The sequence below is a fragment of the Astatotilapia calliptera genome, chromosome 2 (genome assembly GCF_964374335.1).
Source record: "Astatotilapia calliptera chromosome 2, fAstCal68.1, whole genome shotgun sequence".
Classification (NCBI taxonomy): Eukaryota; Metazoa; Chordata; class Actinopteri; order Cichliformes; family Cichlidae; genus Astatotilapia; species Astatotilapia calliptera.
Window position 1 is genome coordinate 2,451,434 of NC_137423.1, and position 144,179 is coordinate 2,595,612.

At 42.2% G+C, this 144,179-nt stretch overlaps 1 protein-coding gene and 3 long non-coding RNA genes across 4 annotated transcripts; 2 read left to right on the top strand and 2 right to left on the bottom strand.

Annotated features, from left to right (window-relative positions):
* Positions 1-16,104: 16,104 nt before the first annotated feature.
* Positions 16,105-16,765, bottom strand: LOC113028604 (uncharacterized). Its single transcript, XR_013901757.1, has 2 exons — positions 16,605-16,765; positions 16,105-16,534 (listed from the first exon to the last, which is right to left on the bottom strand). It is a non-coding gene; the product is annotated as an uncharacterized LOC113028604 (long non-coding RNA).
* A 671-nt stretch (positions 16,766-17,436) lies between these two features.
* LOC145420446 (uncharacterized) lies at positions 17,437-18,387 on the top strand. The gene is made up of 2 exons (XR_013901758.1): positions 17,437-17,559; positions 18,140-18,387. It is a non-coding gene; the product is annotated as an uncharacterized LOC145420446 (long non-coding RNA).
* A 2,914-nt stretch (positions 18,388-21,301) lies between these two features.
* gfra3 (GDNF family receptor alpha 3) lies at positions 21,302-99,292 on the top strand. The gene is made up of 8 exons (XM_026181348.2): positions 21,302-21,798; positions 58,450-58,746; positions 70,323-70,394; positions 75,370-75,724; positions 81,482-81,591; positions 84,222-84,356; positions 85,422-85,558; positions 98,783-99,292. The coding sequence occupies exons 1-8, from the start codon at positions 21,735-21,737 to the stop codon at positions 99,002-99,004; spliced, it is 1,392 nt and encodes a 463-aa protein (XP_026037133.1). The 5' UTR covers positions 21,302-21,734; the 3' UTR covers positions 99,005-99,292.
* Positions 99,293-120,732: 21,440 nt separating this feature from the next.
* LOC145432282 (uncharacterized) lies at positions 120,733-123,363 on the bottom strand. The gene is made up of 4 exons (XR_013912566.1): positions 123,224-123,363; positions 122,680-122,758; positions 122,206-122,301; positions 120,733-121,025 (listed from the first exon to the last, which is right to left on the bottom strand). It is a non-coding gene; the product is annotated as an uncharacterized LOC145432282 (long non-coding RNA).
* Between the last annotated feature and the right edge of the window lie 20,816 nt (positions 123,364-144,179).

The following is a 144,179-nucleotide window of genomic DNA, read 5'->3' on the forward strand; positions in this document are numbered from 1 at the left end:
GGCAGCGCTCCTATGTCTGCATAACCTCGCCTTTGCTTACCCACTAGTCACTTTCCATTCCCTCATTGTAAATAAACAATGACAGGGGACTTGATCCTTGAGCTGTACCAGTTTTTGGCACAGCGTGTTTTGGGGTTTGAAAGTCACAGAGACACCATGTTTAGTGTTTCCTCATGTGTCAGGAGTATCGGAAGAGCTGAGACTGATTTTCTCTCAAGGTTTTCACTTGGGCAGCAGTTGTCCTTCTCTCCTGGATCGTGCAGAGCTTTTTTTAGGAGCCTTCCCAGCTTTGACAAATGTTCAGCTGGGATCACCACATTTACTCAGGGGTTTCTTGATATGAGCTTCTGTCAAGAAGCCAATATGATAACCTTATGTGGAGGTCCAGCTTTTCAGATCCAATCCAAATCAAATCACTCAAAGAGATCCTGGAAAAGAGTAGGATTCTTAAAACAGAGTTTATTATACAGTGTCATACAGGGCCTTGCAGAGACGTTTAAACGGGCGGGTGCTCAAGCTCCTCTGCAGGTGCCTGGTGTCATATGAACAGCAAAAACAGTACAAACACAGTGAGACAACACATAGCAAGCAAGCATAGCAAAGTGAACCCCGGGGTGTAGAGCCTTTAAGCACAAACAGCAGAGACACACAAAATGACAGACAGGAAAGTGCCGGTCGGGGCATATCTGACCCTCCTCCTGCTGCTGGGTAACTTTCCATTCCTTGTTTTTTACTTGGACGGTATTAATTTTAAACTAATAAGTATTTTCTCAACTCTACAAATGTCAATATTATCTCAATTATCCATGCAACATGTTTGTCAATACTTTCCCCAATCAGTTATCAATCCTGCTTGCGCTTTGATCCTTTCTTAATCTCCAACACTTGTGCTACTACTCCATAACTTTCCAGGCGCTATTCCCAGCATCCATCATTTTAATTGGGTCCCTTTCACAGTTTTATGGTCAGAGCAACTCCAAGAGTCCGCAAAACTACAGACATCAAACCGACTGCAGAGCAAAAACATTTAATCCCCCTGCCAACTTTGTCAGGTTTGCTCTCAGCGGTCGGCTACTGTATCCGTCAAGGAAGGGTTTTTCACAACTTTTGGCAACGGAGAGCGCCAGGTGCAACCTTCTGGCAGCAAAGACGGGCGGAGAGGCTCCCAGGTGCATCTTAGCAGGGCCACGTTTATTTAACCCTGTGTTTGGACTTGTCACCATTGGCCATAACACAATCAAAGGTTACTTATTATTATCTTACTATTCATCTCTGATTGAAGAAAACAAGAACAACTCTCTTCAGCACTGTAGACAGCTTAAGAAAAGGTCAGAGCTCCGTTGAGCCAAACATTCCTTTAACCTTGAGTAGTAATCTCTTCACAGTGCTTCTGTATCACTATATACATATGAACAAACAGAAAAAATATATGTATCATATGTGTATGAGTTCAGGGTGGTCATGGCTTTTGGGAAGAAAGTGTTCTTGATTCTGCTGTGCCTCCTGAAGTCAACAATCACCTCTTCGGTTTTGTTAGTGTTCAGCACCAGGTTGTTCTCTGAACACCAGGCTGCCAACTTCAGGACCTCCTCTCTGTAGTCTTCCTCGTCTCCCTTTGAGATGAGTCCGAGTACCGTGGTATCATGAGTAAACTTGATGATGAGATTATTGTTGTGGGTCGAACTGCAGTCGTGGGTGTAGAGAGGATACAGGAGGGGGCTCAGCACACAGCCGTGTGGGGAGCCGTGCACAGTGTGCAAGTGGAGGAGAGATGAGGGCCGAGTCTTACAGTCTGGGGCTGGTTTGTGAGAAAGTCCTTTATCCAGGCACATGTGAGAGGGGGGAGGCCAAAAGTGACCAGTTTGGTGATGAGGATGCCCGGAATGATTGTGCTGATGGCTGAGCTGTAGTCCACAAAGAGCATTCGGACGTAGCTTTGCCACTATTCCAGGTGGCTCAGCACAGAGTGGAGGGCTATGGCGATGGCGTCTTGTGTGGATCTGTTCATGCGATATACAAACTGGTGGGGGTCAAGGTCTCGGGGGAGGTAGTCCTTGATGTGCTGGAGGAATAGTCTCTCGAAGCATTTCATGATTACTGGTGTGAGGGCCACAGGGCGGTAATCATTCAGGCTACTGATGGGAGACGTCTTCGGCACTGGGATGATTGTGGCTGATTTTAGACAGGATGGGATGGCTGCCTGATCCAGTGAGAGGTTGAAGATGAGGGTGAGCTGGTGTGTGCATGCTCTTAGTAGCTTGCTAGGTACTCCGTCTGGACTGGAAGCCTTCCTGGGGTATCACACACTGACATCATGTTCTGTTACAGCCATGTACCACAGGCCTTCAAGCTGGCATTAATTAAACCATCACTTAAATAATCAGAATCAGATACTTTATTGATCCCCAGGGGAAATTATGTTGGTTACAGTGCTCCAATACAAACAGTAAGAAAATCAGACAATACAAGAAGTATGAAATAGAACAATATATACATATAAGTCACTTACTAATAAATGTCTGAATATGAAAGAATTACAGTTTACAGTGTGTTAGGTGGATGAGTTGTACAGGGAGATGGCCGTACAGTACAGTGGTGCTTTTTGGCCATCTCCATGGCTAGCCAGCACGTGATGGAGTGGGTGGGAGGTATTATCCAACACTGTCTTTATCCTGGACAACATTCGCCTCTCTGACACCACCCTAAGAGAGTCCAGCTCCGTGATCAAATGATCTTCTAATGTCCTCTGGTCGTGGACTCATCTCTGTGCTTGTCCAGCGTTCGATACTGTTGACTGTTGAAATGGTAAATAAACTGGTTCTTATATAGAGCTTTTCTACTCTATCGGAGAACTCAAAGCTGTTTAATGCAATTTGCCTCATTCACCCTGTTGTGATATTTTGATACCATGGTAGCATTTACAGGATATTGTTTTATAGTGATATTATACAGGAAAACTGTTACTCAATAAGGCCCATTTACTAGTTGTTTTTCTCTTTCTCTGTGACCCAAGAATTAATGTGTAAGAATCACAGGCTGGTACCAAGGTCGAAAATACCACAGAGATCACTTCCTTATTCCCATCCTCCCTTCTTTATCTCTTAGAAAAAGGCTCGTTAAAGGCCAGGTGGTTTGTTTCAGAATTCACTAATGAAAGAACTCTGTATTCTATGTCTAGGAGTGTATTTTGCTGGGATGATCATAAATTGTAGCTGAACTGATAAACTACACAAAGGATACTTCTTTGCTCAGAAGGCAGGAAGACGTTTCCTTATTTGGTCTGTACCGGTTTGAACTGAGAATCTGCTGACACACGAACCTTTTTCCTCTATATAAACTGTTGTCTGATGAATAAACCTTTGAGTTGATTTTGGGAAAGCAACCTGAAGCAGTCTGTGTTTCCTTGTTCTCCCAAGCTACTCCCGACGCTGTAACTAACCTGCTGAACGGCATACTTGAGTGTTACTTTGAATAATTTTGAATCTTATAGGGTAAAGACTGTTAGGATGCCTGGGTCATCGACCCAGGGTTTTTGAGTTTATGATATTATTTATACTGTCTAGTTTTTGGTTTCTTTGAGTTCTGTCTTATGGCTTAGGTCTCTGTCTTCTTTAGTTGCTCTGTCTCCCCTATCACCTGCATCCCCTTGTCTAGTTCGCGTCTATGTGTATCTTAAGTTCCTATATCCCCGTGTTCAGTCAGTGTTTGTGTCTGCCCTGTTCCCACGTCTCTGTTCCCTTTGTAGTGCCTGCATGTGAGTCTGTGTCTTTGTTCAGTCTGTGTTATGTGTTTCCTGTTTTACTTTGAAGGTCTCCGTCTTTTCTCAGTGTGTTCAGTTTACGCTTCTTTGGTCTCGTCAGTTCTGATTTGCCCCAGCTGTGTTTCCCTTCTGTTACTCATTTCCTGATTGCTCCCTCTGTGTATTTAAGCCCTGTGTTTCTTAGTGTCTGTGTCGTGATCTACCGTTTATTTTGCTGTGTGTTTTGTCAAAGTTTATTTTGGACCTTTTTCCCCCAGTTATGTTATGTTTGAGTTCAGCATTAAAGCTGTTTTGGTTTAAGTTCTGTCTCCGGAGTCTGCACCTTGGGTCCTATTCCTGTCTGCACACAGCCACACCTAACAGAAGATCGCGACCAGAACATGGACCCAGCAGACTCCGTGTGGTATCAGCGACCCGCAGTTTCTGCCTTCCTCAAGGAGATCGTGAGGGAGGAAGCTGAGCATGCCTAGGAGCTCCAGTCACCCTTTTATGGGTCACGTTTGGCTTTGGGAGGGCCCCGCAGCCTCCAAACTGCCATGGCTACGGCCGAGCCAGCGTCTATGCCTCGGGCGATCAGGTTGAGCACGTGCTCCTTCTCTCCAGTCGCTACACCTCCGCCTTCACCCCTGGATTACCAGTCCGACAAGAGAGTTAAGCGGCAGAGGAAGAGCGATTATGTGACACCGGACGTTAGACTCACTCCGCTGCAGTCCTTCGCTCTGTTTTTGGGTCTGCCACGTTCTGAGCTTCACAAACTCTCTGCTTCCTCATCGCAGCCCGGTCCTTTGGAGGATTTGCAGCCCAGTTCGCCACCTCCCACTTCCCGGAGGAGGCGATGCTCACACCGTCACCACTCTTTTTCTGCGGAGCAACGCCCGGTGGTGAGTTGTGATTGCTGTCGTTCCTCGGAGCCGGAAAAAAAACAATCATATGAACACTGCTAAGACTGAGACTATTAAGACTGTTAGACGTGGTGGTGGTAGGAAGTTAAAAAACGTTTTAGAAGAGTCTGTGTTTGCTGAGCCTGCTCCTTCGCACCATTGTGTTCCTGCTCCCAGGGCAGCTCAGGCCCAGCATTCCCCTGCACCTGTTTCAGTGCTTCAGGTGAGGGAGGCTGAGGTCCAGCTGGTCCCTGCTCAGGTGTCTAGGCTGGCTGAGCCTCTGCCTGTCGCTGCACCCGTACCAGCTCCTCGGGTGGGGACTGCAGCTGCCCAGCCGTTGACTGTGCCTGTCCCGGCTCCCAGGGTGAGGATGACCGGGAACCAGTTAGCTCCTGCACCCGTACCTTCTCCTCGGGTGGGAGTGGCTGGTGTCCGGCAGGTACTTGCACCTGTTTCTGTCCTCGCTGGAGGCTCGGGTGAGCCCGTCCAGCAGTTTTCCGTAGGCTCGGAAGACATAGCTCAGCTTAGTGCTCATCCACCACCTCACCCACCATTACTACCATCTTTACAACAGTCGATACATATTAGACTTCTCTCCATAGCTCAGACATTAGCTCACCTATCGGCTCAGTCACCTGCTCAGTTACCGCCTCAGTTGTTTGCTCAGCCACCTGTTTCCGCTGGAAGCTCCGAGGAACCGCTTCAACCGTCTCTTCCTGCTGGAAGATCCGAGGGGCCAGTTCAGCCACCTGTCTCTGCTGGAGGGTCCGAGGGGCCCGGTCAGCCACCTGTCTCCGCTGGAGGGTCCGAGGGGCCCGGTCAGCCACCTGTCTCCGCTGGAGGGCCCGAGGAGCCCGTTCAGCCTCACGCCTCGTCAGCTGGAGGGCCCGAGGAGCCCGTTCAGCCTCACGCCTCGTCAGCTGGAGGGCCCGAGGAGCCCGTTCAGCCACCACCGGCTCCACCGCCTGGTCCGGCCTCCGAGTCTGCAGCTCCGCCTGGTCCGGCCTCAGCCTCTGCAGCTCCGCCTGGTCCGGCCTCCGAGTGTTCAGCTTCGTCTGCTCCTGAGGTCTCCATGCTGTCTGTTCCTGCACGTCCTGTCCGGCCTGCACGTCCTGTCCGGCCTGCACGTCCTGCACGCACGTCCTGCTCGTCCCGTCCGGCCTGCTCGTCCTGCTCGTCCTGCACGTCCTGCTCGTCCCGTCCGGCCTGCTCATCCTGCACGTCCTGCTCGTCCCGTCCGGCCTGCACGTCCTGCTCGTCCCGTCCGGCCTGCTCGTCCCGCACGTCCTGCACGTCCTGTCCGGCCGATGACTGGACGTCATTGCTGTCATGGCCGGCCTCCTGATCTGCTCGGTCGCCGTCGGTGCCTCCCGCCCGGCCGGCCTCCTGATCTGCTCCGTCGCCACCGGTGCCTCCCGCCTGGCCGGCCTCCTGACCTGTTTTCTGGGCTCTTGGACCATCAGCCTCCGGGCTGCCCCCCTGACCTGCCCGGGTTTGGACTGTTGTGCCGTTAGCCTCCGGGCCGGCCCCCCTGAACTTTTTTGAGACTATTGCCTGGGCCTCTGCGCTTTTCGTGAGCTCTTTTGTTTGTTTGCTTTTGGACTATGCCTGGGCCTTGGTGCTGTTGTTTTGGACTTTGTTCCTGTGTTTTCTTCTGTTGCTTTCCAGGCTACGTTGTTTGTTCTTTCTTTTTTTGTTTTGGCTCCTTGTTTTGTTTCCATGCCTCGGCGGAAACCCGGGACGGAGATTTCTTTCCCTTTCACACCTATTTGGACAAGCACTTCTTTCTATGCTCTTTCTATGTAAGTGCTTTCTATCTAAGCGGTATTCATACTCCTATGGTTAGATATGAGAGCCACCTTAGCATCTTGCCCAAGCAGTAGTAAGCGACCTGCTCTACCACCTGAGCTACATCAACCCGTATTGAAGTATTGAAGGTACTGCACTGCAGTGGTTTGAAATGTATCTATCTAAATAGACTCCAGTTAGTGTGTTAGGAGGTGTCTCCATTTACGTTAGTGTCATGGTCCTGTGGCCATGACTGAGTGACTTTATGTTTATGTTCTTTATTGTTATTACTTTCATTATTATTCGTGGCTGTTTTGGGATGGTTTGTGTTTGGGATTTTAGATACTGGGTTCTGGGTTTGTGCTCCCTCTGTTGGTCCCTGGTGTTAGTGTTCCCCTGTCTCGTCAGGTTAATCAGGTCCAGCTGTTTCCCCCACCTGTGTGTGATTTCCCAGTGTCTCTCTGTGTACTTATAGTGTGTGATTTCCTCTGCTCCTCGTCGCGTCGTCTGTGTTCATACCCTGTGAAATCCCCTGCGTGCTCTCCCTGCTGTTCTCCCTTCATGTTCAGGTTTGCCACTCCTTTGTGTAGTTTATCCCAGTTTAGTTCGTCCTTAGTTCTGTTTGCCATCTCCACTTTATGTTCAGTATTGTCAATAAATCACCTTCACATCTAAGGAAGCGCTGTGTTTGAGTCCTCCTTTCCACTCTTCACACGGCCGCTGCCCTGAGCCGTGACAGTTAGCGTCATTTATGGAGATCCACAGGTTTCCACGCTAGGATCAATTCTCTTTATATTATACATGCAGGGTATGTATAATATAAACAGGGTATGCATTGATTATGCAGTGTGGGTAGACATAGCATACATTTTCACTGATATGCCCTGTCTACCCAACTTTATCTGTCCATGAAGCCAGGTAACACACACCAGTTAGTTAAACTGCAGACCCGTCTTTGCTGCCAGAAGGTTGCACCTGGCACTCTCCGACCAGGACTTAAAGACCTGGATGACCTCTAATTTTCTACTTCTAAATTCAGATAAGTTACTGTACTCATACCTAAAAATCGTAGAAATATGGTTTTTATCCAAAAGCTTACTCTGGATGAAATCACCTTGTCCTGCAGTAAAATTCTGAGAAAGCTTCAAGTCATTTTTGACCAGGATATGTCCTTCAGTGCACATATTAAACAATTTGTATTCAACATCAAAAACAACAGAGCGATGCTGCAAAAGTACTGACAGGGACTAGAAAGAGAGAGCAGATTTCTCCCAGAATGGTTTCCCGTAATTTGGTTAAATCCAGAATCAAATTTAAAATCCTGCTCCTCACATGCAAGGTCTTGAATGATCAGCCCCCATCTTATCTTAATGACCTTATAGCACCATATCACCCCATTAGAGCACTTCGCTCTCAGACTGTGGGCTTACTTGTTCTTCCTAGAGTATTTAAAAGTAGAATGGGAGGCAGAGCCTTCAGCTTTCAGGCTTGTCTTCTACAACAGTGTTTCCCAACCACTGTGCCTCGGTGTGCCATGAGATATGATCAGGTGTGCTGTGAGAAATCGAATTGAGCCAATTCCACTATACCTGGTGTGTGGGGAAAATGATCAATATTCTTTTTGTAACATTTTTGTTTGGTTGTGTGCCGTGTAATTTTTCTAATGTTAAATATATGATGTGGCTCCAAAAGGTTGGGAAACACTGGTCTCCATAACCAGCTGCCAGTTTGGATTTAGGAGACAGACACCCTCTCTACGTTTGAGATTAGGCTTAAAATGTTCCTTTTCCCTAAAGCATACAGTTAGGGCTGGACCAGATGGACCTGAACCAGGGTTTGCTGGAGATTTCTTCCTGTTAAAAGGGAGTTTTTCCTTCCCACTGTCACCAGAGCACTTGCTCAAAAGGGGTCATATGATTGTTGGGGGATTGATGGGGTTTGCTCTGTTTGCCTTGTATTATTGTAGGGTTTTTACCTACCTTGAAGCAACTGTGGTTGTGATTTGGCAATATATAAATACAACTGAATTGAATTAAACCTATCTGAATTAAACTGAAACCAAAAACCATAGAGAAGGTCAGAGTTTCACTGTGTTTGTAGATCTAGAGAAAGCATGTGATAGGGTGCCAAGAGAGGAAATCTGGGTATTGTTCATTAGTGGAGCTGAGTGTCACGGGTGATTTGTGACAGAAGAATAGAAACAAGAGTGAATGAGTAGGCTTTGTAAGATGGTTGTGAGATGTGCTGTAGATGGTGAAACTGACAAGAAGACAGGAAGCGGAGCATGTTCACTTTGTGCAGAGGTGAAGATGAAGATGAAGATTTTCATTGGAATGGAGAAAATAATTTTTCTGCTGCCAACCCTTCCAAAAAAGCCAGACCTGTTCAGCATCTTTCTAACTGCACTGTGTTTTTGCAAATCCTTTGAGCACTCCACAGTGTGACCTGGGGGGAAGTTGCTAAGACGTCCACTCCTGGGAAGATTGTAGCACACAGCTGAATGCTGCAGACCAGGACACAGGCAGAACTTATTGGAAGCAATAAGGATATACTTAGTTTTTTTTTATATATATTATAAATACTACAGTGACTGATGCTTAATTGCCATTATAAATTATTATGTAAGTGTTTAGAGTTTAGCAGTATCAGTACTTTAGTGTTTAGTGATAAACCACTTTAAATGAACATTAACAAGTAGGCCAAAGTGGTTTTGTTATCCCTCGTACCACAGTCAAGTTGATACAGATGAAGTTACAGTAAGATTGTTCTTATCTTAAAAAATAATCCACTATCCAACTAATAATCCACTTCGTGAAACACAGACTCCTCAGAGATTAGTAACACCTGGACTATGGAGTCTTAAACTAAAGCATTTAGGATTAACTTAAAACCACTAGTGCTAGTGTGGTTTAACCAAACTGTGGAATCAAAATAGCTTACATTTCTATGAAACTGGAGAAGAAAATCCAACTGTACCAATGGCAGCAGAAAAGAGACAGCGGTCAAACAACCTCACTGAGGATGAGAAAACTCTTTTGAAGACAAAAGTCTCCAGATTTTGTAGAACAATGTAAAAAATGTGTAAAAAAAGATTGTTGCAGAAGCCAGAAGGAGAGGTTGACAACTGGTGAAGGACCTGCAAACAAGGACTCGGAGCAGTTGGATGAATTTCTGACAGGAATAATGGAGAACCAACCACCAACAACCTTTAGAGAACATATCAGACGATGACCATCTAGACAGTTCAGGCGAGGGATCACGCACACCTGAAGTGAGCATATTAAGCCCTGATTTAGCCTTTCTCTCATTTCAGACTACTGTTTGTCACCAACAGCTCTCCCATGTGTTCATTTGATCATATGAACTGTTCTTGTCTGTAGGTGGAATTCAAATGGACAGAACGGCAGAGTTAGAAGACAGTTTACCCTCCACACCCTCAGAAGCTATGATGTCTGCCAGCACTGCTCACAGGAACAGAAGACTCACAATGAAAAGCTGGCAACTGAATTTCATGAAGCTGAAGTATCTAAAGGACGAGCATGAAATGAAAATTAAGATGCTCAAAGTAGAAAGTAGCAATCAAGATGAAGTAGAGCAAGATGCAACGGTCTCATTATAACAGCAATGAATAAAATCTTTTCAGTACATCATATTGTGTGACTCATTAATATACCAGACACAAATACACTTTAGAATAATTTGATCATGACTTGTGAAACTGTATATTCCAGTGGAACAATGAAAATGTAAAATGAAAAAATTACACAATGCAAAAGTTTCTCTGTAAGTAAGTCTTCTCTGCGGTTTACATGAGGGAACATCTGGATTGTCATCTTCTAGTATTGGAGGGTCTGGGCATTCATGCTGTTTGAGGTAGTTATGAAGAACAGCTGTTGCATTAATGACAATGCAGCAGCTTCTTGGCGTGAATCGAAGTGTACTCTGAAAAAGTCTCTTCCAAACACCAAACATGTGCTCCACTAGACTCCTAGTGTGCATATGAGCTTGGTTGTAGCACCTTTGCTCAGGTGTAATTGGGTGCAAGTGTGGTGTAAACAAAAAAGCAAACCCACTGTCACCAAGCAATAATCCAGTATGATCTCCTCACACGAGTCACATGAACTGAGCATACAGTGATGAGTTAAGTAAAACCTGTGTGTCAACTTTCAGCATTTACTTTATGCACTCGAGAACCGATGTGGGCAAGACTGTAGCACTTCTGTTTGTGAGTGTGTGTAAAACGGTATTCCTGATTGCGGGTTGTAAGTGAAGCTGTTAAAGCTGTTGATATCTGAAGAAGAGCAGCGTTCTGTCATTGTCTTCTTGGCCTCAACATTCAGTTCAATTGAATTCAATTCAGCTTCATTTACACAGCACCAAATCACAAAAAGATTTGCCTCAAGGTGCTTCATATTGGTATGTAAAGACCCCGTACAATAATACAAAGAAGATAGAGAAACCCCTCTAAGCAAGCGCTTTGTCAAAAACTTTTGAATGAACACTTTGCAGAAGCTTTTCCCTGAAATCAGGGTGCCTCATCAGTTTCTTTCATAAAATCAATTATGGGAATTGCATGTGAAGATATGTAAGCACACATGGTGGCAGACCATCTGCATGCATGTGTACATGAAAATGTCTCCTTTACGTCCCACTACTGAATTAGGAACATAGAACTGTGGTAAGGACCAGAACAGTCACAGCACTCGTCTCTGCACCAGGTAGTCATTTAAATTTAGTGCTGAAACTACAAAAAAACAATATATGTAATAGACAAGCACTAGTCCAGTGCTCAGCTCAGAAATGAACACTTCTCCAAACCCATCGATGTGTTAAACAATTTTTACCATTTATATTATTAACACTTTTCTTCCACTTTTAAACATTTTTTTCCTGCTGTTAAAAAATTTACATGCTTCCTGATTTTTTAGTTTTTGTGTATATTTGTCACACTTCCATATTACAGATGATTAAACAAATTTTTTTATCAGACCGAGATATAGAGTCAAAATGTTTGGAGCCAGAACAGCTACATCTGGTTTTGAAACAAAGAAAAATGGCAATGACAACCAACCATAGATATAAAAAAAATGTGGTCATTGAAAAATTAAATAAGCTGGCCTCTAACTCCGAAGAAAAGTCAGCTAGCTAACACAAGTTATCAAACACGAGTGCAACTAATAAGGTACGAGTGAACTGCTTTAAACCTATATGAATCCTCGTGCTGACGAGCAAGACCGAAGAAAAATCCTTACATGATTTTAAGGACCTCAACCTGAACCTGACATGCACTCCACCAGGTCCTGTGCCCGGTAACGTCCAGATGAGAAAACAGTAGAAAGTCTTCCAGCTCCTTTGAGACTATAATCCAATATATGGCATGATGTGTTTCTTTCTGAGATCTTTTATCCTCGTTCACACTCTCAGACAGGTTCTGACTGGTGACTTCGTGATTCAACAGATGTGACAGTAATCAGGATTGAGTGTGGGCTAGCGACATTGAAATCAGCTTTCCACAGGGGGAGAGGTTATTCCCCCCTAATAATTAAATAATCATGTAACAACAGAGTTTTATATTTACTCAGTTGTGTTTGTGTCTCATTAGAATTTATTTGAAGATCTGAACAGATATGCATATATACGACATGTATACAAAAATTAAATCAGCAACGGAACAAATTTATAATTAATTTATTATATTAATATTAATTTACAGCAGTGTACTTCACAGAACCCTGGACTGAAAGTACATTGCTGGTCAATAAATAAGCCCATAGCTGGTAAGCTCATAATTGAAATCAATTACTTTACAAATTGTAAAACGCATTTTCTAAAATAAAAAAACACGTCATCAGCATTGCCCTTAGATATAATAATTTTGACTGATATTCTGATATCAGAGTACTATTGTAATTTGTAGTTTGACCTGATGATAGCAGTGTTGTCTCATTTAAATTTCCTAAATTCAGATGGACACAATACAGAAACGTATCTATTTTCTTACTGAAAGTGTAATGTGATAATGCTGTATTTAAGTGCAATTTTATTTGGGAACCCAATTTTCCTCTAATTTTCCCATTTGACTCCAATGAAGACCATAATGTAAAAATCCTCATCAGGCCACATATAAGAGGACTTAAAATTAGCAACTGAGATCATAATCTTATCAGGAAAGCATTACTGAGGCACAAGGAAGCAACAATAGAAGTGTGTGTGTGTGTTTATAATAGGGCTGCAACTAAAGATTATTTTGGTTGTCGACTAATCTGCCAGTTTTTCTTTCATTAGTTGATTAGTCTTGTGCCACAGCAAATTAAAATAATGACCCAATAAATAATCAAATGTATTTCAATATTACTCAATAGGACTATCAGAATAAAAATGAAATAAATACAAACATTAAGTAATACCAATTAAAATGCTGGTAGTATTTAAACAAAAAACAATAATGTGAAAATATCAAACTTAAAATGGCTTCTGTCCTTAAATTCAAAATAAATCAAAAAGATTTTATTTTACAATCCAAAATAACAAGTTTCCAAAGTTTACACATGATTCAGTCCATAAATTCACAATTGCAATGGCCATCATTAGCAGCCTTTAGCAGATGATAGAGGTGATATTGTCCCTATAGCGTCCTGTAGTGCATTGCAGTTACAAAAACACATTTACGTGGTATATAACGGGTCGACAATAATGCTCTGCACTGAATTTTTATAGTTGACATCATTGAAAAACAAGCTACAAAGCTACACAGAATAAAAATAGCTTGATCCTACAGAAGGAAGTGCTTGCAACTGAAAACTGCAGTCAGTTATATTGGTTAAGAACGGAGACATATACTATGAAGGGAATTCAGCATACTCATGGTAGTTTTGAGTTATCTGGATTCACTTATCCAAACACTGGCGATCAGGATAAGCAGTCACATGAAGCTGGTTATCAACTCACCAAGTGAAGCAGGGTTTCTCCTGCACCTTCACACGATAGGGGTGGTGTTGGCAGCATCTGATTAGCCACAAATAGACATTTCACAGATCATACGACTTTTCTTACACAGAAAATGATTGCTATACTCCAGAGATGCAATCAAATGGTGACAAAAATTGCTGCAGGACCAGCACCTCAGTACAGGAAGTCTGGGTTCGGCTCTCTGTTTAAAAAGTCCTAATCTCTGATACTATGAGTGTTACCCAGCAGACAATGCAGAGTTCAGATGGAAGACTCACCCAGTTCTAATTGCCTCAAGATCCAGGTGTCTTCCCTGATCCCTCTGATAAGAAAAAAGACTGAATGCCTTAGGTCCAATCTCTCATTTCACAGGACAAAACAGAAGAATCCTGCATCACTTCTTCACTTAACTTTTATACCTGCTCAGCCTTTCTTCCCTCTCCATCACTGGAGGTCACATCTTCTGAGATGACATCTGGCCTCACGCGTTGTGACATCCAATCATGTTAACACATTTCTGTGTTGTTCATAACAACAGTCACAGCTGGAGAACTTGGTTTAAATAAGAGATCATTTGTAAGTGATTTGTTGAGCTATGGAATCATTCTTTTATTTGTTTTATTTTATTGTTACAATAAGTGATAAGTGAAACAACTGGTTTTGGTTACTCCACTTCCTGCTGTGCCTAGCAGGAGGTTTTATTATGAAGATCTACAGGAAGTTGTTCATTAACATTTGTTGTTAGGAGTAACTAAAAACAAAAAACCTCCAAAAACCAAAAATAAGCCTTTTGCTTGATTAGTCTCTGTTACTGAAGCAAAGCTTAATAAAAGTTGTTTAAAACAAACAAACAAACAAACAAACAAACAAACAAACAAACAAACAAACAAACAAACAAACAAACAAACAAACAAACAAACAAACAAACAAACAAACACAATTCCAGACATTATCAGGTGAAGTCACAACAGTGAGATGAATGTTAGGCAGAGCTGCCAAAATCCGGCTAAATTAATGTTGTTCCACGTGTCTCCACTGCAAACTTACCCTCTGTGTAAAATGTTTGCAGCGAGAGTGATTACTTATTGTACTCATGTTCATTTTCTTTATGGGTTATAGATGTTTACTTTTGAGGATGCTAATCACAGTATTTGATGCATAAAATATTGTTTTATTAATTGCTTGCTCATCACGCTAAGTCACAATTTTGTCATGATTTATGTTCAGTGGGTGAGAGTTAGTGTTATGAGAACACAAACATAATTTACTGAAGAGTACTGCACATTATCAGGATGTTTAATAATTCCAAATTGTAGTTGTTGTTTAATTGTTGAATTTTATGATTCACTTGAATGCTTGAAAGGGAATCTAAAATAAAACCTAGAAATGTGTGAGAGTACGGTAATAGTTCAGATACTTCTGAGTTTTAGAATCATTATCTTTTATATTTTCTTTTTTGTTATGTTGGTTAAACTTAGACATACTTATATTTATATACTTGATTATATTTTGATCAGCATTAAGCATAACTGACTGTCAGGAAAATATGAATTATTGTTTTGTGTTCAACACTTGAATGCTTAATATCATTACTCTTATTCAAAATCATGTATAATGATGGGTTGGTGACACATCTTCTCCATCCCTGCACTTTATTTCTTATTTAACATATTAATCAGACTTATATTTTGATTACATGTTTGATTAAGAATAAACACAATTTACTATCAGCAAACAGAAAGAGAAAATTCTTCAGTAAATCTGGTCATTCAGCACACACAATAAACATTTAAACTCCAGTTAAAAGTTTTTGCCCTGAGCAGATTTTGCTGTTTATTTCTAAGGTAATGGCTGCACATTAGAGCTCTGAAACTTTAAACGGGATCTAGTTAAACATTAAAGCTTATTGTCCCATAGGCTAATAAAGGAGACATGGACATTCCTTCAATATTGTTATAAATAAGAGTGAAATTCATTGCATTGATTGAACTGGTATTCCTGGGGTTTGTTCTGTGTTTCTAGCAGAGTAAAAGAGACTTTACAGCAGATTGGTTTTTTGTTTATTTATTTTTTATCTGAAAGTTAATTCAGATCCTCAAAGACTGGTAGCTTTAGTGGGTTAGTTGGTTAGTGCAAAATCTGTTATGGGTCTTGGCCTAGTTATGGCAGCAATACTTGACTCTACAATCATGTACATGCATAAATATATATTTGAATCATACATAATTTATAGGAGCAAATGGTTTGACTTTTATCTTAGGGTGCCTCATTTACCACTGGGTAAATTTATCTATAATAACACAATATTATATGTGATGAACTCCATCCATCCATGCATCCATCCATCCATCCACCCATCCATCCATCCATCCATCCATCCATCCATCCATCCATCCATCCATCCATCTGTCCACCCATCCATACATACATCCATACATCCCCTTATTCAATTCAGGGTTGGGTTTGAAGCAGCAACTTCTGGTCCAGGTTGTTCTTCCCCAAGACACGTGGGAAGGGTCTTCTTTACCTGGGCGTGGCATTGTGGGTCTAGGTGAGATCGGTGGTGATATGGCTGCCTGGAAATCTGAAGGTGTTGATGGATTTCATCCATTCTCCATTTATAATGAGAGAAGAGTGAACCTGTCTGCACCTCCTTATGTCACGGCCCAGCGGCACGAGGGAACAAAGATGGACACAGGTGCAGAAACCAACCCGGAAGCGAGACGGTAGGGAACAAATGATTTATTTCCGCCCACAGGCAAACAAAAGCAAAAGCAAAGCGGCGCCACCACACTCGTGGCGCGTAGGATTATCTACGATAATGAGGGCGACCTAGACACCTCTAGGAGACGGCTGAACAGCAGAGGCAGCGGGGAGGTAGAAACAGGACTAGGTAGGGGCCGGGGCACTGGAATAAGAGGAGATCACGGTCAGTGGGATCCAGCAGACAATCAACGATCCTCCACAGTTGAATTGAGTTGCCTTACTTGGTTTCAGGTGGAGGTGACAGGTGGGGCGGAAGCCCGGAAGCGGTCGAAGCGTGGGGAGGCAGGCAAGTGAGTGGTGGGCCGGCAGGCCACGTCGTGTTAGCAGCAGGCGGCCCAGGTCCAGGAAGGCGGGAGTGAGGGAGACAAGATCTCCACTCCAGGTGCTACCTCTGAGGACAAGAAAAACAAGTAAGACATCACACAGCGTCTGACAGAGTTATGATGCTCCACTCGACTGACATGGGGATAGCAGATACTCAGGCGATGAATGGTTGAGAGCGCAGGTCTGATATACTGCTGGCATGATTGCTCACAGGTGGTCAGCCAGGGAGGAGCAACCGAACTCCGCCCAAAGGAGGAGGGGCCGCTGTCGGAGACCTGCAGGTGCCCACCCAGACCATGACACCTTAAGTCCATGGTGAGTTCTTTTGTTTTGAGGGCATTCAGTTTCAGGTTATTTTCTGAGTGCGACAGTGGGACAGATTCTCTACCTCTGCCCTGTAAGCTGTCTTGTCTCCATCAGAGATGAGACCAGTCAAAGTGGTATCACTGGCATACTTACCGATGATTGATTGATTGATTGATTGGTAATTTTATTTCAACATGTGAACAATATACAAGTACATTTAGATGATGATGGTTGAGTGGGATGGTGTACAGTATGAGAGTGGAGCTGAGAGATGGGTGCCGAGCTTAATGGATTGAGGCCGGTTTGTGAAGAAATCTTTGATCCTTTGAGGCGGTTGCGAGGGGATCTGAAGGTGATCTACAGGGTGGGCCATTTATATGGATACACCGTAATAACATGGGAATGGTTGGTGGTATTAAAGTCCTGTTTGTGGCACATTAGTACACAGCAAATTCAAAAGTGTTAAATTTTTTGGTGTTAATAGTCTTCTTGCAAAAGTAGAGTTAATTTTACTCTAAGCAGAGTCACATTCTTTTAATGTAACTCTGAGGTGTAAAATGATAGTAGTTAAAATCGAGTGTTAAAAATGAGTGTTTCTCTGTCAAATCTGGAGGTGTTACAATGGAAACATTAACTCTTGACCTCTTAACTCTGAACTCCTACAGGGGCTATGACACCAACAGAGTAAATTCACAGACTCCGCCCCCAGCACGGCTCCAATCGAAGCTGAAGTGAAGCCGTTTCGGAACATTTTGCTCTACATATTTGAGTTGTTTGCCATGCTTGGTAAGTCATTTTTTCAAAGATTGTTTCAATTATTATTATGAGCTTATACTTCTGTGGCTCTTTGGAGTTGAGACAAAGCTGTGTGAAAGGCATTAGCCATGTTGCTCGGTGATAGCATAATATTCTGTTTTAGCTAGCTGAAAGGTATTGTTTGCGGGCAAATACCACAGCCTTGAAAAAAGCTTGCATGTGAATTTTCAGTCAAACTTTTGGTCAAATACACCTAAAACAATGTCTAGAATGTGAAATGTTGGTATAATGGTGCTACTTGAAGCCTGAAAACGATCGCCCATAAAAATAAAACAAAAACGAGCAAACAGCAGTAGCTGACGTCCTGACTGGATTCTACGTTAGCATAGATCCCTCCAGAGTTTTGTGCACACGGTTTAGGTAAAAATGAAAAAGTTTTACATTTAGTTCAGTATTACCTGTTGCCTGTGTCCTTGTCTTTTGGGAAAATACTTTACACAAGTAATGGCTCAAAGAGGATTCCTTTTTTTTTTTACTGTGCTGCAATTGTTTACTGGATTATTTGTGCCATTAATTAGTGTCAACTAATTTTTATTCAATCTCCACACAGGATATGCTTGTGAAGATGGAATATGGGGGAGAGCAGAAGTGCGTTGAAGTTCCACAAAGTGATGAATGAAGGACATGCATATTGTATTGAAGAAATAAGTGATGAGATGCTGTTATTTGCATTTACCATGTCAGACCTTTTGATAAACAAAATTCTAATGAAAGTGAGAACATGTACACTGTTACATCTTTCAGAAAATGTTTTGAAATTGTGGTGCACAGTTCAGAATAAATATTTTTCAAAAACCATTGCATCTTTTTAGTAAATGTTTATTTCCAAAAGAAATTTCTAGAAGTTCAGAACAGTAAAATTCCCGCTTTTTAGAATGAATTAGAAGATAACTCTTACGTAGTTAAACTAAAATACTCTTTGAGAGTTAATATATAAACTCTTAACACCAAGTGTTAAATTATCAACTCCAGACAGATTTGGTGTTTAACACTAAATCAGAGTTAACGTACCAACTCTCCAAAAAGAGTTAAATTAACACTCTCTGGTGTGGACCCATATAGACACTTTAATAGTGTTGAAATCAAATCCGACAGTGTTAATTTGGACATGCTGGATTTGCTGTGTATATGTGAGGGGGCAAACTCCTCAAGATGGGCGGTGACCATGGTGGCCATTTAGAAGTCGGCCATCTTGGATACAACTTTTGTTTTTTCAATAGGAAGAGGGTCATGTGACACATCAGACTTATTGGTAATGTCACAAGAACAACAATGGTGTGCTTGGTTTCAACGTAACTTTATTCTTTCATGAGTTATTTGCAAGTTTCTGACCACTTATAAAATGTGTTCAATGTGCTGCCCATTGTGTTGGATTGTCAATGCAACCCTCTACTCCCACTCTTCACACACTGATAGCAACACCGCAGGAGAAATGCCAGCACAGGCATCCAGTATCCGTAGTTTCAGGTGCTTCACACCATAGACAATTGCCTTCAGATGACCGGTGCAGGCGAAGCTCTGCAGTTAATGGCCCGGAAAATGGCCAGTGATTGTGTGGTGTGGTAGAAAAGTGTGAAGATGCAGACTGTGCAGGCGCGCTGGCCTCTGACCTCTGCCAGAGGTGCGCTGGCGGAAATTGCTGTTAATAAATTTACTAACAGCAATTAGTAAATTTAATAAGTTTTGGTGTGTTGTTTGCCAGTCGTTTGTTTAGTTGTATTGTATCTGCGACGCTCTCTCCAGTTAGCATAGGGGAGTGCCTAGCTGAGCGTAAGCTCCTCCTTCAGGCATTCATTTTTTATTTAACAGAATTGGTAAAAGTACTCACCTGTCCTGGTTGCTTCTTGCAGAATGTGGAGCTAAAGAGTAAGAGCAGCTCAATCACCTGCTTGTGAGCTCCTGGAGCAGACCAGTGTGCCCAGGTTAGGGGAGTATGGTTAAGAAGGGTTTTAATTTACATAGAAATGGCTGAAGCTTATGTTATTGATTTGTTTATAGTATGTGTTGGAAATATGTATATGTTTGTTATGTGCTCTAATGTTGTTGTATGTTTGTTTGTGTGGAGAGTTGTGTTTTCATTTTCATTAGTTAGTCTGGATGCTCACCTGAATAGGTAGAGTATAAAGCTTTTTTTTGCTTTTAGCTGGTGTTGGTGTTTGGGCTGTGTTAACATATATCTTCTTTAATAATGTTTTCTAGTCCATGGATACATTTTATTCCAGTTTTGCGTCATATTATTGGAAGGGACCTATGACCGCTGGCCAAAACTGACACCTGACATTAGACTGACATCTGGGGCTGAAACCAGCATAGGACCACCAGTGTTTCTGCAACTGGCCTTGTGCTGGCCCATGTGTGGGCCACCTCTGGCAAACCAGATCTGGGCCACCAAAGGGCCGTCATTCTTTGCGGTATGTGGGCCATGTGTAAGCACATTGTGTGGGCCAGATCTAGGCCATACCAATTTTGCTATGTGGGAAGTAGAAGCTAAGAACTAAAACACTAGAAATGGACAATAACTTGAACCTGGTATTCAATATCATGACACAATCCACTTCGTATTGGCTCTGTCCTGTTTTTGTTTATCGTACATTTAGTATTGTATAGTTATCATTATAGTATTGTATAGTTAGTCATTAGTACCTTTGTGTCTGTTAATTTTACTGAAATTTGGCATGTTATTTATTTGTAATTTCTAGTTTTATATCTCTTGGAGATATACTTATAAATGCACCATGGGGAGCTTAGGGTGAAACAGAATTCCGGCACATTGTATACTGTGTAAGTGTAAGAATTGAACCGAAACAATAATAATCGAAACAGCACAAATAGTGAAAAAGAACATAAACATAATACAGAATAATACCAAAAAAACTCAACATCCTGGGGCAAAAAGGGCCAGAACCGGGACAAATAAAGGCTAAGAGAAACCCTGAGGGAGGAGGAACTAATATCGCTGAGAACTTAAGAAACAAAGATAACCAGAACCAGAAATAACAAAAGTCAAAAATATGAATTAACCAACAAACGCAAAACACTGGGTCACAGATCCAGTACCATGGCAGGTGTGGATCAAGAACAGCTGGTGGGTGAAGAAGGTTTTTTTATTGCTTGTTTGTTTTGTTTTGTTTACATTTAAATTCTTTTCTTTTAACATTTTCTTTAAAACTGTAAGACCCAGCACTGGCTTTGGCGATTAATTTTCTCTCTCTAGTCTATAGATTGTTGCTACCACGGCACTGAGGCTGTTAGTGTTGTGATGATGTCCTTGTAGTCATTACAGGATGCAAAACCGTTTCCGTGATCTAATTCTACAGAACTAATTCTGATGGTCGAAAGTTGCATCAATTGTCTTTTTTTTTTTTTTTTTTGGTGTGTAGATATTCTAGCATCCAAATTATTAAACGGTCGAATATTTGACTACTTCAGTGATGTTAGTGTAAATGCGCATGTTTGTGATTTTATAATTAGAACTGAGAATAAATGTCGCTGGGCCAAAGTGAGTTGAGGCTGTGCGCAGTGTTTGGTGGTTACAGAAATAGGAAAAGCAGTTTACAGCGTGACTACCCTCTTTACAATGACCTAAGTAAAGGACTGTTTTCATCCGCCAGTTCCTAAAGGTGGTGGTGGTGATGATGATGATGATGATCTCAGGGGGTGTAGGAGGAGGGATATCACCAGTTTATAACCCCAACATCCGCCGTTTGTCAGCATTGTGATCGCAGAATGCACCGGGACCAAACGAAGCCGCGTTATGACTGTCTGTGTGCACAGCTGTAGCCCAGTCACATTTGCTCCATCCAGTTGAATTCTCCGAGCAGAGCTGCGTGAAAGCGAACCTTTGGCACAACAGCAGTCACAATCTCCCTCTCGGAGCGTTCTCGCTGGCGCGTACTTTGCACCGAGACCTTCCTCCGAGGCTTCTCCTTTCTTTTCTCTGGAGACTGAAACTTAAAGGACTTTCTCGTCGCAGGGCAGAGAACAGGGGACGCACGGATAGTGTCAGTGCGGTAAATGTAGCAGCGGGCTGTGTGTCTTACTGAGCGGTGCTGTTGGACTAGCCGAGAACGCACCACGGACTAGCCGAGAACGCACCGCGTCCCGTCCCACATCCTCCTTTTTAATTCCCCCCTCCCCGTCCGCCAATGGGTGGCCCGAACAAGACCACCATGATTCTGAACGGATTTGCGCTCGTTCTTTACCTCTCAGGTAGGTCCAGTGGTTTAATTATTGTCACAAGTGAGAGAACTCTTCAGGGAAACACCTGAAGAAAAACACAACAGTCTTTGTCTAGATGCTCTTTGTCACCAAAGTGAAATGGAGAAGAGAATGGAGAGTGAAAAGTCATTTCATAGCCTCACATTTTGGTTCGGCGAGCCTCTGTTGTTTTGTTTTAATGATTATTATGCATTTGCATAACTTCGATGCGAAGATTTGGGTTCGCTTGGTCAGTTTCATTGTTTTGAACATCAGCGATGGAAAGACTGTCTGAATATGGATGCGGATGCTGCCCACTACTTAATCCTCAATACTAGTTCGCTTTTATCTTTCTTAAAAAACTCAGTTTTTGGCTTTGTTTCTGTTCTCTTAGCTCAAGCAAGAAATTGAAGTTTCATAGAGGCGTTTTGAAAGGCAAAAAATACCTGATAGTCACAGTATTGACCCGTAAACCCCCAGACTGATATACATCAGACTCCTATAAGGATCAAATTAGAATGAAATTTATTTATATTATAAGAGATATAGAGGTTCAAATTATAGTGTCATATTAAATCTTATATATGTAAGATTTTAAAGTTGGTCTTTAGTCTTTAGCTTTGGATATTGTGATATACTTTTATCAAAATGAAAAAAGCCATAGATAGCACATAATGAATAATTTAACTACATTTTACACAAATGCATCCAGCAGAAACTATGCGTGTAGGTAAAGTTAAAATCACATGTAGCTAAACAGTAGTTTAGTTTAGGGAAAGCGGAGAAGCCTGCATAGAACAAAGGTGTAAAGTGGCCTGTCTTCACTGGGTAACAGTGCAGAAGAGCTTTCTAAACACGTTCTATATCATGCTTTTTGTATAGAACTTGGTTGTTGTTTCATCAGATTGTGAAAATGTGAACTTCTGTGAGCACCTCCGTGTGAATGAGCCCATATTTGGCTGTTAGCGGGACAAGATTTGAACAGTTAATTGCTGTAAGATAACACTAAAGGTGGGAAATTCCTGACATCATCTAGAAGGTAACAGGATGACGAATCAGTTTCAGTTAGACGTTAGAGTTCAGTTGAATTTCACCTCACAGTGTAAAATGCTTTAATTGGCTCTATAAATAAAAACTGCTTAAACTGAACTGAGCATTCTGCTGAACTGCTTCAATGAATGAAGGTCCAATATGCACAAATAATTTGAAGCTTTAGTTTGTGTATCTTTCCAGTCACATTTTAAAATTTCTTAACATTTTTTGCAGGATAGTTGCATTTCTGGCTATATGAGTGGTTTCTATTCATATTTTTGTCATAGTAATCCATAGTTTTTGTTATATATAGTCAATATATATGTCAGAAATGCGCATATGTGTGTGTGCACCCAGATATGTGTGTTTGTGTGCATTTTATTTTTTTTAATAGTAGGAGGGTGTATGACAGGGCCCACATACACTGCTGGTATGTTTTTTCTTGAAGGCATAAACTGATACGGATACTTTTTTTAAATGAAGCTCTCATCAGGAAATACTTGGAGAATTTTTAACCCCTCGATACTGCAGAACAACAGGGCTTTGTGCTGCTTTAGAATATCTTACATTTGTAGGCGGTGCTAGATTACTGCTGTATCAAACGGAAATACTGAATGTTTATAACCTTTTGCACATGGTGTGGACATATAATGATTTTAGTCAACCTCTGTAATGTTATAATCTTTTGTTTTCACAAAGTTTTCACAAAATTCATCAGAATATCTTTGTGGAATATTATCCCTGTAAGACTCAACCCATCAAAAAATAGCCTGAAAATTCAGATTTTTTGGAACTGAGATGTTTATTAACCTTTAATAACAAAATCCACATTTTTTGTTGCTATATTATGTTGTGTATGATATATTTTTATTATATATTTATTATATAATTTGATACATTTTGTATTTTTGGCAACTTTTATTTAACAACAATGTTAATTTTAGACAAAAAAAAAAGAGTTTAGTCCATAAAATTTTGAAATGATGGAAAGTATTGATCATGCTGATGAAACAGGTCTCAGAAACTCGTGTATCAAATATGATACTGAGGGTATTATAGGGTTAGAAACACATTTGAGGAGGGTGTCCTTTCAGATATGAGAAATGTCAAGTTATTTTATTTATATCAATTATAAATAAAATTACTTGTTATTATGTCGAGTTATGTTTTTTTTAAATCAGTTTAGTGCAGGAAAGATGAGCGAGCGATGGAGTTATGTAGAGAAAATATATCTCAGTTGTTTTAGGATGAAGTGATTGGTAGTGTACACGTATATACACTAAATGTTTGAACACACCTTCTCATTTAATGGTTTTTCTTTACTTTCATGGCATCATTATAGATTCTCACTGAAGGCATCAAAACTATGAATGGACAAATATGGAATTATGCAGCAAACATAAAAGTGTGAAATAACTTTTATATTTTAGATTCTTCGTAGCAGCCCCCTTTGCTTTGATTGCTGCTTTGCACACTCTTGGCATTTTCTCCATGAGCTTCATGAGGTCGTCACCTGAAATGGCTTTCCAGCAGTCTCGATGGAGTTCCCAGAGATGCTGAGCACTGGTTGGTACTTTAGCCTTCACTCTGTGGTCCATCTCATCCCAAAACTATCTCAGTTGGATTTAAGTCAGGTGACTTTGGAGGTCTGGCCATCTGGTGCAGCACTCCATCACTCTCCTTCTTGATCAAATAGCCCTTACACAGCCTGGAGGTATGTTTGTGACTCTTGGACTTCCTTTCCGGGGGCGGTCCTCATGTGAGCCAGTTTCATTATATCACTTGATGGTGTTTGCGGCTGCACATTCAAAGTTTCAGCAATTTTCCAGACTGACTGACCTTCAGTTCCTAAAGTAACGATGGAGTGTTGTTGTCTTCTTAATAGGGTTGATGCTCCCAATCTCATTAGGAAGGCAAGAAATTCCACAAATGAACCCTGACACCTTCACACCTGTGAAGTGAAACCATTTCAGGTGACTACATCATCAAGCTCATTGAGAGAAGGCCGAGGGTCACTAACAGCACTGTCAACCAAGCAAAGTGTGGCTACTTTCACGAATCTAAAATATAAGACCTACTTACAACTATTTATCATTTTTCTCTGCTACATAATTCCATATTTTTGTAGTATTTTCAGTGTTGTAAGGAACAATACATTATTATTGTTATTTTATTTTTAAAAAATTAAGGATTTCATTAATTTGCATAGGTTATATTTAAAAATCACGAGCTGTAGCACAATCAACATATCACAGATGTTACAGGCCATGGAGAAGAAGGGTTTTAAGAAGAGGTTTAAAAACCGACAAGACTTGTAAAAAGCTCGATTTAATCAGGGCCATGATCTGACTCTCAAACTGAAGTTCAGCGTCCACTTTAACCCCATGGTTTGTGACAGTTGGCTTCATGTACTGAGACCCCAGATCAACAAATGGGGTCTGACTGTTATCACCACACACCATCACCTTTTCTCATCAACATTTAAAACTTAAAAAAACATGGTTTAAATAATAATACTTTCACTGGGTAAACTATTTTCAGTCAGTTATGTGTGAGTTTGATCCACACAATTTGTTAACTCCAGTAGATGACAGTAGGCACTTTCCCAAGCAGAGAGCAGAGAGCAGTGGCAGCTGGCGCAAAACCTAAAGCAATGTACTTCTGTGGCGCCCCGAAGTAACCTAAAAGAGTCATCATGACTTGAGCACTGTATATAAGACATTTTCACTTCTTGATCTGCTTCTTTTTAACAAGGAAGTGAAGCTGCTACAGTTCACCAGACTTAATTGACAAAAACACCAACTTTACGTTGCAAAACAGGGGAGTTGTTTCTTTACTGTTGCCTCGTTGGGTTGCTTAGTTTGTGTTATTGGACTGTACAAAAACAAAACAAAACAAACATTCATTAGTTTCTTTCCCTCCTTTAGCTGTCACATCACATAGCACCACTATGGAGGGGCAGGCACACAGCCCCCCCCCCCCCCCCACTAGCAGTTAAAGATTTGACCAGTAGTTGATGTTCAGAACACTTAGCAAGACTTTACTGAACTGTCAAAACACCTCATAAAGGCTCATTCCATCTCAGATCACCAGGAGCTCTACTCTACGTACTGAACAAAGGAACCCAGGTTGAGTGTTATCACCAAACACCATCACTTCTGACTTTTTCTCATTAAAATTTAAAAAGTTGAGAGCCATGCAGGCCTTTATGTTTTCAAGACACTTGAGCAGCAATCTAGCAGAATATGCTTCATTCTTTTTAAGAAGGACAAAAATCTGGGTTCATGAAAATAATCAAACTGAGCCCTGAAAAGGAGTGGAGGAGTATTTGTAGTCACCAAGGCGACCACAGAAAGTTCAATCTGCTAAGTCGGATCTAAATAACTCCAGGGCTATGCCCTTGATGTTCATGCACTGGTTCAATTCAATTCAATTTTATTTATACAGCCCAACAAAAACCCAACAATCATATGACCCCCTATGAGCAGCACTTTGGTGACAGTGGGAAGGAAAAACTCCCTTTTAACAGGAAGAAACCTCCAGCAGAACCAGGCTCAGGGAGGGGCGGGGCCATCTGCTGTGATTGGTTGGGGTGAGAGAAGGAAGACAGGATAAAAGACATGCTGTGGAAGAGAGACAGAGGTTAATAACAGATATGATTCAATGCAGAGAGGTCTGTTAATACATAGTGAGTGAAGAAGAAACACCCAGTGCATCATGGGAGTCCCCGGCAGCCTACGTCTATTGCAGCATAACTAAGGGAGGATTCAGGGTCACCTGGTCCAGCCCTAACTATATGCTTTAGCAAAAAGGAAAGTTTGAAGCCTAATCTTGAAAGTAGAGATAGTGTCTGTCTCCTGAATCCAAACTGGAAGCTGGTTCCACAGAAGAGGGGCCTGAAAACTGAAGGCTCTGCCTCCCATTCTACTTTTAAATACTCTAGGAACAACAAGTAGGCCTGCAGAGCGAGAGCGAAGTGCTCTAATAGGGTGATATGGTACTACAAGGTCATTAAGATAAGATGGGGCCTGATTATTTAAGACCTTGTATGTGAGGAGCAGGATTTTGAATTCTGGATTTAACAGGAAGCCAAAACAGGAGAAATCTGCTCTCGCTTTCTAGTCCCTGTCAGGACTCTTGCTGCAGCATTTTGGATTAGCTGAAGGCTTTTCAGGGAGTTTTTAGGACTTCCTGATAATAATGATCTGGTCCCAACAAGAGAGTAAAATTTCAAGATCCACTGTGTCAAATGCAACAGTTAAATTTAAAAGGTTAAGAACAACACAATCGCCAGAGTCAGTAGCAGTTGTTAAAACTCGTAAAAGAGCGGTTTCAGTGCTGTATTAAGTTCTGAAACCAGAGTGGAAAACCTCTAGAATGTTATTCCAAAAAGGCAGACTGCTATTGACCACTGCTAGAACAGACGGCCCTACAGTGGGAAACACCTCTTTAAATAGATAAGAAGGTACAGCATCATTTAATGAACCGAATGGTTTCAAGTGATCATCAATCTCCTGTAAAGAGAACGAAGTCACAGGCTTAAACTTGTTGATAACAACAGGACAGGGGACAGACACTGAGGGGTCATCAGCAGATGATCTGAGTCTTTGTGGAAATGACTTCACCAATAAAAAAAGAGAAGCTTTCACAAACAGCAGGAGAGGATTCAATGCAAACTCTCCGTGAGGCATTCGTCTTAAATAAAACGTGAGGTTTGTCACAGTTTGACAGAATAATAGCAGATAACTATTTTCTTTTGCCATCTTTCACTGGTTGCTGATAATGATTTCAGCAATCCCTTTGAAGTGACACCTGCAGATTGTCCTTTTTGTACTTGCACTCAGCTCTGCGGCACTCGTGTCTGACAGCCAGGGTTCAGATTTAGTTTCAGGCCTCCTGGTTTTCAGCGGAGCCACAGTGTGGCAGTTGGAGTGAAAACATGAGCTAAGCTCCTCAGTGAGATTGCACATAGACAGAGGAATGACACAGTTCTGACTGAAAATGGCAGAAAACTGAGCGGGTTAATAGGGCACCCATTCATCACACCTTTCTGCATTTCTGATTGTTGGCTAACTTCCCCCCATGCTGTTTTGCTCTTGGCCTCTAGTCTTCTTCTCCATGGAGGGTCCTGCTCTTTGTGGCTGTTCATCCTGTAGCCAACCATGTCAACGACTACTCTTGCCGTGGTGTAGATCAGCTGGTTGGTTGGTTTGATTTTTGCAGTACAGACTGTCTGTAATGCTGCATTCACTAGTAGATTTTCAGCAGTTACTTCACGTAGTATGGTAGTCGTGTATCCAGACTTTGAACACTAATTTTTTTATGCCAAATGGAGGTTTAACAAAAAATCTTCTAAAAATTTGATTTGATGATTTGAGATATCCTAGTGCTTGAAAGCGAAAAATCTGCACATATTTAATAACAATTATTTTCTATTTTCTAATTAGAGTGCCATGTAGAAAGTCCAGAATTTAGTTTTATTTGGATTTGACAATCTATTAATATTTTTCTTGTTATGCAATTTATCCTATATCCTTAATCCAGCATTGAAGTTGAATGAAAATAGCTTTTTCTTTATTTATGTTACTAAGAAATTAATGTTGAAAAGTATTCTACATGCTTTATTTTGCATCATTGTGAAATATAACTACATACAATTGAGAAATTGCCAGTAGCTGTCTTTTCCAATGTGAAATGCGTATTGTTTTTTTTGTAGGAGGGCTTGAAGGATTTCCCCTCATATTTTAACTAGCAAATATGAGGAAAAATAATTCGTATTTGTTTGTTGCACCTGTACCAAATCAATTCGTTAACAATTTCAGGGTTTTAACTAATATTTTGATATACAAAAGAATGATTTGAAAGTGAGTCAACGGACCATTTTTTCAAAAGGAAAAAAAAATCTCTATATATATACAGCACTGTGCAAAATTTTTAGGCAGGTGTGAAAAAATGCTGTAAACAAAGAAAGCTTTCACAAATATAAATGATTGTTTATTGGGCCCAAATGTACGACCCCAAACACACAGCCAAAGTCATTAAGAACTATCTTCAGCATAAAGAAGTACTGGAAGTGATGGTTTGGCTCCCACACAGCCCTGATTTCAACATCATTGAGTGTGTCTGGGATTAAGTGAAGAGACCGAAGGATGTGAGGAAGCCTACATCCACATTCAGGAAAAGGACTAGATGTTGTAGTTCCTGACAATGCTTTGCTTTACATGGTGAGAATCTTGAGGGATGGTTGTTATGAGGAAAGGCAGCCCGGAAACTTTACCAGCAGCGCACATCATGGTGTGCCTCAACGTTGGGTCTTTTACCCAAGCTCATCTGCCATTTTTTGGGGGGATTAGAGATCTGATCTAGGTTATCATATTAACATTTGGGACACATCATCAGTAGTGGACCTTGGATTCATCGGGTGTTTTGGCCATTATCACCAGACACCCTCATCCAAGGAGGCTCTGCCAGGGTTGATCAGGCCCTGGAGTGTGTCACTGGTTTATCTTAGATTGTTATTTCTCTTATTCTTTCTAATCTATTCACTGCAACTGAGAAATAATACTCACCCCTTTAGCATTTATAGAGCCTCACTTCCTCAAAGGGACAGAAAAGGTGACAGAGAGAAGTAAGACAAGAGGGACAAGATAGAAGAGCGCAGAGCCGGAAGGGGGGCGCCCGATCCGGCTTCCCACACCTCCCCCACTGCCTCCCAGAAAAGGGAAGAAGAGCAGAGCAGAGAAGAGCAGAATATTTTCTTTTTTCTCGCGGTTAGCTGACTGCCGTAGCTGCCCAAGTGATGTCAGCCATTTTTAACCATAGCCAGTGACTGGTCCTCTCAGCAGTGTTAGCTAGTTCTCTTATAGCCTGCCGTTGCGCCTGTCCTCTGATCCCATTCTCTCTAAGCAGTTCTGCTGTTGTACTGGCAACAAAGCCCCTGCACCCCACCCTCTGCCAGCCAATTTGAGGCAGAAATTGTTTCCTCCTATGGTACCACCAGCTCAACGACACAGAGGATCTGTGGATAGGACACTTCCACTTTTGAAAGCGTTCTTTGTTTACAGCAGTTTTTCCCCTCACCTGCCTAAAACTTTTGCACACATTTGTTATGTGAAGCTAATATTTTACAGTGCTATTTCACAGCGCTCATATGTACGCTTTTTATGTAGGTCCGAGCAGAAAATGTGCTAAAGATGTTACAAATGGTCTAATTTCAGATGAAACCCCTATTTCAATAGCATTGAAGTTTTAAACAACTATCATAAATGTTAACCTGCCTGTTGAACACGTAACTTTAACCAGTTAGCATTTAGCAACTAAAACGTGCAATTTGTGGAGGAATTGCAGCAGGATTTTTCTACCGACTCGCTGTTGGTGGCAGTAAAAAGTTGCAGGTAAACAGGTTGTTGCTGTAGAGTGAAAACAGGTGTACCTAATAAAGTGTTGACCATTGATGTCTTTATGTTACTCATAATGTTAGTTCATATTGAGAAGAATGTCATGGTACACAAACTGGCGACCTTCAGCAGACAACAGTAACAGATGGTCAGAGTAACTGTGTCACTGAGCCAGTAAATGACACGAAGTAATTGCTTCTAAACCCCCTTAAAAACAATAGAGCCATCACGGAGCATAAACTTTAGACATGTCAAAATTATCCTAAGTTCAGCAATTTCTTCACATGCAACTAAAAAGTGTACTTAATACAATGGCAGAGACTGTGAATGTTACCCATACTGTATGATCATACTGAGAAACAGAGAAAGACAGTAAAAATTATGTGAACATAAGAGTTGAAGCATGTAAGAAACCTAAACCGGCAGCCTGCAGTCTGATTAGGTTCAGCAAAAAGTTTGTTACTGTAGAATGAATACAGCTGTACCTAATGAAGTGGCAGTGCACTGTCACTGTAAGTAACATTACTGTAGTATCATTTCATACAGCACATATCCCAAAAGGTTGATTCTGTTCATCTGGACGTTTTCAGTGGGAGAAACATTTCATCATCATCCAGGTGACGTCTTCAGTCTCAGCTGACTGCAGCTTTCCAACCTTATAAACAGGACATTTGCACAATACCTAAACCTCACCCACCGAATGGACAATGGTCTGGGAGGTCAGTTCCTTGATCATTAATGTGCTGTGTCACTGTAGCAGCAAAAAAAGAAACTGTACAAAATTTAAAAAATCAGAATCAAAGCACAATCAAGATGGTTGTTTTGCCTCGCAGCTGTGGTTCAGAATACCACACTAATATTAATGGAGTAGGTAGGCAGTAAATATTATCATTCCTGCCTGTCTGTAATATTAATAGACAGGGTTAAGAGGATAATACAGTTTTTGTGTATTTTTAAGAGCCCCAGATTGAAGCTGAGTAAGGTCTGCCAGGAAGTAGACAGGAACAGTGAAAGTCAATCTAACACTCTTTTCAGCATGGTCCAAACTCACCAGAAGCTCGGCACTACCTGTTGTTTTAATTTTTGTTGTGCACTACCTTTTTTTGTCCTATGTATACTTTGCAGTTTCTATATTTTTTGCACTGCATCAGACGAGTTAAAATTGTGTTGTGATGTTTAGAAACTGTTGGTGTTAAAGAGAGAGCAACTCCTTTCTTAGTGTCATTTGCACAAATTGTCAGACTTGGTCGTCTGTTGCTGTGCACGCAATTTTAACGTAAAATGAATGTTAAACCTTTAATTATTGTTTATTGTAGAAGCAGCACTGGGTGCTGCACAAGTGAGATATTTCAAATGCTGGTATTGCTGTGCTGTAGACTTCTATAATTTGCACATGTGCACGCACACACTTAGTGTCAGGTGTTTTTCACCTATCGTTGATGATTTCCCAGCACTGCAGGGGTGTGTTCTTTGAGCAACAGGAGTCCTTCCAGTAGGCACAGAGCAAGAGAGAGACACGGAGAGAATTTCTTATCAGTATTGATCTCTAGTGACAGATGATGACGTCTATGAAGAGCAATGAGGCCAGTGAAATGTGCATCGTAAACCTGCTTTGATGATAAGTGTGAAAAAAAAGCAGCTCAGAGCAGGAAGGAAAGGAGATCATCCCAGGTCAGAGGAGGGAGAGAGATGAAGAGGATTAGAAATGTGTGAGGTGAATGAACTTTGTGAAAGAAGTAAGAAAACCCATCTCACTTCTTCTGTCACATTTAATGAAAAATGAGCAACTTACCTGGACTCCATCCGCCTGGTTCCATCTGATCTGGATGCAGAGGTGTGTGTGCAGTGTGCGCATATGTGACTGTGTGTGAGAGTTCTTCTTCTGGTCTATCCAAGGGAATAGTTTGGAGGTCTTCTGTGTGTTTTGTTGATAACTGGGATTTGGAACTCAAACACAGGGGCGGCAGATGGTGTGTTGGCTTCTGCTTGGTTGTGTGTGTGTGTGTGTGTCTGTGCATGAAGTGTGTAAACAGCAGTAGCTTCAGTGCTGTGAATTTGTGTGTGTGTGTGTGTGTGTGTGTGTGGGGGGGGGGGGGGGGGGGGGGGGTCCTTACCCAAACTCAATGTCGAACGTGAGTTAGTGCTCCCTGAAGGGATTGCTGCTCTCTGTGGTTGGAGAGCTGGGCTGATCCCAGGTCAGCTACGGTCTGACCTCCAGCCCATCTGCTATCACAATAACAGATGCGTTAGAGCCTGGCTTAAGACCTGTGGATGGACCCACAATCTCTAGTTAGTCTCAGTTAAACACAGTTAGTTTGGTGGAAACACAACTTTTTATCATCTCCACCTTTTTCCTAGCCGCATGAAGCACAAAACCCTAAGACATCAATAGCCCTAAGGCAACTCACAGAATAAACACAGGAAGAATGGGAATAATTCTGCAGTTTACTGTTAATTGGATGAGGCCTTGCAAAGCCAGTCTGCACATACAAGTTTTGCATATGTTAATTCTAAAAGGATATATGTGGAACTGACATTAAATTAAAATTCATTCAGCTAAAATCTGTTTGTGTAAATGTCTGTTTATTATTTGCATCACTGAAACTCACCTACCAGCCTGAGCTTAGCAGCATAACTAAGGGATGGTTCAGGCTCACTGGATCCAATCCTAAGTATATGCTTTATCAAAAAGGAATCTTTCGAGACACACTTGAAAATCAAGTTGCTAAGTTGGTGCAGGCAAAGTTAGCTCAGCCACTGTAAGCTCTCCCTGAGCAAATTGTCCGAGTGCAGATGGTGACTGCAAGGAGGAAGGGGAGCCCTACACAAAAGCCTTTAGAAACATGGTATCTAACCAGATGCTTCCTCTGGCATTACATTGTCATCCAGTAACACTTTGAGGAATCTTGGAATCATTTTTGACCAAGATATGTCCTTCGACATGCAAACTAAACAAATATGTAGGACTGCTTTCTTTCATTTGTACAATACCTCTAAAATTAGAAACATCCTGTCTCAGAGTGATGCTGAAAAATTAGTTCCATGAATGTATTACTTTTATGAAGGACTATTGTATTTTATTTTATTTTTTTTTGCCTGTCCCGTTTGGCTCTTTTGCCATCAGAATTATTGTCTAAAGGCAAAGAAAGATGCCCAACGGATTTACTTTACCAAATTGATTCACCTTTTATTGTTTATTTTATTTTATTTTATTTTCACTTGTTAGATACGGGCCAGACTTGACTGGGGAAAAGAAAGGGGAGAAAGAAAGAGGGAAAGAAAAACAGCGGGGAAGAGGGACGGGGATAAAGGACAAAAAACAAAAAACAAACAAAATAAGCAGACAAAAAAATCCATCTCACCTGGATCACCTGTTGAGAAAGAAAAAAAAGAAAACAAGCAGAAGAAAAAAAAGAGCAACATAATAAACAACATCACGATCTATGGGAATATGACAGTAAATACTAAATATTATTGTGCAGCACATAAGATCAACAGAACACACTGTGCTTTGAGGTAGGAGCCAAAAAGGGTGTAGTTTGTGTGTGTGAGCACCCGTGTGTACACCTGTGAGCATGGACGCGCTTGTTTTTAAAACGTTCCTTCATGTAATGATTTGCTAGAGGGTGTGGGGGGGCCACAGCCCCGTCCTCCAGGGTATGAAGCAGGTGTGGAGGAGATCAAAACTCCAGACATCCAGAGGCCCCCAGAACACAAGAGACCAAGGAAGACCAACAGAGGGGCAGCTGCGCCACTGTCCCAGAAAGAGCTGAGGAGAGTCCCAGATGTGGGGTCGCCCACCCCCGAAGTAGCCCGAGCGACCCCCAGGCCAGGGGTGAGGTTGTACCCCCTGATGGTCTTTTGGATTCCGTGTATCGTGCCCACCCCCAAGATCCTATATGTATGTGTTATGAGAGTGTGAGTAATGTGAATGTCTAAGTTGTGGGATAAAATTGAGGCACAGGCAGCCAGAAGGGGACAGGGGGGGGGATGCCTCCCCTGCACCCTAGTGACCCCAAGGCCCTGCATGTGTGGGTGATTGTGGTGGAGCGGGAAGAGGGAGGCAGCTGGAGATGGAGAGGGAAGGAAGGGAGGGGCAAGTGACCCCTCCCTGGGGCCAGCTCCCCCGCTGACCCCAGTAGGCACCCCCACACTGCCAGGGAAAGGGGGCCCAGGCCCATCCGGACCGGGGCCCATCATAGCAGCGCCGCCTGGCCCCACAGAGCCCGGGACAGCCCACCCGACCCCACCACAGAGAAAACTGCACCCACCCCACCATCCACTCATCTTCCAGACTACACAAGACAATAGACGCCCAGGCTGAGATTTTCCTCCACCTCTCCTGTATCTCCCCCACCTGCAGAGTGAGTTCCTGAAGAGAGGAGAGCTCCTGCAAGATGTAACAGCCTCCCCCACCAGTTGAAGAGCCCCCCAGGTGGCTCGATGCACTGGCAGCACCCTGCACCAGGGTGCTGCCAGTGCATCGAGCCCCCATGCACCCACCCGCCCACAACCTCGGCAACACACCAACCAGGACCCAAGCCCCCGAGGCCCAGCCAGGGCCCCAGCCCAGAGACGGAGCACCCCCAGAACCTCACGCCCGTCCCGGACCCACCCAGGGGCAGCCAGGCTACCAGGTCAGTAACCCACGCAGCCACGAGGAAACAGTCACCTAAGAGCCAACAGAGCCCTTAATAGGCCATGACTGCTACCCCGGGTTGAGCCCTCCAAGGAAGATGCTCCTCGGGAGTATTGTATTTCTTTATTAGGATGCGGTGAAAAACTCCCTGAAAAGCCTTCAGTTGATCCAGAATGTTGCAGTGAGAGCACTGACAGGGACTAGAAGAGAGTCCCCCATGTTGGCTTCTCTTCATTGGCTCCCTGTTAAACCCAGAGTCCAGACAGACTGCCACTTTAATTTTAAGATTGAGCTTAAAACGTTCCTTTTTGATACAGCTTGTTAGGGCTGGACCAGGTGACTCTGAACCCTTCCCTTGGTTAAACTGCAATAAACTACTTCTGAGGTCAACTCAATGCAATGAGGCATTCTTCTTCGCACACCTGTTTTCACTCTCTCTATTTTCATACACCACTCTGCATTTAATCATCATTATTGCTTTCTGGCTCTCTTCCACATTGTTTCTTTTATTCTCTCTTCCTGCTGTCATGAACCAATAGAATGATGGACTCACTTGCAGGACAGTGAGAGACAGTTAGTACACGTCCATTTAAATGGTAAATGGACTGGTTCTTATTTAGCGGTTTTCTACTCTATTTGAGCATATTAAATGGAGCAACTACAGGAATTACAGGAACAGAAACTCCACCCTATGTAGTGACATCTTCACAGACTCCCCAACGCACAAACTCAACAGAATTATCTGATCTGCTGTCTGCCATCATGCTGAGCGAGAGGATGGTGTGTGTAGTGGGCTTCAAAGCCAAGGCTAGGAGAGGGGCGGGGGATGGAGGGGCTTGTGTGGAACATATGTGCACATGTACAGACACATACACTAGGATGGTTTGGCTGAAGGTGAAAACAAACACTGAAAGTTCTTACATTTTAGTCCTTGTCTGATTTCCCAGCTTGAGTATTATAAATCACTCTCAGGCAACTGCTCAGTTTTCAAACATGGAAACATAGATAGACATAGATAGAAGGCAAGAGCATAAACCAGCCCTGCTCCACTGAGCTATCCAAGCTGTGCTCTCAGTGGCAGGGGAACAATATGAGAACAGCACCACCAAGGCTTGAAATGGAGCAATACTGGAAGAGCATATGTGAGAAGGACCCAACCTATAACGACAATGCTCAGTGGTTAGTGGATCTAAGAGTAGACCACACCAACCTCCCTGAACAGGATCCAGTGAACATCACAGTGGCAAAGATCCGAGAAAGGGTCTCCAGCAGTGAAGAGTTGGACAGCATCAGGCTCTGACATGATTCACACCAACTGGCTGAAGAAGCTGACTGCACTCTGTGAGTGTCTGGCAGCACAAATGAACCAGCTGGTAATGGATGAGACACACCTGGAATGGATAACTGAAGGCTGGACAGTCCTGAGTCCCAAGGATCCCCAAAAGGTATAACCTGCCTCAGTACCACATGGAAGCTCTTGTCAGGCATCGTAGCAGCTAAGAAGAACAGGCACATGACTCAATACATGAGCGTGGTACAGAAAGGAATTGCCAGGAATACCAGAGGAGTTTAACACCAGCAGCTGGCAGACAGAGCAGTCGCCCGAGACTGCAAGACCAATCTGTGGATTGACTACAGGAAGGCCTATGACTCAATGCCCCACACCTGGATCCTGGAATGCCTAGAAGTGTACAAGATCAACAGGACCCTAAGAGCCTTCATCAGGAATTAAATGAAGATGTGGTGAACAATACTAGAGACCAACTTCAAGCCAGTAGCACAAGTCACCATCAAGTGTGGGATCTACCAAGGAGATGTTCTGTCCTCAAATTCAAATTCAAATTCAAATTTTATTTGTCACGTACACAGTCATACACAGTACGATATGTAGTGAAATGCTTGGACAACTGCTCGTGACCTAAAGAAAACAAAAAAGGAAAGGCTATGAATAAGATAGGAAATAAATATGAAAAATTAAAAAGGGTAATTTAACTAGGAAGGAATAAAATATAAATTAAGGTTAAAAATGAAATAACTGTACAACACAAATTAGAATGAAGGGTAAATTTAACTGGGAAGAATAAGATAAAGATAAATATATAAATTAAAGTTGAAAATAAAATAACTGTACAACAAAATACACAATACACAATATAGAACTATATAAGAATGTATGAAGAAATCTAAATCTAAATAAATATATACACAATAACAGCAGCTGTACAAGTATTAACCGGAAATGAAGAATATAGTGACCAGTGTTGTGCAAAACCAAAGTCCAGAAAGTCCAGTGTGTGTGTAAGAACCATATGTGTGGGTCAGGACTGTGTGGTGGTGTGATTGAGAGACCGTATCGCCTGCGGGAAGAAGCTCCTCAGTCTCTCTGTGTTGGTCTTCAGGGAGCGGAATCGCTTTCCTGACCTCAACAGAGAGAACAGTCTGTTGTTGGGATGGCTGAGGTCCTTCACGATCTTCCTGGCCTTGGTCCAGCACCGCCTGCTGTAGATTGAGTGCAGGTCAGGGAGCTCGGAGCGGATGGTGCGCTCAGCTGACCGCACAACCCTCTGTAGAGCTCGTCTGTCCTGCATGGTGCTGTTCCCGAACCAGGTTAAGATGTTTCCCGCCAGGATGCTCTCTATGGTGCACGAGTAAAAGTTCCTGAGCACCTTGGAGGGCAGTTGGAAGTCTCTCAAGCGTCTGAGGTGGTAGAGACGCTGTCGGGCCTTTTTCACCACGGTGTTGATGTGACAGGACCATGACAGGTCCTGCGTGATGTGAACTCCGAGGTATTTGAAGCTGTCCACTCTCTCCACTGGGCACTCGTTGATGACGGGGGTCTGGTAGTTCCTCTCACTGATGTTCAGCATATCCCTGAACACCCTCAGTGACATTACTGACAGGATTAGCTATGTATACTGACTACGAATGGCGCAATTGACATTGGAATGTCATTCGGACTGGAGAAATGTAGTCGGATGCTAGCAAAGGAAGGGAAGGTAGTCAGAACTGAGGTGCTCACAATACCAGAAGGCAACATTGCAGATGTTGAGGACAGCTACAAGTTTTGCCTGTGGGATTCCCACAGGCAAAACTTGTAGCTGTAACTTGTAACTGTAAGACCCCAGGTGCAGGCTGTGTAAAGATGCCCCCTGACACTCCAGCACATATAAGCAGGGTGCAAGATGCTACCAGGCAGGGCATACATGGAACGCCATAACCAATTCCAGCATAATATACAGGAATATCTGTGCCGAGTATGGCCTAGATGTCCAATGTAAAAATGGGAAAATCCCCCTAGGGTGGCTAAGTATGATGGAGCTAAGATCCTGTGGCACTTCTAAGTACAGACAGATAAACTGATGATGGCTAACCAACCGGACATAGTAGTGGTCGACAAGCAGAGGAAGATGGCTGTAGTGATAGATGTAGATGTAGCAACATCAGGAAAAACTAACAGGAGAAGCTGGAGAAGTACCAAGGGTTGAGAGAAGAGCTCGAGAAGATGTGGAGGGTGAAGGTAACAGTGGTCCTAGTGCTAATTGGAACACTTGGTGCAGTGAGCTCCAAGCAAGTCGGGTGGGAGGACCCAGACCTCTGGTAGAGGACCTGGGCTTGAAGAGTAGACCGCCTGCAGGGGCGAGAGGGGAATTTTAAGTACCTGTGTGTGTGTAAGTCATACAAAACACACAAAGGCTCTGTTTACGAAATCCTCTTGCATTGTGTTGTCTAAAAGTTACCAACCAACGGGCCAAAATGACCCATTTGTAATGTTTACGCACCTGTAACACAATACAAAAGCAACAGTAATGTTGCAACAGCAATGTTTAATTCATATCCACAAAATGTGAATTATACACAGAATCTTTTGAAGTCATAATGTAACGTATCAATTACTTTATAAAATACTAAGTTACATGGTCAATACACAAGACATTACCACTGGTTTTCTAAATGGTTTCATCGTCCACTTCACAAGGTGATATTATCACTATCACGCATCAGCCAAGAATCCGTCACACATCCACCATGGTCCTGTCAGCGAAGAGGCAGCTATTTTAAATGGCTGTATCTGTACAGAGGAGAATAGTGGATGTACAGTGGGGCAAAAAAGTATTTAGTCAGCCACCGATTGTGCAAGTTCCCCCACCTAAAATGATGACAGAGGTCAGTAATTTGCACCAGAGGTACACTTCAACTGTGAGAGACAGAATGTGAAAAAAAAATCCATGAATCCACATGGTAGGATTTGTAAAGAATTTATTCGTAAATTAGGGTGGAAAATAAGTATTTGGTCACCTCAAACATGGAAAATCTCTGGCTCTCACAGACCTGTAACGTCTTCTGTAAGAAGCTTTTCTGTCCCCCACTCGTTACCTGTATGAATGGCACCTGTTTGAACTCATCATCTGTATAAAAGACACCTGTCCACAGCCTCAAACAGTCAGACTCCAAACTCCGCCATGGCCAAGACCAAAGAGCTTTCGAAGGACACCAGGAAAAGTATTGTAGACCTGCACCAGACTGGGAAGAGTGAATCTACAATAGGCAAGCAGCTTGGTGTGAAAAAATCAACTGTGGGAGCAATCATCAGAAAATGGAAGACATACAAGACCACTGATAATCTCCCTCGATCTGGGGCTCCACGCAAGATCTCATCCCGTGGGGTCAAAATGATCATGAGAACGGTGAGCAAAGATCCCAGAACCACACGGGGGGACCTGGTGAATGACCTGCAGAGAGCTGGGACCAAAGTAACAAAGGTCACCATCAGTAACACACTACAACGGCAGGGAATCAAATCCCGCAGTGCCAGACGTGTTCCGCTGCTGAAGCCAGTGCATGTCCAGGCCCGTCTGAAGTTTGCCAGAGAGCACATGGATGATACAGCAGAGGATTGGGAGAATGTCATGTGGTCAGATGAAACCAAAGTAGAACTTTTTGGTGTAAACTCAACTCGTCGTGTTTGGAGGACGAAGAATACTGAGTTGCATCCCAAGAACACCATACCTACTGTGAAGCATGGGGGTGGAAACATCATGCTATGGGGCTGTTTTTCTGCCAAGGGGACAGGACGACTGATCCGTGTTAAGGACAGAATGAATGGGGCCATGTATCGTGAGATTTTGAGCCAAAACCTCCTTCCATCAGTGAGAACTTTGAAGATGAAACGAGGCTGGGTCTTCCAACATGACAATGATCCAAAACACACCGCCCAGGCAACAAAGGAGTGGCTCCGTAAGAAGCATTTGAAAGTCCTGGAGTGGCCTAGCCAGTCTCCAGACCTCAACCCCATAGAAAATCTGTGGCGGGAGTTGAAAGTCCGTGTTGCTCGGCGACAGCCCCAAAACATCACTGCTCTCGAGAAGATCTGCATGGAGGAATGGGCCAAAATACCAGCTACTGTGTGTGCAAACCTGGTAAAGACCTATAGTAAACGTTTGACCTCTGTTATTGCCAACAAAGGTTATGTTACAAAGTATTGAGTTGTATTTTTGTTGTTGACCAAATACTTATTTTCCACCCTGATTTACGAATAAATTCTTTACAAATCCTACCATGTGGATTCATGGATTTTTTTTCACATTCTGTCTCTCACAGTTGAAGTGTACCTCTGGTGCAAATTACTGACCTCTGTCATCATTTTAGGTGGGGGAACTTGCACAATCGGTGGCTGACTAAATACTTTTTTGCCCCACTGTATAGGGCAAGGTAGGTGGAGCAGCCGGGCAGAAGGAAAATAGGAAGTGTAGTGAAGGAGAGTGTCGGTGTAATAATGATAGTGTGAGATGGACTAAGATGATATGTTGTGGTGATCTCATCAAGGGAGCAGTTAAAATAGGAAAAAGAAGGTTATAATACAAGACTTAAAACTGTCAAATTACAAAATAATAATAATAATAATGGATTGGATTTATATAGCGCTTTTCAAGGCACCCAAAGCGCTTTACAATGCCACTATTCATTCACTCTCACATTCACACACTGGTGGAGGCAGCTACAGTTATGTGCTTTATGTAAAATAGTTTACATAAAGCCTGTCATCATATTACTTTTGTTATGAAAAAATTATATTCCGTCTCTCATTGACAGCTGTAATTTTTTGACTGCCAATATTACTCCTTGCCTCATCTCTGTAAATAACAATTTTAAGATAACTGGCACTGAGTATGTCATAGGATTGGTAATAAGCTAAATAATTATGCAAATATTTGCAGTACTGCGCTGACGGACAGTATGGAGTGGAGAGAGAGTGGACCCAAATGCAGATGCTAGAGACCGAACTTTAACTGAAAGCGAGCCTTTATTTATGGCTGTATGAAACACAAACCAAAAGCAAATGGGAGACAAAGACTAAACTATCAAAACCTAAACTGGGAAAAACAACTAAGCACTAAGTACATGGAGCGTAAAGATCTAAAACCTGAGACATGAGATCTAAAACATAGGTTTTTAATGTTCCAGGTTTCATGTTCTGAGACTTAGAAACAGAAGGGAAGATGAGCAATCTGACAACAGGCAGCGGAAGACAGAGGACTAAATACATAGAGGATAACGAGGGGGTGGGAAACAGCTGGGAAACACAGCTGGACTAATCAGACAAGCAAAACTGAATACACTGAACACTGGACAAGGGACTATCAAAATAAAACAGGATAGACATGACAGACCAAATGCAGGGAACACAGGAAGGAGCGACATCTAAAGGACAAATGCAAACGGAACTAAATGATCTAATCAGAACTAACAAGCACAAGAAAAACTCAGAGAATTTAACTAAATTTAGAATATAAGTTCAACCAGATTCAAAATGTCCAAATGCAGAAACACTGGGTCACAGACCCAGCACCACAACGCTCGCCGTGGTGAGTGATGCCACAAATCTCTTGGGCAGCTGTTTCAGGAAAGGCGTCTGGAATAAAAATCTGCCAAACATCACACAAACATGCTCAGCCAACTGCTGCAGCACCTCATACATAAAACAAACATACATAAAAGTCCAATTTCGAGGAAAAACAAATCAGTGTTAAGTAGAAAGTATACAATTGATCCTGGATCTGCCAATACAAGAAATCTCAAACACCCTTCGGACAGACACAAAGGGTTTGTTTTCTGGCAAATACAGTACCTACACATTCCAATAAATTCGGTTTAACATGTAACTCAAAACTGAGTGCATTGATATGTAAATCTCATAAACCCATATTTTAGTCACAGTAGGACCTGGAAAACACATCACATGTTTAAAGTGAGAAAAATGTTTCAGAATTGTAAGAAAAGTTTAGAAAAAATATTAACTGGTTTTGCATTTGATGGCACCAAAATGTCTCAGAAAAGTTAGGAAAGGGCCCATCTTTCCACTGTAGCATCCCCATCTAACAATTCTCCTTAAACATCTACAAACTGAGGAGACCAGTTGCTGGACTTTTGGAAGAGGAATGTCTCCCATTCTAGTCTCATATAGTCATACTTCCTATATTGTCCTTCATCCAGGTGAAAAGTTTCATTGAGATTTAAATGTCATTAACAAGAGAGACCTGGCCAGGATTCATTTTCAGTTGATTTGTTTTAATGACAGAATAATAGCCCTTGTCCACTACTACCTACCAGGCTTGATTTTCTTTTCCAACTATTTATTTATGAGTGACTTATGTATATATGTATGTATATATATGTATATATTGTACTATTCTTAGTTAGTGTATTGTCTGTCTTGTCTTAATGTTGGTTTAAAATGGAGCACTGTAACAAAAAACAATTTCCCCCAGGGATCAATAAAGTATTCTGATTCTGATTCTGATTCTGATGCAATGCAACCTGGCTTAACTCAACAACTCTTTCAACTCTTTCTCCCACAGATACGATAGATATGTTGACCCACTCTCGTGCTGTAGAACTAATTTTACAAATATGGTAAAGTTTTTGCTTTCTTAAACTGTCAGACTACAGTTATTGGTCTTCAGCTTAAGCTGTTACTAAGGAAGCACAGAACAGGGAGCCAAAGTCCACGCAGCGATTCTTAGATGTTCTCTTATCACAAGCTGAAAACAGTCTTTCTTTGCTCCTTTCCATCTTCCATCAGCTATGACTGGGCCTTTTCGTTATGCATGAGGGAGAACTGATTATTGTTTGAAAGGCTAATAGAGAGTTTTGATTGGTATCATTTTGCCAAAGTCATGGGATGCATCGATATAAGGATATATTTTTAGGTCTTTATTGGTTGCAGTATTTTATTAAAGTGGACCATAATGGAAGATTATGCCAACTTTCATCCATCCATCGTCTTCCATTCATCCGGGGCCTGGTCACGGGGGCAGCAGCCTAAGCAGAGAAGCCCGGACCTCCCTCTCCCCGGTCACCTCCTCCAGCCTTTCCAGGAGGAACACCAAGGCGTTCCCAGGACAGCTGAGAGAGATCATTTCTCCAGCATGTCCTGGGTTTGCCTCAGGGCTTCCTCCTGGTCAAAACACCATATTTTCATTTTTTTTCAGCAGACCTGATTGAAACAAGAGAAAAATAATTTAACTGAAATAGCATATTCCCAACTTTGGGGACAATGCTTCACTTGGTTTTTTGGAAGCTCTAGAAAAGCTGGAAACCTTGAAAGTTGAATTAACACTTTAAGGATGACTAGAAAAAGAACTGTGATATATCACAAGGTTGGAATTTAATTTGAAAAAGTCAAAATGGTTAAGCAAATCAAATTTGGAGAGAACTAAAACTTATTAAAACTTATATACTGAAACCTGCTGCAGAGTTCCTGCTAATAAATTATAAGGCAAGCAGCTGCAATTCTTCGTTAGGACTCTGAGTGGTACCAAAGGAATATATTGCTGTGCAAAAGTCTGAGCCTCTTATAATTTTTTAATATTTTGTTAGGAAAATAGTCAATGGGGCAGCCATTTATTAAATTAAATTAGATACAATTCTAACAAACTTAAAAGTCAATATTAGACACGAGAAACTTTATTGTTTAGCACAACCTAAACTCTCTAATGCAAGCTTTCTTTTAATTCCTTTAAGAATGCTTCAGGAATAGTTCTCTCGTCTTCTTCGAGAACACGCCACAGCTCTTCTTTGGATGTTGGCTGCCTTTTGTTCTATTGTCTGTCAGGATAATTCCATTCTGGTTCAATAATGTGTCGACCGCGGCTCAGGGAGACCAGTCGATCACTGGTAATACCCCACTATGTTTTTTTTCTGCAGGTATTTTATTTGACCTGCATTGGCAGTGGGTTTGGGATCATTGTCATGCTGAAAAATTAAGACAATCAGATGCTTTCCAAATTATTTTCTTCTTTCCCATCCTCCATTCATATCATAATTGTTTTACTTGCTGATAGTCTATCAAAATAGCATGTAAATGTAATGAGTACCACAGGCCTCAGCTGTATCTAAAGATGCTTCTAAAGATAAAGGTCACTCTTTCGAGGATACTAATGTTTACATTTTGGACAGATGATACAGTGAGGCAAGGTCTCGCAATCGTTTTACCTGAAAACAGTGCAGATAAGGACTCACGTCCTTTTTCACATCTTGGCTCGTGTGATGAAGCACATGATCAATAGTGGGTCAATGACTCTCTCTAAAATTTCTGCTTGTGCTTGTTTGTGTTGAGTTAAGAATTATAAATGGCTTCAAGCGCATATTCAAGCCTGTGAAATGCATTTAGACACTGAGCCATGGCTCTGTGCTACATACAGACATTTCTGCATCTCTGCCAATCAAAGACACTTTGTATGTACAGTGGTCCCTCATTTATCGCAGGAGTTACGTTCTAAAATTAATCGGCGAAGTAGCCAACTTTATTTTTTACAGTCATTATAGATGTTTTAAGGCTGTAAAACCCCATCACTACACACTTTACACACTTTTGTCAGACAGGCATGAACATTTTCACACTTTTCTCTCTTGTTTAAACACCCTCAAACTTCAAACCTTCGTAGAAGTCCAGTATTATAGAATGAAACCAACGGTCAAACCCTGTTTTCGGGTCCAGAATCAATGGTACAGAAGTAAAAGAAGCAAGAAGAATGAGTTGAGTAAAGTTTGACTTATCTGACTGTTTTGTTTCACTTAATGCGCCTTATAATCTGAAAAATACGCTAACTTCTACCTTACTTTAGCCTGTCCAGAAGTCCAACTTTTTGTGCGGTGGTTATCATCTTCCTCTGCCTTTTGGGTGCAACCACAGGTGCCTTTGACAGTGCAAAAGGTTTCGTCGACATTGTTGTGTTTGTTGGAGGAATCTTACAAACATACAGTGCAGCACTTCAGAGTCACACTGCTAGCGATTGAAGATTTATGTAAATTTGACAAGATGAACGCATTCGGTACTAAACAGGAAACACGGCACGAGATTGATTGACAATGGTCTACAGCCAATCAGGATGCAGAACACAATGGGCTATAAACAAACAAAAAAAAGCATGCAAAAAAGAAAAGTGAAGAAAAGTGAAGCGTGTTATAGCGAGGGCCCCACAAAGACTTTAGAAGACCACCGACTCCCCGCCTCTCTGCACACCTGACCTGCACCACTACATTTGCTGTCTTTGGAACATCTGTCCCCTTCATTCTTTCACATAACAATGTGAGCCCAGTCTGTATTTTAATGTGATTGACCACATAGTGGGCCCATCAAAACACCTCTGCCTGCATGAATTCTCAGCAGGGCTAAAGATTGATGTCCCACATACTGGAGGGGCCATTAATAACTGACGCATGAAATTATCTCACAGGCTGGATATAATTGCATCTGGTCTACATGATACAGAGAAAGCTGCTGCTAAGAGAGAAATTTGTCAGCACGACTCTTTGGACTCTTTGGAATTGTAAGAAAAGTGTCCTGCTTGACCTCGTCTATACCATGTTGCCAAAAGTAATTATTCACATTCACTTACATTATTGAATCTAGGTGTTCAAATCATATCCATGAACACAGGTGTATAAAATCAACAACCTAGGCATGCAGACTGCTCCTACAAACATTTGTGAAAGAATGGGTTTCACAGATGGTGCAAAATGCAGCTACTTGCATTTTAACAAGAACTAGAAAATTTGAGCACAATACCCATGCACTGAGAGCTCTTCATTGGCTACCTTGTCAGGTTCAAGCAGATTTTAAGGTCCTGCTGCTCACCTACAAGGCTTTAAACGGCACCTTCATACCTCTCCAACCTTTTACACCTTTATGTTCCATCCCGTGCTCTACGATCTCAGGACTCTGGCCTTCTAAAGGTTCCTAGGTCAGAAAAAAAGACAAATGGAGAGCGTGCCTTTTCTTTTTGTGTCTGTGGAACAACCTCCCTCAAGATATTAGGCAGGCATGCTCTGCGGAGGTTTTTAAAACTAAGTTGAAGACACAGTTGTTCACCCCATCCTACATGTCTTAATTCTATGGCTCTTAGTTTTTAAATTTTTACCATTTTTAAATTGTATTGTGTTTTTTACTTGTATTGCTATGTATCACTTTTATTTTATTTATCTCTTTAGGTTCAAATAGTTGTACAGCACTTTGTTTGAAGGCGCTTTATAAATAAAGTTATTATTATTAGTAGTAGTAGTTTTATTATTATTAAGGAGCTCAGTGAATTTCAGCATGGTGCCGATAGGATACCATCTGTGCAACAATGCCTTTCCTCACTACTAAATATTCCCCAATCAATTGTTAGTGGTATTATAACAATGTGGATCAAGTGGGAATGACAATTAGTCAGCACAAAGCGGTAGCTAACCTAATATTACAGAAAAGGATCAGCAGATGCTGAGGTACGTAGTGCACAGAGGCACCAACTTTCAGTCAATATTTACATGCCTAAAAACTGCATGTGGCCTAAGTGTTATTAACTCAATAACACTGATAGAGAACTTCATGGGATTTAGTTTCATGGCTGAGCATCTGCATCCCAGCCCTTATTTGCTTCAGGGGTAGCTGTAGCTCAGGTGGTAGAGCAGTCGATCCCAGACGGCATCCTTGGGCATCCTGGGCAAATATCCTAGGGCACGATGCTAACACTATGTTGCTCTCTGATGCAGGCATTGGTGTGTGAATGTTAAATTGGAAGCATTTAGAAATAGTGTATATGAAAGTGCTTGTGTGAATGTACAAGTTGTGTAAAGCACTTTCCAGCAGTGCAATTTGAGTTCTAAGCATCTCAGAAACTCTTCAGAAAAGCATAAAGTCAAACATGAATTTTAAAAACACCAGTACAGGCTTATAAGGCCCTGAAGTAAAAAAAAAAAAAACCCTACATTTTCCACAAAATGACATCACTTCCTGTTTTGGCCAGGAAAATATGCGATAGTTCGCGCTGACGTCTATTCCAACGTAGGACGTGTTTTGAACAGCTGATCGGATCGGCAAAGCGTGTTTCTGGAATATTATGTTTTTGTTGCTGCAAGCGCGATATTTTTGCAAAGTTTTATGTGGAAGGAAACTGTGACCTAGGGCAAGCTGATGGCACAAGATGTAAGTACGACTCCTCCGGTTTCATATGCAAAAAAAAATTATTGCTTAAGTGGTTCCGGTTCTACGGGGACTTAAAAATAGTTACGCAAAACGGAGCGTGCCCGCTCCGACTGGCTTTAAAGAGTTAAATAATTCATTTAATGTTTCATTAATTAATTAAAATTGGAATTAATTAAAGAAATATATCAATATTTAAATGCCCACTCATTTTATTTAAAACATTTATAAAATTATTTATTTCCTGTTTTATTTAAATAATGACACATTTAATAAATTAATTATTTATTTAATAAATTACTTATTGACACATTTAGCTAGTTATTTAATGACCTTTTATTTAATTCATTTTGGCACTCCTGGCCTCGGGGCTGTGTTCATGAATTAATTTTATTTGTCAGTCTCAGTCATCAAAGCCAGGGAGCAGGGCTAGCAATGATCGAGTCAAAACCATTGCTTTGGCCTGATGGCCATTCTTTCATTGGGTATTTCTCAGCACCAACAATAGAAATGTTGAAACTAACTAAGCTGTAGTTCGAAATATACCCTGTTTGTGTGTCACTAAATGCACTTAATGGAGTGGTTGAATCTTAAAATATGTGTTTGGTTTTTAAAATAAAGCCTATTTGCAAAAGTGCTTTGATGATTTTGGAGATGTCTTTTCTTTTTTCTTTTTTTTTTTTTTGCCTGTCCCGTTTGGCTCTTTTGCCCTCAGAATTGTTGTCTAAAGGCAAAGAAAGATGCCCAACGGATTTACTTTACCAAATTGACCATCTCAGCCTTGCCATAATGGTCCATTTGATTCACCTTTTATTGTTTATTTTATTTTCACTTGCTGAATACGGGACAGACTTGACTGGGGGAAAGAAGGGGAGAAAGAAAGAGGGAAAGAGAAACAGCTGAGAAGAGGGACGGGGGAGAAGGGCAAAAGACAAAAACCAACAGAACGGGCAGAGAAAAAAAAATGCATATATCAATCACCTGGATCACCTGCTGAGAAAGAAAAAAGAAAACAAGCAGAAGAGAACAAGAGTAATAGAATAAACAACATCACAATGATATATGGGAATATGACAGTAAATACTAAATGTTAAACATTATTGTGCAGCACATAAGATCAACAGAACACAGTGTGCTTTGAGGTAGGAGCCAAAAAGGGTGTAGTTTGTGGGTGTGATCACCCGTGTGTACACCTGTGAGCATGGACGCGCTTGTTTTTTGTTTTTTAAAAGGTTCCTTCATGTAATGATCTGCTAGAGGGTGTGGGGGGGCCACAGCCCCGTCCTCCAGGGTGTGAAGCAGGTGTGGAGGAGATCAAAACTCCAGACATCCAGAGGCCCCCAGAACACAAGAGACCAAGGAAGACCAACAGAGGGGCAGCTGCGCCACTGTCCCAGTAAGAGCTGAGGAGAGTCCCAGATGAGGGCTCACTCAGCAGCCGCGGAGCAGAAGCCAGGGGGGGTTGCAGTGACGCGCCCGTGATCTCCGCCGGCAGCCAGCCGTGCCTGAGTGACCGAGCCCCAGGCCGAGAGGCTGGGGGCACCCCACCTCCGAAGTGGCCCGAGCGAGCCCCAGGCTCCAGGCCCCGATAAGCGGCCGCCAAGGAGTGAGCCGGTGTGTACCTGGACGCCCATCCCCGGACACAAAGAACCACCAACGCACCGATGTCTGAGGGAGTCCGCCACTGGCAGGGGAAGTGGTGGTGGGGGGAGATAGGCCTCCAAACCTTGGAGGCCTGAGATGTCCACAGAGAGGTGGCGTCTGACACCCAACCTGACATATAGACACAGACATACAGGCACACACAGATACAAACATCCATTCCCCCCCTCATGCTCTCATATGCACTTACTCCACACTCAACCAACGTGGAGACAGACATAAAGAGACGCTGTACACACGATCACACTCCCCAAGCGTACTCTACGAACCGGGTCTAGGTACCCTTGCCCCTGGAGGGGGGGAACTGCACCCAGACCCAGGTGGTGTTACCCTTTTCCCTGCGGTGGGGAGAGGCAGACCGCCCCGACTCCGCAGCAGCAGGGAGGCCCCACACTCCAGACCGCAGTCGGACGGCCAACTTCTCCTCCTAGCCCCCCCGCTCCAGCAGGCCGCAGAGAATGGGGGCGGGAGAAGACTCCAAACCTCCCTCCACCCGCTCATTGTAGTGTTGATGCATGTGTGTTCTAAGGTGCAATTAAAACCCAGGAGGGCATGGAGCTACCTGCCAGAGAGCAGCAGGTAAGCGCATGGTCCCTCCTGCTAGCCCTCAATGTCTACGTGTATTTAACATTGAGAGGTGGGCAACGACGCCGGGGGTGAGGTGTACACCCTGATGGTAATTTGGACTCCGTGCATCGTGCCCACCCCCAAGATCCTATATGTATGTGTAATGAGAGTGTGAGTGATGTGAATGTCTAAGTTGTGGGATAAAATTGAGGCACAGGCAGCCAGAAGGGGACGGGGGGGGGGGGGGGGGGGTAGCCTCCTCTTCACCCTGGTGACATAACCCTACTCCAAGGTCCTGCATGTGTGGGTGGTTGTGGTGGAGCGGGAAGAGGGAGGCAACTGGAGATGGGGAGGGAAGGAAGGGAGGGGCAAGTGACCCCTCCCTGGGGCCAGCTCCCCCGCTGACCCCAGTAGGCACCCCCATACTCCGCGACCCGACAGGGTAAGGGGGCCCAGGCCCATCCAGCCCATCCAGATTTTGGAGATGTCTGCCCAGCCCAGTATCATAGCAAGCAAGCAGTCGGGCTCAGGTGCAGCCGATAAAGCGTGGGTGCCACCATAACTTGCATAACCTCCGCTGACTTTCACCTCTCAGAGGGCGAACACCAACTTCATTTACCCTCCACCCAGGTGTCATTATGGATGATAACATCGTCCAAGTAGGGGGCAGCAATGCATTGTGTGGCTGCAGCACTCGGCTGGGGCTCTGAACGAGCTGAACGCAAGTGTGACAGATTGGTACAAACCGTGGAGAAGGCTGTTTTTTCCTTGGGTTCTGCAGATAAGGGACTCTGCCAGTAGCCCTTGGTTAAATCCAGCGTTGTGAAAAACCGGGCCATGCCCAACCGGTCCAGGAGTTCTTCGACCCGGGGCATGGGGTAAGCAACAAAATGTGACACTTTATTTATTTTGCGATAGTCCACACAGAACCGTATAGACCCATCTTTCTTCACCACAAGAACTATGGGGCTACCTATCTTCTGCATTTCAGCCAATTCCCTCTGAACAATTTGCCTTTTATGTTCAGGAAGCCTGTCGGGTTATGAACGCACCGTCACTCCAAGCTGCGTTTCAAAATGGTGCTCGATGAGAGTCGTACAGCCAAGCAGGAGGGGCGAACGTCTGGAAAGCGCTGTTGCAATGCAGCAACATCCGCTCTCTGTGCCTGTGTGAGATGGTCATCACAATGGAGGGAGGCGGGAATGCCCCAACTAATGTCTCTCCTTCACCAGGCTCACCAGAGAAGTGGTTTCAGCCTCTCTCCACGCTCGAGGAGGTTGAGGTTATAAACCTGTGTGGCCCCTACCCTGTCTGACCCTGCAACCTTACGCTGGCGTAAGAGACTCAGCAGCCGATTAGAATCAACCAGAACAACATTTACTGTATATATTTAATAAATAACCAAATTAATGCACGCATCTTCCTGTGACAATGTGACCGTTTGCTCTTCAGTACAAAGGGCTTCACATGCAGCTCATATAAAAGATTCCCCCATCATATAATCTCTTAACACATGCTTTAAATAAAAGAGTGAGTGAAAATGTGGAGTTTCCAGCCGATTTTTAATCAAAATGATCAAACCTGCTCCGACAGTTTTTTATTCTCTCCGCTGCAGTTTAAAGGTTTGAGAGTAAAGATCAGGTATACAAACAAACTTCAAGCATAGACTCAGCAATTAAAGTGTCTGCGTCCTGTTATAAGAGCATATATGTAAAACTGTTTTCAGCCAACATGAAAAAGGAATAAAGTTGTGTCTGTGATTAATTACTGATGCTCATTAGGGAAACACAAAGACTTGAGGCAGACCTGCTATTTCCATCATCAACATGTTTCCATGTGTTTTGCAGTTTTTCAGCAGGACCCTGCTGTAAGACTAGCTGCACAGCTGATGAACGAAGAAACAAAGCAAAATATAAGAATAGGAATTCAAGAATTATAAGAATAAATATATGTACAGATATAATATAAATAAAATATAATAGAAAGATAATATAATAGGGTGGCACGGTGGTTAGCACTGTTGCCGCACAGCAAGAAGGTCCTGAGTTCAATTCCACCATCAGGCCGGGGTCTTTCTGTGTGGAGTTTGCATGTTCTCCCCGTGTTCGTGTGGGTTCCCTCCGGGTACTCCGGCTTCCTCCCACCGTCCAAAGACATGCACTTAGTGGGGATAGGTTAATTGGTTAATCCAAATTGTCACTAGGTGTGAATGTGCGAGTGAATGTGAGTGTGAATGGTTGTCTGTCCCTGTGTGTTGGCCCTGCGACAGACTGGCGACCTGTCCAGGGTGTACCCCGCCTCTCGCCCCATGACAGCTGAGATAGGCTCCAGCGCCCCCCGCGACCCTGAAAAGGATAAGCAGACGCGAATGAATGGATAATATAATATAAATCTCGGGGTGCTATCAACATTGCTATTAACATGTTCATAAATAAAGGCCGACTTTCTGCCTTTAGTCTTATTCATGAGAATTATTAGTTGTCTTCTAACATCCAGAAGTCTGCACGATGTGTTTCATAGTTTCTAACAAGCCTTGTTAAATAATTGGCCTCCAGCTCGCACTGGAACGGTTCGCAGCCAAGTGGGAAGCGGTAGTATGAGAATCAGCCCCTTCCAATCTGAGGCCATGGTCCTTAGCTGGAAAAGGGTGGAGTACCTACTCTGGGCCAGGGACGAGTTCTTGCCCCAAGTGGAATAATTTAAGTATCTCTTGTTGACGAGTGATGGGAGTAGGGAGCGGGGGGGAGTGAGAAGTTTAGCCATGGGCTCAGGGTAGAGCCGCTGCTCCTCCACATCAAAAGGAGCCAGTTGATGTGGTCCTGGGCGTGTCCCGGGTAAGGTGTGTCCCACCGGGAGGAGGCCTCGGGGCAGACCCAGGACACGTTGGAGAGATTATATTTCTCGGCGTGTCTGGGAACGCCTCGGTGTTCCTCTGGACAAGCTGGAGGAGATGGCTGGGGAGAGGGAGGTCTGGGCTTCTCTGCTTAGGCTGCTGCCCCTGTGACCATGCCCCGGATGAGCGGAAGAAGATGGATGGTTGTTTTTTATTTTTATTTTTGTGAACTCTGAAAATTCTAACAGTCAGCTTGTGCTTAGAATACAGTTGAATAAATATTAAGAACCAGATGATGTAATCATTTCTGGACAGGCTGGAGCATGCTGGTTCAGACGCTGCTCCTCCCAGTGGAAACGCACCTTCTGTAGGGCTTTTTATGAGAGAGAAGGCAAATATGCTCCAGTTATAAGTTTTCACAATTTATTATCCAAACAGTTGGAATTTCAAATTAGTTTTACATGGCACCATGGACCTTCTCTCTCTGGCTCAGAGACAAAAGGCTGCCGCACCCAGGAAGTAAACACTCTTTTATTGCATGTCACAAAAACGTGGTATTAATATGATTGGTCAGAACAGTTTAGAGTGGCCTTAGGTGTGATGTCGACTCAGGTTTCCTCTTCTGCAGCTTTCTAAGCGTCTCCATTACCATGGCAACCATCTCTTGTCGTCCAGTGTAAAGACGGAGCTTGCATTCTGTAAGAGAAGCTTTATGATCGAGGCTCCGTTCCTGTGAGGGGTCTGGTGTCTGTTACTATTAGGGTAGCAGTCTACTTCCAAACTCTCTACAATTCACTGTGTGCAGTAAAAAATAAAACACAAATATGTTATTCTATTTATGAGACATTAGTTTTATAGATAAACATAAATCCCAACACTTCTCTTTCCTCCTTGTATAAAAAAGATTGTTAATGCTAGTTTTGATTCAAAATTCAATTCCGTTAAAAAAAAATCCAACACATATGAACACCAAATAATAAAGAACAGCAAATGGTTCAGTTTAAACGTCTAACAGCAGTTATGAGACTTAACTTTAATCTGAGCCAAACTGATTTTCTAAGTTGTAAATACAGTAAACGCCCCCCGTCAGACAGTGTTTAACCTCCACTGAGTCAGCAGGTCTTAAAAGTTGTCAGTGTTGGGCAAGTAATTAGTTATAGTTACTAGCTACTTCTTCAAGCAATTGAGTTAGTAACTGAGTTACAATATTATACAAGTTACTAATTACTACGAAAAGTAACTATTGCGTTACTTTAAAAAATGTTTATCCGTTTACACTGCTGTCTGCTTATGGTGGCTTTTTGGCAGCGATTGCAGCAGTTACCTCATTGTTCTGACACACAACACAAAACTATCCACAACACTACACACTAACTACACAAGACAAAACATTAACTACACACTCCAAACACGCTAAACGTCACAAATCTCTCACATCTCAAAACTCCCTCCCTCTCTCGCTCTGTCTCTTGCTGCCACCCTTCCTAAAACTTCCCTCAACAAAAGAATAATAAAAAAAATCTTCCTGAACAACCAATGCCATGTTGCCATGTCGTTTTTTTTTTGATTGGTCAACACGGTACATTTTTCCACCAATAGGAAAGGGTTTATTGGCTTTTGTTTTTGCTTTTGAGGGCTTTCTTTAGACAACGCAGTTTCTTCCCGTAGTCATTTTTGCTATGTCACTTTAAATTGGTCATGTGATTGGTTTGCCATGATTACTTATTTCTTCCTCAGCCAATCAGCAGCACTTGTGCAATTGTTTTGCCCTCTGGCTCCCAGTAAGCTGAAGACAGCTTCAATCGTATGTGTGTTGAAAAATAGTAACGCATCTGCATCGCATTTTCTTGTCAGTAACGGTAACGGCATTGTAACGATAGAAAGTAATTAGAATTAGATAGTAATGTGTTAGATTACTAATTACTGAAAAAAGTACTGTGTATGTGATAAGTCTCTCATTACGGCTGTTTATGCTGTCCCAACCACAATATTCTTACTCAAAGGTATGTGTGCATGAGTGTGTGTGTTGTAAACCCTCCCCTGTGGTTATACAATATTGTGTTCTCCCATGCATGCGCGTGTGCCTGTGGTGCTGCTGATTGTGCTTCATGCTGTGCACGTGTCCAACCCATCAAGGTTCACACTGGTATGCTCGCTCACAATCTTCTACATCCTTTGCTCTCTGCACTGCCATCTCTTCCTTTTTCTATCTCTGCATTCCCCCTTCCACCTCCCCATATGACATTTCTGCCATCATTATAGGATGGCAGAGGGTCGCACTTCCCATGTGTCAGTTATTGGATTTTAGCAGTGGATCATCAAGGCTTTTGTTTTTGTTTATTTTATTTTTTTTGCTATTGCAAATTGAAGCAATCTTACTTCAGAAAGCAACAATTTCTTTCTGGAAAAACTTTGGATTCAACAGAATTTAAGAGCAATTTGAAAATAATACATAAAGGAAAGACTGACTTTGGAGAGCATCCATTCCTACCTACATTTATTGTACACTTCTTCAAGTAGGTAAGAAAACAAAAGAGGGGGTGGAATGTTGCAATGACAGAAAAATCTATTCTTTAGTTATTAAAAGTCAGATGAGTGAAATTGTCACTGTGTGCTTAGTCCATGACAACTGGCATCATGCCTATTACACAAATGCAGACCAAACAACCACACAGAGAATTCTTCTCAGCACGCTTTCAGTTTGACTGTGGTGTGGTTTGTCTTAGATGTTAAAGCACAGCAGACAGAATTTGTGCTAGTTCACTTTTAGACTGCATTCCAAAGCCAAAATTATTATGCAGAATTTTCTTTACCCACGTGGAGCACCCAGAAAAGCAGTCAACTCAGAAATAAAAGCCTCAAACGTTGCAACAACATTAATATAAAAAACAAACCAAAAACTAGAAACTAAACTGGGCACTGGAACCTGGAGACTAAGAAACTTGAGGAAGGAAACCAACCAGGACCAGGAGCTAGAATATTTTCAGGAACATGAGAGGAGAAAACATAGCACGATGCAACAAGCAGGGGAAGACTGAGGACTAAAATACACAGGTAGGATCACGGGAGCATGGGGAACAGCAGGAAACACAGCTGGGACAAATCAAACATAATGAGATGAGGGAAGGCAAAACTAGATACACTGACCAAGCGCACAAGACTGTCAAAGTGAAACAGGAAATACGACATGTACGCACAGACACAGACTCAGAGACATCAGAAACACTATGACATAGCTGACATGGTGACAGAGGGAACATACACCAAGTTCCAAATTATTATGTAAGTGATATTTTCCTCTGATTTTCCTAAATAGTCGATTCAAATGACAGTCAGCATAATTTTTGAGTCATCAACCATTAGAGTATAATTCAAATGTTACTGAACAAACCTCCCAATGATAACAGTGTTTTTCACAAATAAAAATCGTAAAACGCACTGTTCCAAATTATAACGCACAACAGAGTTTCAAAACATTTTATAGGTTGTAGAGAATTGAAAATGGTCATTTGTTGAATTTGCAGCATCAGAAGATCATATTTACTGAAATCAAAAGCTATTTCAATCAAAAACATCTTAACAGGTCAAGTTACATATTAATATAGAACTGCTTATTTGATAGCAGTTTCACAATTCTTCCACAATGCTTCCCCGTGTTTTTAACACTGCAGGCGTGATTGCGGATGCCATGCAGGTGCGTCCACACGGCACTGCCGACCACGCCTCACCACATCTGTCTTCCTCCAACAGTCCAACGAAATGCATGTGGTCAGGTTAATTGGTCATTTTAAATTGCTGGCAAGTGTGAGTCTTAGCCCAGACTGGCAACCGGTCCTAAATTTGTAAAAGTTTTATCACTACCAATACTAGTGCAGAATTAATGTACAACATATATGTTAAAGGGTTAACTAGGCAACTGGAACCCGGAATTTCCACGACTGACCAACTATCAGCTTAAAATAACCAAATTGCTTCCAGTTTTTGTGGTGTATAGGTTTTATACTTATTTTTGTATAGTAATTCATATTTTCTTTGTTTCCTGGGTTCTAAAACTTTGGAGGAGAGTGGCATAAAAATGGCTAGGGTCAGCCTTTTCAATATTGAAATAATCAAAACTGAAATATTCCTACCTGGCAGCATGGTGCAAACAGTAAGAAGGTTCTGAGTTCGACCCTGCCATCTTGCTGTGGCTATCTGCATCTCTGGTATTCTGGCTTCCTCCCACAGTCCAAAGACATGCAGTTACTAGGGTTACAATTGCATTTGTCCCTAACCATCGGGAACCCCCACGTTAACTTTTATCGAGTGGAAAAAAGCTGGCGTTCATCCTCCAGCTTCACTGTGTTGATGTTATGCTAACATAGCTGCATTGCTAGTGATCACGTCGACATCATTTTATACCAGCTAGCCCAACTTCAGTAACCCTACAAACGTCATGCTGTTTAGTTTCCTGTCTTCATTTATGTTGGAAGTGATAGCAGAGCTGTACGTTTGAATTTTTCGGAAAACTCTCAGTCAGAACATGCTATATCATGTTTAGGTGGAAGCTAGCGAGCTAACTTCTTGCTAACTCCTAACTCCGTTAAATTTAATAAATTCTGTCTACATGGTTGCCTGGATGTTAAACTTAATTGTTACAACTGGTAAAGCAGGAACGCTGATCATTTTATTAAAGATGAAAGAATTTAGACAGTTTTTAACTCTCAGTGATGCTGCAGTGTTCGTTTGATGTTGAGACCTGAGGTGAACGGAGTTTAGGACCCAGATTACTCAGCAAGACCCATGACTACAGTAGCTGTAATGCTCCAGCAATCCATGAAGCGATGCGGCTTTGTAGCTTACCAAAGTCGTACTAAAACATTTTTGACAGATTTTTGAGCACCGTGTACCACATAAAATTGGTTCAAGGTCAGTAAGCCAGTGTTGCCAACTTAGCGACTTTGTCGCTATATTTAGCGAGTTTTCAGACCCCTTTAGCGACTTTTTTTCTAAAAAGCGACTAGCGACAATTCTGGCGACTTTTTCTGGTGTTATTGGAGACTTATTTATGACGACTTTTGACGTGAAAGCGGGTATCGCTCTTACTCTCAACAAGCAGCGGGTGCTGCCGTGGGTACCTCGCCCGTTCCAAAGTGCTCACGGGCGGAGGATAGTCCACCCCCAGCTGCTGTCAGGGCAGAAGATGTTCACACCTATGCGTCCGAACTGCAAATGAATCGCACATGAGCGAAGCCGCTGCTCCCGCACTGACTGTAGCGCAGTCAGTTCTTCTTTTACTGTTGTGCTGTTTTGTGGATCACGAGGTTTAAAACTACTTATAAACACACACACACAAAGTAACTCCACCAGAGTGCCAATTTCGGGTTACTTTTACCGGTCCATGCCCAGATAAGGAGCAGGGTTGGAATTGTGACATTAAAAAACAATAATTGCTAAAATAAATTTAATTTGTAGTTCTAAATAAATTCTAAATGCATTTAGGACGTTTTTTACTCACTTTATGTCTCTTCCACGATGTTATTTCTCTCTCCAACAACATAGGTTACAATTAGATTAGCATGACCAATTATGCAAATGACGTCATTTAGCGACTTCTAGCGACTTTTAGGACAGCCAATAGCGATTTTCCTTACTGAGGAGTTGGCAACACTGCAGTAAGCACAACCAGAATTCATACACAAGGCGCACTGGATTATAAGGCGCACTGATGCACTAATATGAAAGTGAAAGCATACGCCTTATAGTGCGGAAAATACAGTTCTAACTTGAGAGTATGAACCTATGAGGGTGCAGAAAGCCAGTGACTGAGTCCAGAAGAAGGTGCTGTTGCTTATTAGCTGTGGTGCGCCACTCAACATTTTATTCTCTATCAGAAAAAATTGTGCTCCACAAAAGAGTAAACATATAACAGTGCAAACAGTAAAGCTAACATTTAGCTTATCTTATCTTAGCTGCAATAGTTTGCTGGCTATTCAAGTCACTATATGTATACGCTGTAAGTATTTTCTCTAAGACCTTGTCACGGCATAGTAATGCAGTGTATCTGATGTTAACTTTTTTGCTTTCCTAGGTGTGTTGCCATCCTCAGCATCCATCTTTAACTTCCCTGCCCCCACCATCGACTGTGTTGAAGCTCATCGTGTGTGCTCCGTTGAACCCACGTGCGAGGCATTGTATCGAGGCTTGGAGCTATGTGCAGAAGATGCAGCGGTGTCCCCGCAGGCAGAACAGTTGGCATCTGAGTGCGTGGAGAGGCGGGATGCCCTGCTAGCCAAACACCCCTCTCTACTGACCTGCAAATGTCAGCGTGGTTTCCGTAAGGAGGAGCTGTGCCTGCGCATATACTGGAGGGTTCGTCTGCTGCCAGGTCAGTGTGGTTGGATCGTGTTGGAGGTGTATATCTAAAGCTCAACTAAACTCTTTGGATAGCATAAGGTTTAAAATTAGGGGTGTGGTCATTTCAGTTTAACAGTATGCTGACTAATCCAGCTGAAGCTGATAGTGTTGAGTGACACTACGTATTTTGGTATCAATAGCAAGTAAATACAGGACCAGTACTGCAGATACCAACAGCGATACTTATAGTTCTAACTGTTTAGAGGAGAAGATTTATGAGATGAATCATTACCACTTAATTTAAAATTTAATGACCTGAATGTATTTTAAATAATTTAAAAAATACCTTTTAGATTTTCAAATATTTTGGGTTTTTCTGAGACCTGGAACTTAAAATTACTTGGTATTATACCAGTTTAAATGTATTTTATAAATAAGATAAACAATCAACATAAAGGGTTAATATATTCAGACATGATTCATGGTTCATATTTGAGGTATATATTTTCAAATCCAATAAATTAATTTTATTAGATTTAATAAAAAATATAAGGAGCAGGCTGAGGTGGTTCGGGTATCTCACAAGGATACCTCCTGGGCTCCTCTTGGGTGAGGTTTTCCGGGCATGTCCCACTGGGAGGAGGCCCTAGGGCAGACCCAAGACACGCTGGAATAAAGTAACTTATTTAACACAATTCAGTGGGTTGAATATATAATTTAAATGTCTCAATATAGGGCACCATGGTGGTGTAGTGTTTAGCACTGTTGCTCACAGCAATGGTCCTGAGTTTGACTCCAGGCCTTTTTACATGTCCTCCCTGTGTTTATGTGGGTTCTCTCCTGGTACTCTGCCTTCCTCCTACAATCCAAAGACATGCAGTTAATGGGGTTAGGCTATTTGGTGATTCTATATTATCCGCTGGGGTAGGCTTCAGCCCCCCCATGACCCTGATAAGGACAAGTGGAAACGAATAGATGGATGGGTCTGTGAATATAGTCTAAATCAGTTATCAGTTTGTTAAAGTAACAGCTGTGATGATCAGTGACACTAAGTAATGTTGAAAGAACAACCTGAATCATGACTAATGTCCCAGCAGTGCCCTCAGATGAGTTAATGGGATGGCTGTAGCTCAGGAGGTAGAGCAGGTCATCTACTGATTGGAATGTTGGTGGTTTGATCCCTGACTCCCCCAGTCTGCATGGGGGAGCCAGGGATCCTTGGAGAGGGCATTAACCCCAAGTTGCTCTTTGATGCATCCATCGGAATGCTTCAGAAATGAATGTGTGTGAATGTTAGCTAGTAAGCCCTTAAAGCATAGAAGAAAGCGCTTGTGTGAGTGTGGCATGTCGTATAAAGCGTGACAAGTGCTCTGGGAGAGTAGAAAAGTGCTATAAAAGCATCAGTTCATTTACTAAGAGATTACTTTGACCACTATATGAGCTACCTGGATATTCTTTGCATTTCTGGAAGGACTGGAACAGTGGCATCTGTCTCTACGCTGGCGGTCGGGGTCTGTCTGTGGAATTTCTTGTTATTGTTTCTTTTCCTGCTGTTTCCAAGAAAAAGCTTTTATTTTTTTTTCTGGCCTTTCATGTATTTATATAGGTTTGTTTTGTTGCCACAGTAGAGAATTGCCTCTGCATGCACATTACTGTTTGCAACGTTTCCATTCACATTCATAAAATATAGTATGTACTGTTTTGAAGGCTATCTTTATACTTCAAAAGTCTCAAGTACATTTAAAGCTTGTGCTTTATTATTTTTGTATGACATATATATTAGGTATAGTGGAGGCATGCCAGTGTGGAAGGTAAATGTGATATAGAAGCTATTATTATATCACATTCGCTACACATTTTGTATGTAATGATTGAATCTACATTGTAGGTATAATTGTCAGATATTACAGTGTTTTCAATATATCTGTGTGTGAGTCTACTCATCAACATCATGCCTCAAGATTTTATGCTCACTAACCAAATAACAGCACCTACATCCTTGTTTCTGACAGGTTACATAGAAGATCATTAGCAGCAGTATTTTGACACACTGTTGATACTTTTTTTTTCTTTTTTTACTCAGGCAACCATATGCATCGATGTACTTTCTTATGTTATAAAAAGACTTTCTAGCGACTACTCTATATTCAGTCATTGCTAATTTTAGCCCTTTTATTCAAGACAGAATCTCTTTTTTAACCAACAAACTTGTCATAATCCCAAACCAGTCTTGTGTACAAATGAAGCCCTGCTAAAGACTCCTCAGTCTGAACACACAGACTCACAGGAGTCTATCTTCTATGCTGGTGGGATTTGTGCATCAGTAAGTGAGCTAACACAAGCCTACGGACTCCACCTCCCCTGTGGCCTATTAGTCAGTGGAGCATTAGTGTAATTACACACTCTTCAGTTCCCTATGCTACTAGGCTGCTCTAGCATGTCATTACCATAAATATATAGCCTGGAAAAGGATTTACATACATAAACACTTTACATGCCATTACATTTTTGATTGAACTTGTACTTTGGAATGCGCTTAAATAATTTGCAGGAACAAGCGCCTGGTCCACTAGTCAATTACAGCTCTGCTAATGGCTTTTACAAGTGGACAGAAGTAGCTTTTAATAACATGGGCTCATGATCACTTTGGATGTGGTATCCTGTCGGTCATATCTTGTCATTTATTTTGTCCATATTGATGAGATTTTATATGACAGAGGGATGTGTTATTGGCTGATTTCAATAAAAGGTTAAGTGTACAATATGATTTGCAATTCAGTACAAGAAACATCAAGAAGACCTAAAGAGCAGTAATATGATGAAGGGAAATGACTTTCATGGTTGTGCTTCTATAGTCGTTAAAATAATGGATGCATAGACCACACATGTTGAGTGATGTGTTGTATGTGGGGTAAGATGAGAACACCAATTAGTATATGTGTCAACCCTAAAGAGACATCTGAGGTGTCATCACTAAATTTGCTGGTGACTCTGACTGCTCAGCAGGGCACACAGTCTCCTTGGGCTTGCACAGTTCCTGTAGAGGAACCATTCAAAGTCTCTGAGCTTCCATAGCAAAGTAGGTAGAGGGTCAGCAGATGTGACCACTCAAAACAAACACACAAACAAAAAAACCCAACTAAGAATTTTACCTCAGTTACCTTCAATGTTAATGTCAAATCATTTCAAGTTTCCACAATATTCAAATTTCTCAATGAACAAACTATGTCTTCATAAAATATTATAATTAATTTGAAATTATATACATCACATTGCATTATATTATATAATCTTTCACCACCTGTTGTGTTTGTGGCCACAGGAATTATTCCATTTTAGTTTTATTTATACAGCGCCAAATCACAACAACAGTCGCCTCAAGGTGCTTTATATTGTAAGGTAGAGCCTACATACAGAGAAAAGCCCAACAACCATAGCACTAGCCCTAGCACTTTGGCGACAGTGGGAAGGAAAAACTCCCTTTTAACAGGAAGAAACCTCCGGCAGAACCAGGCTCAGGGAGGGGCGGGGCCATCTGCTGTGATTGGTTGGGGTGAGAGAAGGAAGACAGATGGAACCAGTCTTTATATTAACAGGCTGAAAATTCACTTTTTATATCTGCTGCTCGGGAAAGTAAATGGACTGGTTCTTATTTAGCGCTTTTCTACTCTGACCACTCAAAGCACTTTACTTGTACATTCACCCATGGATGACTGAAGTATGTCCAAAGTACGCTGTTTCTAAGTGGTGTCATGGTCCTGGGTCTTTTGACCCAGCGTTTTAAGTTTGAGTTTATTTTGTTCATTAGGTTATCTAAGTTCATTTGGTTATTAGACTCCTTGTGTTTTCTTCCCCTGTATTTAAGCTTCCCCTCACCCTTCGTGTTTCATGCTGCGTGTCTTATGTTATCAAGTTTGTATTATTATGCCTAAGTGTTTCTAGTTATTATTTTCCCCTCGTGTTTCCAACCATGTTAAATCTCCCCTGCTCTTCGTGCGTTTCATGTCTGTGTCTTACGTTGTCAAGTTCGGGTTGTCATGTCTATGTCTCATTATGTTTCCTGTTTTATTGTGAAGAGGTCTGGTGTTCTGTGTTCATCATGTTCAGTTTTACTCTCCCACTGTGACGTCATTATGTTCATGTGTGCCAGCTGTTTCCTCATGTGTCTCCACTTCCCCTAATCACCTCCTGTGTATTTAAGTCCTCTGTTTTCAGTGTGTGATTGTCAGGTCGTCTGTTGTCCACGCCATGTTTCCTATGCCATGCTTCCAAGTTTCTTGTCTAGGTTTTTCTTATTGTTTGTTTAGATTTCCCAGTTTAGGTTTGTGTTAATTTTGCTTCAGTTTGCCTTGCCCTTTGTTTGTACCTTTTTTACCAGCCATATTAAACGGCTCGCTTTTTGTTAACATTCAAGTTTTGTTCCCTGTTCCTTGGAGTCTGCATTTTGGGTCCATTTTCAATTCATACAGTCTGCCCTCGCCAGACTGTGACAGAACGACCTGACCAGAATGGACCCAGCAGACATCTTTGAGGATTTTTGGGAGTTCAGCACTCGTGTGACCATTCTCCATGGACAGTGGAAAATCTATTCTGCGTGCAGACAGGAGAGTGAGAAGGAGTCAGTTAGAGTTCAGCTGTACCGGATTCTGTCTGCATACCCGGCTTACATGGAGGGATTGTCGGAGGATTTGCACGGCTTCATCCGCACCGTGTTGCCAAAGCAGCCCCCCAGCATGCAGACTGAATTACTCCAGCCCCTCTGTGACGCAGCCCTCCCTATGCCAGCTATAGGAGCTAAAGTTGGCGTGTTGAGTCTCCCGCCTGTCTCCATGTCCATGTCGCCACTGCAGCAGACAAGTGCTGCGTTTTCCTCACCTCAACCGGTGGCTGCTTCCAGCGCTACATTCATCTCAGCCGTAGCGGCGCCGGCCTCCACGACCACGGCTTCCAGGAGGAGGCGGCGTCCAGGTCGTCACCACGGCTCACAGCAACATGAGGTGGATGATTGTATTCTGAATCCACGCGTTTTTTCTAAGGACAATATTGGAACAAACACTGCCTTAAAGGTTCATGGGCATGTTTATGAAATGACTAAGACTGAAAAATCACCAGCCAAGTCTTCCACGGAATATCTTATCCCTCTGCACAATTACCTAGCATCCCAGTGTATTGATCATGCTATGAACTTTGCTTCCAAGAAGCCAAATTATAAGACTGTTTGCACTGGAAGTGCTAGCCATGAGGCTCAGCTAAGCTACTGTGGGACCGAGATCCAGGCCAGGTTGGAGCCAGGGGCTAAGTTGGAGTTTGTGCAGCCTTTTCCTGTGTCTGCTGGAGGGCCCGAGGAGCCCGTCCAGCACCATGCCGCGTCGGCTGGGGGGCCCGAGGAGCCCGTCCAGCCTCACGCCTCGTCAGCTGGAGGGCCCGAGGAGCCCGTCCAGCCTCACGCCTCGTCAGCTGGCGGGCCCGAGGAGCCCGTCCAGCCTCATGCTTCGTCAGCTGGCGGGCCCGAGGAGCCCGTCCAGCCTCATGCTTCGTCAGCTGGAGGGCCCGAGGAGCCCATTCAGCCTCATGCTTCGTCAGCTGGAGGGCCTGAGGAGCCCGTCTGGCCACCTTCTGCTTCACCACCTGTGGCTGCAGCGCAACCTCCTGCGGCTCCCGTGCCGCCGCCTGCAGGACCACCACCTGCTGCGCTACTGCTTGCTGCTTCTACGCCTCAGCCTGAGGACGACGCCTCACCTGGTTCTGCCACACCTCAGTCTGAGAACTCATACGAACTCATTTCACCCACTATAGACTGTGTGTTGCTGCAACTTGAAAAGCAACCTGCCTCGTCAGCTGGAGGGCCCGAGGAGCCCGTCCAGCCTCATGCCTCGTCAGCTGGAGGGTCCGAGGGGACCGTTCAGCCGCCACCTGCGGCCGCCTCGTCGTCACCTGGTCCAGCTTCGTCAGAGTCTTCAGCCTCGTCTGGTCCAGCTTCGTCAGAGTCTTCAGCCTTGCCTGGTCCGGCCTCTGCTGCGTCTGGCCCTGCCTCGCCTGGTCCTGTTGTGCCAGCTGGAGGTTCAGCCATATTAAACGGCTCGCTTTTTGTTAACATTCAAGTTTTGTTCCCTGTTCCTTGGAGTCTGCATTTTGGGTCCTTTTTCAATTCATACAGTCTGCCCTCGCCAGACTGTGACAAGTGGTTCCTATCTAAGATTCACATGCATTCATACTCTGATGGATGCATTGGAGAGTAGCATGGTTAGTATTTTACCCAAGGACACTTGGCATGTAGACTGGAGCATACTGGGATCGAACCACCAAGCTTACTGAAGACTCATAAACAGAAAACTCAGCATCATTAGCACCTTGATGTCCTCAGACTTAGGTGAAGAGGCAGGTTCTGACCAGGGTGAGAAGCAGAGAGACAGTAGCCCTCTTCCGCCTGAAAAGGCGAAATAGCAAAGGATTGGCGATGTCCCGTCTGCATCAGGATGCAGATGATTGGCTGGGTAGCAAAGTGTCTGTGAGCCCCAGAGCCAGGTCCAAAATGTGGTGAGAAGCATACTGTGGTGATAGGGCTTAGAAGCAGGTCTGCTGATACAGCAACAGGAACATTAGAGGCATGTCTTTGAGTGTGAACTGTGACCAATGAGGAAATTCAGATTTCAATTTCTTTAGCTGCATTTCCATGACAGTTTTTCAGTGACATATGTCCAAAATTGTTGGGGACAAGCATTTCTAGAATTTTGCCTTCTGGTATGTTTCTCAGAGACGTTTCACCTTCATCCTAGAAGGCTCTTAAGTTTTAAAACCAATCGATCATACATGTGAAGCACATAGTCAATCACAATACACAAAAATGAATAATAAACAGAACTATCATCTATCATGTATCATATAGTCTGAATGCTGTCAGGACGCGATAGCACTGTGGCTCTAACAGTCTCGTGCCAGGAGTTAGAGGTGTTGTCCATAATGCACGTTAGCTCGGCTAACATCCTCCTCCACACATCTGCTATTTAGAGTTTTGGGAGCTGGCCAGACAGAGCTGCCCTTCTGCACCAATCTTCTTCTCTCAGTCAGGAGCCGCACAAGCCTTTTCCTTTACCCCTCTGTGCTGCCACTTGCCCAGCAGGCAACCATCAAAGTCTCTTGGGGTGTGCAAGACATTACTGAAGACTTGTTACGACACAGTGAACTGCCCATGGGTGTCATGTGACCAGTGCCGTTCACTGTTAAGGTGAACACCCAGGAATTCATACCTGTTCATGACCTTGATGTCCAAACCAGGGATGTTAACCAGTGCGATAGGTGTTGGTTTTCTCTGGAGGTTAACCACTTCTCTGAATCAAATCATTGTTGTCCTGGGCACCTGTCCCTAATTCCCTCTCCAGACATCCCTGCTTTTGTTCTGAGATTGAGTCTAATTCACTGTCAGATGATCTCTATAGACTCTAGAGTGTTTCTTTAGGCTCTTCTTGTTTGTGTTCTTCTTTTTCTTCAACCAAAATAAAAAACATCATTTTGGTAAAATTTGGTAAAATTAAACCATGTGGATTGGTCTCCACATGTCCTCTGCCAGAATGTCTGAACAATTACAGTATTTTGATAAACGTTCTTAGAATAAAATAATAAAGTTTCTGTCTTCAATAACATATCCTAGATTTTTTTATCCTCTTTGTTTGTTTTATGATACAAATGTCAGATGTTTGTCTGTCTTACTACACTGTATTGCCAAAAGTATTCGCTCGTCTACCTTTACATGCATATGAACTCAAGTTAACCTATTCTTGGAAAAATGGAAATGGAAACGTCTCTTTTTTAAACTTGTTTTATTAGGTTTAATCTTTTAACTTTTTGCATCAAGCAAATATTAAATTATATGCAATATTCTCTGACTTGAATAAATTAGTTTAACATTTAAACCTATTTTCTGCACATTCCAGCTCATAAAATAAAATATTTTTTGTGTTTACACTCAGTCTTTCAAATAGATGCAAGTAAAACACAGCAGAAAATAAATAAAGTCAAAGACTCAGCGGTCCTGTTGCTCTATTTTCACCTGTAAAGCAGGAGTGGGGTAGGCGGAGGTTTACCCTGGTGCAGGTGAGCCGCAGCAGTCAGTGGAAGAATCCGCGAGTTTCTCTGTGAGTTTCCCATTACGTCGTAGCTACTCGGTGCTTGCTCGGAAGTTTAGGGGTTTTTTTCGCTGTAAAAAGAAGTTTTCTTCCCACGCACAGCGGACACTAATGTTTTTGTCACTTTTTATGGAATCAAACTCAAAATAAGGTCAGTACTTCCACGCTTTAAACGCTGCACGCTCATACTCTCTCTGCACTGATATATGATCCATTGTTGATCTGCACACAGCTGTTGTCACGAACGTCGCACTTGCTTACGTCACTGTCATGAGACATTCTCGCAAAAAAAATCACAGTTTTAGTAACGCAGTAATGTAGCGTTCTTACGGGAAAGTAACAGTAATCTAATTACCTTTTTTGCAATAGTAATCCCTTACTTTACTCGATACTTGAATAAAGTTATCAGATTACAGTAACGCGTTACTGCCCATCTCTGGTTGTGATACCCGTTATTTTCAGCTGGGGTATTAGCTTTTATCAGGCAGGACTCGCATGTCTTGCCTCCTCGTGATGATAGCGTGTACTTCTATGCTTGCAACTCTGTAACAGTCCACCAAAAGTTCTTTATAGTTGAGCCCATGGAGCAGACAAGCAATCTGTGCTAGCTGCTTAGGTCTCACCTGGAAACAGTTCTCCACTGCAGTACGGTTCTCTGAAGTGGGACTTAACCAGTGTTGGGAAGGTTACTTTTAAAATGTATTCCATTACAGAATACAGATTACATGCCCCAAAATGTATTCTGTAACGTATTCCGTTACGTTACTCAATGAGAGTAACGTATTCTGAATACTTTGGATTGCTTAATATATTATCATGCTTTTTACAACAACGTGAATGTACTATTACTGTGTGATTTATTACTATTACTGAAGGTCTGCGACTCCGAACTGTAGTAAAGGGACCTCTGACTAATACGGCGGGGTCCCTGTCGGCTCGTAGCCGAAAACTAGCTTTACTTTGTTGTGTGGGTCAACTTTTTTTTTTTTGTGATCAACATTTTATTGATTTAAAACGGGGTTGGGGGGGTACAGACATATACAGCACAACTGTAAACTGCAGTAGCAAAACAAACATTAGCAAACAAGGCATAGGGACAGCAAAGAAAAGACACAAAAACACAAAGTTAAAACCAATTATTGCCTCTTCCAGGAGATAACTCTGGATGAGAAGATTTTCCAAGCGTCAACAGTTGTGGGTCGAGCTTTATTTAATTTTGCTGTGGTATGTTCAAAACCAATAACACGGATAAGACATCGTCTCCAGAATGATTCCATACAAATGTCAGGACAGAACCATTGCTTTGTAATAGTCTTCTTTGCGGATGTAAATCCAGCGAACAACATTTTGCATTGCATTTGTTTTAAAGAGATTTGTGTGGGTCAACTTTTCTTGCGAAAGAGAGAGAGAGGCGTTGAAAGACTGCTCCAACTAAACTTATTGTTTTCGGAGGAAAACACGAACACGGTGTACAGTCGAGTCTTAATAGCTTACTTACAACTGGGCTCGTCAGGCACTCTTCTTGGCTGCAGTGGTTATTATTATATTTACATGCTTCCAGCTCCCGTTTTTGCTGGATGACAACTCGTACCTTTCCACTCGCCTTTTTCTCCCTCCTCGCGCTCACAGACCCATAACGTGTATGGCAGTCCATTCTCCCTGCAACACGGACTACACTGCCCATGATGCTACATTCTTTAGAGCTATACCTGTAGCATTCTGCCTGTTAGCTTAGCACAACAACAACAACAACGAAAAGGCGCTCTCTCACCCAGGAAACACACAGTCGCAGAGAGAGAGAGAGAGCGTCGCCCTGTAACCATGACAACCGTAACGCTGCCGCCTGGAACAACAGAACGTAGCTGTCACACAAAACCCAAACAGTCCTGACCCGCGACAATATGAAACAGGAAAGTACCGCAGTGTAATCCATTTATTTCAACAAAGTAACTGTATTCTGAATACCACCTTTTTAAACGGTAACTGTAACGGAATACAGTTACTCATATTTTGTATTTTAAATACGTAACGGCGGCACATGTATTCCGTTACTCCCCAACACTGGACTTAACAAACATTCACACACATTGATAATTGTTATTAATCTCTCTGTTATAAGTTACCCCTCTTAAACCAAGCGAATTGTTGCAACATCTTCAGAAGCTGTTGTGTTCTTCTTCCCTTCCTTCCTATTCATTTCCCCCCTCACATCCCAGCCAATTGCAACAGGGAGACCAACAGTCTAAAAAAAGCCCTTCAGTGTTACTTAATATGAAACCGTCATTTTGTATTTCTTAAGTGAACCATCTACATCCTCATGAAACATTATAATGCATATTATATGTACATTACATTACACCACATTATGTCATATTGCCTTTCATTGCCTTGTGTTACCATTCTGTTTGTGTCAAATATGTTTATTTCATCCCCATATTATCATCAGGCCTACAATTGTTAATATCAACCAGCTGCCTGATACAGAGTAAACTGGCTTCCATCCTGGAACCAGGCCTGGTGAGGGAGTACGTGGGAAAGCGCCCAATGGCTCGTTCTTTTGGCCGAGCCTGAAAAGGAAAAATGGGCCTGCCCTCCTGCAGGCTCACAGTAGGTGCCACAGGGGTTGGCTGTGATGTGCGTTAGACAGCAGTCAAAGGTGGAGGCCCTGGTGGCCCACACCCTGGCTTTTCAGACTTTGCCATTAGGAGTCCATGTGTAGACTCATGACAAACCGGTCAGATCTCTCAGCTGGCATGAGAATAATGAATTGGATGGATGAGCGTGAGCTGGAGAAGGTGGCTGGAGAGGGCGAGTCTAGGTTTTTCTGCTTCTGTGACCTGGCCCTGGATAAACATCATGGTTATTGGTGTTCCCAGTTCAGTGGGTGTCTTTTTTACTTAGGACTTTTTCTAAGTGAATTAGAAGTAAAGGTGTAGGACTGTGGCACTTCAGTTAAACTGAACAACCTCAGAGTTAACCTAAAACCAATCAGTAAGCATGAGCCAATTTCTTTCCTCGGGAATCTGTAATTAATTAAATCCTTTAATAATGAAAACAGATGTATGAATATAAGTGGGGAATTCCGATATCATTTCCATGCATTACCTAAGTTTTTCTTTTAACCTCCTAAGACCCCAACTCTTCCACAGCAGCATTTTTAATTTCTCTCTGATATTTGGGCTGATTGGGGCCCGATGAATGTAAAAACAAAGAATTACCAGATTTTACCCAATTTTTGTTTCTAAGAAAAATGAGAGCCACAAATGAGGATATTCGTTTAAAATTTTGATAGAACAGTGGTAGTATAATGTCCTCGTAAGTGGACATCAGGCCCTTGTAGAGCAAAATTGAGTATTTGGGTCTAAATAAACAAAAATGTGATGTCCACATATGTGGACGCCAGGTCCTAGGAGGTTAAATATGTTTGCCTTATCATAAACAGACAGATAGGTTTGCTAATGTTTGTGTGTTCCTTTGTCTCCAGGGGAGGAGGAGCTGGAAACATCTCCATATGACGACATGCTTGTGGATACACACATGGCTTCGTTAGTGGCAGGTAAAACACACACTGATAAGCACATGGTCACTTGTGCAGTCTTTTTTTCACGATTAACCACATTGAGTTTGTGGACTTGCACATTGAGTTTTTAATGACATAGATGTCTATAGCAGTGAAGCAGATCAATGGCTCACTAAGCCTCAGAGATGTTGTTAAGTATATATCAATCAATATCATGTAGTGACACTGATCTTTTACTGTTTTTTTCTAATCTCTGCTTTTCTAAGTCCATTTACATCAACAATATTTTCACCATCAGGGTTTTCAGTGTGCACTCACATTAGTGGTGTTAGGTCGGTTTCCTTTGTTCAGCTGCATATTTTCTTTTATCCAGAAATGTCCCAGCATCTACTTATCTGAATGGAACAGACATGCAACAGGCATTTATTGTTATGAAAAACATATCCTAAAAAAACTGGTGATTACTTTTGGACATATCCAAAAGAGCATAAACTGTCAAATGTCTCAAGCTAATAGGTAGCTATAACACTGATAAGAAACATACTCAGGGGAGGAATCCCAGCCTACTCCGGGTAAAATAAGTATTAAACATGTTCCAAGTAAATATATTTCTAAAGGTGCTATGAAATCTGATGTTGGTAACAGCCCATCCAATCCACACATTCAAAGAAATCAAACCATAGAGGTCCATAAATTAAATGAAGTGCTATAGTGAGAAATGAACATGCTTACGGAGAGTTGTTTAATACTCCGTACAAAAGCCTTTATTGGTAATCAATTCAAGACGCCTTTTATATGGGGAAACTAGGTGCAAACATTGCTCAGGTCTGAGTTTGGCCCATTCTTCCACCTTAACAGTCTCCAAAGCCTGAAAGTTCGGTGGGTCCCTTCTATGACCTCAGTTCTTCAGTTCTTTCCATAGATTTTGAATTGGATTCAGGTCATATGTTTGGCTGAGCCATTCTAGGAGCTTTATCTTCTTTCTCTGAAACCAATTGAAACCACATTTTTCATCTTCATGGTAGATGGCATCAGATTTTTTATCAAGAATGTCTTGGTACATTTTTACATTCATCTTTCCTTCACTTATATGAAGTGTCAGGTGGTGGAAAACAGCCCCACACTTTGATGTACCTACTTCCAAACATCACTGTTCATATGGTGTTATAAAGTGCCTTTTGACCAGCAAGTGCCTCAGATATGGTGTATTTTATGGCATTCAAAGAGTTAAATTTAAAACTTAAAAAAAGGTTCAATATGCTTTTTTCAGAAAGTGAATCTTGTGTGGTGACACCCTGGAGGTTTACCTGTTTTCTTTGAGATTATTGGACCTGCCGATTCCAAGTCTTTCTGTAGATTTCTACAAGTGGTCCTTGGATCTTGGACAACTCTTCTGATAATTCTTTTCTCTCTGTCTGAAATCTTGCTAGGAGCGCCAGGTTGTGGTTGGTTTTTGGTGAAATTATGTTCTTTCCACATCTGGATTATGGCCCCAAGAATGCTTACTGGAAGCTTCATTAGTTTAGAAATTATTTTATAACCAATGCCATCAGTATATTTTAGAACGATAAGGTTGCGAAGGTCTTGAAATCAATCAGTCTTGAAATTTTTCTGTTTTTTCTGTTTTCTTTGTGTTAGTGTAGGTCTTTATTTACTTTGTTATCGACATCTGATGAGAATTTCATGTCAGTAGTATCGTTAGAAATATATTATTAACTATATTATGTTATTTATCTACTTATTTTACCTGCTGTAGATTCAGAGGGTCATTTTTTTAAAGAGTACTAGTACTCGGTGAGAAGAATTACTGTGATTAATTTTACACCTTTAAAAAAAAAACTGTATCCCATAATTTACAGCATAGGACAATCTTATATACATGACAAATGAGTAATACTTACCCCACATTTGGGAAATTATTTTGCTACAGTAGTTGTAACCACACCAACTTACACAGAACACATTACACATCGTTTAGCTGCACACACTGAAGCACCTGCTTATCCCCTTTTGTGTACAGCCTCTCTGTTGTTCTTCCAGTTCAGCCTGTGGATACAAGCTGTTTGTTTGTGACAGAGCTTAAGATAAACTTTATTGTTCAACTTGCCATGTAGATCAGTAAGAGACCAAACCGCTACTCCTGAATGATTGATGTCGTTCACATTCTCACTTCACAAAATCTTTCCCCAGATTTCCCCCAAATATATTTATTTCTCATCTGAACTAGCTAAATTAAATTTCCCTCATCACAAAAATGAACTTTGGGCCTGTTTTCCTCCATAAAAACAACATACTACTTAGAAATTTCTGCAGCGACCGAGCATCGCAAAAGAGAAACAACAGGTTAGACTGAAATGTTGTAAATGTTCCCAAGCAGCATTACGCTGCATGCTGATATCGACCCATTCAAAAGTCCATATCCTGTATCCAAACCAAAAATGTTACCAGAAAATAGAAGAACTTTGGATCACAGGCAAGATTCGTGCCAATAACAGATGTTATAGTGTTCTCTAGCTGTAAATGTAATTTTATTTTTATTTATTAATTTTAGATACCACTTCATTCATTTGAATCAAATTAGAAAAACTTTAATGTAGGAAAGTAATAAGTATTATTTATATGGTATGAGTATATATATAGGGTATTATCATTTATTTTGTGTATATGCAGGAGTTAAAATAACCCAGAATGATCTAGATTGGGATTCAGGCACCTTCATTTAATGAGCAATTAAATCTGACTGGCAGTTTAATACAAAATATTGTCAAGCAATTTTAATTTTTATGAGCTCCATTCTCATTTTCTTTGTCTCTGATACCACAGAGACAGTTAAGCCACCACACGATCCTGCCTGCAATTGTGTTTTCATCACATATGATATGTTCAGATATGAAGTTGTGCTTAAGGTATTTCAGCATCTAGATAGTTTTACAGAAGTGGAGCATATTCACAGTAACCTTTAAACAAATTAATGTGTGCATTCTTTGAAGATTATTTTCTAAGTTAAAGACTGCTCAGCAAGTTTGATAAGCTAAACATTTGAAGCTTATATATAATGTTCTAATCTATCCAAGGTTTTAAATCGGATATTGGATATGTACATGAGATGTTGCTGAATTTATCTGGATGTTTCTTATTCTAAAATGTCTTCAAAAGCACATTAGATGAGAATAATTTAAGGTTTATATTAGACAACAGTTATATTACAAACTGGGTAGTTTGCTGTACTGAAATTGTAGTATGTTTAACTGGTGAAGAGCAGAATGTGGTACCCTTGGTCGCTTCTAGCTTAGCTCCTGACAAACTTGCTGCAGATGGGTTCCCCCATCTGCTAAATCTCAGAATTCAAGACATGGTGAAGACACATTGAAACACCACGACTCGGATGAACTCGGATCAACTGGTTTTCCATTACAACCCAGAGTGAATGCTTGTTGTCATAGCCTGGGTGCCTCGTGATTTAATTAATATGCAACACGAACGGTACAACAAAGGTGGCACGAATGAGGCAAGAATGTGCCTGCTGCTTGTTCTGTGGCTTTTCCTCCAATTCCTCAGGTAATCACTGCGATTTTTCTGTAGCCATTTCCCTCGTTCCCAGGTTTCAAAAATGGCGTTTTTAATTATTGTGAACGAGACGCTCTCATGACTCATCGAGTGACCAGGAAATCGTTGGCATGTCACATTTTAGTTCCTGGTTGGATTGCTTGGAACCCCGGGCGAGCAGGTACTAAAAATGTACCTGGTACCAGGTAATATGACATAAAGGAAAACCATGGCGAGTCAATCTGAGTAGTTACGAATGGAAAAGGGGCTTAACTGCAAGTTTTTGGACTGTGGGTGGAAGCCGGAGTACCCGGAGAGAACCCACGCAATCACAGGGAGACCATGCAAACTCCACACAGAAAGGCGAACACTGAATATAGGACCTTCTTACTGTGAGGCAACAGTGTGCCACAGTGCTTTCTATTATTATTATTATTATTATTATTATTATTATTATTATTATTATTAAAGTCTTGAACACATGAAGAAAGGGAGGTATAAAAAGGCATGGAAAGTCATGACACAGCTGAAATCTGTCAGCAAACAGAGAACAAAACAATGGCTCTCTCAAGGCCTACAGAAGGACTTCTAAACTCCTGAAGGTTCCAGCAAGCAGTCTTGGACCATATCCCAGACGTGGAAAGAACATAATTTCACCATAAACTGGTCACAACCAGTAGCCAAGGTTTTAGACAGAAGAGTGAAAAGAATTATCAAAAGAATTGTTCACGAGCCAAGGACCACTTGTGGAGAGGTACAGAAAAATCTGGAATCACCAGTTACAATTGTTTTAAAGAAAACAATAAGTAATGTATTCAACTGCCATGGCCTGGATGCACACTTACCATGCAAAATTCCATTCATTCATTCATTTCATTTCATTCCTGAGCAATGAAAACACTTTCACTTTGAAAATTGATAACATGTTCAATATGCATTTTACCCACTGTATTATTTCATTTTGTAATGTCAATCTAAAACTGCTATTTTTTTCCTTTCCCCACTTTACTTTTAAGTGTTTTACCATCACATATGATTAAGCAAAAGCAACATGCATGCACCAGTTGCTGCTATTAACAAGCCTGGCCAATGCAGACATGCTGACTGTTTCAATGGGGAACCGCCTATAAAATTCAGCTCAGTAGCACACAAAACTTTGAGAATGTCTGAGAATGGCCTAAATGTGTGATCACTAATGGCCGGGCTTGGATTATAGTTTCAGGTAATGGTTTTGCTTCTGTACTGAATCAAGCTTGTTAAAACTGTGCAGGACTCTGATATTTGTTCTCTAATAGAAATGATATAGCCTTCATGTTTTTGCAAAAAGTGCTTGGAAGCCAGATCCAATTACATGCTGATTTAAAATCCCAGGTATGAACTGATGTGTTGAGGAATGTAGTCAAAGAGTATGCTAATCCTAGGAATGAATATCTTCTCTTGGTCTATTCTTCTGACACCCCCCCAGCCTCATCTTTCATGCAACTGGGTGGTGAGAACCAGTGCTTGAAGGCAGCACAAGACTGTGGCTTGTACGAAAAGTGTGGTAACCTACGATCAGAATACGTGCTAGCCTGCACAAAGCCGATGCCTGGTACCAACAGATGTAACCAACACAAATGCCACCGATCATTACGTCGCTTTCTGGAGCGGGTGCCAGAAGAGTACAGCCTGGGTGTCCTGTTCTGCCGCTGCACTGATACCTTGTGTGGTGAGAGGAGAAGGAAAACCATTGTACCCTCCTGCTCCTACCACGACAAAGAAGGTCTGCAACTGAACTGCCTCCACCAGCAAAGCTTCTGTCGCCGAGACGACCTTTGCAGGTTAGACATAAAGTGTAGAGGCAGATGAACAGTACTGTGAGCCATCCCTACTTTCTTTATATTTTGCTTTCAGTGAGCCAGAATATTTTGTAATTTTTAAAGTGATCTTGAGCAATATTTCCCCAGGCTTTCTGAAGCTTTTCTTTGGACATCCATTGATGTATTTGCATATTTCTGTCCAGTACTTGAACCTGACCATTTTCAGAGGAAAGTATTTTTCAGTTTTTGCCACTTAATGCTAACCTCTGTATTTTTCAAACAAAAACAGTCACCAAAGAAAAGGAACGAGCCAGCGATGTCTATACATAACAAATGATTACCAAAGAAACATTTTAGTTAGTGTCTTTGAGCACTTCAATACATTTCTTCACCAACTAAATGATTCCCAAAGCGCTATTAGCCCAAAACTCAGTGTATCTTAGCACAGTGTGCAGATTGACCTTAATAAAATCTGAGGAACCTTGACAAGTAGAGGACAAAAACAGCAGCAGATGTAAAACAACCTATCTAGAGTAGATAGGCAGTATATGAAATGTCCTTAGGAAAAAAAAAAGGGGGGGGGGGAATCCTGCAAAGATCTGACATAGGACCTGAGAGATGCATCTGGGTCTTAAGTTGATCTGTCTACTCTCGGATCCAACCTCGTCAGTAATGCTCTCAGTGGAAGAGTTGCAGTTAATAAGCCATTCTTAAGGAAAGAAACCCAAAAGAAATACCAAATTACATACGATTTCAACGTAAAGAGTTAAACCAAAAAACAAAAACTTGGGATTGAAGACCTGTTGCCAATTTTATCAGTATATCAGTATGAAGTATATGAAGTAGGTCAGGAGAGGTTTAACAGTGAGCGCTTACAGTTATCTGTAAAATTTGATGGAGGCTTTGTTTGGGGCTATATTTCAGCCAATGAAATATTTTGCTTCCAGTGCCAAACACTTTATTCAGCAATTGACTCTTGTTTCATTTTGTTTAATGGTTTGGATAATTTAAATCTGAAGGAGCAAGACATACTAGCAGTTTAACAAATTATGATCCCTGTGTCCTCCTTCTATAAATTGACTCCTTATTGCAATAGAGTGGTTGGTGTGTCCCATTGATCCCAGGAGTTATGTTGTCAGGGCCCCTGGTAGGGTCTCCGTGGCAGATCCTGGGTGAGCAGTGATTCATACAATCTCTATGCAGCATAACAATTCAAGGGTTCTGCAAACTTTGTCCAGAATGGGGTGGCAGTCATAGGTGGTGATGTTGGTGCTTCAATCCCCAGCTTCCAAAACTGACTTGTGTTACACGGAATGCCATCTCGCTGGTGGGGAAGGAGGCTGAGCGAGGTTCGGAGAAACCAATTAGATATAGTCTGGCTTACCTGATCTGGAACCAGTTTTCTAGAGAGGGGTTGGACTCTGTTCCACTCTGGAGTTACCCTTAGCGAGAGGTGGCAGGCAGCAGTGGGTATACTTGTATGTATAAAGACAAGTGGGTTGCTTTGGGTCTGGGAACAGGTCTTGTCTGTCATCTTCATCCAGTCACTGAAGTTAGGGTTCTAGTAGAGCAGAACAGCTGCTGATTTTGTAATCGTATCATCAGATCTGCCGCCGCATGTTTTGGATACTTGGGTGAAGAGAGGTGCTGAGCTGTCAACTGATCACTACCTGATAGTGAGTTGGATCAGGTGGTGGGAGGAAATGTTGGACAGACCTGGTGTACCAGTGCACTGGGAATGTCTGCCACAGTCATCAAGATCTTCTGTTTTCATCTCTGGCTTCAATTGCATTTCAAGGGAGGCCGGCAACATTAAGTCTGAGTGGACCATGTTCTGCACCTCCACTGCTAAGGCTGCTGCAAACAGCTGCAACTGAAAGATTGTTGGTTGTTAGTGTCCGTGACAGCAATCCCAGAACCAGATGGTCGATATCAGAGGTGAAGGGAGCCATCAGGTTGAAGGAATTTTATTGGGCTTAAAGACTGTGACTGTGTTAGACTGTGGGACTCCAGTGGTAGCTGACAGGTACTGGCAGGCCAACGGAGTGCGGCACTGATGCAGAGGAGGAGGGGGACAACTCGCTAATCACTGGGGTGAAGTCACTCACGTAGTTAAACAACTGCATAGTGGCAGGCCCCCTGGAGTGGATGAAAGTTCTTGAAGAGTGTTGATGTAGGGCTGTCCTAGCTGACACATCTTTGCATTGTCATGTGGAGGTCTCAAATGGTTCCTCTGAATATGCAGGCTCAGGTGGTGGCTCCTATCTTTAAGAAGGGGGGCTGGAGGCTGTGCTCCAACTACAGTGGGATTCTTTGGCCTTCTTGAGAAGGTTTATGCAAGAGTAATGAAAAGGCAAGTCCATCTGTTAGTTGAGCCTTGGATTCAGAGGGAACAATGCTGTTTTCATCCTGGTCGTGGAACACAGGACCAACTCTTTATCCTCTTAAGGATATTAGAAGGGTTTATGTTTGCCCAAGTGGTCTATATGCATTTTGTGGACTTAGAAAAGGCATTTGCCCAGGTCCCTTGTGGGGGGTGCTTTGGGAGTATGGGGTGTAAGTAGGACTCATTTCCGGTGGTTGCTGGACTCCCCCTGAGCTGCCCTTTGTCACTGATTTTGTTCAAAGTTTTTATGGATAGAACAGCATGTAAAGGGCAGCCAAGTAGTGGAGTTTCTCCACTTTGGTGGCCTGAGAATTTAGAATTAGCACCCCCAAGTCTGATCTGGAAAAAGTTGGCATACACACTCTGGATCAGGGACAACTTACTGGCCTAAGTGGAGGGGTTCGAGTATCTCGGGGTCTTGTTCATGAGTTAGAGTGGAACATAAGGCAGATGGATCGGGGAGGTGTCTGCACTGATGCAGGTGCTGTACTAATCTGTTGTGGTGAAGTGAAAGCTGAGTGTTAAAGCATAGCTATTCATTCACCAGATAATCTAGGCTCCTACCCTCACCTATGGTCATGAGCTCTGATTAGTGACTGAAAGAATGAGGTTGTGAATACAAGTGTAGAAAGAGAGCCCAGCCACAGCCCAGCCAAAGGGTGAGGAGCTCAGTCATTCAAGAGGGACTGAGTAGCTGCTGCTCGTCTACGCAGTTGAGGTGATTCAGGAATCTAACTAAAATGTCTTCTGTACACCTTCTAGGTGAGGTGTTCTGGGCATGTTGCACCAGGAGGGGGGCCCAGGACAGACCCAAGACTTCCTGGAGAGATATTATCTCTCAGCTGTCTTGAGAATGTCCGTATTACCTGAAAAGGGTGGCTGGGTGAGGGATGTCATGGCTTCTGTGCTGAGACTGCTGCCTGAACTCAGATAAGCATCAGGAAATGGATGGCTGATGGATGGAACAAACAGGGGCCTCAGTAGCATGTGAAAAAACCATAGACAATGACAACAGCCTGGCACTTCTAATGCTCAACTCCTCCTGGTCCCCAACTTGGTTACACATGGTTCTGTTTGAAGACATGTGAAGCTAGAGAGACCAACACCCATAGTGAATTGTCTTCCAGGGGCCAGAGCAGGGGACATTAAGGGAAATTTAAAACTGCTGGCTGAGGGTAAAATTAAATTCCAGAAAATTATAATTCATGTCAGCAGTAATGACACCTGGTCATGTCAATCAAAGTTGACTGAAATTAATCTTGGATCGTGTGTAACTTTAGCAAAACAATTTCAGACACTGTAGTTTTCTTATGCGTACCTTATGCTGTCCGATAACGACTGACACATTTAGCTGCATGTTCTCCTTATATTGCTGGATGTCTGAGTGGTGTTCAAAAAAGGATGTGGGCATTATAGCTAATTGGTAAACTTTCTGGGGGAAATCTGGTCTGTTTAGGAGACCTGCAATTTCATTTGTTGTCACCACCTGAGCCTTATTCAGAGTTTTTGTCTGAATTCAAACTTTTTATCTGATTTAATGCTCATTTCAGATAAAACAATTATTGTGGGTGGTTTCAACCTCCTTATAGAGACTAAAACTAGCAGCTGCGCAAAGAAGTCCTACTGTTGATTAATGCTTCAGTCTTAAACATGATCAGCCTCTCTTTTAATCAGCTATGTACAACAGGCATAACAGCTTATAGCTAATTATAGGCCAATCTCCAACCTTCCTTTCATATCAAACATCCTTGAAAGAGTAGTTGTCAAACAGCTAACAGATCATCTGCAGAGGCTTATTTGAAGAGTTTCAGTCAGGTTTCAGAGCTCATCACAGCACAGAAACAGCTTTAGTGAAGGTTACAAATGATCTTCTTATGGCCTCTGACAGTGGACTCATCTCTGTGCTTGTCCTGCTAGACCTCAGTGCAGCGTTCGATACTGTCGACCATAATATCCTATTAGAGCGATTAGAACATGCTGTAGGTATTACAGGTACTGTGCTGCAGTGGTTTGTATCATATCTATCTAATAGACTCCAGTTTGTGCATGTAAATGGAGAGTCCTCTTCACACACTGAGGTTAATTATGGAGTTCCACAGGGTTCAGTGCTAGGACCAATTCTGTTTACATTATACATGCTTCCCTTAGGGACTATCATCAGAAGGCATAGCATACATTTTCACTGCTATGCATCCAATGATTGAAATCCTTGTTTTTCTTTAGTGAGGGAGATGCACTATTACACTGCCTGCACCAACAGTGGTTACCATATTGTTCCAGCAGTCAATATAGCATTCTCTGCATCGTCTCTGCCATTGGCAGAATCTGGACTCATCACGCCACATAAAATTTCTCCACATGTTCACTTTCCAGTGCGCACGTTGCCAACACCAGCACAAATTGTGTGTGTGTTAGTCCCCATAGGGAAATTGCTCCTCTGCATTTAACCCATTCACCCAGTGAAGCAGTGGGCAGCCACCAATGCAGCGCCCGGGGAGCAGTGTGTAGGGACGGTACCTTGCTCAGGGGTACCTCAGGGTAACCGTTCAGTGGAGTCGAACCCCCGACCTTCCGATCATGGGGCCACCACTCCACCTACTGAACTATCCCTGCCTTGTGAAGGTCAATCAGCAGGCCTCCTGGCACCCTTTTGAAATCACAGATTGGCTGTGTGCAATTAGAGAGAAATCAGTCATGTTGTCCTGCAAACCTTGACTGTAAATCTGTAGAAGGTCCTAGGTGGTGAGAGTTGACAATCTTGGCTTTGTCTTCTTGGGAGTGGCCCACTTTGCAGCGTGTCTCTGACATCCCCCATATATATGGACGTGAAACTTCTATTTGGAGATGGTATTAGGGCTCACTCCAAATAAAATTGAAGCTTGGTGTTGTGGAACACCTGCTTGAAATTGCCCTACGCATGGGCCCTGTCCACGTCTATCAAACATGGCATGTTTGAAGGAGACACCAACTGACTGCTGTAGCAGGGTCCACGTTCAGAGGTGCTATTACTGAGGTGCCAATCAAACACCTGATCATCAGCTGGTGTCTACAGTAACAGAGGATCAAAACAAGAGTCAATAACAGAATAAGCTGTTTAGTATTTGGCAGATAATATTTGGCAAACTTTTCATGGGTGCAACCCATATACTCAACTGCTCAAACCATAAATGCATTTTCTTTACAAATGTGACGCCATTTAATGGGAAATGAACAGGCTTCCTAAAGACAGATGATTTTTTGCTAAGAAGTATTGCTACAGCAAAGAAATAATCAGCCAAAGAAAAATTTTCTTATTTTTTGTGCTAAGTTTATTATACATAAGAAGGTGTTGTGTAAGTTAGTCTTGCCTGCTTTTAATGTTGATATTGACTGTTTGTTTGTGTTGTTGCCAGGTCCAGACTGGCTGATTTCCTCAATAACTGCCAGCCGTCTCATCTGACAGCCAGCGGCTGCCTGAAAGATTCAGCAGGCCTCTGTCTCCGAGCCTATGCCGGACTCATAGGTACTAAACACACGGGGAAGGAGGGAAAAAAGACGAAAAAGCCTACTGCCTTACCAAAAAATAGAAGGCTGCAAGTGTCGGATTTGGCTCGTTTGTCATTTTTATTACAGTTTCAGAGAAATTTAGAAAACATAGAGCCCTTAGTTACTTTTGAAGTGTAACAAACAAGAATCATGAAACACACAGTATGGACAAAACAATGAAAAAGAGGAAAAAGAAAAGGTAACGAGTCTGAGTGTGAGTGTTTTAACCTGTCCCATCCGACACTTTAAAAACATGTGCATTCTACAGTCCCTCTCTTGATGTTGTAATCTATCTCATCAATAGTGTTTGAAACATTAAAATTTACAGACATTTATTTACTTGCTTATCCATGCCGGATCACAGGGCAGCAGCTGCACAGAAGCTTAGACCTCCCTCTCCACAGCCACCTTCTTCAGCTTATCCGGGGGAAGCATCAAGGCCGTCCCATCCCAGCTGAGACATGTAATCTCTCCAGCATGTTCTAGGTCTTCCCATGGGCCTCCTTCCAGTGGGACATGCCCAGAACACCACATCCAGGAGGCACCTTGTAGGCATCTTTGTCAGATGCCCAAACCACATCAACTGGCTCCTTTCGATACGGAGGAATAGCAGCTCTACCCTGAGCCCCTCTCAAATGTCTCAACTCCTCACTCTAACCAGCCACCCTTAGAAACCTCATCTGCTGCAATCTCATTCTTTCAGTCACTACCATAAGCTTGTGACCATAGGTGAGGTTGATGGCGTAGATTGATCGGTAAATCGAGATCTTCGCTTTTACAGTAAGCTCTCTCTTCACCACAACAGAGTAGTACAGTGTCCCCATCACTTCTCAACCCGTCTGTCAATCTGTTGCCACCATATTCCATCACATGTGACCCCGAGATACCTAAGCTCCTCCAACTGGGGCGCCAACCTGTCCCCAATCCAAAGTGGGATCTTCATCCTTTTCTAGCTGAGGACCATGGCTTCAGATTTGGAGGTCCTGATTCACATTCCCGCTGCTTCAAACTTGGCTGCAAACTGCTCCAGTGTGAGCTGGAGGTCACCCCCAGATAAAGACAACATAACCACATCATCTGCAAAAAGCAGAGATGAAAATCTGGGACCATTAAAGTTGAAGCATTTTACATATTTAAATTGGACACTGGCGCAGGCTGTCATGCATGTTTCTCACGTAGTACAATGGTGTTGTCAGCTTCCTCGTCGTTGCTATTGGTTGCAACCAATCTGGTTCTCCTGGGCTTTGTTATGATGTTTGTGTTCTGGTGATTTGGGCGAGCTTGATGGGGGCAGAGATGTTCTTACAGCACAAATTATCACACAACCTGGTGTTATCTACGCTAGTGTACTCACCGTTGCTTGAAAGTTCGGTTTCCGGGTCTCATCATCACTTTTAGGGGTTTGGTTATTATGCTGATTAGTAGCACAACGTCACAAATGTGCATGTTGTTAAATACCCCAACTCTTTCATCTTTGGACTGAAGGAAGAACAACACTCGGCATTTAATGCTCAATCAACAATCTCTTTAATCAATATTCCATACAATACAGTGTCTGACTGTTTCTCACATTCTTATAGCTTCGGCCTCCCTCCAAACTAAGCATTCACATTCTTTCTCTCTCAGTAAGCCTAAGTTATGACCTTGGCTTCCTGTTCAGTAGGTTTTGTTCTTTCTAATCAGAGAAATAAGGCCATGATTCTACATAAACAGCAGTCCCAGGCACAAACACATACAAAGAGCTCACTCTTTAATCCTTTTCTGACACATCAGTACTATGGCCATGCTGGCTTGAACAGACACTAGTTTATGATCATTCTCAAAGTCTCATGGCACAAACCGAGCTAGCCTGCCAGCGGTACAAACCCACACTTACAGATTGGTTTCCTTTAAAAAGAAGATATACATCGAAAGAGCAGTATCAAATAAGTTACATTTGTTATTAATCTTACAGTATTGTGCCAGTTTTAACATGATCCCAGAAAACTACATCTGAATCGTAGACACGTGTTACAATATTTGTTCACGTGTCTGTAGTGAAAACCTTATTGTATTCTAAACTGAGGGATGGATACTAGCTTCTGTTATTTCTATCCATGTTCTATTCCAAAGTAGTTTATATTTGCCTGTTAAGTAACTTACACGAGGGCTCCAAAAATGTTGATATTAAATGTATTAAGATATCTATCAGAACAAATGGAAAGTAATGTATCAAATGTTGAAATGTTCTTTGTGTGTGTGTTTTGCACTGAGTTGTGTTTTTTACTGCCTGTTAAAGTGCTAGCTAACTTCCAAAATGCAAAATTGTGGCTTAAAAATTGACAAGGTAGTGCCAGAAAACTCTAGGATCTGCAGAACTTCAATATCCCTTGGTCCTTTAAATGAAGGTCATTAAGTGGTTGTTATGTTGTTCTGCAGAAGACAAAACCAGTTTCAATTTCGTGCTCAATCGTTCTAAGTAAAACTTTATGTAGAAGCCAATAAATGCATAAAGTATCTTAGAACATAGTCTCAAAGATTGATAATCATTAAAATGTAAAATCCAGAACCTTTGATCTGCCCACAGCGAAGTTTCTGTGACAACACCTTGACCTTTTAAAACCACAGGTACCATCATGACGCCCAACTACATCAGTAACAGCTCTGCAGATGTGTCGCTGTGGTGCAACTGTGAAGGCAGTGGCAACCAGTGGCAGGAATGTCTGAAACTGCAGCGCATCTTCACCCACAACAGCTGCCTGCGTGAGTCTACAGTACATACGTTTCATATACAGCAGTCATTTTTCATTCCAAATAGCAGGATGTAACAAGTTTGACTAACTTGTTTGTTACCCCTCGTCTAAACTGTTTACAATATAATTCTTTAATTTTTGTTTTTAAAATGTTTGACAGCCATGATACATAAATTAAATATTTTACATGAAATAAAATGAAAATGCAACAGCAAAAAATGCTGTTTATCAAATAAATGAATGAAAACTAGGCCAGTCCAATGCATACCTACTTGTCAGAAAGAAAACGACTGCTTTGATGAATCTTACTTTAAAAACATTTCCTCATGAGGTAGCATAAGCTACACTTTGCAGCCAATTTTTCTAATGTAGCCTAAAAATATATAAAAAGTAACAGCTTATGGTTTAATGGTGTCCCATGATGCTCTGCATGCAAATGCAGATGTCTTTTACACTAAATCATGCAAGTGTTTATATTTCTGGGATGGTTTGAAAATAGACACACTTTAAAGACTTGACACACAATTTATTTTGATAATGTCTGCTTTAAATAATGCATCTGAGGAATTGTGAAAACAGCATTAATGTGTGTTACTATCAAAGATATATCAAGATTCAGATCAAAGGAAATAAAGGGAAAAATGACTGTGACACTGTCTGCTGGATCAGTCTGGGTGGTTGTCTCCAGCAGTGGCTTACTCAGCATGAACTGAGCTCTACCTTTTTTAAAAAGGCAGCTACATGCTGCAACCTTAGCAGTCAGGAGAGTTTTACAGATTGTCTCTGCAGGTTTGTAGGGTGTGAAAAGCCCCTTCAGCTGTCATTCAATCACAAGAACTCTCAATAATGGTGTCCATACACAATGGCCATAAACATCTAAACACTAAAGCCTGGATCTATAAATCAATGTATTGTCCTTAAATCATTGTAATTTATCTATCTGCCAACTGCTCTAACAATAAAGCTGCCAAATAGATGTTTTTTCATGCCTACACAGATGGAGTGTTGCAGACCTGTGCACGCGCACACACACACACACAAACAGAGGGAGTGATGTGCTTGTTTCTCCAAGCAGGTAACTCCATCAGCTGGATGGGGAGCCTCGGCTTGCTGCCTGCAGACATCACCCAACCTCCTGCGCCTAGACCCTCCCCGCTGGTTCAGAAGGATGAGCTGCTGAAGAATAACCACCTGCCTGAGCACAACAACATTGTGAGTATGCTAAAGCTCATCACCGCTCATCACTGCTGCCACATTTTAAATTACCTTTCAGACTTATCCTAAAGCCTTCTTGCTATCTTTGGTCTAAGCCCATCAAATCACTGTCACGCTTTTATTTATTATGTGGTTATCTCTGTTGCTGGGCTTTTATACCTCAGTTATTGTGTTAGTCCTCCATTTTTACTGGTTTAAAACTATTGGCCTGTAAAAATCAAGCTAATATCCTTTCAGTATTTATTAAATCTTTCAATTTAGCACAAGAAAAACCATCATGGGGGTCCTCAAAATGGGTGAGCTACACTGTTGTGCCACTTGTATCTCAAATAATACTCTCACACGTATCTATATATAAATATATTTAGATATCTATAGAAATCTTGGCTCATGAGGTCAAATGTGTCTTTGAGATATTGGAAGCTTATGAGTAATTGTGCTGTAATCCCCTTTAGTGCCAACCATTTAAGCTGGAGTCTAATTTTCCTGGTATGAATGTGTTGTCGTATAATATCCATTTTAATAGTAATAAATCCATTTCCAGCTTTAGAAGTTTTACTACCGTGTACCATTTTTCTAGAGTAAATCTGACTATAGGATTAGAATTTTCTTCTATTGAAACTTTGATCTTACTCTCCCCAATACTTCTTTGGATTGGAAAATTGAATATGGAGGTCTCTATTTCTATTTGGTGTATTCTGTATTACATTAATATACCAGAATGTGTAACTGAGCTGCATCAAAATAGTTTTTTAAATAGGGAAGAGCCATCCCTCCTTCAGTCTTAGTTAGCAGTGATGTTGTAATGAATCCTGGGTTTCCTTCCTTCCCAAATAAATCTAGAAATTTATCCCATCTATGAAAATGTGCTTGTGGTGCTTGGCATGGTTAAACATAAATATAATAATTGTGCTGCTAGATTCACAGGATATGTATTCCACCTATCAAGATCTTTTTGTATGTCTGAGTCAATTGGAACGTAGTTGGTATAAGGACGCTAAGTTTTCAGTTATGTTTATAACTAAAAACTTAGATATTGTTTGTTTGCATTCCAGTTTATTTTCAATTCTTGGAGCTTTTGGTCTTGGATACAATTGAATAATAGAAGTTGAATCTTTTTAATATTTATCTTGTAACCTGAGTATTTTCCTAATGTGTTTAATGCTTGCCTTAATTTAAAAAAGGAATTAACTGGGTCTGTTAAACATATCATGATATTGTCTGTGAATAAACTAATAGTACTTGGTTATTGATTTTGATCCCTGAGTTATCTTGCCTAATCATCTGAGCCAGTGGTTTAATATATAGGGATGGAAACTGATAAGACTTTAGTAATTCCAATTCCATTATCGATATCAATTATTGATTTGATTCCTTATCGATTCTCATTGACTCCACTTTGAGAGTCACCACCATCCCTAAGCAGCATATCAAAGACATTACATTCATGCAAATTAATTACATGCTGTGTGGTCAAATGTTTGTGCACGTTGGAGGTGTTTCCCCTCTTTGTTATGGTCAGTGTGGTCATTACTCAAGAAAGTAATTGCACATATTACACATATTACACAGAATACATGTCTTAAAACTTTTCACTTTTCTTGCAGTACGTTACTTAATTACACCCCGAAAAAAGACATTCGTTATACTACTCGTTATGTTACTCTCATGTTACTCTGTAAAATTATCTGAAACACACTATTGAGGACACGCAGGATTTTTCACTTAGTATTTAGATATGAACACAAAGCCGACAGCACACAGGAAAGATGGAAACCAGCACAAAGACACTTTAGAGTGATAGTCACGGTGATTCTGCTTTAGAAACATGAACAGGCAGGAGGCTGCGGCCTGACTCCTCATCAGCATGTTACCTGTTGAAGTTCAGCACTTTGTCACGATGCTGGGTTTGGGGTCTGCGTTTACTCTGCATTCTTGGCTAGCTTAGCGTTAGCATGCTGTCTGTGCCAGTGTTTGCGAAGAGCTTGTGAAGTTGCATTAATAGCATAATGCAGTTGTTCCTGACCTGGAGCAGTCTCCACTTTACCAGCGCACTTTCATTCTTTTGTGCAATAAAAATAAAAGTAATGTCCATATCCTCGCTGGATAGTGCTCCACTATTTTCCTCCTCCAGCACACAAACTGAAATCAGCTGTTTGTAGCGAGCGTGCGAGAACTGATAAGTGGGACTGATACCCAGGCAGACTAACAATGCCGGAGAATTGGGCTGCTGGAACCGGTTCTCGACTCCCTTCCCTATTACAGGTGAAACTTGAAAAATTGAGAATATCATGCAAAAGTCCATTTATTTCAACTTAAAAGGTGAAACTAATATATGATATAGACTCATTACATGCAACACTAGATATTTCAACCCTTTATTTGTTATAATTTTGTTCATCATGGCTTACAGCTTTTGTAAACCTCAACTTCAAAAGCTCAGAAAATTACAATATTACATGAAATCAATAAAACAACGATGTTAAATGTCGGACCTCTGAAAAGTGCAATCATGCATATGTACTCAGTACTTGGTTTGGGCCCCTTTTGCATGAATTACTGCCTCAATGCAGCGTGGCATGGATGCTATCAGCCTGTGGCACTGCTGAGGTGTTATGGAAGACCAGGATACTTCGATAGCGGCCTTCAGCACTTCTGTTCGGTCTCATGTCTCGCCTCTTCCTCTTGGCAATGCCCCATAGATTCTTTATGGGGCTCAGGTCAGGAGAGTTTGCTGGCCAATCAAGCACAGTAATCCCGTGGTCACTGAACCAGGTTTTGGTACTTTTGGCGGTGTGGGCAGGTGCCAAGTCCTGCTATAAAAGTCTGCATCTCCATAAAGCTTGTCTACAGAAGGAAACATGAAGTGCTCCAAAATGTGCTGGTAGACGGCTGTGTTGACTCTGGACTTAATAAAGCACAGTCGACCAACACCAGCAGATGACATGACTCCCCAAATCAGCACAGACTGTGGAAACTGGACTTCAAGTGTCTTGGATTATGCGCCTCTCCATTCTTCCTCCAGACTCTGAGACCTTGGTTTACAAATGAGATGCAAAATTTGCTCTCATTGGAAAAGAGGACATTGAGTCAGTGAGCAACAGTCCAGTTATTTTTTTCTTCTTTAGATTTGTGTCGAAGTTGATAATGTGGTGTTGTTAATGTTGTTAATTGCCAGTAGTTTTGTGGCTTTTGGTCCTAATTTATCATCATCATCATTTTCTTCTACATATTGTTTTATCTCCCCCTTGATTTCTTTAAATATCTCTGGATTGTTCAATATTCTGACATCAACCCTCCAAATTGTATTTCTGTTTGCACTTTTCAACCTAAGCTTTAAGCACATGGTACTATGATTTGAATCATCCGATACCCCGATGACGCACTCTCGAATTTTATCCCTATTCTGTCTTTGTGTAAAAAAGTAGTCTATTCTAGAATTAACAGAAGGGGTTACTAAGTAGTGGGTGTAATTCTTTTGGAGAGGGTGGCAATTTCTCCACCCATCGATAAATCATTTCTTCCTGTCATGCTGACTGAACGCACTCCAGTGTAGACGGAAAGATTCAACTTAACAGTCTCTTGTTTTTAAGCAGCACGGTGGCACGGTGGTTGGCACTGTTGCTGCACAACAATTCCTGAGTTCAATTCCACCATCTGTTCTGTGTGGAGTTTGCATGTTCTCCCCGTGTTTGCGTGGGTTCTCGCCGGGTACTCCGGCTTCCTCTCACAGTCCAAAGACATGCAGTTAGTGGGGACAGGTTAACTGGAAACTCTAAATTGCCCATTGGTTTGATTGTGAATGTTTGTCTGTCTCTCTGTGTTAGCCCTGCCACAGACTGGCGACATGTCCAGTCTGTACCCTGCCTCTTGCCATATGACAGCTCGCGACGCTGAAAAGGATAAGCAGAAGCAGATGGATGGAGTGTTTTATTTACAAACACCAAATGAACTATATACAAAGTGTTGGGAGTGAATTGGGACTCCGGGGATCCGAGGTTAGGGAGGAAAGGGGGCTCTGCACTCTTGCTCTGCTCACGTACTCCAACACGCTCCATGCAACACTCGCCACACTGCCAGGGAAATACTCCAGGGAATAAAGGAAATGCCCAAGAGACAGGTCTAGGGAAATCTGTTTACAGACAGACGAAGTAGAATCAACACTAAATAACGCTTGGAAAACACAAGAGAAACTCAAATCAAATCAAAATTTATTTATATAGCACATATTAAAACAACAGTGTTGACCATAGTGCTTCACAGTCAATAAAAACATGAGACAGTTAAAACAAACAATAAAAGAGGACAACAAACAATAGGTAACAACACAACAAGCTAAAACAGCCAACTAGACAGAATCAAAAACCAAAGTAAAAAAATAAGTTCTAAGACGTAATTTAAAAGACTGGATCGACTCGGCAGTGCGAATATGAACGGGGAGGTTATTCCAGAGTCTGGGTGCCACGGATGCAAAGGCCCGGTCGCCTCTCGACTTCATTCGAGTCCTAGGTTGTGCTAGGAGCCTGTGATTGGACGATCTAAGTGCTCTGTTGGGATTGTATGAATGGAGTAAATCAGAAAGATAACTGGGCGCTAAATTATTCAGAATATTAAAAGTGAACAAAAGCATTTTAAAATCTATACGATATTTAACAGGGAGCCAATGTAATTTGGCTAAAATTGGAGTTATGTGTTCATGAATTCTCGTACCTGTTAAAAGACGCGCAGCTGCATTTTGAATTAACTGGAGCCGGCAAAGAGAGGAGTGTTGGAGGCCCGAGTAGAGGGAGTTACAGTAGTCCAATCTGGATGTAATAAATGCGTGGACAAGCTTTTCAAGGTCCTTTAAAGGAAGGAACGGCTTTGCTTTGGAAATCTGACGCAACTGGTAAAAGCTGTTTTTTACCACAGTGGACACCTGTTTCTCGAGTTTAAAAGAGCCCCCCAGGAACACTCACAGGTTTCTTACAGTGGACGAAAGATGGCGAGAGGGCCTAGGGCATCAGCTAACTGGTCTAGCGGAGTGTGACTACCAAAGACTATGATTTCGGTCTCATTCTCGTTCAATGTAAGAAAATTATGTGATAACCAAATTTTAACTTCATGCAAGCAGTTGAACAGAGGTTGCAAAGAAGCAGTCACATCGGATTTCAAAGGTGAATAAATCTGGATATCATCGGCATAACAGTGAAAGGAGATGTTGTATTTACTAAAAATTAATCCCAAGGGCAACATGTACAAAGAGAAGAGAGCAGGACCGAGCACGGACCCTTGAGGCACACCACAATAAATAGGGGCAGAAGCCGAGGAGTGTTGCCCCATAGCAACAGAGAACGGCCTCTCTGAGAGGTAGGATTTAAACCAAGATAAAACCTTTGAGACCAACAACATGTTCCTGTCTTGATAGAAGAATGTTGTGGTTAACCGTGTCAAAAGCAGCAGACAAGTCAAGTAAAACTACGACCACAGAATATCCAGAGTCAACAGTTAAAAGAAGATCATTAAAAACTCTAAGTAAGGCTGTCTCTGTGCTGGGGCGAGGTTTCAAACCAGACTGAAACTTGTCATTAATACCATTTGCATCTAAAAAGGCCTGAAGTTGTTTTAGAACGACCTTTTCCAATATTTTGGAAATAAAAGGGAGTTTGGAGATCGGCCTGTAGTTAGTGAGACCATTAGGGTCAAGATTTTTCTTTTTCATAATAGGTTGCACAACAGCATGCTTAAAGACAGACGGTACACAACCTGATGACAATGATGCATTCAGCAGAGATAAGATACAAGGACCAATAACATGTAAAGCTTCCTTAAAGAAACGAGAAGGAAGAATATCGTGCGGGGAACCAGAGATTTTGAGATGATCAATTATATCTTTTAAAGCAGAATAAGACACTGGGTCAAACTGTTGAAAGACAGTCAAGCATTCAGAGGCTGGAACTGGGTCTAAAACTGATGATGGATGAGATGGATGAGAAGCCCTTAGAGCTGAGATTTGTTCAGAGAAATACTTTAAGAATTTATCACAAAGAGCAGGGGAAGCATCCCTATAAGTGGTAGTGCAAGGGTTTACCACAGAGTTAAAAGTATTAAAAAGTGCTCGGGGGTTGTGGCTATTAGTCATAATAATGCTAGACAAAAAGGCAGATTTGGCAGCTTTAACAGACTTTTGATACTTAGATAGACAATTATGGAGGATGTCCAGAGAGACGTGGAGTTTGTCTTTCCTCCATTTTCTTTCAGCACGACGACATTCACGCCTGAGGGCGCGAGTAGTATCATTTAGCCAGGGTTGTGAGGATTTGGCACGTTTAATCCTCAGAGGTGCCACAGAGTTAAGGATGTCAGCGCATGTAGTATAAAAGAGGTTAGCAAGCTCATCCGCTGATAAAACCCAGGGTTACACTAACGTGAGTCTTTACAACAGTCCAGCGACGAGAAACTCTGAGCCACCACCTTAAGTAGTGGCCAGGAAACTGCTGGATAATGAGCCTCAGGTGTATAATTGCCTGCAGGTGCGTGGGCCAAAGGCGAGAGCCCGTGGTGAGCTCTGCCCAGGCAGAGGTAGAGAGAGCGTGAGCAAAAACGAAAGCGAAAACACATGAAGCCTTGCAGAGTGAGCCGGACAGCCACAGGGACCACGACCATCACCACACATTTCTAATTAATTTAGCAACAGGTTCCTGTAGCTAGTTGTGTCCATATTACTATTCATTATTACGTTCAGATCCCCCACATATACAGATTCCTTCATTTTCCACTGATACAGCGTCAAACAGAGATTTAAAAGATTCTGTCCACTTTCAGGTGGTGCATACACGTTCACCAGTGTAACAATGTTTGGTCCATCAGTCCTTTAACTATGAAGTATCTGCCTTCATCGTGTTTAATTTCCTTTCCACACACAAAATGAATAGTATTAGAGATTAATATTGCTTCTCCTCTTTTACGTGAATTTCTATGTGAACAATAAAAAGTATTATTGAAGACAAATCTTTTGGGTTTTTCATCTTCCACAATCAACAGATGGGTTTCTCCATCTGTGCCTTTTCCTTTTTACGTTTGGTAATTATTTTAGATCTTTTCACTGGAATTCCCAGAACATTTACATTAAGGAACATAATTCTAACATTTCCTTTGTTTTATGTTCACAATGGTTAAATGCCACGGTTGGCAGAAGAGCTTTAGTGAGACATATTTAAATAACAAAGAAGTGTATTTAGAACTGCTGACTTCCACCCAGACAGGTCAGCTACACACCTGTCAAGTGCTGGCCCCTTCATGCTTTGAGCTGGGACACCTCTCGTAAAGAGGGGACGCCACTCTGGTGTTGATTCCCAACCCTTTGTGGGTTAATTCATCATTACCTTCCCCCATCAACATGTATAGGTATTTTTGTCACCAGCTAAAACTCATGACTCCCTTAAGATATCTCTCTTTCTGTCGTGTTTTGCAGCTTACTTAGTTTGACTCAAGTGTGGGACTTCGGCAAGACAGCGAGATGCAGAATAAACTTTGTGATACTTTTTTCACTTTAACACAAAACTGAGGAAAATAATGATTGCTTAAATATGTGCAAAAGGAAACTAAGGGTAACTCAGAACATAGACGTTGGTGGACCGAGAGAACTGGTACTTCTCCAAGGCTGGGATCAGGGGTGGTTCATAGCCAAAAGCAACCTCAACAGGGGAAATACCAGTGGCTGAGGAGGTTAGTGTATTCTTATGGTCAGTCAGTACAACAAATGGATGTTTGGCTCCCTCATTAGCAAACACCAAGAATCACTGAAGCTGCTTTCAGGTGGTGTGAGTGGGCCAATCCGCCATGGTTTTTACTCTTTCCAGATAAGTCTTCATCCTGAAACACGAAGCCAAGGAAAGATACTGTAGTTACATGAAACTCACATTTTTCTGCTTTCACATACAATCTGTTCTCAAGGAGCCGATGCAAAACTTGATGCACATGGACCTGGTGCTCCCCCATACTCTTAGAAAAAATAAGAATTTCTTCTAAATAAACAAACAAGTTTAAGAAATCCCGGAGTACATCATTGATAAGTGCCTGGAAGACAGCTGGGGCATTAGTAAGGCCGGACGGCATCACTAAAGACTTGAAGTGACCGAGGCGTGTATTAAATGCCATTTTCCATTCATCTCCCTCACGAATTCGAACCACATGGTAAGGATTTCGTAGGTTCAGTTTAGTGAAGACGGAGGCCCCCTGGAGGAGTTTGAAGACAGAATTACTGGGGTGAAGAGGATATTTAATTTTCACTGTGATCTGATTAAGTCCACGGTACTCAGTGAGGGTCTTATCTTTCTCGGCCACAAAAAACAACCCAGCCCTTATGTGGGAGGCAGATGGTCAAATTATCCCAGCGGTGAGGGAATCCATAATGTATTTCTCCATAGACTCCCTCTCAGGGCGGGAGAGATTGTATAATTTGCTGGTAGTGGAGCTCAGGACAAGGCCTGTGCAGCTGTCTTATAGCCTGTAGGGAGGTAGTGAAGGAGCCATCTCCTTGCTGAAGACTGTCGTGATAGACCCTAGGAAGTTGAGTCAAATCGGGAGAACACGGGGTGACAACTCGGGGAGTCATGTTTACCGTTTACCATTCTAAAATAATATCCCGGAGTCTGGATGGCCGCACTGGTCTGGATGGCTGCACTGGTCCTTAAGTATTACAGTTGATTAAAGATGAGCAGCAGGTGAACAGATTAGGAGAGAAGGATGCTTTGCCCAGGTAAGGCAGGGAGGACGACTGCCTTTTACCCACAGATCAAGGCTTCCTATAACACTTTCCCTGGTTTAAGAGTACCAACATTTATTTACAATAATTAAGCCTAGCAATTACATGAAAAATATAATAGTACTGTGTGCATATACATATATACTCACACCCACTTACACACTCAGGTGCATCTCTACTCAAATCAAACATTTCAAACAGTTTGGTAAACTGGAACATATTAAACTAAACTCTTTCAGGGAAAACATTAAAGCTGTTCATCATCTAGGCTTTTTCTGTCAAGTGCCATTTGTAGTTCAAGTAAATAATAATAATAATGGATTGGATTTATATAGCGCTTTTCAAGGCACCCAAAGCGCTTTACAATGCCACTATTCATTCACTCTCACATTCATACACTGGTGGAGGCAGCTACAGTTGTAGCCACAGCTGCCCTGGGGCAGACTGACAGAAGCGAGGCTGCCATATCGCGCCATCGGCCCCTCTGGCCATCACCAGTAGGCGGTAGGTGAAGTGTCTTGCCCAAGGACACAACGACCAGGACAGAGAGCCCGGGGATCAAACTGGCAACTTTCCGGTTACAGATACGCTTCCCAACCCCCTGAGCCACGGTCAGGGGGTTACACAATTACACAAACCAAAAAGTAATTTGGTTTGTGTTCACCCATTGATGTTAGCCTGCTGTTGGAACTCCAGCAGTCGTCCTCGGGCTCATGCAAGTTGCCCCAATCCTGTTATTTCTGCCTGCTTCCCAATTCACAGTTCTGGTGTTCTTCTGCAGCTTCTTGATGAGGGCTTGATGAGCACTTAAAGTACTTTCTACAACTACTAAGCCTTTTCACCCAATGTTTCTTTTATGCTGTGGCAGGCAAGATGTAGGACCCAAATGCAGGACTTGAAACACAAGAGGGGTGAACTGAGAGAGGCAGCTTGTGGCAACAACTCAGACATCTCAAACATGGAAAAACAAAACCTAAACTGGAAACTAGGAAGCTAGGGACACAGAATTAATAAAATAGAAAATGGGAAAAAAAGAAGCTAGGAGTTACAAGGAGACTTGAGGAGAACAGAGATAACACACAGGACATAGAGGTAGTTAACGACACAACAATGGACAAACGAAATCACAGGGCTTAAATACACAAGGGAGTAATGGAGGGCGACATATATGAACCTAATCTGACATGATGAAACAAAGGGGAAGCAAAAGTGAAAACACTGAACGAAGGACATGAGACTATCAAAGTAAAACAGGAAACACAAGACAGGCACGGTGACGTAGACTTGACAAGGAGATACGGCTGAAACAGAGACAAGACTATCAAACAACGACACGGAGACATAACTGACTGGGGAGACACAGGAGATACACAAATATAGAGACCGGGAAAGAACAGACAACAAAACAGAACTGATTTGACGTGACACACAGAACAAAACCTGAGATCTAAAAATCACTGAAATATAACCAGAAACTAACTGAAACAACGAATATTAATAATCAAAACACTGAGTCACCAGGCTCAGGAACATGACACTTTATCCAGCATTCACACCACGTTGGGGGCAACTCAAACTTTGTGCACTACCCTAAACCCAATACAGTTAATCTGGATTGGCTCTCTATTTAAAGAGTCTATTCTCTGATCCAATGAGTATGGCCCAGTCAGCAGTGCAGAGCTAGAATGTAAGCGAGGAACAGGGGACTGAGGGAACCGCCGCTATTCTCCGGATGTCTACCCTGCCTATACTGATGAAAAACTGGTGGCCCCGAGTAGCCCTGCAGGCGTCATCTACCACACCAGTTCCAGCAGGTCCGCTCTAGATTTAGTTTAGTGGCCTGAACAGTGAGCCCCGGAGGTATGTTACTGTTAAAAGGCTGGAGTGATCTGTAAGAGCTATTTATGAGATGTAACGCACCTATTTCTTCTGTGTAGGTATAACTCAATAGGAGAGGAGCCAAGTCCAATAGGAAACAATGAAAATCTTCTAACACAGGAAAAAACGAGCAGAGAAAAGTCAGATATAACAAATCCCATTTCTGGGTCCAGAAGTGATACATGAAGTCAGACATCTAAACATTTGCTTTCTTTCTAACCAAGCACTAAAGGCCTCAGACAAGACCTGGGCTGTGCGCCATGTTTGCATTCTCCACTGCTACAAATAATCCGCACAGAGGCACACACACTCCAACACACACACACACACACAGTTGGCCAAGGTGTTGACCAAGAGGACAATAATCTACAGTGCGGACCACTGACGTTTATTTACTCGCTAATGCTTTGTTTCCACACAAAGTACTTATTGTAACTGACCTCAGAGCCAGCACACGCTGCTCGCCCATCATTTTTCTATCCACAGTGCTCATGTGCAAACCGTGAGAAAAAAAGTGCCGCCCCGTCAGAATATATGCTTGTAAAATGGGTTTCATCTGTTTGAGACGAAATTACACAGATTGCATTACCTACTTACTGCTTCATTTTAATTTATGTCTATTTTTAGATTTGACCAAACACTGTTTACCTTCCTTGTCCTGACAGATTGTTACTGACACACTATTTCTGTCACTAAACACACACACACACACACACACACACACACACACACACACACACACACACACACACACACACACACACACACACACACACACCCTCCCCCACCCACCCCACACATACACATGCACACACATAAACACACTCTCTGAAATGTGGTGAGAACACATCTTTTGAGAACCATGGTTCCCGGCTGCTCTTGTCCGTCACTGACCAATAAATGTGGTCCAAGCCAATTGTGGCCCTGCCTAATGTAACCTTGGAAAGGCCACAATCTGCCACGGCTGTGGCTCTCTAGCTTCCAGCATGCATCTACTGCCAGAGATAATCTGGGCCAGTGGACAAGAGGGGATTCCAACTCTCTCTCTCCCTGTCTTGGTTGTCCTCCTCTGCTCGCTCGCTCTCTGTGTTTGCCTGTCTCTCTTCCAGTGAACAGATTAGTTGAGGTGTTGGTTGGAAGCAGTGCATCGCTTAGGCTTTATTAGCATGAATTTATTCATGCTCTGTGTCTTCCCCTTCCTACTTCTTCCCCCAAATCCTCTTCCTTTCCTCCTCCTTTTTTCTTTGTGTCCTTTCATCATTTCCTCTACTCACTAATATGTTATTTGTCTTATTTCATCACATCTTGTCGCTCCTCGGCTCATTCCGTCTTGCATCCTCAAAGCATTACAGCACCCACCTTAACTAGAGCTGTTCGATATAACGATATATATCGGATGACGATATAAAAACATCTATCGTTTCCTATCATGCTATCATTTGTTTCGTGGTGTCGTGAAATTGAAACTGTTTACAGCAATATTTTTTCATGGTTTTGATGTCACTGTAGTGGCTATATTCATTTCTTAAAGTTCTCTTTTTCTCTTATGTTTAATATCACCACACTACTGATGGACAAGTGTCTGTTTTTATGTGTTGTCATTAGCAACAATGATGGTAAAACCATTGCGTGGCTCGTTTCACAATAAAGCTCAAGATCCTGTTGAGGCTTTTCAAAATAAACTGAATCACGTGAAAAAGTATGCGGAGAGTTTAGGGATGAGAAGCAAAAAGAGCCGTCAGGTGCTAAAAAAATAAACCTTAGACTCAAACGTTAGAACAGGCTTTTCCCCGCAGCACGCTGTGTAATAAATACTCACAAAGAAAACGGCGCCGTTACAACTTATGTCTTAAAATGTATTGTTTCATTCATCGGTTAAAACACTCGACTACAGCACGCCCAGCTCAATACATGTCAGGAAAGTCGAGCTGCCCGAGATTCACAGAATTTACAGAAAATGTTACATTTTTGTGATTTATATCGTTGTCAGGACGATAAATGTCTTATATCAGGATATGAGATTTTGGTCATATCGCACAGCCCTAACCTTAACTCACTTCATTTCTCTCAGTTTATACCTGCTGCACATCTCAGCCCTATTTGGAGCTTCTGATTTTCACACTAGATAATCAAATGTTAAAAAAGACTCAAACAATCCCAGTCAGATATATATAAATACATACAACAGGCCAGGATCAGTAGCAGTTTCATCTGAAGGCTCGTGGCATATTATGAGTAAAGCAACTTTACATAGGTCTTAGATTTAACCAGCAGCACTAGCACCCATATCACTGCAATGACTCAGGGCGCTGCTCAAAAGACGTTTTTGGTTGCACATGGCAAAAAACAAACAAACAAAACAGAACAACACACAATGTAATTAGGCATGTGCTAATAGCTTAAATAATTAATATAGATTCAGTTCTTGAGTTTCAAATTCTATTTTCGTACCTCAAGAGAACACATAAAAGCTTTGACACGTTCCCCTCCTCACCAGGACCCAGAGAGTGGCACTGTTTTCAACACTGTGAAATGTGAAAATGTCCAAGCAGAAAAAATGCAACAATAACTTTCACTCACACTTTGTTCCCCGACAGGTGTTGGACAGTAAGGAAGAGGAGGAATTGACACAAACAGAAGATGAGCAGGAGGGTGCAGATGGTGGCCAGTTTGATGTCATCCCGCTCTACTCAGAGAGGGCTACTGTCTCCAACCTAGGCTCTTCTGGGACTGGGGGGTCCACATCTCTGACCACTGGCCCATCTAAAGCCATGCTACTCCTGCTTCTTCTCCTGTCATTTTCCCTCAGCTGGCTGTAAAACAGAGGATGGAAAGAAATTACATACACACAACTATTTTAGATTCATTGCTGTAAAATTATAATTCCAAAATTGAAAAAATTGACTTTGCCATTTGTCTGTAGAACCCCTCGATCCCCACGCTCTGCCCTCTAACCTAAACATGCCTCTTTTTTCTTTCTGAATGTGACTGAAGGTAAAAGGTCTGACGAGCACAGAAATCCTAGTTGTGGTAGGGTGTTCATATAATGCATTTATTAATACGCATAATAAAGCTGTTCATATCACCGGTCTAGAGAAAAATTGAAAGTGGCTTGTTGTAGTCTCAGCAAATACTTTCTGGCAGCGGTTTTTCGTCCTTTTGTACACACCCAATTGTAAAGTTTAGACAATATTTTGAACTGGTATATAAAAGGCATACTTAGTACATACCAAAATGCCTGAAACAAAATTCTTAGCCCACAATCACCACTCCACCCCCACCTCATAAAATGTAACATTTTGTCCAAATTTTCCCAAGTGCTTTTTTAACAGAGCAATGGAATTTCAACATAGCATTCCTTACTAGTTTTCTTTAGAAAGCATAAAGTATTTCTTTTTGCATATAATAACATAATTACTACCGGAAAAAATCAAGTTAATATTGAGGATTATCTGCAAATGTATATGTTGTACTTTAACAAGAGTTGTCACTTGAGAAATTATGATACCAAAACCAAAAAACAATTCACTTTAGACTGTTGATGCCCATAAAGCATGAGATGGATATGCAGAGTTTTGAGTGCTTGACAGTGTTGAGAACTGTACTGAAAAGTGTAATGAAGAAATTTAAAGAGAGCCACACGGTACAGAATAAGCCTGTCAATTAAGCAAAAGATTTCAAAGACTCTAGAAAGAAAACTAGTGAGAGATGCGTCTAAAACAACTTATTGTAGTCTCAAAGTAGACAATCACTAGAACACTGCAGAAGAATGGAGCGCAAGGTTAGAGGCCAAGAAAAACTTCACTACTACAGAACACACAGTTACAAGCAAGACTGACGTATGCTAAAGATCATGCATGCTGGAATTGTGCCCAGAGAGACGCTGCTTATGTTTGGAAAAAGAAGGGAGTGGCTTACAACCCAAAGAACAGTCTCTGCAGTATGTTGCTGTGGGAATGCTTCAGTGCTTCTGGATCTGGGGAATTTTGTGACAGTGGAAATAATTATGAAGAAAGAAGGATTTATGAAGATTCTGAAAACTTCAAGCTGTCAGCAGTAAAACGGGAACTGGTTCATACATCATCTCATTCTTCCAACAAAACAAAGACCCAAAACTGGCCTGTGCAAAGCCCTGACCTGAATCCCATTGATACTCCTATAGGGTGGACCTAAGGCCCAGGTCCATACCAGAAGAACATCAAATCTGGAGGACCCCAAGCGATCTGCCAAAGGAGAATGGGTTGGGATTGCTCATAGATGTTTGTGAGATCAGTTCAAAACTACTACTAAGGAATGGTTGCAGGCTCTTATCCAGCAAAAAGGACACACAACTGACTATTAGCATCAGAAGGGTTAATAATTTTGTCCCTGGTAAAAAACAAAGAAACCAAAAAATGTTGAAAAATGATTTTGTAAAATACTTTTGTTTCTGTGTCCAAAGTAAAATAATGTAAGCATCCAAAATAAACGAGGATGTTTTGAACAGCTGTGTTAAAAATTCCTTGCTTGGTTTAACAGTGCTTGGGAAATACTCTTCACAGGGGCTCTAATAGTTCTCCCCTTATGTAAGAAAACTGTTAAAAATATTAATTTAATATGCTACACAAATATTACTAAAATATTTACTTCTAAATTACAGCAGGTCATAAATCAATTAATTATATTTTTATCATGATAACATCTGTTTTGTTGTTGTCACTTGTTTAGTTTTTTAACTTTATGAATAATGATTAGTGTCACTGGTTGTGGCTTACCTGTCTAAGGGTCATCCTGACAATGACTGAAGGGAAAAGAGGTCTTCATATACAACTCACAAGTCAAACTTTATCACAGTGATGAATGGAGCCTTCCCAGTAGCTCTGCCACTGTCTCTGCTTTCCAGCCATAGTGAATGATAAATTACACGCTTGTCTCTCAGTTCAAGTGCCAAGTATGTGTGTGTTTGTGCATACAAGTGCAGGGATCAAGCAAGGACTGCATTTTGTCAAAAATTGTCATTATACTTTGACAATTGCACTGTAATGTTGCCACCCTCATCAGCACAGCCTTGGATGCTTGGACAGACGTCCCCCCCCCCCAATTTGCACACATGCTGCCTGCCATATATCAAGACCACGCAGCTCTCTCTTTCTTTATCGCTCCATCCCCTTTGCCCTGCCACAGGCAGTAATATGAATAAAGCAGTGCTAATAAAAACAACACACCAGAAACAATATGATCTCTAAAACAGCAGAACAAATCAAAAAGCTCCCTGGCAGGTTCATGAACACGGACAAACACGAAGAGAGTGGGAAAGAGAGAAATGTATGTTAGAGAAATAAGGCCGAGTCCCCGTGTGGTCTTTGTGTTTGATGTTTGTCTTGTTTTTAGTTGCTGATGATCAGTTTGCAACAACATCTTTTTATCATCTGACCTCCTGGGGAGGAGCTGTGTGTGTGTGTGTGTGTGTGTGTGTGTGTGTGTGTGTGTGTGTGTGCGTGTGTGCGTGTGTGTGTGTGTGTGTGTCCTATCACTGCTACCAGGCAGTGATAGCTAAATCACTGGCCCTGGAGCACAAACATGGTAGAGAATTGCCAGCTCTCGATTTTCTGTGTCTTATAAATCTCTTGCTGACACGACTTTTTTCCTCTCTCATTTCCTATTTTTGTGGAACATGTAAAATTAGCTTCCATCTGCAGGGGCGCCACTGATGGGGCAGAGCTAAGAAAGGAGACAGTGGAAGGAGAGGGGGAAAGATGGTTGGGAAGATGGAGACAAGATGAGAGAAAGAAAACAGAAGGAAGAAGTAATGAAAGAAACAGTAAGTTTGAAGAAAAGAAAAAACAAGGAAGAAGAATAGACGTCAAAGAAGTAAAGGCGATAAAAAGGAAACAGCAAAAGGGAAGACAAGAGGAGTGGAAGGAAGAGGAAACAAAAGAGATAAAGACAGTCTAAAGGAAGGAAGGAAAAAAGGGAGAGGGAAGGATTAAAAACAGAAAAGGACACTAAAAGAGAATCACAGAGAAGGAAGAGCAAAGAATAAAGTCCATGAAAGATGCAAGATGGAATTGAAAAGAGAGACGTGGAATGGGGAAGAGGGGAAGGAAAAAAATGAAGTAGGGTAAAAAAGCCAAAAGTAGGGAGATAAAAATCAGAAGGATAAACTAGGAGAATAAAGGAAAATTGAGGACAGACAAAAGAATAAGACTCAACAGGAAATGAAGGGAAAGAGAAATAAGAAAAGAAAGAAAAGAGCAACTGGAATAAAGCGGGAAAAGAATAAGACAGGAATCAAGAATTCTATATAATAAAGTAAACAGGAGAAGGGTAATGCAAGAGCAGAAAACAAGAGCTTTTCTTGTTTTCTTCTTCTGCAGAATGTTAAAGGAAACAAAGAGAAGAGGAGGAGGAAGAGGTTTGTTTTGTAAAGTCGCCAAGGAAACAGACTACAAAGAGAATGAAGGGTTTAGGGCAGACATAGTGAGAGGTGACAGGTCTGCGTGGTACTGTAACCTCTCCGTTTCCTCAGGCACTGCTGTTAGATGCAACTGTTAGGAATCATACACACAATCTCAAAGGCCTAATGAAGGTCTTAGACAAAGCATGTGTCAATCAGTGAAATATGATAAGAGACTGAGTAAAGCTCTTATCTTTAAATACTGAGGAGGTCTGCACAGCAACTACTGATGTTCTGTGAGAAGGCAATAAAAACAGCAATACAGGAGAGGATGCCATACACATATACAAGCTTGACAAAGACAATGTGCCACTCATTTTGGACATTTTTGAAGCGTTATTGTTAATGATGTTGGGTTCACGTTTTCAGGCCTGCAGTTTGGTGGATACTAAAAGTAATAAAACATTTATCCTCCCAGTCACTGTCTCAGTTATGCATTTTCATGAAGCTTTAACACAGGTTTGCTGTGTCACTGCAGAGTATAAAGACAACTTGGCACGTTGTACCACTGAAATGTTCACAAGGTGTCCTTTTATAGAGTAAAACATCTCTGTCATCTAGTAATCAAAATGTTCTGTATGAATATTAGATAGAAAACACAGGTGCTTATATGCATGTCGGTGAAGGAGGCATGCTGTACGGCGTGCTTGAATAGAAAAGTGCAATGTAAGAAACAGTCCATCATAAAGTATGTTAGAGTTAAATTAATAAGGAAAAGTGATGGGATTATTGTTAATTAACTTCTCAAACACTCACAGCCTGGTCAGTCTTTCTCATGAAGCTGCTGTGTCAGCTGTACAGGGAGTGCAGAATTATTAGGCAAGTTGTATTTTTGAGGACTAATTTTATTATTGAACAACAACCATGTTCTCAATGAACCCAAAAAACTCATTAATATCAAAGCTGAATGTTTGTGGAAGTAGTTTTTAGTTTTAGTTACATTTCTGACATTCAAAAACAAAAGAAAAACAAATCAGCCACCAATATAGCCACCTTTCTTTGCAAGGACACTCAAAAGCCTGCCATCCATGGATCCTGTCAGTGTTTTGATCTGTTCACCATCAACATTGCGTGCAGCAGCAACCACAGCCTCCCAGACACTGTTCAGAGAGGTGTACTGTTTTCCCTCCTTGTAAATCTCACATTTGATGATGGACCACAGGTTCTCAATGGGGTTCAGATCAGGTGAACAAGGAGGCCATGTCATTAGTTTTTCTTTTTTTATACCCTTTCTTGCCAGCCACGCTGTGGAGTACTTGGACGCGTGTGATGGAGCATTGTCCTGCATGAAAATCATGTTTTTCTTGAAGGATGCAGACTTCTTCCTGTACCACTGCTTGAAGAAGGTGTCTTCCAGAAACTGGCAGTAGGACTGGGAGTTGAGTTAGTTCATGGGCAGTTATTTTGCGCCTTGGTTTTTCCACACGCTTCTTGCGACCCTGTTGACTGTTTTGAATGAAACGCTTGATTGTTCGATGATCACGCTTCAGAAGCTTTGCAATTTTGAGACTGCTGCATCCCTCTGCAAGATATCTCACTATTTTTGACTTTTCTGAGCCTGTCAAGTCCTTCTTTTGACCCATTTTGCCAAAGGAAAGGACGTTGCCTAATAATTATGCACACCTGATATAGGGTGTTGATGTCATTAGACCACACCCCTTCTCATTACAGAGATGCACATCACCTAATATGCTTAATTGGTAGTAGGCTTTCGAGCCTATACAGCTTGGAGTAAGACAACATGCATGAAGAGGATGATGTGGACAAAATACTCATTTGCCTAATAATTCTGCACTCCCTGTATATATACTGTTCTGACTCAAATATGGATTCATCCACACCCTAACAAATGCTAAAATTACCTAATTAAACATTAAAAGCTCCCCAGGTGATTAGACAAAAACATTCAATAAAAGTTTGACCATGTTAGATTTAAAATAAAGAAAAATGACAGTGTAAATTTGAGGCTGGAATTTCAGAATTTATATGCTCAGTAAGAGTTTATTCTCCAAGATGAGTAACAGGCCAGCATCAGCTTTCTGCTTAAACTGAATCTGCTGTGATATAAATGAACAATTCACAGCACATTTTCCTTTTTTCATGTGTAGTCTCAGCAAGTTCTTAAGTTGAAATCACTATAGAAGACGCAGAATTTGTTACCTGTATGTGATGATTTTTAGCAAACATTGTTTCGAATTTACAGCTTAAGCACTGAGAATATAACAAATCTGCAACCTTTGTAAGTTGTCAATGCTACCTTGGTCAAAAGGTTTAATGTAGAAGGGGTGTTTTTACAGTTAACTCTGATGGGGTCCTTCCTTGTCTTCGGCCTCCAGGCTGTTCAACACTTTAAACGTTTCCCTTAAACAACTGGCTTATTTGAAGTGTAATTGTTCAGGTGAGGGAACTGATAGAAACCTTTGTGGGGGTCAAAAACAGACCAGCCCATTAATTTTGTTTGATGTGGGTTCAGATGTGTGAGTCAAAATGTAGACTCAAAAAATTAAAATTTCTTCATGTGAGACATCAGATCTAACATATAATGTAATATAGAAGCTGGCTAATATAAAATCAGTGTCTTGAGATCAAATACTGGGAATGGACTGAAGCAAATCATTTTTATGTAAAGATGACATTTAAACCAACACATGGAGAGAATGACAAGCAACAAAAAACAGAAAAAAAATCCATCTGACCTGACAACTTAACAAGGTTAATTTCTTTCTAAGTTAGCTTAAATAGTCATTTGGCTACTATATAGTTCAGTAACACATTACTTAAGCAACGTCCACACTGGCAAGGAGACCTGTGAGCTACTACCGGTGAAATAATCACTGACAGTGCAAAGTGGATGGGCCCCAAGAAAAACTTTGCTGAACTTTGAGGTAAATGCCTGAAATGAGAGTGGAGGATATCAGTGACTGACATATAGCTTAGGGGTAAATACATTAGGTAACTCAGGTAACAGGAACCTAAAATTTCTGGTATTATCAGCTGTCATCTTTAAGATGATGTGTGACGACCACAGCCTTTTTATCTCACTGAGTTTTTTTAATCTTACTCAGTTATATCTTAGCTCCTCATCTGTGCTTTCCATTAACAGAACAGTCTGATAAATATTTGAATCCTAGATCAACTGTTTGATTTCCCAAAAAAGGCGAATGCAATATTGCTCAAACCCTCTGTTCTTAGCTAACTTGCTCACATCAGCCACCGGTAGCAGCTAGTTTTCTTTGGCGTTAAACCTGTAAAGCTAAGTAAGCAGTAAACGTTACATTACTTGTTCAGAAATAAGTAACAAGCAGTTGTTTCCAGGGTGGACTTGGTAAAATGATAAAAGAAAAAAAAAGTCTCATAGCAAAATTTGTAATGATCACACAAAGCATTTATTCACTCATCAAAAAACTGTTGTTTGACTGTATTTTTAATTGCAGTCAACACAACTTTAAATTTAACCATTTAAACATGATTTGTTTCATGTGTGCAGACTTAACATGTATTTTGTACGCCTTTACAGAAGCACACATTACCCTAGTAACCAATTCAAGTATAATTTACATGTAATTCACAATAACAGCTAATTCAATGTGTTTAATATTTTAAGGTAAAGACCCTACAATATTATTAAGAAACCCCAATAATAACATGATGAGCAATCACAAAAAAATTAAGATTTGAAAAATGTGCCAATTGTTGTGATTTAATACAAACAATCCTCTTGTTTAAGCCTTTTTATTGCCTAAATGTCACAGGGTAGTTTTTTCTAGTCCTAACCAAGAAGTTGTCCAGAAGCACCGATGAATAGATACAATTCTGTTACAGTTTCATAAATTGTTGTGAGACTATGTTCTTACTTTGGAGTGGTAAAAGAGCCCTAATGGCAAATACTCTCTTGTCCTGAACGCCTCCACAACCAAAGGTCTGCTGCTCTACTATTGTGATTCTACAGAAAATCATCGATATGGCAGTGCAGTTGAGCTGTCAGTGTTCTGTTCACTCCATGTATCTGCCACCTGAAAACACTGCTGCTCCTATTTCCATGGGTGGATGTCTCATTTCCCACTCCCTGCTGCGCTGAGCTTGATGTTTCTTTCTTGGGGCTGGGTAGCAAAAATAACTTCTCCAAACACCAAATTTCTTCCACATGGGTTTAAAAATACTAGAAGAGGATATTGTTGCCTTGGTCAAAGACAACATCAGTCTTTGATTACACTTACCAGATGTTCCTTTTCAAATTGACAACACTGAGCATGTGGTTTAAAGCAAATTACTTCAAAAGTCAATGAACTGTCTCCTTTGACCTCACAGCCACTCCACTCCATTTTCCTCTGCATTACCTGATAGCAGGGGTTAATTGAGATCAGCTTGGGGGGGAGCAGGTGTCTGAATTATGTGGCTAGCAGAGGCTGGAGCAGTATCCTTTTACTGGAACCCATTGTTCATTTTAATTGTTGTTCCGGCTGTTTGTTGTGAAGATAGATACCTGATGATGGAATGACAAGAGGGAGAAAGAGAGGCAGAGGATGGACTGGACACTGGTGATTTACAATAATATGTACTAAACAAGCAGAGAAGTCATGCGTTAAATCACCTTTGAGAGGAAGAGAGAGAGCAATACGACACAAGCCTCCAGGGTGAGAGAGGACTAGAGGAGGATGTGTTCATGGAAAGGAGCGCTTTTTTTTATTGTTCTATTACCAAGCAGTAGATTTGCATGGACAAATGTGTGTGCACACACAGACACACACCATGTCAGATTTGAGTTTCTAGTGTGCCTGCTTTCTCTCTTCAGTATTTTAGTATTCTAATCCATCATTGGCCTGACATGGGGATGCTGTCTCTCTCTCTCTCTTTCTCTCTCTTCATTTATGCCTCTCTCTCTCTCTCTCTCTCTCTCTCTCTTTCTCTGCTTCTGCAAATACACAGCATTCAAATGAAAGATAAAGGCAGAGCAGAGAGCAAAACAAACTCCAGAGCAGAGAAAGCTTTATCCAGTGAGATAAAGCGGTGGCATAAAGTGGGTGAAAAAGAGATACAGTGGAAGTGCAAAAGACGAAAGGAACGAAGGTAAGGGGAAGAAGGAGCAGAAAAACGATGAGCAGGAGTGGAATATGATGAAGGCAGACAGGGAGAAAAACGTGAGTGAGAGATGGGACTGGCAAGGTGTGCCTGTGCGTGACTGTCAAGCCTGAACCCTCCTGTTTCACTTAACACACACATGCATCAGAGCACTCAAACACACACACACACACACACACGCTTCTTGCATTTCTCAGTCACACACACACACACATAAACAAAGATGCATCAACACAGTAACACCCTAACTGAGATTCCTTTTGCCCACAGTTCTTCCTCTTTTTAATATCTGTTACACTGACTTCAGGAGTGCCCTGAAAAACAGAAGTCACTTTGGAGATTTCACATAGAGCATCTTTCCAGAGGTGATATTTTTCAACAGCTAGCTGTGGTTAGGGTTTGGGATTCTTGTCTCTTGAAGATCTCATGTTAAAACCAGTTATGCTGCAATGAAAACAGAATGTTGATTCTTAGACACTGGAAAACTTGAAAATGAAAATGGTAAACCCACACACACAAAAGATTCATTAAGTTGTTTTTTTTTTAATTTAGGCCACCTTAGTCAAAATGTGTTGAAGTGAGAAACATTTTAGCTTAATCTAGCAAAACCTGAAAGACCATCAGCAAAAAGCTGTGTTATTCAATCTATAAATGTAATGTAAATACATGTAAAACTCATTGTGCTCTTTGGAGCAGTGAGCAATAATATGTGGCAATAGTAAGTTCAACTTCTCAGCCATATGTTCTGCGTAACTAGATTACCAGATTGCTTGAATCGACGTAAATGCTCAGACATGTTTAGTGAATGTCATTAAATCCAGTTCTCTATGGTGTACCCAATGAGAAAAAATATTATTATCACATTTACATACAAAGTCCTCCCATAGGAGTAAATTTAATCAAATTAACCAAATCATCGCAAAAACGTTTCTTCATGCAGTGGAAGTCTCAGATTCTTATGCAAACTATGGAAACATACACAGATGCCACTGACAATCACAAACAGCTAAAGTTTCTTTGTTTTTACTGCTAAGCTGTATTCACAGCCTGGTTCAAAAAGTTAAACATTAAATAATCACAAACTCTTGAATTCTTACCATCCACCAGGTCACCAGTGATGTCAGGGGTAGCGTTAGGTTTGCCACTATGGTGTTTTTTAGCCCTTGGTATTTCTCGAGCTTCTCGTGTTCCTTCTTCCTGATGTTGCTGTCATTCGGTATCACTACATCGATCACTACTGCCATCTACTTCTGCTTGTCTACCACCACCATGTTCGGTTGGTTAGCCACCACCATTTTGTCCGTCTGTATCTGGAAGTCCCACAGGATCTTAGCTCGGTCATTCTCCACCATCTTTGGGGGCGTCTCCCATTTTGACCTCGGGACTTCCAGGTTATACTCGGCACAGATGTTTCTGTACACTATGCCGGCCACTTGGTTATGGCGTTCCACGCATGCCCTGCTGCTAGCATCTTACACCCTGCTGTTATGTGCTGGATTGTCTCATCTTTACACAGCCTGCACCTGGGGTCTAGCCTGGTGTGATAGAACCCAGCCTCTATCAATGTCATGCTTAGAGCTTGTTCCTGTGCTGCCATGATTAGTGCCTCTGTGCTGTCTTTCAGTCCAGCTTTGTTCAGCCACTGGTAAGATTTCTGGATATCAGCGACCTCCTCTATCTGCTGGTGGTACATACCGTGCAGGGGCCTGTCCTTCCATGATGATTCCTTCTCTTTTCTTGGTTTCTGCTGCCTGAGGTATTCACTGAGCATGCAGTCGGTTGAGGCCATCTTCCTAATGTACTCGTGGATGTTCGTTGCCTCTTCCTGGACTGTGGTGCTGACACTCACCAGTCCCCGGCCTCCTTCCTTCCGCTTAGCGTACAGCCTCAGGGTGCTGGACTTGGGGTGAAACCCTCCATGCATGGTCAGGAGCTTCCTTGTCTTGATGTCAGTGGCTTCTATCTCCTCCTTTGGCCATCTTATTATCCCAGCAGGGTACCTGATCACGGGCAGGGCCTAGGTGTTGATGGCCCGAATCTTGTTCTTAGCGTTCAGCTGACTCCTCAGGACTTGCCTGACCCTCTGCAGGTACTTGGTGGTTGCAGCCTTTCTAGCGGCCTCTTCATGGTTTCCATTTGCCTGCGGGATCCCCAGGTACTTGTAACTGTCCTCTATGTCTGCAATGTTGCCTTCTGGTAGTTTGATCCCCTCAGTTCAGACTACCTTCCCTCTCTTTGTTATCATCCGACTACATTTCTCCAGTCCGAATGACATTCCGATGTCATTGCTGTATATCTTGTGGTGGTAGGGATCAGTGAATCGCTGTCTCGTTCACTCTTGGCATACAGCTTGATGTCATCCATGTACAGGAGGTGGCTGACAACTGCTCCGTTCCGTAGTCGGTATCCGTAGCCAGTCTTGTCAATGATCTCACTGAGGGGGTTCAGGCCTATGCAGAACAGCAGTGGGGACACAGAATCTCCCTGGTAGATCCCGCACTTGATGGTGACTTGTGCTATGGGCTTGGAGTTGGCCTCTAGTGTTGTACGCCACATCCCCATTGAGTTCCTGATGAAGGCTCTTAGGGTCCTGTTGATCTTGTATAGTTCTAGGCATTCCAGGATACAGCTGTGGGGCATTGAGTCATAGGCCTTTTTGTAATCAATCCAGGCAGTGCACAGGTTGGTCACTCTGGTCTTGCAGTCTCAGCTGACTGCTCAGTCTGCCAGTAGGTGGTGTTTTGCCCCTCTGGTATTCTTGCCAGTTTTTTTCAGGGCCCCACTCATGTATTGAGTGAAGATGAACAAGGTCACCCATGTGCCTGTTCATCTTAGCCTCTATGATGCCTGACAGGAGCGTCCATTTGGTACTGAGGCAGGTTATTGGCCCATAGTTGGATAGGACCAATCCCTTCTGGGTGTCCTCGGGGACCAGGACTGTCTGGCCTTCAGTTAGCCATTCTGGGTGTCTCTCATCGACTAGTAGCTGGTTCATTTGTGCTGCTAGTAGGAACCATGTCAGCACTCTTCATACTGGAGACCCTTTCTTGGGTGTCTGCCACTGTGATGGTTACTGGACCCTGTTCAGGGAGGCTGCTGTGGTCTGCTCTTACATCCACTAGCCACTGAGCATTGCCATTATGGTTTGTGTCCTTCTCCTGTATTGCTCTGTCTCCAGCCTTGGTGGTGCTGTTCTCATATTGTTCCCCTGCCACTGAGAGTACACCTTGGCTGGTTCTGTGCAGAACAGATGGTTTATTGTCCTGCCTTCTATCTCTGTGGTGTACCTCTTCAAGCGGCTGGTCAAGGCTGTGAGTCTTTGCTTGGCATTTTCCAAGGCCTCAGGTATGGACAGCTTGCTGTACTTTTTAGGCACCTTCTGCATTGCACCTTTCTGCAGCTTCGATATTTGGCTAACCTCCCTCTGTGCTACCTTGATTTTGGCCTCTAGTCTCCTTCTCCGTGGAGGGTACTGCTCCTTGTGGCTGTTCAACTTGTAGCCAAGCATCTCAGTGATCACTGCTGCCGTGGTGTAGATCAGCTTGTTAGTCTCAGTAATGGTGGCGGTAGGTGGCCTGGAAATAAGTCAGTTGGATATTCAAGAGTTAAAATGTGTTGAGTGTTGGCATGTTCCCAGCAACACATCCACTTTTGTGTAAAGGTTGGAGGTTTATATGGTCTTATTTCCATCATCTCAACTATGATTATTTCCTAAACCAAGCCAAATAGTTGAAATGCTTTAACCTTTAAATGCAAATTAAAGTACAAATTACTTGCCTAAACCTTACCAAATCAAGACTGATCACTCATGGATCACTCAGATCCTCAATAAAAGACATACTAGTTAGTATCCTTGAAGTAAGAGTAGGTTACTTATTTCTTAATAATATGGACCAATGTTAAAAAGCTAAAAATGAACTCTGCTAAAGTAGCCGTATCCACTCATACTGCATAATATGGTTTCAGCAAAACCACTAAGCATTTAGGGTATGTTCTATTGCAGCGGTCCCCAACCCCCGGGCCTCGGACCTGTACCGGTCCGTGAGTCGTTTGGTACCGGGCCGTGAGAGTTGAGGGTCAGGTATGAAATGTATGGTTTTCAGGGTTTTTATCGGTTTTCAGCGTTATTTTGTTATCGCTTTTATCGTTAACTCGGTTTTCCTGGGTCTTTTCACGTGTGTTATGAATAAATCTTCTTTTTTTCGGTACTAGTTTTATTTTGTTGTATTTATCCGCGACACCTAAAAGGCCGGTCCGTGAAAATATTGTCGGGCATAAACCGGTCCATGGCACAAAAAAGTTTGGGGACTGCTGTTCTATTGTCTTGTGTAACCCAACTTACGAATTATTATTAAGAATGACCGAACTCCCACTAGACAATATCAGATAATCTAGGATCGACAGGAGCCCAAGGTATAAACACCAATAAAGAGAGACCACACCACAGTAGACTGTTCACAAATTTGTTATATTTGACACACAGCAGCTGCAACAAATGTAATGAAAGCAATGAAATAAAATACAAAATATTTCCCCCCAAAATAACAAACTAAATAAAAGTGCGCGCATACAGCTTTCTCTGAGTCAAATGTATGAGTGATTAATGTCTGGTAACTGATGGATCGTTGGGGCCCGTTCAGTTTGTTTAATGTTTGTCCTACCACACTCCGATGAAGGAAGAAAGTTCGTAGTCCTGCAGGTATCTGAAGCTTCAATGGGAACGAAACTTTGGCTTGAAATAAAACCTCAGCAAATCCTGTTCACTTTTGGGTTGGCTCGCCATCCAATTAACTGGAACTGTGGAATCGCTGCTCCTCAATGAGGGCTTGCTTCAGACTGGTTCCGTCTGTCGAGTCATCCTTTTACCAGATAACAAAAAAACCTGTCCTATAAACAGGTCACAGGTCCATATAGGCACATACACCGTTGTGAAACTTCCCTGCATCACAGATAAATTGATGTTTGTGATGTTTTCTGTAGTGGTATTGTCTCTTAAGCATGATGTTTATTTTCCCATTCAACACAGCTGCACAATCTGGTCACTGTCTGCAATGTGTTGCCATGGCTACTGCAGTTTCTGCACCCTGGGTGACTTCAAGGGGTAAATTTAGCTGAATGAATTTTTGGAAGTTTGATCCTTTTCAGTATACCAACACCTGGTGAGGGTGGGGTGGCCATTTTGATGCTTTTTTTCCCTGGTTGACTGACTGAACTCCTCCACACTCACCTCTTATCCTGGCAGGTGCCTAGCTGAATAGGATATCATTGTCATGGAGATTGAGGCGATGATGCTCACATGCACGCACACACACACACGCACGCACGCACGCACGCACACACGCACGCACGCACGCACGCACACACGCACGCACGCACACACACACACAGTGACAACCCTAAGTTGTCACTCCGAGAAGAGGCAGCAGCATGAAGGCAATCAGAATCAGAATCAGAATCAGAATCAGAATTAGAATACTTTATTGATCCCTGGGGGAAATTATTTTTTGTTACAGTGCTCCATTTTAAACCAAATTAGATGGATCGGTCTTTCTCTCTCATTTTGTCAAATGTAAACCTTTTCTGTGGATAATTCCAAACTAAAGCTTGGACCCTGGAGGTGAGCAGGTAGTGATAAACATACTTTATTTAAAGAACATCGATGAGGGCTAAGAACACTCCACACAAACTGACATTTCCTCCCTACCTAAAGTAAAGTGCCAGAATAAAGGAGGTGCATTACCACAGGGCTTTCCCAACTCTCAAGCATTTTAGCGTTGATCGTCCTGATACTTCCTGTGCTTTTCAAATGTTTGGACTGTTACTGACCGTTTCATAGGCACATGAATTCCAAGCAGGCTTTCCTGCATACAGATAAGAAAAAGGCAAATAAACAGAAGTAAACACCAGTTTATAGAGATCTATAGACTGATAGTGACAGAAGTTTCAAACTGTGTTGGTGAAAAAGTGTTTCTGACCTGGGGCATTTATGTGTCCCTGCATGAAGGATTTCTATTTCTGATTAGTCACTGACATTTTGCCTTGCTGAATGTGCCGAATGTGTGGTATGAACTCCTCCACGCCTCTGCTGTGTTCACCTGTGAATAATAAATAAACAACATGACATTTCCTTATCTTGACTGCCAATGTGTCCGGTCTTTCATAATGACTTCTAATAGAATTCTGGTTCAATTCAATTTTACTTATGTAGCACCAAATCACAACAACAGTTGCCTCAATGTGTTTTATATTGCAAGGCAAAGATCCTACAATGATACAAAAAACCCCAAAGAAAATCCCAATAATTAAATTATCCCCTCTGAGCAAGTGCTTTGGTGACAGCGGGAAAAACTTCCTTTTAATAGAGATTGAAAATGTGACGTCACTCAGGGGTAAAACCGCAAAGAATTCTGGGAACTCGTGGCAAGAGGTACTAGCGCACGTAGGCTTTCAATTGAAATCAGTTATACAGCAATAAAAAGAAACACAAAAATGACAAGAAGCTGTTGTATTGTTGTAACTGTGGAAGCCGACGGGTAAAGAGATCGGTTGTTATCGGATTACGTCGTTGAAGAGAAATTGTTCGAGCCATGTTTCCGAAGTAACAAAGACGGCCTGGATCCATCCTCAACCCGAAAAGGCCCCACAAGCTCATCTTTGATGATACCAGCCCAAACCAGTACTCCACCTCCACCTTGCTGGCGTCTGAGTCGGACTGGAGCTCTCTGCCCTTTACCAATCCAGCCACGGGCCCATCCATCTGGCCCATCAAGACTCACTCTCATTTCATCAGTCCATAAAACCTTAGAAAAACCAGTCTTGAGATATTTCTTGGCCCAGTCTTGACGTTTCAGCTTGTGTGTCTTGTTCAGTGGTGGTCGTCTTTCAGCCTTTCTTACCTTGGCCATGTCTCTGAGTATTGCACACCTTGTGCTTTTGGGCACTCCAGTGATGTTGCAGCTCTGAAATATGGCCAAACTGGTGGCAAGTGGCATCTTGGCAGCTGCACGCTTGACTTTTCTCAGTTCATGGGCAGTTATTTTGCGCCTTGGTTTTTCCACACGCTTCTTGCGACCCTGTTGACTATTTTGAATGAAACGCTTGATTGTTCGATGATCACGCTTCAGAAGCTTTGCAATTTTGAGACTGCTGCATCCCTCTGCAAGATATCTCACTATTTTTGACTTTTCTGAGCCTGTCAAGTCCTTCTTTTGACCCATTTTGCCAACGGAAAGGAAGTTGCCTAATAATTATGCACACCTGATATAGGGTGTTGATGTCATTAGACCACACCCCTTCTCATTACAGAGATGCACATCACCTAATTGGTAGTAGGCTTTCAAGCCTATACAGCTTGGAGTAAGACAACATGCATGAAGAGGATGATGTGGACAAAATACTCATTTGCCTAATAATTCTGCACTCCCTGTAGTTATGCAAGGTGGCACGGTGGTTAGCACTGTTGCCGCACAGCAAGAAGGTCCTGAGTTCAATTCCACCATCAGGCCGGGGTCTTTCTGTGTGGAGTTTGCATGTTCTCCCCGTGTTTGCGTGGGTTCTCTCCGGGTACTCCGGCTTCCTCCCACTGTCCAAAGACATGCACCTTGTGGGGATAGGTTAAGTGGATAATCCAAATTGTCAATAGGTGTGAATGGTTGTCTGTCCCTGTATGTTATCCCTGCGACAGACTGGTGACCTGTCCAGGGTGTACCCCGCCTCTCGCCCTATGACAGCTAGGCTCCAGCGACCCTGAAAAGGATAAGCGGGTGGATGGATAATAATAATAATACATTTTATTTAAAAGCGCCTTTCAGGACACTCAAGGACACTGTACAGAGCAAAGTAGTAAAAATAGGCATAAGAGCAGGGATTATACATGTAATGGGCTAAGTTTCCATTCAGCTTAAACACTCCCAAGAAAATCTCCAGGACTCAGACGATTGGATTCCAGAAGTTTTTACTGGGCACTTTTGTGAAACTGTAAACACAATACAATGAAATATACTGTAAACACAATACAATGAAATATACTGTAAACACAATACAATGAAATATATGAAATGTATTATAGATGCAATAAGCTCAAAGCATCTGGCTAATTATCACAGCTTGACAGCCTAGCCGCATAGCTTATATGAGACACAATAAAGTTAACCGAATAACAGACAACGGTTCAAAACGCTTCACCGCTTAATTGTACAAAATGAATTATACTCACAGACTATGCCTTAGCGAAGAGAAAAGGATTAATCCTGTAACGGCGGTTGAATGAGCCCACACGCTAATATCCCGAGTCACACAGTAGATTCACTTTCTGACTCTCAGCGTAAACTGCTCTCGTGTTGTCATGGTTACGAAAATACACACACCGCTCTAAGCTACGATAGCGAGATAAAGAGAACACAAAGAACACATTTCTGGGGGCATAACAATACACAATAATGAGAAACATAATAGAAGGAACAGGGTTTTTTCAATTTTTGTTTTTGTTTTTTAGGTTTTGTTTTGTTTTTTATTTACTTTTTTTTTTTTTACTTACATGAACCGTTGCTATCAGAACTGTTCACTGGTGACAGAATAATTGTTGATCTATCACTTGAGTCTGGATCATAATTTCCTCCTTGGTTAATTGGTGAGAACCTGATGTGTGGTCTTTTGTTTGAACAGCCCCGCCCTGATGTGGGCCCCTGCCTCTTTCATGGGGACTTAACATTCAGCATCCTCTGATAACTGCACGCACTTATCTACAGTGTATAAAAAAACAAACAGCAACTGAAAGAAGCCGGACTAAGGGCCTGGCAGAGCCTTAAAAAGGTGGAAACCCAGCATTTGGTGATGTCCATGAGTTCAAGATTTCAGGTTGTCATTGCCAGCAAATGGCTTTCAGCCAAATATTAGGAATGAACATTTTCTTTTGAGTTATTTAATTTGTCCAATTACTTTTAGCCCCTGAAATGGAGGAGGGATTGAGTTAAAAATGTTTTAGTTCCATGCACTTTTGGGGCCTGATTATTTAAGATCTGCTACTGTATGTGAGGAGCATAATTTAACTCAGGATTTAACAGGGAGCCAGTAAAGAGAAGCCAGTATAGGAGAAACATGCTCCCCCTTTCTAGTCCCCATAAGTACTCTTGAAAAAAACATTGCTTTTATGATTTTTTTTCCATGCGTTTTTACCACGTTACAGTACAACTCAAAGAAGATTTGGATCTTCATTGTTTCCTACCAGAGTTGACTCCTTTCCGATTGGGTTGTACCTAAACCAGCAGATGTGCATCTTCAGGCCTGGATGTGCCCGTTCTCCTCTCCAATCTCTGTAACACTGTAACAATCCAAAGACTACAACCAATATTTGGTTCTCACTCTGAGCAAATGCTAAGTAAAATTTAGGTGACTTGATTATTATGATGCGATTATTAATATTTGATTATGCTTTTTCTTTGCTCCTGTTAAACTGCTTTAATAACATATCCTGCATTAAAGAAGTTTAAATTCAGGATATTCCTTTTTTGCCCTTTACGAAAAGTTAAAAACCTTTTAAAAGTGTTAATCCATTTTAGTGTGAATAGCTCTTGCTTCGGGAGAATAAAAAACATTATATAAGAATGAGTCCTACTTACTGGGTAAGACTCAGGATCAGAGGTTAGGACTTTTTAAACAGAGAGCTGATTTAGACTTCCTGTACTAGGGTCCTGACCTGAAAATCTGGTAGAATTTTGTGTGTCCTCTCAGGTGCAGTGGTTTGCCTCAGCCTGAGTGTCAGTTTGAGGTAACAAACCCAGGAGGTGAAGCTTCCTCTCCCACTAAACTGTGAGGAGCAGAAACAGAAGCCAGCACACCCTGATGGAGAACTCAGTTGCCTAACTAACTGATCACTCTTCCCTTACACAGAAGGTGCCACAAGAGGGTCTGAGAAGTCCACGACTCAAGCTGACAAAAACTGTGGCAAGAAGTGACAGTGAAGGCTTCTGTTGAAGAGGGAACCCTCTCAAAAGACAGGAGATAAGTTCCGTTTGAGGATCAGAATAAAGAAACATGGCAACCTCCACAGAATCAAAACGGACGAGCAGGACCCATCAATCGTCACACAGAGTTACTAAACAGAAGGAGGAGTGCAGCAGCTGGGATTCCCTCACATCTGACACCTACTCACACCTATTCAGAAAAGTGCTTTTTTCTATGCTCCTCTAAGTAAGTGCTTTCTATCTAACATGCACACGCATTCATACTCCAATGCATTGGAGAGGAACTTGGGGTTAGTATCTTGCCCAAGGATATTTGGCTTGCAAAGACTGGAGAGATTGAATCACCAACCTTCTGATTAGCAGAGAGCAACTTGAGTTAGTATCCTGGATATTTGACATGGATCAAACCACCAACCTTCTGATTAGTAAATGATCTGCTCTAGCTCCTGAGCTACAGCTACAGCAGTGATGTGGGTGTTGTAGCTGCTCCAATTGCTCCATAGCCTTGTTTCGTTCCTGGGAGCTTAAATTGAGCTTTCCAGCTCTGGATGTGGGAATCACGTAGAATCATTGCTAACTGCTGTTTTTACATCACTTTGAGTCAATAAATCGATAATCAGTCTTAGGTAGGAGCTTATTAGTTTAGTTAGGGCAGGGTAAATTAGACATTTAGAGAGAGAACAATGTTTATTTATTATTATTGAATTGAATTAAATGTTTCCTTATTATTTCTTCATTGCCTTACAACTAACTAAGGCAAGAAACTTCGCGATCGTGGCTCAAGAGTTGGCAGTTTGTCTTATAATTGGAAGGTTCCCGGTTTGAGCCCCGGCTCCGACAGTCTCGGTTGTTGTGTCGTCGGGCAAGACACTTCACCCTCTGCCTACTGGTGGTCAGAGGGCCCGGTGGCGCCAGTGTCCAGCACCCTCGCCTCTGTCAGTGCGCCCCAGGGCAGCTGTGGCTACAATGTAGCTGCCATCACCAGTGCGTGAATGTGTGTGTGACTGAATCTAGTGTTCCTTAGGGAACCCCAAAGCGCTTTACAAATACAGGCCATTTTAAACTCCCATAAGTTGATTCTGTTCATCTGTGGGAGAAACGTTTCATCACTCATCCAAGTGACTTCTTCTTCTTGGATGAGTGACAAAATGTTTCTACTACTCAAAATGCTGTAGAGAGTTCTGGGATTTTCTTAGCTGGAGGGCTGAGCATGCCTCAAGATATCTGTAATGCTGTGATTCTGTGTGTGATAGCTACACTGCCAGGTAATGTTATTATGCTGCAGATGTTTTAAAAACTCTTCTTCAGCTACACTGTAAACCCGAACAAGTTGACTGAACTTAAAACTTTTGTGGAAACTGATTACCTCAAAAGATTTAAGTACAAAAACTCATATCTTCTAAGTATGGGGTACTCAAAATTTGTATTTATTGTTAACCTAAAATTTTTAAATTATATTTTATATTTTATTAATTGAGCTTTACTCAAAGACTGTATACTTTAATTTCAATATTTTTGTGTTTCTTGTAGTTTATTATTTTGATGCAACACAATGCAATTATATTACAACCTAAACTCAAATTATCTGATTATTAATTAAAAGATATTTATGTTTCAATGTTTGAGTGTAGACTACTAAAAAAAAAAAGTACGGAAATTCAGTTACTTTACATTTTGTTTATTTAACATTTTTTCATGAAAATTTAAAAACATCACAAATGTTTTTATAAAACAACTAACATGGACATCGGCACCATAAAGTGAGCATTATAAATTCTGTGTAGAACATTTATCTTTTTATAAACTCACAAAGGACGACATCAGTCCTAATTGCATCTTTCTCAAAATACACAAAAATGCAAAACAAAAAGTCAAATACTAATCACTTTTTTTTAAATAGAAATGAAAAACAATTTTTTAAAATGGGTACAAAGACGATCAGCTTCCAAGTACCGTAATTGTCGGGCTATAAGCCGCTACTTTTTGCACAAGCTTTGAACCCTGCGGCTTTTAGTCAGGTGTGGCTTTTCTATGGATTTTCCATGATTTTTGTGATATCGTAAGAGGATTTGTTTTGTTTGTTCCGCTGTTGTACGGCACTACGTTGCCTGGCGGAAGGATCGAGGTTCAAGAGTGGTATGTTGGTCACATGTCCGTCCGCCAGGCAACGTAGTGCCGTACGAAGTAGCGCGAAAAACAAACTTCAAAGTAGCGCTACGCGTTCAGCGGGAGGCGTGGATGACGAGCGGCGATAAACTTGCGAAAAGCAAGTTATGCCCAACTCCACCGGTGGATTCTGACAGCGTGGAAAAGTGCGAAAACATCCACGATCACCAACGGATTTTGAAGGGCTGGACTGCTGCATGATGGAGAGGAGGACACCGCCACGGCCCTTCAGAGGGTGTTGGACTCTGACACTGACAACGAGGATTTCTTTGGTTTTGAAAGTGACAACGAAGGAGAGAAGCGGAGAGTGGATGACGAAGCCATCCTGAGCCTGTTCGTTTCCGACATTGGAGGAGAGGACTTTGGTGGTTTTAGTGCGCAGGAAGAAGAGAAAGATGGTGAATGACTGACTTTTCTTCTCCGTGTCACTTCACCTGAGCCTAAAAGGTAGTCCGAATCTATTTTTCTGGTGTGCTGTAGGTTACTGTTATGTACTACATGTGCAAATATGTACCCATAACTTGTTTTTCAAAATATTAATAAAAGGGGTGTGTCTCCAAACAGCCATCTCTTTCCTGACAATTCCCTTTGTGCATATTCTCTTACATATGATAAGTCAACATTGAAACACCTGCGGCTTTTAGTCAGGTGCGGCTAATGTATGTACAAAACAGGATTTTCCCCTGATTTTAGCTTGTGCGGCTAATATTCAGGTGCGCTTTGTAGTCCGGGAAATACGGTAACCAGATAAGGCAGTCAAGTATAGGAAAATTAGGTAAACTGATGGAGTTAAATCCACCCAAAGCCTGTAGTAAACTTAAAGTGCTTAAAGTGCTTCAAACAAAGTGCTCAGTAACAGAGTGCGTGTCCTAACAAACATTGCCTTATATTCCTTAAGAGCATGTAGGCAGGGGTTTCAGGGGTTTGCCGTCATCAAGCCCCATGAAGATATTTTGGACTAAGGCAAATGTGTGAACCAGCTTCCTGGGGTAGTCTAAATGCAGAGCATAGATCAAGCCAAACAATAAAGCAAATGCATTTGCAAATCTGGGAATATCACGCATCACCTAGTCGCCTTTCACCAAAACAGCCATGCTTGAGGAAGTAAAATGGACTGGACTGGGAAGCGCCGTCGGTAACCACTGTGAGAAGGGCAACTGGAGTGTCAATGAAGGTCGACTCATCCAATGCGTCCGCCTGGAATAGACACAGTATCAATGGTAAATGGCCTGTATTTGTATAGCGCTTTACACATTCAGTCATCCACCCATTCACACACTGGTGATGGCAGCTACATTGTAGCCACAGCCACCCTGGGGCGCACTGACAGAGGCGAGGCTGCCGGACACTGGCACCACCGGGCCCTCTGACCACCACCAGTAGGCAACGGGTGAAGTGTCTCGCCCGACGACACAACGACCGAGACTGTCGGAGCCAGGGCTCGAACCGGCAACCTTCTGATTACAAGGCGAACTCCCAACTCTTGAGCCACGATCGCCCCAATTAAATAAGTAAGGTTGGTTTGAGAGAATGTGACAAGCATGACCTGTAATCTAGCAAAACATTCAGCAGTGTAGTGGGTTACTTTGTAACGAGTTAGGGTACTCTACTTTTTTTGAAAAATGTACATTAACGTGTTAGCTTCTTGCATTACATAATTTGTATTTTTATTATTTTTCTAAAAAAAAAAAAGTAATTTTTTATTTCATGACTTTATCTCAAAAATAAACTAAATCTTGACTTCAGCCTGGTTTTTGGGCCACCTGCAGCATAGCCATAGTGCTGTGATACGGTGTCGGAGAGGCGGATGCTGTCCAAGATAAAGACAATGTTGGATAACACCTCCCACCCACTCCATGACATGTTGGTCAGTCACAGGAGCTCGTTCAGTGAGAGACTGAGATTACCCATGATGCACCACTGAACGACACAGGAAATCATTCCTGCCTGTGGCCATCTCCCTGTACAACGCATCCACTTAACACACTGTTTGCTGCTACAACTACACATGTTTCTTTTCCAAATATTTATTTATAAGTGACTTATGTATGTATGTATGTATATATATGTATATATTGTACTATTCTTAGTTAGCGTATTGTCTGTCTTGTCTTAATGTTGGTTTAAAATGGAGCACTGTAACAAAAAATAATTTCCCCCAGGGATCAATAAAGTATTCTGATTCTGATTCTGATTCTGATTCTGATTCTGATACGCCTGTGCCCTGCTCCTGACCTGTGTGTGTGTGTGGGTTTTCTACAGAGAGGGTATTTTGTTTGTACAATTTGGTAGCTGCTAGGGTATTAAATTGTATTTAAAAAAATCCATAGCATTTTATCTTACTGGCAGAATTTAAGTAATGCAAAAATACACTTACATTACATGTCTAAAAGAATTCTGGGTCCTCCTCCCGCAGGTATACAGGAAGGGCACGAAGTACTGCAGTGCGTTTCACGTTGATATCAGGCGCCTCCTAAAAAGGGAAAAGAAAAGTTCATTTAACGCAAAGTTTTCAGGTGTCATTCTTTGGGGAGAATACATGTTTATGAAACTACATGACATCAGACTCTACTAAATTTTGGAGACTTTTCTTTTAAGATACAACCTTTCTGTCTCTTGTGACAGAGAGTATGTTTCTTAATCATTTGACAAAAACCCTACACAGTATTTTAAAATAGTGTTCTCCAGATCAGAGCTGTGATCTATATAGAACATGGGGTTCAAAGCAAGGAAAAATTGTGTGTTTATCAGTGAAACTTTTAATTTGTGTTAATTTTGTCATTATCAATATATGAAATCTTCACCTTAAGGGACTTAATGAATGGTTTCTTCAATAGATCTTTCAACTCACCTGTGTTTACTGTCTCCACCTGAAATTAATTGCAGTCTGAATTTTTTTTTCTTCTGTCTTTTTGTCTTTGGCCTTCAGCCTTGGAAGAAAAAATAAAAATATTGAAAACCTTATCAGCACACTAAATATACAACACCTTGCTATATTTCAATTGTTTTAGATAGAAGTTGCCACTGCTAGCTAAGTCACTTTTGAATGATGCTAATGAGAAGAAAAAAAAAACAAAACCTGCCGAACAATGAGGCTGCTGTTGTAAAAACGCCAACTTTCTTGCGTTGGCAAGGGGTCGTTAAAATATCACTAAGACCCTTTCTTTATGTGTGATTCTTCGTAAAACTGTGTTTTAATCGGTTAAAACTGTAAAACTGACGACATAATCTATGTTTGAAAAAGAGCGCGAACAACCGCGAACAACTATTCACCACCTGGGTCTGTGCTTTTTAACACAACAGCGCATTCGAAAACAAGTTATTGGCTGCAACATATTAATATACTTGCTTTTTTACGGAAAAAATAAACATAACGAAGGTTCCGTTTTACTTACAAGTTTCTCCAAATGTGTTCTCCAGTCGCTCGAGAAGGGCAGCCATATTGAACAGAATTTTCTGTCAACGTCGTTCAGGTTAGAGAGAAGACGTCATGACGTCATGACGTCCACATGCGGAGCTCGGAAAAAAACATTTACTCAAAAATCATAATTAAGAAAGCAGTATTTACTCTTAACTTCTAAGCCATGTACAATTATAACTGTTTGAATCGTTAACCGAACAGAAAAGTTTTAAGTTGTTTCAACTTTGTGAGGAATTTTAATTGTTATATCCACAAACTTTATAAGTCAGGTAGACTGTTGGGGTTTACAGTGTATAATTAACTAACAATTATGCTAGACATAGATTATTCTGTAAGAACCGTCGACAGTCAGGCCTGTGTTTGCACCTGAAATGCGCCACACAGATTTTTTGTCATTCATCCTTGCTGTTTTCTCATAAAGGAGGGGCTGTGGGTACAGCTTGTTTGGTGTTAGAGTAGGTTTGGCAGTGTGGGAGCATTAAAATGAAAGTGAATGTATGTGTCACACTTTATCAGGTTAAACTTAAACTCCCAGAGAGCAGCCATTTGGCAACATTGATTTATGTTTAAAGTGTCTAGCATCACGTAAAATGAGCTCACAGTGTTGTTAGTTGTTTTTTGCCATAATTTGCAGCTGAGTTATGTCAAAGAACATCGCAGCACTGAAATATGTCATTCAGCATGGATGACATGAGGTGCTTTATCTCAGCATTAACAGCTGAAGAGTGTTTGACAATAGAAGTACGAGCTTTGGAAATGAAACAAACTGCATGTGATTTCAGTGTTTTCAGGTTCAGAAATCGTACAGTGTAAATATATTACGTCTGAAAATGCTTAATGATGTGGCGACATGAGGATTTCAGTGAACATGGGCAATACATAACCCCTGGGGGATAAAAAGATTGACAACCACACTAACTTGCAAAATGTGAGGCTACATGCAGAGCATACAGATGGATGATGATGAAATAACATTTTTATGCATCTGAAAAAATGCGCATTGATCAAAACTCCAAACGAAGAGTGATACAAAGTTGCTAGTTGGCACATTTGCTCAGCCATATGGCCACAGTAATAAGAATGCACATACATTATGATGCACAAGCGCAGCATGCGGGGATTGCTGTTATTTCAATCGACTTTAGATGCATCTAGATTTTCCTTCAGGCTATAGTTTTAAGTACAGGACAGATTGCAGCCACCACAAATGGCCTGATACAGCAAGCTCCAAACCTCAGTTACAATACCTTTATTAGGGCATTCAACTAACTGAAATATTGTCTTCACCAACAATGAGAGACACTGCTGAGCTCAACCCAAAGCTGTGAATGATTTGTACTGAAGCTGCTATTTACAAGCTAAGATTTTACATGTTTATATGGCTTTGATGCAGCAAGTAACTACATTTTTTTTCTTCAGTAGAAAAAAAGACATTAAAATGTTTAAATTAAGTTGTGTCTGCATTCCATCTCTTCATCCTGCATGCCACGGAAATTACTCCTGTCAAACTGTGATCAGAATGAATCCAAGGGTGTTTTTAATAGAAGCTGTCAGTGTGGGACTGATGAAAACACTCGTCTGTCTAAAAACTCATTTGAGCTCGGCATAAATGAAAACAAGCACATATGCAAACACTGAAAGTAATATAGTAGTATTGTTATACTCGCACCGACTTTCCAAGGATCACATGAAGTCTCTTATTCTTTAACTATGCCTTCAAAACAATAGTCTGTGTAAAACTGGGCGTAGCCACCATGACATAATTTTATTTTTCTTCCTCCTTTTTAAATCCCGTCTTGTCTGACAGCTTTTGAAAAACACTTTTTGCTTTTTTCAGATGAGCTCTATAAATTCTCTGTAGACTCCCCTTGACTCTTGTGTCTTTATTTTATTAATTTCTATTAGTGTTATTTCAGTTATTACAGTATATCTGTAGTGTGACAATACTAAGCTGATGGGCAGGGGGAAAAAGTTAGGGGGAGGAAAAAGGATGATGTATCGCCAACTGCTGCACAAAGAAAAAAAAACAGTACTGGGAACAGAAAAATATGAAAATGCAGAGATGGATAAATCAATCTTCATCTGCTCTGTGTGTGTGTGTGTGTGTGTGTGTGTGTGTGTGTGTGTGTGTGTGTGTGTGTGTGTGTGTGTGTGTGTGTGTGTGTGCGTGTGTGTGTGTGTGTGTAAGTGTCTGTTTATGTGTCTTTCTCACAAAATATACTTGATAATGAAAGTGAGAAGCTGTATTGATGCCCCCTCAGGGATAGACCCAGGAGATCCGGGCCATCCAATCCACAACAGCATTGAAGATGTGAGACCACACATCATGGTGACAACTGTGTGTCCATCCCAGCAGGAAAAAGGAGAAAGGCCCCAGATGGGGTGCCCACGGCCAAAGGACGAGAGTCCTAGGAAAGCAGAGGCGGCGGGCATCTGGCCCCGCCAGAGGCCGGTCACCCTGGGACGAGCTGAGAACAGGGACCTAGGCACCCAAGAACCGCCTGGCACCCAGCAGAGCCAGGAAACGCTGGAGCGTTTACATGGGAGCCTGGAGTGACTATTTGTTCAAAACCATCGTGTATAATATACCTTGATTTTTTTTTAGAAGAAATAAATGATACTTTCTTTCAGAGCAATAACTCCATAAGAAGGAAGATCAAAAATTATTGCATATAATACATAGCAGATGTCAGTCAAGCTTGGAGCCGGGCAAAAATCTGCTCTCACAGACATAGTTGAGGAGGAGGGCAACAGCAGCCCCCAACTCAACAAACCACAGCCACCTCACTCCTGTAAGATTTCAGTGAGGCTAAATCTGTCTCATTAAAAATAATCATTCTGATATGAATAAAAAGAAAGAAAGAAAGAACTTTTAAGACGTGATAGTGACATCACTCATATATTCAGGAAGCCACATACCTATATGTATATGGTGTAAATTACTTTCATCCACAATACACTCTCATTAAATGTACAGAGTCAAATATAATTCATTCACCTCCTACATCGTTCCCTCGCTCACCTGGAGACCGCTGGAAGCACTGTGAGAATCATGTTCTTTGATTTCTCCAGTGCCTTCAACACCATTCTTCCCTCGGTTCTAAAGGACAAGCTGGTGAACTCTGGAGTGGACCATCACCTCACTACCTGGATCCTGGACTACCTCACCGACCGACCACAGTATGTGAGGACTCAGGGCTGTGTGTCGGACAGGGTCGTCTGCAGTACGGGGGCCCACAGGGAACGGTTCTGGCTCCGTTCCTCTTCACCATCTACACTGCAGACTTCTCCCACAATTCCACCCAGTGCTTCCTGCAGAAGTTCTCTGATGACTCTGCAATAGTCGGCCTCATCACTGATGGGGACGACAAGGAGTACAGAGGTCTGACCCAAGACTTTGTGGACTGGTGCCAGCTGAACTACCTCCAGATCAACGCCAGTAAAACCAAGGAACTGGTGGTAGACTTCCGCAGGCACAAGCATTCTCCACTGCAACCACTGAACATCCAAGGTATGGACATTGAGGCTGTGGACAGCTACAGGTACCTTCATCTGAACAACAGACTGGACTGGACTCATAACTCAGACGCCCTCTACAGGAAAGGGCAGAGCAGGCTGTACCTGCTGAGGAGACTCAGGTCGTTTGGAGTGGAGGGCCCACTCCTGAAGACCTTCTATGACTCTGTTGTGGCTTCTGCTATCTTTTATGGTGTGGTCTGCTGGGGCGGCAGCATCTCTGCTGGGGACAGGAAGAGACTGAACAGGGTGATCCGAAGGGCCAGCTCTGTTCTAGGATGCCCTCTGGACTCAGTGGAGGTGGTGAGTGACAGGAGAATGGCGGCTAAGCTGTCATCCCTGATGGACAACATCTCCCACCCCATGCAGCAGACTGTGACAGCACTGAGCAGCTCCTTCAGTGGGAGACTGCGGCACCCACGGTGTGGGACGGAGAGATTTCGCAGGTCTTTCCTCCCCACTGCTGTCAGACTCCACAACAAAGACTTTAACTGAACAAACACACACATCCATACATATGCAATAACACTAAGTGCAATAATCCTTTCTGTCATCGTTGTATTTTTACTCAGTTGTATATAGTATTTGTATTTGTATTCTATTTTTATCTTATTGTATATTTATTTTATTTTATTCTATTCTGTACAGCTGTGTACGGTATTTATTCTTATTGTATTCTAATTTTTGCCTCATAACTTTTGCACTGTCCACTTCCTGCTGTGACAAAACAAATTTCCCACGTGTGGGACTAATAAAGGTTATCTTATCTTATCTTATCTTATAAAAGATAATTAAATGTCTTTAATGCACTCGGACGATGTCAGGTAGCTTCATTTTTAAGTTGTGTGGTGATGACCAGTCGTATCATCACTTTCTCCCGCCTATAAAAGCAAAACCCATCAATGCATTATCACTGCATCTCATGCTGTTTGCAACACTGTGCACCTCAGGTCATAAAAATGACCACAAATCACTTGCCACGCCCTGTGCGTCTGTGCCATGCGCCATTGATTCACAACGATAGAACCCCAGGTGTTTGGAAGAGGAAATATAAAAGCTTTCATAAAGTGGGTTTCAGCTGAATAAATACTGTCTTGTAGTCATTTGTGATACAAAGTAGAAAAGTGAGCATTTATTTGTGTCATGGGTGGTTAACTTAACTTTCAGCCCTAAACACCCAAACAAGCTTTTGAACATCAAACTAATAAGTTGCCGTTTGTCTGGGTCAGAAACATAAGCAGTCCTTACACCAATACAACTACCAGAACAAACACACAAAGCTCCGTGTCCATTGTTAGGCTTATTAAATAATCAGGTGGGTTTCTTTGCTGAGGAGCAGCCAGTCGGTTCTGATTTTTGCTAGTGACAAGCTGCTGACAGAAAGACTGGACTCTGAACACAGGCAAGATTCTTTATATGTTAGTGAGTAGGAGACTCAAATACAGACCTCTAATCTTGTTTGTCTGCATGTGCATGCATGCGTGTATGTCATGTCTGCTCCAAAGTTGTCATTCTGAGCAGCAGCTCTAGAATTAGTGCTGAGTATTTTCAGCCTCCATGGCTCATCTCTCACCAATGACCCTGTTTGAATTCAAGCCTCAGCTTCTCTTTACATCCAAATCCACCTCCATCAGTTCCTCCCCCCTTTCCCTATAGACACATAGAAACCTATTTCTATCACTGCCTGTTGGCCCTCTCCACACACACACACACACACACACACACACACACACACACACACACACACACACACACACACACACACTACACTTTGAAATGGTTTTGCCTTCCAGTAAAATTTCCAGAGTGGAGATCTTTACACTAAGGTCACCATTAAATGTTTGCTCCTTGGACACTGGAATAACTTCTGTGTACATGTAATAAACATTACAGAAAAAAGGCTGATTCGAATGGCAAAAAGAAATGTAAAAGGAGTGTCATTTAAACTGTGCATTTTTAGTCTTATTAACCTTTCAAACAATGTGTGTAAAGAGGAGTTTAACTGTCAGCTGATTATCACCTTTCGTGGTGGTAATCCTAAAACCAAATGATGGACACTAGGCAGGCCACATGGAGCATGACTTTTGCCTTCCTGTATACAGTCAGGATATATATCTGCAACTGAGAATATAATAAGGTTGAGTACTTCAAAGACTCCAGTCCCACTGACATGCCCTCTGTAGGACGAGGATCTGGGAACAAGTGATATCACAGTTTTTGTCCAGGTTGTGAAACACTGATGCCTTTTTTATCCTCTCTAGGATATTTGAACCGAGTGCTGGACTCCACCAGTGCTGCCTTTTGTCTGTTCATAATTTTTTATGAATAAAATATTTAGGCTAGCCCCAGGTACAAAGTGTACTGGATTTGATCATTTTAGGGTCATGCCTTTTGCAGATGATGTGACTCCTCTGATAAGTTCAAACGGCGACTTCCAGCTTTCATTGTGGCTGTTTGCAGCACCGTGTGAAGTGGCTGGGATGAAAATTATTACTTGAAAGCCTGAGGCCATAGACTGCCCACTCTAAATGGGGAAAAAATTGCTGGCCCAAGTAAAATAGTTTAATTATGATATATTCTTAGTTACAAGTAAGGGAAGAAAGGAGCAGTAGACTGAAAGATGCAGCATCTGCAGTTGCAGCTGATGTTCCAGGTTTGTTAGAGAGAGCTAAGTGTTATAGCAAAGCTTGGTGGTTGATTTACATTCCAGCCCTTGCCTACGGCAACAATAAAAAATAAAATAAAAGTGCACATGCAAACGGTAGAAATGAGTTTGCTCCCAAAGGTGTCTGATACTGGATGTGGAGCTCAGTCAGTTGGACCAGGATGCCGACTTCAACTGAATTCAGTTCAATTCAGTTCAAATAGCACAAATAATAATAATAATAATGGATTGCATTTATACAGCGCTTTTCAAGACCCTCAAAGCGCTTTACAATGCCACTATTCATTCACTCTCACATTCATACACTGGTGGAGGCAGCTACAGTTGTAGCCACAGCTGCCCTGGGGCAGACTGACACAACAAATCACAACAATAGTTGCCTCAAGGCACTTTAAAAAGACCCTGAAATAATATCTCCTGGATGACACCAGGATGAGGTCTTTCAGGAATGTCTACCTGGGAAACGACTCAAGGCAGACTCAGGACCCACTGGAGAGATGATGTCTCAGCAGGCTTGGGAACACCTCAGTGTTATCCCAGCAGAGCTAGACGAGGTGGCTGAGCCGACGGAAGTCTTGGCATCTCAGCTTAGACTGCTGCTCCTAACACAGATAAGCAGGAGAAAATGTATAGACAACAATTTCCAAGCACAGCAGTCATAATGCATTGTGCCTGTAATATTATTTGGCATGCTCCTTCCATAATTCCTCTTCTACACCACTGCAATCGGGAAATATAAAATATTTAGGTATTAATGTTTCTCCCAAGCTTGCAGATCTAACTAAATTAAACCATATCCCACTTTTAAAGAAGGTAGAAGATGATCTGGCTGGGTGGAAATGTCTACCCATATCACTCATGGGAAGGGTTGCCGCTATAAAAATGATGGTCTTACCAAAAATAAATTATTTATTCTCAATGATCCCAACTAAACCGCCACAAGATTGGTTCAGATCTCTAGATTCATGTATGTCCAAATTCCTTTGGAAAAATAAACCCCCACGTATAAGCTTAAAAACACTACAAAAGACCAAGGATAAAGGAGGACTAGAACTGCCTAACTTTCAGCACTACTTCTTAGCCAACAGGCTTCAGTTTATCTCAGGATGGCTAAAACACACCCTCTTAGATGAACCTTGGCTAGATGTAGAACAAGCACTCTGCAATAATCTAGAGATCTCAGACCTACCATTTATCAGCTCAAACATCCAACGACATGAATGCTTTAAAAGCATCAACATCAGCTCTTCTCTGACAGCATGGTGGGAGTTTCTAAAATTGACGGCGTCTTCATTAATCCCATGCAAACGTACACCTATCTGGAACAACCCTGACATATTACAAAACAATAATATGATAAACTTTTCAGATTGGAGTGATAAAGGAATCAAATATTTAGAACATATACTAGAAGGAACAGAATTTATTTCATTTGACGGACTAGTTACACAATATGGGATCAACAAGAAAAGATTTTTAGAATGTCAACAAATTAAATCCATAGTAAAAAAGAAATTTAAACCGGGTCAAGTTGAACTACAAACACCACCAAGTGTGGTTCAATTTCTTACTCTTAAACCCCCCAAATTACTATCCAAAATATACAGAATGCTTTCTAAAACAGATGAATCAATATCACTTCCTATTGCAAAATGGGAAGCGGATTTATCAGTTAACTTAGACCTAAACTTCTGGTCTCAGATTTGCTTAAAAACCTTTCATCTAATTAGAAATCCCAGTCTTCAATTAATTCAATACAAAATATTACATAGAGTACACTATACAGGTCATCGGATGTTCAAGATGGGCTTTACGTCTACCAACAACTGCTCACACTGTCAAACCAATTCACCGGACAATTATATCCACGCTCTTTGGTTCTGTCCACCAGTTCAGAAGTTTTGGTGCGAGATATGTGAAGACTTATCGAAGTGTCTGAAATGTAACATTCCAACTTCCCCCTTAGTGTGTTTGTTGGGCAGCTTAGATAATGTCACTTCAGAAAAGAATATCGCCCATATGGTTTTCACTGCCCTATGCATAGCCAAGAAAACAGTCCTCATGAACTGGAAAAATAAAAATAATCTTAATTCTAACCAATATAGAAATTATCTATTAGATTACATTAGTCTTGACACAGCCTCTGCCACCACATCAGATCAATTGCTCTGGGCTCCTTTGATCAGCTCCATCACCTAGTGGGGGTGGGGGGTCATAGTTTGGTCCCGCCTTCACTGTTGTGATTGGTGTGGGGGTAGGGACAGGCTTAGGGCGTCGGGGGGTTCCCCGGAGGCATCTTCCTTGGGGGGCTCACCCGGGGTAGCGGTCATGTCCGGTTAGGGGCTCTGTTGGCTCTCAGGTGACTGTTTCCTCGCGGCTGCGTGCAGCGGGGCTAGGGGAGGGTCTGTACTGACGGACATGGGTTACTGACCTGGTAGCCTGGCTGGCCCTGGGTGGGTCCGGGATGGGCGTGAGGTTCTGGGGGTGCTCCGTCTCTGGGCTGGGACCCGGACCGGGCCTCGGGGGCTTGGGTCCTGGTTGGTGTGTTGCCGGGGTTGTGGGCGGGTGGGTGCATGGGGGCCCAGCCCTGGAGCAGGGTGCCGCCGGTGCGTCGAGCCGCCTGGGGGGCTCTTCAACTGGTGGGGGAGATTGTCACATCTTGCAGGAGCTTTCCTCTCCTCAGGAACTCTCTCTGCAGGAGGGGGAGATACAGGAGAGGTGGAGGAAAATCTCAGCCTGGGCGTTTACTGTCTTATGTAGTCTGGAAGATGAGTGGATGGTGGGGTGGGTGCAGTTTTCTCTGTGGTGGGGTTGGGTGGACTGTCCAGGGCTCTGTGGAGCCGGAGGGCGCTACTGCACTGGGCCCCGGTCTGATGGGCCTGGGCCCCCTTTCCCTGGCGGGTCGCGGAGTATGGGGGTGCCTACTGGGGTCAGCGGGGGAGCTGGCCCCAGGGAGGGGTCACTTGCCCCTCCCTTCCTTCCCTCCCCATCTCCAGCTGCCTCCCTCTTCCCGCTCCACCACAACCACCCACACATGCAGGGCCTTGGAGTAGGGGTATGTCACCAGGGTGCAGAGGAGGCTACCCCCCCCTCTGTCCCCTTCTGGCTGCCTCTGCCTCAATTTTATCCCACAACTTAGACATTCACATCACTCACACTCTCATTACACATACATATAGGATCTTGGGGGTGGGCACGATACACGGAGTCCAAAGTACCATCAGGGTGTACAACCCCACCCCTGGCGTCGTTGCCCACCTCTCAATTTTAAATACACGTAGACATTGAGGGCTAGCAGGAGGGACTCTGCGCTTACCTGCTGCTCTCTGGCAGGTAGCTCCATGCCCTCCTGGGTTTTAAATGCACCTTAGAACACACATGCATCAACACTACAATGAACGGGTGGAGGGAGGTTTGGAGTCTTCTCTCACCCCCATTCTCTGCGACCTGCTGGAGCAGGGGGGCTAGGACTAGGAGGAGGAGTTGGCCGTCCGACTGCGGTCTGGAGTGTGGAGCCTTCCTGCTGCTGCGGAGTCGGGGCGGTCTGCCTCTCCCCACCGCAGGGAAAAGGGAAACACCACCTGGGTCTGGGTGCAGTTCCCCCCTCCAGGGGCGGGGGCACCTAGACCCGGTTTGTAGAGTACGCTTGGGGAGTGTGATCGTGTGTACAACGTCTCTTTATGTCTGTCTCCACGTTGGTTGAGTGTGGAGTAAGTGCATATGAGAGCATGAGGGTGGGAATGGATGTTTGTATATGTGTGTGCCTGTATGTCTGTGTCTATATGTCAGGTTGGGTGTCAGACGCCACCTCTCTGGGGACATCTCAGGCCCTCCAAGGTTTGGAGGCCTATCTCCCCCTACCACCACTTCCCCTGCCAGTGGCGGACCCCTCAGACATCGGTGCGTTGGTGGTTCTTTGTGTCCGGGGATGGGCGTCCAGGTACACACCGGCTCACTCCTTGGCGGCCGCTTATCGGGGCCTGGAGCCTGGGGCTCGCTCGGGCCACTTCGGAGGTGGGGTGCCCCCGGCCTCTCGGCCTGGGGCTCGGTCACTCAGGCAGGGCTGGCTGCCGGCGGAGCTCACGGGCGCGTCACTGCAACCCCCCCTGGCTTCTGCTCCGCGGCTGCTGAGTGAGCCCTCATCTGGGACTCTCCTCAGCTCTTACTGGGACAGTGGCGCAGCTGCCCCTCTGTTGGTCTTCCATGGTCTCTTGTGTTCTGGGGGCCTCTGGATGTCTGGAGTTTTGATCTCCTCCACACCTGCTTAACGCCCTGGAGGACGGGGCTGTGGCCCCCCCACACCCTCTAGCAGATTATTACATGAAGGAACCTTTTAAAAAACAAAAAACAAGCGCGTCCATGCTCACAGGTGTACACACTGGTGATCACACCCACAAACTACACCCTTTTTGGCTCCTACCTCAAAGCACACTGTGTTCTGTTGATCTTATGTGCTGCACAATAATGTTTAATATTTAGTATTTACTGTCATATTCCCATATATCATTGTGATTTTGTTTATTCTATTACTCTTGTTCTCTTCTGCTTGCTTTCTTTTTTCTTTCTCAGCAGGTGATCCAGGTGATTGATATATGCATTTTTTTTCTCTGCCCGTTCTGTTGGTTTTTGTCTTTTGCCCTTCTCCCCCGTCCCTCTTCTCAGCTGTTTCTCTTTCCCTCTTTCTTTCTCCCCTTCTTTCCCCCAGTCAAGTCTGTCCCGTATTCATTAAGTGAAAATAAAATAAACAATAAAAGGTGAATCAAATGGACCATTACGGCAAGGCTGGGATGGTCAGTTTGGTAAAGTAAATCCGTTGGGCATCTTTCTTTGCCTTTAGACAACAATTCTGATGGCAAAAGAGCCAAACGGGACAGGCCAAAAAAAAAAAAAAAAAAAAAAAAAAAAAAAAAAAATATATATATATATATATATATATATATATATATATATATATATATATATATATATATATATATATATATATTATTTGGCATGATAGATCCACTCATAATAAAATGATTTTATCTCATTTGAAATGCTAATCACATTTTACTGAATCTTTTATACACTTATCTTCCTCTTTTTTCCTCCATACCTTTCTACTTGGCTTCGTCACTGCCATTATCTCCACATCACTTAGACATCACCTACAAAAATAAATCTCCAGAATTCAGATGGCAAAGGAAGAGAGAGGGATGATGATGATGATGATGATGAGTAAAGATGAGTAGCAGGCAGAAGAAACAAAGTAAAGCTTTTAATCTCTAAAGGGAAGAGAGAAACGGTCGTGTAAGCATTAAGATATCCCCTCTGTCCAGCTGGTCTGTTTGTGTCTCCTTAGTGCTCTTTAAACATTTATGAAGGATGATAACAAAGAAAGACTGTAGCTGCACAGAGTAATCAAATCAATGTTGTTACAGGACTCTACTGAGAAAAGGGAGGAGGTGCGAGAAAGAGAATGGAGAAGGGGCGGGTGGGGGTTGAAGTTGAAAGAAGCGAAGACAAAGAAAAATATGTTAGTCCTCAAACCAGACTGCTGGCAGTGTGCAAATAAACTGCAGCAACTTTGCTGTCAAATTGAATATTCCACAACGTTTATTACATTTTCCCTAAACACATCTCTCTGTTTGTGAAGGGTTCTTTCTCACGACAAAATGCTTTCATTTTACAATGTGTTTTCTGAAATTCGTGACGTACTACTTTTAAAGCTGAAAATTGTTGGATTTACAAGCTCAGGGTTCGACTTAGCTATCAAGTTAAGCTATTAAGTAACTGAAGGTTTCTGTTTTAACTCAATCCTCTGAGGACCTTCAAGGTTAGTTCTGTAAATAGTATTTTTCTTAATTGACAGGAAGCTCTAGTGCTTTCATTTATACAGTGTTTTGGCTGTTTGGCATGTTGGCTTTTTGTAGCCAAAAGTGATGATATTTGGGCCTCCTGAGCTACAGGATCACAAACGCTTGGTACCACAAAGCGTATTATATTATTATGGGTTAGATAGTTCTATTAAAAATGCCCTCAAAGGCACTAAAAAGCAAAAATACAGCACCGAGGTTAAATTAAATGATTCCAGTTTGTGTAAGGTATGGGTCATTGTGTCAAGACAACTTTCAATTGAGTAGCATCAGGGATGGGTATCGAAACCCGGTTCTTGTTGAGAACCGGTTCCCACTGTTTCCATTCCTTGGAATCGTTTGCCATTTTTGCAAACGATTCCCTTATCGATTCCAGTCGCCCCGAATGACGTCACCACGTTGCAGAGCGTCATTTACCTGACAGGAAACACGGCGGCTCAAACGCTCAAAAGTTTGGTTATACTTTACAAGAACTGATGACAACAGGGCAACTTGCAATACTTGCAAAGTAGAGATTTCATTTAAGGGAGGAAACACTACGAATATGCAAAAGCATTTGCTCACAAAACACGCGATGACCTTAAATGAATGTCATGTTTTTAATTCCGCTCCGGACTCGTGAATCTCAACCCAGCAGCAGCGGTAACGTTTGCACGTCCTCTCCCGTTAATGCGGCAGGTAAATAATCAACTAACAGTGCATATTATGTTAGCGCGATCTGCCTTATTACAAACCTGCCATTACTGTGTATTTACACTCAACAAAAATATAAACGCAACACCTTTGTTACTGCTCCCATTCCCCATGGGATGGACGTAGAGACCTAAAATTCATTCCAGATACACAATATAACCATCCCTCCCAAACAGTGGTCACAAATCAGTCCAAATGTGTGGTAGTGGGCACATCTGCTATATTGAGATAATCCATCCCACCTCACAGGTGTGCCACATCAGGATGCTGATCTGACATCATGAGTAGTGCACAGGTGTACCTCAGACTGCCCACAACAAAAGGCCACCCTGGAATGTGCAGTTTTGTCTCACAGCAAAATGCCACAGATGCCACAAGCAATGAGGGAGCGTGCAATTGGCATGCTGACAGCAGGAATGTCAACCAGATCTGTCGCCCGTGCATTGAATGTTCATTTCTCAACCATAAGCCGTCTCCACAGGCGTTTCAGAGAATATGGCAGCACATCCAACCGGCCTCACAACCGCAGACCTCGTGTAACCACACCAGCCCAGGACCTCCACATCCAGCAGGTTCACCTCCAAGATCGTCTGAGACCAGCCACCCAGACAGCTGCTGGAACAATTGGTTTGCACAACCAAACAATTTCTGCACAAACTGTCAGAAACCGTCTCAGGGACGCTCAACTGCATGCCCGTCGTCCTCATCGGGGTCTTGACCTGACTCCAGCTCGTCGCCCTAACAGACTTGTGTGGGCAAATGCTCACATTCGATGGCGTCTGGCACGTTGGAGAGGTGTGCGCTTCACGGATGAATCATGGTTCACATTGTTCAGGGCAGATGGCAGCTGAGAATGTCCCAGTTCTTGCATGGCCTGCATACTCACCGGACATGTCACCCATTGAGCATGTTCGGGATGTGCTTGACCGGCGTATACGACAGCGTGTACCAGTTCCCACGGATATCCAACAACCTCGCACAGCCATTGAAGTGGAGTGGACCAACATTCCACAGGCCACAATTGACAATCTGATAGACTCCATGCGACGATGTGTTGCACTGCATGAGGCAAATGGTGGTCACACCAGATACTGACCGGTTCTGAGTCCCCAGACCCCCAATAGCGCAAAAAACTGCACATTCCAGGCTGGCCTTTTGTTGTGGGCAGTCTGAGGTACACCTGTGCACTACTCATGATGTCAGATCAGCATCCTGATGTGGCACACCTGTGAGGTGGGATGGATTATCTCAATATAGCAGATGTGCCCACTACCACACATTTGGCCTGATTTGTGACCACTGTTTGGGAGGGATGGTTATATTGTGTATCTGGAATGAATTTTAGGTCTCTACGTCCATCCCATGGGGAATGGGAGCAGTAACAAAGGTGTTGCGTTTATATTTTTGTTGAGTGTAGGTGACCATGATGAGACAGAGTCTGGCTCAGATGCTGGCAGTTCTCGCTGCAGTCTACCGGTAGCGTCTCCTTTCAGGCCAGGACAGACGAATGTCACCCAGCAGTGACTCAGTTTGTGGTCAAAGGCTTGCACCTATTTGCCACAGCAGATGATTTTCAGTAAGTGAATGTGTTTAATTGTAGGCAGGGACATTACTGGATATTCTTGTGTAATTGCTACAGAATAATTTATGTTATACTTTGTTATTGCTACAGAAGAATATTTATTTTATTATTTTACATTTACAATTTTTTTTCCTGTGGACCCAGTGACACCCCATTGAAGAGCCGTAGGCTGGATTGTCACGGTTCTGGGTCCGTTGGACCCAGTATTTTGAGTTTATTATATTTCGGTTTAATTCTGCTTCATGGATTGTTTTCTTATTCTCGTAGTAATGATGATTATTATTATTAGTTTCTTGTTTCTGTTTAAGGATTTGTTCTCGGTTATATCTCACGTTTAGTTTAGTTCACGTTCCATGTGTCATTCTGTCTGTCTGTCTCTCAGTGTCAAGTCTGCGTGCTTGTTTAGTAATTCATGTTTCCTGTTTTATTGTGAAAGTCTTTGTCTTATGTTAGTGTGTGCAGCTTGGTTCCCCCCGTCTCGTTAACCCTGATCTCTCCCAGCTGTGTCTCCCTCCTGTTGCCCATTCGCTGATTACCACCCTGTGTATATTAGCCCTGTGTTTTCCTGTGCTCAGTGTCGTGTCGTACCCTCAGATTATGCCTGTGTGTTTCTTTGGTTTCTGTATTCACGGCACTTCACGTTTGGTTTTCATGTCAGCAATAAAAGCTGAGGTTCTGATTTATAATTCTGTGTTCGAGTCCTGCGCTTGGATCCTCCTCTCCGCCTGCCCGCACACAGAGCCCTGACATGGATCTCTTAAGATCTCACTGCTGGGTTTGTAAGGCCATGTTACTCCTAAATTTCTATCTTGTTCAAAGAGAAGATGTAAAACATACAGTGGGGCAAAAAAGTATTTAGTCAGCCACCGATTGTGCAAGTTCCCCCTCCTAAAATGATGACAGAGGTCAGTAATTTGCACCAGAGGTACACTTCAACTGTGAGAGACAGAATGTGAAAAAAAAATCCATGAATCCACATGGTAGGATTTGTAAAGAATTTATTCGTAAATCAGGGTGGAAAATAAGTATTTGGTCAATAACAAAAATACAACTCAATACTTTGTAACATAACCTTTGTTGGCAATAACAGAGGTCAAACGTTTACTATAGGTCTTTACCAGGTTTGCACACACAGTAGCTGGTATTTTGGCCCATTCCTCCATGCAGATCTTCTCGAGAGCAGTGATGTTTTGGGGCTGTCGCCGAGCAACACGGACTTTCAACTCCCGCCACAGATTTTCTATGGGGTTGAGGTCTGGAGACTGGCTAGGCCACTCCAGGACTTTCAAATGCTTCTTACGGAGCCACTCCTTTGTTGCCCGGGCGGTGTGTTTTGGATCATTGTCATGTTGGAAGACCCAGCCTCGTTTCATCTTCAAAGTTCTCACTGATGGAAGGAGGTTTTGGCTCAAAATCTCACGATACATGGCCCCATTCATTCTGTCCTTAACACGGATCAGTCGTCCTGTCCCCTTGGCAGAAAAACAGCCCCATAGCATGATGTTTCCACCCCCATGCTTCACAGTAGGTATGGTGTTCTTGGGATGCAACTCAGTATTCTTCTTCCTCCAAACACGACGAGTTGAGTTTATACCAAAAAGTTCTACTTTGGTTTCATCTGACCACATGACATTCTCCCAATCCTCTGCTGTATCATCCATGTGCTCTCTGGCAAACTTCAGACGGGCCTGGACATGCACTGGCTTCAGCAGCGGAACACGTCTGGCACTGCGGGATTTGATTCCCTGCCGTTGTAGTGTGTTACTGATGGTGACCTTTGTTACTTTGGTCCCAGCTCTCTGCAGGTCATTCACCAGGTCCCCCCGTGTGGTTCTGGGATCTTTGCTCACCGTTCTCATGATCATTTTGACCCCACGGGATGAGATCTTGCGTGGAGCCCCAGATCGAGGGAGATTATCAGTGGTCTTGTATGTCTTCCATTTTCTGATGATTGCTCCCACAGTTGATTTTTTCACACCAAGCTGCTTGCCTATTGTAGATTCACTCTTCCCAGTCTGGTGCAGGTCTACAATACTTTTCCTGGTGTCCTTCGAAAGCTCTTTGGTCTTGGCCATGGCGGAGTTTGGAGTCTGACTGTTTGAGGCTGTGGACAGGTGTCTTTTATACAGATGATGAGTTCAAACAGGTGCCATTCATACAGGTAACGAGTGGGGGACAGAAAAGCTTCTTACAGAAGACGTTACAGGTCTGTGAGAGCCAGAGATTTTCCTTGTTTGAGGTGACCAAATACTTATTTTCCACCCTGATTTACGAATAAATTCTTTACAAATCCTACCATGTGAATTCATGGATTTTTTTTTCACATTCTGTCTCTCACAGTTGAAGTGTACCTCTGGTGCAAATTACTGACCTCTGTCATCATTTTAAGTGGGGGAACTTGCACAATCGGTGGCTGACTAAATACTTTTTTCCCCACTGTAGTTCTAAGCTAATCGACCTTAGTGTTCTCCTTTTTAAAAAAGAATCGATATCGAATCGTTAAACAGAATCGAAAATGGAATTGGAATCGTGAAAATCTTATCAATACCCATCCCTAAGTAGCATCGAGTATCCTTACCAATAACTCTAGTATCAAGATGGATGTAAAAAACAAAAGAACTCACCTCCTAGGGCAGTTATTATGGCCCCATCCACCAGTTGTCAATATGCAGCTAGTCATGGATGTTCCATTGAAATCTGTCTAAAACCATAATTGTTTCTATGGCAAGCAGAGCTGAATTTAAATGTTATCATGATACCATTATGTTTTCTGCCCTCTGGCTGTGAGCATATTTTTGATAGATTTTAAAATGGAATCCCTTTCTTTTTGGGACCATTTAAAATTTTGCTACGAATGATCAGTTCAGCATGACGAATGTTTAATCACCCACATTCTTGGGATATTAAGCCACTATGAATATGATTGCTGACGGTGCAGGGTACTCTACGTATAGGGGAAAAAAATCCACCTTATCAGATCATGATTTCTTGCTCATGGCACTATTGAATGGCTCTGCAGCATACCACACCTGTCTCTTTCCAGTATTTCACTTTTTTAGCCTAGGTGTTAAATGTTTATGATGCCATATGTGTTACTGAGATTCATATGGACAAATTTCCCCACTTGATAGATCTGTGTAATGTTACAAGTTGGAATCTTTTCTTAGCTTCTATTTCTGCTGCTCCTTTCCCTTTCTTCCTCTATGCTCCACTTATCCAACTCTCCCTCTGTGTGACCTATGATGGGTTCTGGTTTGTGCTGATTTGTAGCAGATGTGGCTGACACAGCATGGTCGGGTAACAGTGAATGGGTGAGGACAGATAAAAATGAATATCTGCTCAAAAGCAGGTTGAGATAACTGCAAAAGTATGCTTCCTAATATACAATCTGTTTAGCCTATAGGTTGGCAGCAGCTCAGACAGTGATCCACCTGGCTAGTGAAGAGGTGGGGAGGGGACGAGAGAGAAGGTTGCTTGGGGTTAAATGGAGCCAATCACAGACAGAAAAACAGCATTACACACCACATTAAGCATCATCTCACCCCTCTCTCCTCGTCTCTACCTTTTCTCTCTCACCCCTTCTCTTTCTGTGTCTCCAGGTGTGCAGCCGGCTGATAGTGTCAGCTTTATTTGCACATTCACTTGAAATTCTAGAGAACTAGAATAGATTCTACCAGATTCAACTAACTCAATACTGCTGATCTGCAGTGCATAATAGCCAACCAACCATCTATCCAATCATTTAAGCATCCAACCACATAAAGAAAAGAACTGCAAATAGAATATGGACATATGCTCTGCAACTGGAATGCAGTCTATAAACTCAATGTTTTATTATTTTCTTACAATACTGAAGCAATGCTTAATAACATATTGTGGCTGGCTGGTTGTACAGAAAAGACACTCTTGTGTGTCAGATAGTGTCAGATAAACACAGAAGTTACCTGCTCTATGCAGAAGGAAAGAAAAAAATATTCAAGTGCCAAAGAAAACCTTGCAGATGCATGACTCACCACATAAACTTAGATGTGACAGCCCATGATCTTTTTAACTGAACTCAATGTGCACTTGTGAATATTTCTTGTAAATTTACTGATACCAAGAAAATTTAGTGTGAAATATTCACAAGTCTACAGCTGCAAATGTAAATTAAAACGTGGACCAACCTAAAGTGTGAATCTCAAGTAAAACATGCATAATGATAGCAGTCACAGGTTAATAAGATATTCATTTGGTTGTGGAAAAACCTAAACTTGCATGATGCCTTGTATGACTGGTTAAGGCTACTGAGAAAAAAGAAAACTGAAGGACCTTACTTTGTGGAAAACTCTTAGGATAACGCTATAGTCTTATAAACTTATTAGTGATAAAGTTCAAATCTTGGCCGGTCTCCATCTTCTGGTTTGTGTTGCAAGTTCGATACTTAATATAACAAACTGGACTTCCCCCAGTGTATTGAATTGGGACCACTTTGGACCTTTTTTTTTAATTTACCATCCACATCTGTGCCAGCTGTTTCTTCAACCCTTGATACTTCTGTTTTCTTATGCTTCTTTCTAATATTTCCTTTTACTGCCACATCTATGACAACTGCAGCTTCTGTTCTTTGTCGACTAACATTATGTGTGGTTTCAAAAGGTTTTTGAAATGCAGTTTATTAAATTGGAATTCAAAAATGAATTTACAAATGCAGAATTTATTCTACAATTCATTATTTAAGCACAAATCTTTATTCCGATGCGCGTTGCTCTTGTGGTCCTCCATAGTTAGCTGGCCAGTTCCTATTTGTCAGTGTGGAACTTGAAGTCCCACAGGACATTAGCCCTGTTGTTCTAACCACCTTTGATGGTGTCTCCCATTGGGACATGGTAAATTTTAATTAAACGGGTGGTTAGTTGTGTGCCACTTGGTTGTGTCTTTTAGTGTATGCTGTACTTACTTAGGGATGGGTACCAGTATCCGGTGTCATTATGGCATCTACTGCGGGTGGGTTGCCTATTAGCTGACCCGGAGTTAGCAACATCCCCCAAAAACCCGAAGAGGAGAGTCCTGGCCCCTAGCCCTGCCAGTATAGCAGAAATAATGAGGATGATGATGCAGGAGCAGCCGTTCTTCTCTGCGTGAGTAGCTTAATGTTGTTCGTGTGTAATTTACGTTGAGTAGGCTAACCACGTTATTACATTAATGCATGTAAGGTGAACTAGCAAACATCATCATAGCTACATGCGGCTGTCTTCTTGTTTGATGGCAGATACTCCCCTCACCCTGGCCAAAAAGGCTAAAATGACCAAAGAAAAATTGGGAAACAGCTGAACATGAGAGGTTTTAGGACAAAGTTTGTGTTTTTTCCATTGTTTAAGCACTGCTTCCAGCCAAGAGTGATACCATATATGCCCCATAGCTGCAGAAAAGGCTAACATTGTTATCTTTTTACAAAAAACCAGCTGAACATGAGAGGTTTTTGGACAAAGTTTGTGTTTTTTCCATTGTTTAAGCACTGCTTCCAGCCAAGAGTGATGCCATATATGACCCATAGCTGCAGAAAAGGCTAACATTGTTATCTTTTTACAAAAAAAACAGCTGAACATGAGAGGTTTTTGGACAAAGTTTGTGTTCTCTATTCTTCAAGCACCGTTCAAGCACCGGCACCGTTTCAAAAGTACCGGTTTGGCACCGGTATCGGATAAAACCTAAACGATACCCATCCCTAAACTTACTTACATATTACATCTTGCTATTATATACACCTTTCCACAGTCTACAAGTGGAGATCTACTGCTGTGGTAGACTACTGTCTTGGATCTTGTACTTAGTGATGTTCCTGTGATGCCATGATCAGAACCCCTGTTCTGTACCCTGTGCTAGCTGTTTTTATTCTAGCTACTCGTAAGATATCTTAATTTCAGCCACTTTTTACTGTCTGTCCGTAGTACATCCCAAAGGACTGCCATGATACTTCTACTTGTTCTTGTTCACCTCTGTCTTCAGCTCTTGAGTACATCTTCCTGGTGTATTCATAGATGCTTCCCATTCTGGAGTGTAGCTCTAACACTCACCCTCGCTCTTTGTGTTGAGCCTCAGGGTAATGAACTTAACAACAGTAACTATCATATGTGCACATTAAATTCAAACAGTATAGACAACAGTAGAGACTTTGGTTTCTCTACACAGCCACCGTGCTAGGACAAGTACATGCGCAGCAAGTGATCTCCCCTGCCAACCCACTTTTCAGTCCTTCTCACAGCACGTGACCATTAAACATACACCCGTCGCACGTTCAGAACCCTTATGTGTAGCTTTTGCAAACCTCTAACTGTCCAATGCTTCCACTCACAACGGGACGCAAGCTTAAGTGCATGCGTGCTCTGGTTTAGGGCAGCTCTTAATGGGACAGCAAACCCCCAAAATGCGAGGTCTAGTCATCACCATGACAACCCTACAAATACCTCTGGTAGACAGGCAAGCAGTTAAAAACACAGTCACCCCTTCTTGAATCTTTTTTATGCGTAGTACTAGTTCACCTGGCTACATATATTGTAAATACTATTATGGGTATTATGATAGTATTCCTAGTCATAAGTTAAAAATTCAGTATTCATGTTATGATGCAGGTTGATGA

Excerpts from the sequence above, each read along its gene's own strand:
- gfra3 (XM_026181348.2), top strand. The coding sequence starts at position 21,735 with ATGGGTGGCCCGAACAAGACCACCATGATTCTGAACGGATTTGCGCTC. Across the intron at positions 81,592-84,221 it reads AGCCTATGCCGGACTCATAG|GTACCATCATGACGCCCAAC; the intron begins GTACTAAACACA and ends TTAAAACCACAG. Across the intron at positions 85,559-98,782 it reads TGCCTGAGCACAACAACATT|GTGTTGGACAGTAAGGAAGA; the intron begins GTGAGTATGCTA and ends GTTCCCCGACAG.